Genomic DNA, 134,754 nt, shown 5'->3' with positions numbered 1-134,754 from the left:
GGGCCTTATTCCTTCCACATACGGACACCTGTCAAAATGGGGAACCCCACGGTGCAAGTGGCTCGGTTCGGGGCCCAGAGAGTGATGCTGCTGGCGGGCTGGACCTGTGGGGAGCCGCGTCCCTGAGGTACCTGGACGTGAGGGCCAAGGTCAGAGCTTGGGCAGGGGAGGGACGGTGGTGGGGGTAGGCTGACAGGGGCAGGGCGCTGGTACGGGCACAGGCGTCAAAGGTGCAGGTAAGAGGAGGGACAGAGCCTGAATCCTGGAGCGCCGGCGCCTGAGCGGTCCAGGACGGACCCGGGGGCAGGAGGATGGACACTAGAGGGAGGCCGAGCTGAGGGGTAGGGCTGGCTCGGGTGGGGGCTGGACTTGAGGGGGTGGAGCAGGGCTGTGAGAAGGTGGGCCGCGGGGCTGGGTGGGGTGGGGTGGGCGGCTTGCTTGTGGGTGCGGGCTTTGCGAGTGTCAGGAAGAACCTGGCAATGCCTGTGGCTTCCCCTAAGTATCCTTGGCCCCTAAGTGTCCCACAGAACAAAGGTGCGACTTGTGGCCCAGCAGCTGGAGGCTGATGCCCTGGGGGGAGGGGGGCACTGCCCAAACACGGCAGCCGGCCCCACCCCACGGGACCAGAAACTACTTCCAGCAGTTGGCTGCCGCTGACCTCTCTCCGGAGGAGGTCGCGCTGGGCCAGCTGTCCGGTGGGGGGGTGGCCCTCCAGAGATGTTCTTGCAGCAGAGCAGCGGGGGGTGTCCACAGGGGACCACCAGCTGGTGGGTGCACAGGTGGGTGGGGGCCGGAGCCCAGCTCGCTTCCACGGCCGGGAGAACCTGCTCTGCCCCCGCCTGACCGGGAAACAGGCGGGATCACCGCAGCAGCCCTCCGCCCTCTGCCCACGGCCAGCAGGGCCACCCGCCTCGTTCCCAGGGCTGGCTGTCAACTCCTGCCCGCTCCGGGGGATGCCGGCTCCCCTGCGGCACCCAGCCCTTCCCAGGCAGCCGGACGGACGGGTCTGGGGCTGCAGCGCCCCATCCCTGGGGAGCAGTGACTCAGAAGGGCAGGGAGGGTGGGCGGGGGCAGGTGGCCCCCGTGTCCCGTGAACAATGGCCCAATTCTTCCTCCATGAACCCCCAGCCAGGACGGGGGCACAATGTTCTGGAGACTGGCCCAGAAGGTCCGTGAGCTGCGGGGGCCGAGAGGATGGGCCCCTGCCACCCTGGTCAGTGCTGGAGGGACAGGGACGCGAACCCCCACCCTGCAGGGGACCCAGGGCTGGCCCACACACTTCCCACCATGGCTGCAGGGACACACGCGTTCCCACCCCGCACCCCCTCCGGCAAGAGCTCGGGCAGACCCTCGGCTTCGCTAAGCCTTGGCCTCCTATCTGGGAAATGGGACCGTGACGCAGACCGCCCCCAGCGCCAGGCGCGGCCCACCCCCGTGTCCGATCGAGGACGGGGTCCCCCCTTCCCGCCCCACTCTGTGCTTTCTAGCTAATGAAGCTCCTCGTTCCGGCTCCTCCCGGAACACGGGCAGAGACCCCCGGGGAAGCGTGCCCTGATGGGAACCGCAATGTGCCCTCCAGCCCAAGGACGGCCGAGTCAGCGGGATGCCCGTGCGACTGCCCCCGAGGCAGTGACCACCCTCGACTGGCCACCTGCACAGACCCCCAGCTTCACCATTATATATATATATAATTCACATTACATATATATATTACATATAATATATAATATTATAATAGGATAGAATATTAATATGTAATAGAATATAGTATAGAATATGATATAATCTATATAATCACCCCACGTTCTCCTCACGTAAAACTGCCGGTGTTTTCAGTGCTCCGGAGGGTCTGAGGGCCGGTCCGCGGTCCTCCCAGGAGGGGCCTCGCGGGAAAGGAGCCCTGTCCTGTGTCGCCGCCACTCGTCTGTTTGCCTCTGGGTTCCGTGAGGGGCGAGCCGCTGACCCACGCACTTCGGAGGGCCGGAGCCGGGGGCCTCTGCAGCCCGCATCCCGGCTTCTGGTCCGCGCTGGCCGCAGGCTGAAGGAAGGACCCAGAGCGGGAGAGAAGTGGGGGGACCGCACTCGGGGGCTCAGAGGCCCGGGAGGTTGGCATCCAGGGAAGGGCCGCGGGGGCGGAAGGGGCTTTGCTGGTGAGAGCAGGCCCCGGAGGGGGCACACCTGGTCGGGGGCGCCGCGAGGGCAGGCAGGTGAATTCTGTGCGGCTCCTGCTGGCTGGGCTGGGGGGGAGGGGGCACCGAGGGAAGGGGGCTGCCTACCTGGAGGCTGGGGGGGCGGGTCACGTGGCACTGCGAGCCGCCTGGAGGGCTGAAGTCAGGGGCTGAGTCCGTTTACAGGCGATGCGGGCAGGAAGCAGACCCCCTCTCCCCGCCCCTGCCCACCACTCACCGGTCTGCCCTGAGGTTCCCAGGACAGCGGCCCTCCCTGGGGTGCTCTCAGAGGAGACTCAGGCCCTGGACAGAGGCCTCCGGGGGTCCCCGGGGAGCACCTGCTCCTCCTCCCTCTGGCTGGGCTGTAGGGATCCGCCACAGTAGTGCCCTCGGGAAGACCTGGGTCCCGAGAATCTCCACAGGGGCGGCCACAAAGGGGAGAGGGCCTGCGGCGTCCACGCGGGGGCTGGGGACGCGCCCTCCCTGCACGGATGGCCTGGGCCGGGGCCGGGGCGAGAGGGATGAACGTCTGAGTCGGGAGGGGACTGCGACTTCAGGGACCACGGAGGGAGGGCACAGGGCTCCAGCCGGGGAGAAAGCAAGCCTCCTGACCGCTGGGGACAAGCGTCCTGGCCGAGGGACATGGCAGCAAGCGGGAAGGCCCACAGTGTTGGGCCTGGGGGCCTGGGGGCCGCCCTGAGGTGCTGGAGCTGCTCCTGGGGCGGCAGGGGTGGCGCCAACCCCAGGGAGGGTGGCGAGGAGGGGACAGAGGAGGGGCAGTGGCAAGGGCTCGCTTGTGGTCCCTGGAAGGACGCAGCCCACAGGGATGTGAGCACGAGGCCAGGGACATGGGAGAAGTGTCCCCAGTGAGAGCCCTACAGGGGAAGAGCGAGTCAGAGAGAAGGAGGCAGGTCACCGGGGTGATTGCGGGGTCCCTGGGTGCCTGGCACGGGGCCGCTGGAAAGGCCCTGGGCCCTGCTGACCCTGAGCTCGTGATGAGAGGCCTTCGTGCCGTCGGCTCAGCCGGCAACTTCCTTCCCTTTCCCAGGCGGCGTCTGCTCTCGGGGTGTGTGTTTGGGGGGTGGGGCTGTCCCGGGAGACCAGTCTGGGCCCCAGGGCCCCCTCTGCCCTGCCCGATCCATGGCCGTGTGGCACCGCCTGGGGGAGGCAGCCGGTGCCCTGACCCCAGGGGCCTGTGCCTTTCCGCCGGACAGAGGCTCCCGAGGGCCCTTCAAACAGGCCTTGGCCCATGAGCCCCGCGGCCCCCATCTGGGCCTGCAGTTCCCCCGACAGGCCACGGCCTCCTGGGTGGCCCCGCCTGTCCTCCCCCCTGCTGGGCCCTCGGACATCTGCCCACCTGGCCCCGACCACCGAAGGTCTCAGGACCTGCCCCACAGCACGCAGAGTCCAGCCCTGTACCCCTGGGGGGCAGAGCAAGAGCGCTGCCTCGCCCCGTCCCTGAGCCTCCGTCTGTGCAGCCTGCTCTGCCCCTTCCTGCTGCCTAGTCCCTGTGGCCTTGTGCTGGGCTGACGAGTTCTCCCGACCCCCACTGAGAGATGCTCAGGTCTGGAAGGGTCGGGTATGTGGGTCAGCGGCGCTGGGTGCCAGGGAGCCCAGCCATTGGGTCCAGCGTGATTCTGGGTGTGTCTGTGCAGGTGTTTCTGGATGAGAGTCACATGTGGTGGGTGGACTGAGGGAAGCAGATGTGCTGGCCAGAGGGTGGGTGGGCCTTGTCCAATCAGTCGAAGGGTGACTAGGTCAAAAGGCGACCACCCCTGAGTAAGAGGGAACTCCTGCCCGATGGCTTTTCCCAGCCTTCGGACCGGAACTGCAACGCTGGCTCTCCTGGGGCACCGGCTCGGTGACTTGGAGTTCTCGGGACTTGGCAGCCTCTGGAATCATGGGACCCAATTCCTTGTAAGATGGTGGATGGATAGATGGACAGATAGACGGGGAGACAGACATCCTGTTGGTGGTCTCCCTGGAGAACCCTGACTGGCACAGCGCACCAATCCCCAGAACGAGAGCACGTGGCCCCTGGGGCGGAGGAACTTGGCAGGGGAGCCCGAGTGAGGACCATCCCGGACGGCTTCAGAGGGTCCTCGCCGCAGTCCCTAAGGGTCCCGATGAGAGGGAGGCAGGAAGGCCAGAGACAGGGAGAGTTGGAGGACACTGGCCGCTGCCCTGTGTTTGGGGGACGGGGCCACGTGGCACCGAGTGCGGCGTCCCCAGAAGCTGGCCAAGGCTGGGAACGGGCTGTGGCCCGAGCCTGCAGGCGAGCCAGCCCTGGGGCCACCCATTTCAGTCCAGTGAGACCCACGTTGGATTCCCCACCCCCAGACTGTCCGGGGTGGCTGGAGTGGTGTTGAGCCTGGACGCCGGCCGAGGGAAGAGGACACAGTCCTGCTTGAGGTGACCCCCTCCCAGCCGGCCTGGGGTTCCCTGTTTCCACAGTGACCGTCCTCATCCGCGGGGCAGCCAGGGTGGCTGGTCGGGCTCCTCGTCCCTCTGGCGTGCTAACCCCTGACTCGCCACGGAGAGACGATGGTGCGCACATGCCCTTGCACAACAGCCAATCCCGTCGTCCCCAGAGAGCGGCCCACTGGACGGGGCGGACACCCAGGCACGGACGGGTCAGGCAGCCCCTCGGCAGCAGAGTCGGGGGTCTTGCCCGGGGAGCCTGCCGCCGAGCCTGAGCCCCACGACCCCGAGGGGGCCCACGGAGAGAAGCCTGCCCTCCAGTGTCCCCCCAGGCCTCCGACACTGCCAGGCCCCCGCCACACGTCCTGCTGACCTTGCTCGGTCACCAGGCGCAGCCCCGGGGGAGACACGGGGGGGCCTCTGGGGTCGGTGCAGGGAGCACCCAGTCCCCGCCAGTGGCAGGTGAACCCAGGCAGGGGGGTGTGACAGCAGCCCGCTCCGCCCTCCTCCTGCCCTCCCCTCCCCCGCAGGCCAGTAACGAAGGGTGAGGCACTGTGGCCTCCGCCTTGTGAAGCCCCCCAGCATCGACCTGCCCCCCCTCCGGAGCCCGCCTCTGCTGTACCCGTGAACCCTCTTCCTGCGGCGGGCGAACAGCTCTCGGGCCCTCGCGTAGAAGGTCTGTGCCCGCGTTAGCTCAGAGCCACGTCTGCAAACGCCACGCGTGGGGCTCACACGGCAGACGCTCAGTGTCCCTCCGCGCCCCTCACACTGTCCTGGAGGTGAACGCCCAGGATGCAGTTGTGGGCAGGGCAGGGTCCCCCCGAGGGCTCTCTCCTCATGTGCAGACGGGCCTGCTCCCCCTGTGTCCTCACGGGGTCGCCCCTCTCTTCCTGGGTCCTGATCCTCTCTTCCCGTAAGGACCCCGGTCACACGAGGTCACACGAACAGAGCCACCGCAGGGACCCCGCGTCCTCTTAAACACTATAAAGACACCATCTCCACATGTGGTCATGCTCTGAAGTACTGGGGACCAGGACTCCAACACACGAACCTGGGGGACACAATCCAGCCGCCCCGGCACCCCCTGCTCCCCACCTCCTCACGTACTTCCCGCGGCACCTGCCCCTCCGTACCCCCACTGCGCGGTGCAGAGCCACAGCTTTCTCCAGTCACACCCAGGGTCCCCAGCTTCCGAGCCCTCTGCGGCCCAGCCCAGGCTGCCAGTCCCCTATTCTCTGCACCCTGGAGCCCTCAGACTCCTGTGCTGCCTGTAGCAGAGGCACTGGGGGGCTTGTCAGAGGCCATTCCCCTCCCCTGAACACTTGCCCATTGTCCCCAGCGCTCCTGGACGCAGGACCGGGTCTGTGGGGTTCTCCCCCGGCCCCCACACTCCATACCCTTGCTGAGCTCACCTGCAGACCGTTCCCCGAGCGGCCCTGCAGGCACCGGCGCTGGCACTGGCTTGCCATCTGTGCCCTCTGTCTTTCTGTCCTGAGGTCCTGCCCCCCCGTGCAGAGAAGCCCCCCAGCCCCCGACACCGTCTTCAGGGCCCCTGCTGGGGAGCGGTCACGTGCTGCTGCCTCCGAGTTCCCATTGTCCGCGCCTTCATCAGCGGCGGCTTGCTGTGGCCACCGTGACCTGTGACCACGCACTCAGGGCCTCGGAACACAAACATGTCACTGCACAATCCCGGGGTCAGAAACCTGGATGGTTCTCACTGGGCCAAACTCCGGGGGGTCACCGGACCGGGCTCCCTTGGGAGGCTCCAGGCTCCAGGGACACCCCAGCTCCTTGACCCTTTTGGCTGCCCGAGGCCCCACATTCCGTGGCTCATGGCCCTCTCTGTCTTCAGGGCCAGCCACGGCAGCCAGTCCTGGTCCCGTGGCGTCCCTCCCGCCCTCTGCAAAGGCACAGGTCCCACTCCCCCCCACCCCCGAGCACCCGGTGATCACAGGGCTCGGCGGGGTAAGCCAGGGTCATCTCCGCACGGCAGGGCCGGCTGTCGAGCCACCATATTTCCACCCGCAGCCTCGTGTCCCCTCCTGGGGCAGCGGAACCTGGATGCGGTTCCAAGGGTGGGCGCGTGCCCGTCTTCAGGGACACTGTTCTGCCCACCACAATCGCTGTCACATAGCTTTCCCTGATGAAGAGTGTCCCAGCACACGCGTGCGCCACACCTGACCATCCATTTAGTCATGGACACGTGTGTGGGTGGCCAGGCTTTGTGTGCGCGTGCGCTTGTGACTGCCCTGCGTGGCCACCTGGGACCGCTGGGTCCTATGGGAGGCGGGGGGGGTTTGTGAAGACGCGTCCAGACCGTGTCTGCAGGACGCGTGGGCCCCGCGCTGCCCCGTGCCCTCCCCGAGGGCCTGGTTCCCATCTGAGCTGCTCCACAGGACTCGCGTGGCCTCTCACTACGGGTTTCTTCTGCGTTTCCCGAACGATTTATGAACGTGGGTGTCTTCTCCTGCGCTCCTCGGCCGCTGGAGAATCTCCGTGGAGTGGAGTGTGCCTTCAAGCCTTTCCCCCGGTTCTTTATCGGGGCGTGTTTGTTCTGTTACCGGGCGGGGAAAGCTCTTTCCGTATTCTAGCTACACATCCTTCATTTTTTTTGCAAAAACTCTGTGTTTTGCAAATATTTTCTCCCCGCTAGTGGTATGTGTCTGCGATCTTTTGACAGTGTCTTTCGAAGAGAAGTTCAAAAAAAAAAAAAAAAAACATTTTTGATGATGTCAAGTGTATGATTTTCTCTACCGTCTTTCCGAGTGCTGTTCGGTAAGTCTCTGCCAGACTTAAGGCCAGCGAGGTTTTCATCGGCGCTTCCTTCCGGAAGCTTCGCGGTGCGGCCCCTGCCCCGAGATCTCTCCTCCCTTTGAATGAAGCCTTGTTGGCTGCGGGAGGTAAGGGTTGCGTCCCGACACCTTCTGTTCACAAGGTAATGGTTGCCCCGTGGATTCGCTGTGGCAGTGTGGCCCAACACCGGCCGGCCAGCGTGGGCGGGTCCGGCTCCGGGCGCTGTTCTGACACCACGGTCTGGGCTTGGAGGGTGCTCGGACACGAGGCTCCGCGGCGTGTCTCTGAGGCCCCGGCGTTCCTCTTCTTCGTCCTTGTGTTTTTGTATGAAGTCTGGAGTCCGCTTGTTACCTGCTGCAGAAACCCCCCAGGTCTCCCGGTTCTGATGCAGATCGGGACTGACCGTGAGTCCCGCGGGGCCCTCCTGTCCCTGACCCTCGGGGAATCGGGAAGGCTTCACTCCCCTTGTCCAGCCTCACGGTTCTCAGAGAACACGTCTCAGACAGCGTCTCGCAAACGTGCCTGCCGGCGTGTTCTATTGTTTATTCTTCCGTCAAAGGCATTTTGAAACCTCGGTCTCCGAACGCGTGTGCGTAGGGTCAGAAATACAGGTGAAGTGTGCGGGCGACCTCCTGCGCTACCACCTGCGAGACTCATGGGCGGGCTCCTGCACCTCGGACATCTTGCAGGGTCTCAGCCAAGACGCGTGTGTCTTCCTCAGTAAGGGAGACAGCATCTACTTCCCTCCTGTTCGGATGCGTTGTTTTCCTTTCCCGGCTGGCGCTGGCGAAGCCTCAGGTGCCCTGTGGGAAAGCAGGGGTGGGGCCAGGCGTCCGCTGGCTCTCCACTCCCTCCCCCTGCGCTCAGGACAACATCAGTGGGCTTTTTCCTACACTCCTGTCATCAGGGTGTGGGACTTCCCTGTTATGCGCTGTCTTCTGGGAACGAGGAATTAGGGCAAGTCTTTCTAAAATGCTTTTTCTGGGGGTGCCTGGGTGGCTCAGTGGGCTAAAGCCTCTGCCTTCTGCTCAGGTCATGGTCTCAGGGTCCTGGGATCGAGCCCCGCATCAGGCTCTCTGCTCAGCGGGGAACCTGCTTCCTCCTCTCTCTCTGCCTGCCTCTCTGCCTACTTGTAATCTCTGTCTGTCAAATAAATAAATAAAATCTTTAAAACAAATAAATAAAATAAAATGCGCTTTTGGAGCTGATCACATGCTTTTTCTTCTTTTAGTCTGTTAATATGATGAGCTAAATTCACTAATTTTCAAACATTAAAATAACCTGCCATTCCCGGGAGAAGCCCCACTTGGCCACGTATTATCCGTTTTATGCATTTGGGGATTTGATTTGCTAAATGTTTGTTAAGAATTTTTGCATTTCTCTTTGTGGTGTTTCTTATCTGTGCCCGGTTATGGGATTGGAGCGTTGCTGGCCTCAGAGAATGAGCAGAAAACGCTTCGTCCTCTCCAAACCCCCGTACACGAGGACGTCGCTCCTGGACACCGTGAGGCTTTTCTCAGCAGCAATCTCCATCTCCGCCGCTGGCTGGAGGTTGGTGGGCCTCCTCGGGCGGGCTGCGGGGTCTGTCGTCCCGGCAGGAAGGCGGCCACCACCGTCCCTCCTCTGCACTGCTTTAGCCGCGTCTGCAGTGCAGGCCGCTGTCCTGCTCCCGACGCAGATGGCCGGGGTCCTGCCCCTGCTGTTTTTGGATCAGTCGGACGCTCTGGAATTGGATTAGTTTGTTTGATTTCTAAAAAGATGGCGTTGGCTTCACAGATATTCTGTTCCGTACACTTCTGCTCTTGTGATGCTTACTCCCTCCCTTTCTTCTGCCGACCAGACGTTTCTTTTTTCTTTTTTTCTGGTTTCTTCAAGTGGAGGCTGAGGTCATTGATTTGGGACCTCGCTTTTCACGTGACGTAGCCAAATCCGATGAATTTTTTAAAAAACAATTTATTTTTCGAAGTCCGGTGCAGTTAACTAACGGTGTTTATTAGCCTCGGGTGTGCAACCTGGTGATCTGCTCATCCCTGCGCAGCTTCTCCGCGCCGGTCACACCCTCATTTCCGCCCCCAGCCCCTCCTGTCTCTGGTTTCTTTGCTCGTTTTGTTTCTAGATTCTTAGATAAGGGTGAGATCACAGGGTAGTTCCTCTCTCTGACTTAGTTCCCCCGGTGCTACACCCTCTAGGTCCGGCCACAAGGTCATTTTCAGGCATTTCCCTGTTGTGTTCCCATTTTCACTCTTTTCGAAACACTCTCATTCTCCTTTTGAGTTCTCTGACGCACGTCGCTTAATTTCTATATTGTTTTCGTTTTCTGTTGCTGCATGAGCAAGTACACATGTGGCGGTTTCCAGCGACACCCCCTGCTCGTCACCGGTGCCAGGGGCCAGGACCCGGCCGGGCGGTGCTGAAACCAGGGGACTGGCGGCCGGCCCCCTGTCTGGAGCCCAGGGTCCTCTCGGCTCATGCCGGTGGCTGGCCGAACTCAGGCCCCTGCAGCTGGAGGACTGACGTCCGAGCGTCCCAGCCCACGGCCAGCGAGGCGTCACTCTCAGGTCCCCTCAGCCCCTCTCAGGCCTGCGGTCCTCCTCCCTGTGGTGACCGAGCTCCTCTCTCTCCTGCTTCAGATCTCTGACTGGGACACTCTGATGAGGTCGGGCCCCACCCCTGAAAAAATCTCCCTATCTTGAAGTCAGCGGAACAGTAACCTTCATGGCAGACGCTGAGCTCCCTTCGTCCGGTTCACGTGAAACAGGTGAGGCCAGGGGGAAAGGCCGGGCGTCTGTCTGGGAATTCGGCTCACAGCGCACGGATTTGGGGATTTTCCCCCTACTGTTCTCTTTGACGTTTGGAATTCAGTTCTGTGGTGGCCTTGCTCTGTACGATTTGAATCCTTTTAGAAGTACTAAGAACAGTTTCATGGCCCCAAATATGGTTTCCCTCGGTAAACGCTTCATGTGTAGTTGAAAAGAATGTGAATTCGGCTGTTTTCAGGGTCATTGATTGGATCGGCGGCGCCGTTGGACTCTCCGCGGCCTTCCTGCGTTTCTACTTCCTTCTCTCCTTGTCTGACAGAGACGTGCTGAAATCCTCCCAGAACTGTGGGTTTGGGGGCACCTGGGTGGCTCAGTAGGTCAAGTGATGGCCTTTGGCTCAGGTCATGATCCTGGGGTCCTGGGATTAAGCCTCGGGTCAGGCTCGTTGGGGAGTTTGCTTGTGCACAAGGGTGTGCTGGCTTTTGAATAAATAAATAAAATCTTTAGAAAAGTAGTTGTGGAGTTGTCTATTTCTCCTTCCAGTGACAACAATTTTTCTGTGTTGTAAAGCACTCTCATTAGGTGTGCTAACCCAATTGTTCCATTCTCTTGATGAACTGACCCACTCATCATTATGAAATGACCTTTTCATGCCTGGGAGTCTACTTTGCTCAAAATGTACTCTGTCTGAAGTTTTTTTTTTTAATTTTTTAAAAGATTTTATTTGAAAGAGAGAGAGCGAGAGAGAGCATGAGCAAGGGGGAAGGGTGGAGGGGAAAGAGAAGGAGGGAGAAGCTCAGGCTCCCCGTGCTGAGCAGGGAGCCCCACGAGGGGCCTGATCTTGTGGCCTTGAGATCGTGACCTGAGCTGAACCCAAGAGTTAGATGCTTAACCGACAAAGCCACCCAGATGCCCCTGCCTGAAGTTAATGTGAGCAGCTTTTTTCTTTTGATGAGTGTTACCATAGTATATCTATTCCTATCCATTTACTTTTAACCTATTCATGTCTTCAGGTTTAAGCAACTTTATTAAATGTCGCGAATATCTGAGACTTGCTTTCTTTAAAAAAAAAAAATCCAATCTGACAATTTCTGCCTTTTTAATTGGGATTTTAGATCATTTACATTTAATGTAATTATTGATAAGGTTGGATTTAAGTCCATCGTCTTGCTCTTGGTTTTCTCTTTGCCCCATAGGTTCTTGTTTCTTTTATTTTCTCTCCTTTTTCTTCTTCCAATTGAGTATTTTAATGATCCCACTCTTCCTTTGACGGCTTGTTAGCTGTAACTCTTTGTTTTGTTATTTTGCTCATCAGCTCAGGACTTACACTGTGGCTCTTTAACTTAGCACTCTACACCTCCAAGCAATAGTACGCTACTTCATGAATGGTGTGCAGAGCTCATAACAGCTCATTCTACTCACCTTGCCTTCCTGGCCTCAGTGCTAGGGTCGTCGTACTTCTTACTTAGATCACATTATAAACCTCACAACACACTATTGTAATTTTTACTTTTTTTAAAAAGATTTTATTTATTTATTTGACAGACAGAGATCACAAGTAGGCAGAGAGGCAGGTGGGTGGTGGGGAGAAGTGGGCTCCCTGCTCAGCAGAGAGCCCGATGCAGGGCTTGATCCCAGGACCCTGAGATCATGACCTGAGCTGAAGGCAGAAGCTTAACCCACTGAGCCATGCAGGTGCCCTCGTAATTTTTTACTTTGAATAGCAAATCATCTTTTAAAGACATTTTTCTTTTCTTTTTAATTTTTTTTTAATTTTACTTATTTGAGAGAGAAAGAGAGACCACAAGCACGGGGAGCCGCAGAGGGAGAGGGAGAAGCAGACCCTCCCCTGAGCAGGGAGCCCGATGTGGGGCTCAGTCCAGGAGCCCGAGATCGTGACCTGAGCTGAAGGCAGAGGCTCAACCCGCTGAGCCACCCAGGGGCCCCACCTACTCATTTTATATTTTAGTTTATTTTCTTTTTGGGTGTCACAGGGCTAGCTCACTAACCTGCCAGTATTCTCGTTTGCTGTTACTTTTGTCTCAGACTAAAATGTCCTTTCTTCCACCTCCAAAGAGAGGCCTTTGGGTCTTTTCATGTCTTTCCTGTCACTTCCACATGTTTATGTTTACACCTTTACACTCCTGAACCGATTGAGCACAAGCACGGTAAGTGTGGGAATAGCCCGGGTACAAATTCTTTCACTTTGCCATTGACGTCTGTTTCTAGAGATTGATTTTTTTCTCCTGATATCCTCCTGCCTGTTTGCATTCTGGTAGTTCTTGATTTGATGCCAGGTCTTGTGAGTTTTAGATGTTGGGTGCTGGGTCGTCCTGCGCTCTCACAAACAGTCATGAGCTTTCTTCTGGGATACCATTGTGTTCGGTCCTCTTGGATCCCAGTCAAAAGCCTTGTTAGACAGAACCAGAGTGGCCTTAGTTTAGAGCTAATTCTGCTCTGCCATTGAGGCGGGACCTTTCTGGATGCTCCACCCAGGTTCCTGCTGACCAGGGTGTTGACGTCGCTGCTCTGGCCGGGGAGGCACTAGCTGTTCCCCGCGCCGTGAGCGCCGAGGACGGTTCTTCCCTCGTTGCTGCATGGTTTCCCCAAGTACCGCAACAATCACCGCTGAGAACTTGGTCGCCCTCCTTCCGGGCTTTGCCATGTACGCTCCGGGGCTCGTGACCCCCCTCGACTCCGGTGGCCGGGCTCCACCGGGGCCCCCAGCACTCCCATGGCCTGAAAGCTCTTTCCAGGCAGGTGGGTGGTGCAACCCTCGCTCTCACCCGTCGGTTTCCTCTCTCAAGGACCCCTGCCCTGTAACTGTCACGCATCCAATGCCCAAGACACATTTTCCCCTTATTTTTAGAAATTTTTGTTTGTTTCAGGATAGAGGGTGAACCTGGTCCCTGCCACTTTGTCTCAGCAGGGACAGTCTCCCCGATGGGCAGTTGCTCTGTTTCTGTTCTCATTTTTATTTCCTTAGAAGGGTCCGACATGTAGGCCACAACTATTTCTAGAGCAGTGAAGCCAGTTTTTGCTGGGGTCTGGGTTGGGTTCTAATTGCGACTTGCAGCAAGAGAACACACAGAGATGAGATTTTGTAGATCAAACAGGACAATTGTTCCGGGAGATGATGGCGTGTTTCCGATAAGCAGGAAGGGGACACCCGGCGCTCCCTTTGTGCTCAGAGAGGGTTTAGCCTACTGGTGGCCAGCCCTTGAAGCATGTCCTGCCTTCCAGGCCCCAAGTTCACCTCCTGATATACAGCCCCCCAACATAAACCCAGGGCACTCTTGACCCACAGGAACACAAGCATGAGGGGGTCACATCTCTGCCTTTGGGCACTAGATCTGAATTAGTCTGAGAACCAGAGCAGGACTTCAAGGGCCCCTGCTCTCGGGGGGGGAGGGGGGCTGAGAGCTAGAAGCAGAACTGACCCGGTCACAGTGACCCTCCTGTCTCCGGAATGTCCCTCAATACGGACACTAGACTTACAGACAAAAGGAGCGGAGGCGCCAGCGAGGCCCAGCACGGGCGGTGAAGGGCTCCTAGCAGCCCCTGCTCAGACACCTGGAGGGGACTAAGGCACAGATCCCGATTCCTGCCCCGATAGAATCCGTGTGCTTCGAGTGCAAGCGGGTTTTGCTGATGGACGCAGAGTGGGGTAGGAAGCGGGGTGGGGGGCGGGGGCTAGGGTGCGTGGCCCGAGCCCTGAGGGAACAGCGCTTCCTTTTGCCCAGCCGGGCACAGGAGAGGAAGCGGGTTGGGAAGACAGCAGGCTTGCGGGCTGCACGCAGGCCGCGGAGCGGAGCGAGGGATTCAGGAGTTCAGGCCGGAGGTCCGCACTGAGGCTCTGTGGACACGCGGAGTTGAAGGCCACGGGGACCCGGTCGGCTCCCTGGCGACGCAGCACAGCCCAAGGAGAGACGGCGTGGACGCCGAGTCATGAGGCATTTCGAACTGGGGGAAGGTGGAGCGTCGCAGCCAGTGGCAGCGGCCCACGGCTTCCCCGCAGCAGAGGGGGAGCGCGTGTCCCCTGTGCAGAAACAAACCCCAGACGGACGGTTTCCCGGTGGAGAGGGGACCCCGGTGAGGGCCCTGCCCGCAGCGGGCGGCGGCGGCAGAGGCGAGCGGGAGCCAGTCGTCTGGAGGCCGAGGGGCGGGTCCCCATCCTGGCTGGGCCAGCTGTGACCTCTGGGACCCTGCGAAGGTCACGAGCCTCAGGGCCTCCCCTTCCTCAGCTGCGGGTCGGAACAAAGGCAGAGTCACCTCCCAGAAGGGACGGCCGGGCACAGACGCGGCTCTACGTGGGAGTCAGTCATTGTCCCCCTCATCGTGGCTCTGTGTTTGTGGCTTTAGCGTCTCGGGGTGGGGGGGGCAGCCTTTCCAAGTGCGATGCTAAAACCCAGAAACCAGAACCCGGGGAGACTCCTGAATGTGGTCACGTACATTTGTTCTTTCATGTTTCATTCGGTTAGAAATTGTGAAGTGTTTCATGAGGTAAAGCCCTGAAGAGGCGAGTCAGAAGGGCACTGGCAGACGCCGCGCGAGTCCCGCTCACGGAAGCTTTGTTTCCCTGACACATGAGGGTCTCCTATAAATCCTCTCTTTAACGAGAATCCGATGGAAACGTTGACAACCGAGATAAGCAAACATTCCGAGGAGAGGAAATACGGTTGGCCCAAGTATTTGCGCACTATAAAAGACAGGTGGACGAGCGCGAGATAGCCTCGCTTTCTCATCAGACGAGAACAAAGCGAAACAAAGCCGTTAACGTGCGCGCGGGTCTGGTAAACCGGCAGGAAGTCCCGGGGCTTTGCTGAAGGGTCTGCAAATCAAAACAACTTCTGCAAAGACAATTTGACAAAATGCACTGAGTTTCAGGCATACCTAACCTTTGACACAGTTTGCATTCCGCGATTTGTCACGCACACATCCTTGCACACGTGCAGGCAGAGTGTGGATGTCGGTGCAGGACCGTGCGTGTGAGCGGGACCCCCCAGACCAAGTGTGCAGGAACACCCGCGCCACCAACACCACGTGGCCACAGTAGAAGAATGAAGACGGTCCCTGTATATACTCTGGGGAATGATCTCTGGGACATTTGTTAAGCAAAATCCGAAACTATGGCACAGAAAGGTATCGTATGCATAAAGAAGAGGGATCCCATAATATTTTTAAATGTTCCTTTATTGTACGGGATATCTCAGGATGGACACTAATGCATCTGGGGACACGGGCATCTTCTACGGGGAAGGGGGTGTGGAGAGGGGGAGAGGGGGAATTGTCCACCGAGAGTTTGGGCCGTAAACCCCTCTGAGCTTAGAGCCATGTGAACATATTAGTTAGTCAAAAACAATAAATTGAATTCTAAATGTGTTCCCAACAAATCCATTAACAGGAAAAGAAGGAAAACCATACGATCATCTAACAGGCTGTGAAAATATTTCGTTATAAAATTCAACATCTGATCATTATTTTTTTCAAAAGATTTTATATATTTATTTGGCAGACAGAGATCCCAAGTAGGCAGAGAGGCAGGCAGAGAGAGAGGAGGCAGCAGGCTTCCTGCTGAGCAGAGAGCCCGATGCGGGGCTCGATCCCAGGACCCTGAGATCATGACCTGAGCCACCCAGGCGCTCTGATACTATTTTTTTTAATGAATGTCATAGCCAGTCAGAAACCAAAGGGAATTTCTTTGAGTTGATAACAATTAGCTACCAGGAACCTACGGCGAATACTATATGGTGAAATGTTAAGTGTCCCTTTCAAACCGAGAATATACCAAGAACACGTGCGGCCCCTGCGCTCGAGCGCGGCGGAGAGCCCGGCCAGCCTAGAGACTAAGCAAACCGACAAGGAAGAGAGGACGGGAGACGGATGTGGAAGGAGGAACGTTCTGGTCATTCTCAGAGGATGTCACTACTAAAACCTAGAGAATCTACAGGAAGTAAAAAGAAATTTAGCAAGGCTCCTGGGTAAAAAACCACAAAAACGACATGCCTTTGTACAACGTATCAGAACGTACACTTAAAAATGACACACGCCATTTACATTAGTAACAAGAACGTTCCTGACAAACACATTTATGACATTCGTGGGGATAATTATAAACAATGTGTCAAACGGCCGAAAGGAAACTGAGTCGTAGAGGGACAGAGCTCTGCGCTAGGACGGCTTGACCCTCTGGGCTTGACCCTCTGCAGACTCATCTGTAACCCGCCTAATGCTGTTCGGCTTCGGGACAGTTTCTCCTGAGGCTAGAGAAGCTGGTTCTAAAATTTATAAGAAAGAGCAGCGTTGTCCCAAGTACCTTGTACTTAGTAACAGGAGAGAGACAGAGGCGGAGAGAGTGTGGGATTGGGATTGGGACCTGCTCCCTGATTCTCTTTCCTCCTTACAGTGCGTCCTACGTCAGAATTCACGTCTTCCAAGCTACAGGTACGCTTGGGTTTTATTGCTCTTTAATTGGTTTAATGTTCTTTTTCTGGGAGCTCGTCCATTCAAACACAACTTCAAATTACTTTGTATGCAGTTTTGACAGCGTTCTGTCCTTCTGAAAAATTCCGGGTGCGCCCGTGTTTGTCTCCTCCTCACGGCGATGAGGCAGGACCCCAGCGCCCCCCACCCCCGGCTTCCCCCTTCCTCTCTCTCTCCCTCTGTCCATTTCTCTCTCCATCTCTCTCTCTCTCTGTCTCTCTCGGGCCTTGTGAGCACTTCTAATACGTCTTTGTTTTCAATGTCATCAACTCCTACAGCATTTTTGAAAATGCGTTTCCCTCGAATTCTGGGAGGGTGCTTATTCCTGTCTTCTCCTTCCCACGCACCACGACCACCCCTCTGATGACAGCCCGGTGTCCTCTCCAGGGGAGAGATCTTGGTTGTCAGAGCCCAGCGCCGGCCACAGGACCGAGGCTCTGCTCCCTAGTGTTTCCTGTTACCATAACTGCTTTGTGCCAAGCTCGAGCTAATTTCCATCATGAGTTTCTCTCTGCTCTCCGGCTATTTTAGAATGTCTATTTATTTCAGGCTCAAAAATGCATCTTAGATGCTCCGTTGTTTAATTTTCTAACTTCCTTGTCATATCATCAGAGGCTGGGGTCAAGGAGATGAAATTCACAGAGACAGCTGGGACGGACTCGGGGGGCTCACCTGTCCCCCGTTGTCACAAACACATGGCTGTGGGCCAGGGTGATTCTCTGTCGGATACAGGGAACTGCATCGGTCTGTTAGATGGGGCTTGTCAACTGTGTCGCTGAGTCCTTCGTGCAGCTGGGGCTCCGGGAACGGTGAGTAGCTTGAATCCGACCAGCTCTCCGCAGACGACACACGTTATCTTTCCAACTTCCTCAAGGAACCTGGCAGAACCACAAGCAGGCGGAAGCCTGATGGGATTCAAGGCAAGGACAAACCTGGGGGCTCTGATCCTGAAGGTCTCCAGGCCCTGCAGCCGGGCGGCCCCAGTGCCAACAGCAGGCTCCGTCCTGGTGGGCTCAAGGGTTAGAGGGCAGAGTTTGGGGAGAGGGAGGAAACCCCAGGTAGGAAAGAGCCACAGAGATGGGAACAATCTGCATTACCTCCCCTGGATCCAGGGTTCCTGACCCCCTAACCCAAGCGTGTGCAGGAGGAAATCCAGGAGCCCGGATGAGGCGACGGCAGGGGCCCTGAATGAGCGGGGAGCTTTCAGAAGAGGCTCACCAGAGCGTCACCAGAGCCTGGAGTCTGCGCCCCAGCAAAGCAGGGGTCTGGTACGCACCTCGGGCATTCATCACAACCCCAGAAGGGCCATGGCCTCAGAGCACAGACTGTGCCCCAAGACGAAGTCTCAGGGCAAAGCAAGGTGTGAGTCAAAGGCTTTGCCTGTTCCGGAAGCGTGGGCAGTGAGTAAAGGGTCTGCTCCAACGAAAGCCGTGCCAGAACACCGAGGGCTGCTTGGTCCCCGCAGACTTGACAGATGAGCAGAAGTGGACCCACTCCCCACAGCCCACAGACTACTTGTATTCAGCTGAGACAGAATAGATCATCTGAATGTCCCTAAAACTACTGGAATTGAAACTTATTTTACGAAGCCAATATTGTCTCGATATCAAAACCAAAGACAGTGCAAATCCGTTTCAAAACCTTCAGAAGGTGTAAGTCTTCTAGAATTTTTTTATTTGGACCTAAATGGAAATTAGAAAAAAAAATTAAAAATACGTAGAAAAGTCTCCAGATATTTGATATTTACCCCCAACCGCAAAATAGGACTTATAAGGGAAATCAGAAAACATGGGAGTTAAAGAAAAATGAAAATAAAAACACACCATCATGGGGTGCGGTTGCTGTTTATAAGGAAATGATTCGCTTAGAGGGACTATTTTAGCAAAGAACAGGATTTAAAATACATTCCCACCTAACCGACTTCAGTAAGAAAGTCAGAACGGAGAGCAGATGCCAGGGCAGTACAAGCCACAAAAGTAATAGAGGAGATTAGCAAGCGCGCGCAGAGTTCCGGCCAGCGTGACCGAGTGACCGAGGGGAAGGACGCACAGCTCGGGGCCGCCTGCTGCTGGCGGCCCACGGGGACGGCGCCGAGCTCATGGCCTGAGAAGGTCCTTAAGGCCCCCGAGGGGCAGAGGGCGGACTGTTGGCAGCAGCGGGGATCACATCTCCCTCCAGGTGGGTGGGCTTGCTGGAAGCCCCTTACCATGTACCAGGGTGTCCTAAGTTGGGGAGGTGGGGTGCTCTGCTGGGATGCAAAGCCTTGGCACCCAGGAGCCTGGGTCCGCGGGGGAGGAGGAGGGCGAAGTCTGAAGAAAATAAAGACCGAAGGACGTGGAGGGACCGATGCGCTTTGGGGGTTAGGGTGCGGTTGGTGAGAGGGGCCGCCTCACCGCAGGGGCGCCGGGCGGCAGAGGAGGCGGGGAGCACGGGGAACCCGGGTGAGGCCCGAAGCAGCCCTTGTCTTCATCAGCAAATGCTGTAGACGGTCCCAGGAACTTCGGCGTGGGAGTGGACAGCACCCCGAGGTTCGTCCGCGGGCACCCACGGGAGCCGGGCACCCACGGGAGCCGGCCGCCCACCCTGCGGCCCATGGGCGCGTCTCGACTCGGCGGCATCAGGCCCGCGGGGGAAGGCTGTTTCCCACCAAGGCGGCACCACATCGTGCCCGCAGCAGCCGGGCTCCAGGGCTCGCGCTGCCTCACCCCCTCCTCCTTCCCGACTGTAACCGCCCGGTCAGGTGCCGCGTGTTCCTCTCTGAGGCTCCGACCTGCTGAGGGCTTGAGCTTGCTGGCCATGCTTGCGTCCTCTGCGGAGAAACGTCCAGGACAAGTTCAAGTTTCATCTGCATTCCCTGATCGCACGTGGGGAGAAGAGCTTCTTCATGCCTTTCCCGCCGTCTGAGTTCCGCGCGGGCCCAGGGCTCGCCCTTTCTCCCGCGCCTCTGTTCTGTTTGCTTCCTGGCTTTCTCACCGACTCTGTGCACCGTGTCTTTGCTATTCAAGGGGTTCCAAACCCATTGTCCAGTGTGTGGCTTTTCCTTGAACCCGTTTTTATGACGCCTTTTGACGAAGGGACCCTGCAGAGGTCACTAGATTGAACCGCGGTAAAATACGTCAATTCTGCTTGCCTTTCAGGTTCGGTTTCAGAGATCTTTTCCTGCCTTAGGTCATGAAAACACTCTCCTATGGTCTCTTTTAAATGTCTGCGACACGGATGCACACGAGGGCCGCGCACATTTCCTTCCGGCCGTGCGGAGACCCTCTTGTCCCTGCACCACGGTCTCCAGTTCAAACAGTATGGCCTGGCCTCTGCAGTCCCCCCGACCTCATCAGTCACCCCGCATGCAACTCCTGTGCAGTCCTCGTTGCGACAGCTCCGTGTGATCTCACGGCCGCTTGGGGACGTCCTGGCGCCCTCCGCTCCCACAGCGCCTTGGCCCTCCGTCCCTTTCGGTTGCTGCCCAGATTGCAGAGTCGGCTTCTCAGTTCCCACCAAACACAGGTGCGAATTTTGATCCAACCTGCCTTTAGTCTTTTTGGGGAAGAGCGGGCATCTCTAGGGCATGGAGGACGCAAACAATAGAGGTGCCTCCATCCGGCTGCACGTCCCTCCGACCGTCGCGATGAACACGGCGCGGTGGAGGACGCGGACCACTGCCCGCGCTCAGGCCGAGTCACAGGCCGCGGCCTTGCGGGTCCCCGTCCCCGCACGCCGCAGCCTCTCTTTGCTTACCAGTAGCCGCTCACCACAGAGGGGGGTGATTCTGGTACTCTCCGCGCTGCGTTTGCCACGACCCTGGTGAGCACGTCACACCCACCGCACCGGAGCAGGTCATCACGTGCGGACGTTCCCGCGGTGAGGAGCGCACAGCGAGGAGCCCCGGGACCCACAGAGGCGCACGGCCGGAAGGTAGCGAGCAAGCACGCGGGGCCCAGGCGGGGGCGTGCGGCGAGCACGCGCGCGTGCAGTGACAGGGCTGCACACCCGCTGTCCCGCGTGCGCACAGCGCCCGCCTGCGAGTGTCTCCGACTATGTTACTTGCAATTTGCCTCTCCCCATCTGCCGATAGGCCCCTTTTTGTGTAACTATTGGAGACTTAGACATGCAGTTTTGTGCGGAGCGGGTTCCGGTCACTTGCTGACGTTGGGTCGAACCGCCCGCTCTCTCCTCGCGGAGCTCAAGGAGCCCCTTCGCTCGGGGCAGCAGGGGCTGTGCAGCGGCGCGTTCTCTCCTCACTGCGCGCCGGGCCGCTCCTCGCCAGCCGGATCGGGGTACGGTCAGCGCAGTCCCGCACACAGACCTGCGGTGTGCGGCGCCCAGCGGCCCACAGGCACCTCGCAGAAGCCCGACTGCCCTCGGGCAGGAAGCCTCCCCGCCCCTCCACGGCGCCCACTCGGGTCCCTCCGCGGTTGTCACGCCGGGCCGCCTGCCCCCACGCTCCCACGGGTCCGTCCCCAGCCGCCCGATTCGAGTTCCGTCAACAGGAAGTGTAAACGAGTTTCGTTTGCTCTGAATTTCGCGGATGCTCATTTTCACCTGGCTTCGTGCACCCAGAATAACGAGCCCTGGTGTCGGTGGGCACTGCGGCCGGTGATCGGTGGCCAGCACTGGAATTGGGGCGGCACAGTTTGTTCCATCAACAGCCCGGGAACATCTGCGTTGTTCCCCACGTCCGGCCGCTGGGACTCAGCTGCCCTGCCTGTCTGCGGAGGAGGTCAGGAGGACGCGTGTGCACGCATTTCTCCCGTAAGTTTCTAGGATATGCGGCCACGGCAGAGGCCAGCGTGTGACCTCACGGAGAAGGCAAGACCGCTTTCCCGTCTGGTTGCTCCGGTCGTGAGTTATTTACTCACTGATTTTCCCCAGCTGCGTCCCGTGTGACATTTTCAGAAGCAGAAAACACGGGTACAGAATGTCCTGGTTCAACTTCTGGAGCTTCCTAGGCAGAGCTTTCCTCCTCGCACCAAGCTGCAGACACTGAAAGCGTGTGGTTGGCTCACGGGCCACACACCCCGCGCGCGGTCCCCACATGGAGCCTGCCCACCGGCCCAGCGTGTCTCTACGCCCGCGCGCGGCGCCCATTCCTCCCTCCCAGCCCGTCCCAAAGCGACACCCGGTCTTCTCCGCGTGCGCCGCGGAGGTTCTCGCTGATGTTTTCTCGTGTCCTTGAGGACCATCTGGTGTCTCTCCTCGTGCAGCTCTGTGGCCGGTAAGTCCTCCCAACCTTCATCCGGAAGCTCTGAGTTCACTCCCGGTTTCGAAGGCTGCTTTCGCCGGGCGCAGCATTCTGGTTGGAGACGTCCTTCCGGTGTCTTCTGGCCTCCGTGGTTCAGGTGAGTAGTTGCACGTAGTCTGTACCGTTGGCCCCACGATGCCCTGTATCATTAGATATGATTTCCTTTGTATATATCCTGACTGACATTCACTGACCTTGAACTTCAAAGTCAATGTGTTTCTGTCCGATTGGTGACATTTTCACCCATTTTTCTTTGGCTTTCTCATCTCTTTTCTCTTGAGGACTCCAACGGCTCACACCGGACTGTGCGATGCGTCCTGATGCGTCTTTCTCTCTCCCGATCGTTGTTGCTGGTCTGTCTCTGGCCGCACGGACTCGTCTTCTGTCGTCGTGAAACTGCCAGTAAGGCCATTCGGGAACTGATTCCTTCCGGGTCATGGTTCTTTTGAGTTCTAGAATTTCCACGTGGTCCTTTCCAGTCTTGATCCCTCTTTGGTATTTTCCTTACGTCCTCGTATCAAGACCCCACTTCCTGTCGTGACCGTATTTGGGATCGTTGCTCCAAGTGTGTAAATCCGAAATCTGGCTCATTCTGGACTCTATTCCCATTAGCTGCTCTTTTTATGGACCCTGGGTCAAATTTAAAGTTAGAAAATTTTGAATTTGAGGTCTTGCCTGCCCGAACAATTTTACCGTATACGAGCCTGCGACAGTTGGCGCGAGACGGTTCAACTCCGTTTCTGTGGCGCTGGCTCCGTTGGATCCCCTTCTACGTGAGGTCCGACTGCTCGTTCAGGGTCTGGCTCATTTAACGGAGCGTAACGTCCTCCAGGCTCATCCGTCTCGCCACGAGCAGAAGGACTGCCTGCCTTTTCACAGCTAAACAGTATTCGACTGTGTCCCCGTGTCACGTGTTCTTTCTCCATTCATGCGCCAGTGGACGGTTGGGTTGTTTCCCTGTCTTGGCGGTCGCGGGTAACGCGGCCGTGAAGGCGGACGTGCAGATCTCTCCGACATCCTGTTTTTGTTTCCTTTGGGAAAGTACCCGGGAGTAGAACGGGGATCACGTGGTATTTCTGTCTTTAAATTCTTTGAGGACCCTGCGTGCTGGCTTCCGCCGTGGCACCCCCGAGGTGCGCGAGGCTCCGTCCGCACGCCCTGCCCACACGCTGCTCATCGTCTGGGCTCTAGCCGCTCTCCCAGGGGCCGTGAGTCTCAGCACGGCCACGCTGTGAACCTCCTGGGGGCGAATGACGTCCGGGAGACTTGCATCACCCGCCGGCCATCTTCATGCTCCCTTTGGAGGAACGTTCACTCAGGTCCTCGTCCGTTCTGAAATCACGTCCTGCGTTTTCTTGGCGTTGAGTTTTTGCTGTATTTGTAAAGGATACTTTCCGGGAGTATAGGATTCTGGGCCAGGAGATTTTGCTTCAGTCTTTGATGAGATCCCCGCATTTTTGTGGGGTTTGTTCGTGTTTCTGTTGCTCCCATGCTGGTGATCGGCCTTTTCCAGTCGGCCTCTCGAAGGTTTTCTCTGTCGTCGGTAATTGTAATATGTCTACCTGCCACGGTTTGCTCCTTTCTTTCTTTCCTTTTTTTTTTTTTTTTTGACTTTGTAGGGCTTCCTCAGTCTCTGGTCGGGTGCCGAGGTCCGTTTTGCAGAGTCTCGGCCGCCGCCCCTTCGACCGTTGCCTGGACTCTGTCCGCGCACTTGCACGTCCCATGTCCGTCCCGTCCAGCTCTTCTGTTCTTTTCTGTGCATCTTACAGCCATTTCGTCTTTCTTCGACTGTATGAATTCCCACTGAAGCTGCGTCTAACTGCTGTTGGGTTCGTCCAACCACCACTGAGCGGTCTGCGCTCTCTAATTCTAGAAATCCCATTAGAGCCTTTTTCACAACTTCTCCTTTTCTGCTGAATGTCTCCCCTGGTTCCTTAATGTTCTTGAATCTCACAACCTGAGAGTTATCAGTCTTATTAGAGACACCTCCAGCGTCTGCTCTCTCGCGGGTCCGTTCCGACGGTTCTTCCTCGGCAGGTGGACCCCACAACCGTCCACGAGCGCTCCCTTCCGACCGCGTTCCAGGCCCGCTGCCCGGAACATCCAGTGGGAGACGAGGAGCTCTGGGGACAGCCCCACCTCCGGAGGGGATTTTCTTCTGCAACTGCTGGCGACCGAACTAAAGACAATCACTTTCGTTCAAGCAAGAGCTGAACCGGCGCCCCGTGAGACCGACTCGGGGCGGTCTGTTCAGCGCATCTTCGTCCCTGTGGGTGACTCTCCAGGGTCCCAACCAAAACCTGCGCTTCTCACTGGGGTCTCTGAGATGCATCTGTCCCTCCCGCCGGGGGCGACAACTCACAGCCCTCCTCAACTTCTCAACGTTCCAGCTGCGGACACCGCCGTCGGAACGCGGAGTCTCCCGGAGCAAAAACGTGGTCCCAGAGTCGACTCACCTGCTTCATCTTTCCTCTTTGGCTCTAGCTTGGACAGATAATGAATGTGATGAGCCTCCGGTGTCTTGCAAAGGTCATTGAGGGCGTCCCCACCGCCCCCACCGCCAGTTTTTCTAGTCGTTCTCAGCAGCAGAGTTGGTCAGAACGATTTACGTGGCCATTTCCAGATGCCGAGTTCCTCCTTTATTATTATTATTATTTTTAAAATCCTCTGCAGACCGCTCTTGTTTCTGGAAAGCCCAGCTGTCACGTTCGAAAGGGTCATAGTTCCCACGTGTGGCCGTTTTGCGTGGGGAGTACTTACGCCGGCTGTTCTGCATTTTGTTAGGGTAAATGTTTCAGGCGCCGCAGGCTCTGGCGGACCAGCGAGTGAGCCTCAGCCCCATCCAGAAGGTTCCGCCAGGCTCGCTGGTTTAGGGCCTTGCGGGTGGGAAGCAGGGGGGGCCCCTCCCTGCAGGTTCAGGACAGAAACCCCCGCCCCCGAGCCCAGTGGGCCTGTCGGCAGCATTCGGCCCCTCGTAGGCACAGGGCCGAGGGCACTGTTTGCCGGCCGGCTGTGAGTGGGGGGGCCTCTCTCAGCCTTGGGGAGGGGCTCCCCCCACCCGCAGTCGTGTCCGGTCTCGCACCACGAACTACTCTGACGTCCTCTTCTGGCACCGGCTGACGAACAACTCTCTGCCGTTAGAGGTCTCGTGGGAGTAGCCTGAGTCCACCTGGGGAATCTCTATTTTTAAGTCGAACTGATTGGCAGCCTAACCATGTTTGCAAAATCCTTTTTGCCAAATAACAGAACACCAGCATAGTAATGATTTTGTGTGTGTGTGTGGGGGGGGGTATTCACAGTTCTGGGAATTAGGGCAGGAAATCTAGGCAGTGCGGCCGGGGGGGGCTGGATCTTAGGGCTCAGCCCACTGCTGCCACTGTACCGCGGAAGAAGCCACAGATGGCGTGTGAACAAATGTGCGGGGGCCCTATTCCAATAAAACTTTATTTACAAAACCAGCGGTGAGCAGGATCTGGCCAACGGCTGCTCTGCCTCGCTGACTCCTGGTCCCAAAAGTGTCACCAGCAGCTGCTAAAACCATGAGAACCCGTGATGGGGGACCTGAGGACAGGCGGCTCTACCTGGCCACACCGCGCCCACTGACAGTGGAGGGGACACACCAGCCCTCAAGTGCCTTCCACCTCTGAAGCAGTCTTGCCGAAAAACTTGACCTCAAACCCAACGGGTCTAATGAGAAACACAGAGCGTGGAAAGACATCCATGAAGTCTGGGATGCTAGAAACTCTGTAAGACCCGCGAGCTTGTTCCTTCAACAAATTAATGGCAAGAATGACGGGGGGGGGGGCTTATTGACCAAAAGGGGGGCCCAGAGACAGAGCAGCTGTGCCCACGCGAGTTCTGCGGGGGTCTAGATGTAAAGCCGCCCTAACCCAGCCGGTGGCCACGCGGGAAAGTGTGATGACGTGTCTGCGGGCAGGATGGTGTGATTCGGGGCTTGCCTGAAAGTCCCCTGGACAGTGAGTCGAGGGGTATAGCTGGGACCAGACTGGCCGCAAGAGGACAGTGGCTGAGTCGGGGTGAGGGTCCTCATGTCGGTGCTCTGGTCTGTGTGCGAGATTCTCTAGCTGCAGCAAGTGGTCTTAGCGGGCCGGCCGGGGGTGGGGTTGTGGCGGCGCTGGGAGTATTGGGGAAGCCAGGCCCACCCTGTTAGAGGAGCCCACGGGAACAAGGGTCAGTGTCGGGGCCGGGAGCTCCCCTGGACCGCCAAGTGTTTATGAGTCTCGGGGACCCCTTCCATCCGTATTGGCCCAAGCTGTTCCCACCCTAGGGATGTCCACGGGCTCCTGAAGCTAGTGACCATCACTGGGGCCTGTGCGGTGGGCCTCTCGGCCCCTCACTGGCTGCGGGCGCCATGGCAGTCCCTGCTCCGCCCGGTGCTGGGGTCCGGGGCAGGCTCACCGCCAGCGCTGTAGCCTCCCGCAGCCTCTGCTCTTCTGGGAATGGCCTGGATGCTTGTGGGACCTTGTCACATCGCACCTGAGTCACCCTGGGCACAAAGCCCCAGCCCAGCCTGGGTCAGAGCCCGGCCTGTGGGCAGAGCCCATGTGGCCCGTGGATGCTTCCGCGTCCCCCCGTCCCATGGTGTCCTCTGCAAGGGCAGGTGCTTCCTGCGTCCCCTGCGTCTCTCTTGCTGAGTGGGCCAGGGTCTCAGGCTGGTCAGGGGTATTCCCAAATCTCCTGCCTGGCCCTCAGGCCCACACCCCATTCTGCCAGGGTAGAGATATGTCCAGGGGCCTCAGAGCTCTCCTGGTTCTTGGTGAGTCGGGCAGCTGGGCTAGCCGGAACGTGCCCCTGGCAGATGAGGTCCTGCGTCTGCACCTGGTGGACTCACGGGGGACCGGCTTCGGGAGCCCCCATTCCACAGGGCAGAAGGCTTGGCAGGGGTCCCTTTTGTCGGGACCCGAGACCAGAGTCTGTGGGCACAGACTGCCACGCTCTGCTCCCGAGCGGGCCTCAGGCATGTCCACCCTCACCCCTCCTCTGGGCCTCGGGCCTCCAAAACCTCTGGCCTCAGGAGTCGGGCCCTCATGAGACTTGGTTAAGGCTGCAGGGACTCAGACACAGGGGGAGGGCTCGGGAAGCAGGGGGAGGCTGGCACAGGCGATGGGGTCTGAGGTCAGCCCCCCCAGGCCCGGCCCCGGTCCCTGTCCTGTGACCCATGGCCTCCCAAACCTGCAGCCTCAGCAGGAACCGGCCCTTGGCTCGTTTGGGTTGAGCTCATCCGAGGCCATCTCTGGGCAAAGCCAGCACAGGGACGAGCAGTGGGGTAGATGGGGAGGGGAGCCAGGCACCCGTCGGGGGCTCCCATGGCCAGACGCAGACCTGTGGGTCTGCACTGCTGCCTCTAGCTGGACACCTCCTGGCCCCCCAGCCTGCGGCCCCACCTTCTCCCCTTCACCTGCTCTCCCGTCCGTCCTCTGGGCCCCATCCAGGGCAGGCCAGGCCTCTCCGAGAGCAGGGTCCCCTGCCCATGGGCAGGCTGGGCCCCCGATCGGCTGCCATGTGGGCCTGGGCCCCAGGTTGATGGGCTATACTGTGGGGTGGGCCTGGTTGGACCCCGGGAGTTCCTTTCCCCAAGGTCAGGGTCAACATAGCAGTCTCTTGACCCTGGCCGGGGGCAAGAGGCCGAGGTGGGGCTGGGAGGCGGGCATCAGAGCGAGAAGCACAGCCCAGGGCCGGGGCGGCTCTTGGCCGGTAGACATGGGAGGAGCACGAGGGTCTGGGGGGGGGGTCAGACAGAGAAAGATGGGGTCGGAGGCTGGCTGGGGTGGCGGAGGGGCAGAGGGGCCTCTCCCCATCCCACAGGGCGAGGCTGGCTCTGGGCTGGGTGCTGGCCACGGGAGACCCATGTGCGCTGCCTGGGACCCACGGCTGAGGCCCAGTGGCTCGAAGCAGGGGTGGAAACAGCTGGAGAAAAGCAGGCAGCTGGGTTCCCATCGCGCCCGGCTGGAGGGCCGCCTGCTCACGGCCGGGGCAGCAGCCGGCGTCTGTGTGTGACCTGCAGCCGGGCAGCGTGCTGGGCCCGAGCCGGAGGCCTTTGTGGGGTCAGGACTCCTGCCGCCCAGAGCAGGGGCGTGTGTCCGAGGCGGTGAGAAGGCAGAAGGGCCCTGGGGGCCGGCACGGGCTTCCGAGCATCAGCTCCCTCGAGAGAGCATGTGCCTGTGAACAGCAGTTCCCCCGTGCCCAGGCTCTGCGGCCCCCGGCCGGCCGCAAGGGGACTCCTCATACCTGAGGGAAGGGGCCCGGAGTGTCTTCCCCTGGTCCTCACGGCTTCCCCAGCCCGGCTGCCCCAGTCGGCCCACCACCGTCCTCACGGCCTCTGCTCCAGGCCACTCTCCGCCTCGTGACCCCGCCTGCACCCCCAGAAGCTGTTCCTCCATCTGTGAGCTGATGGGATCCCATCCTGGCTGGTCCGCAGGTCTGGGCCCGGAGAGCATCCCCGCGCCTCCCTGGCTCCTTCCTCCTTCCCTCCCAGCCGCAGAGGGACTCCAGCCCTGGCCCGCGATGCCTCCGTGTCCAGGACATACGTGGCCCTCGGGCTGGGAGTCTGGAGGGAGGGCCTGAGATCAGGAAATCAAACCTCTTTCCACGGCGACCCAACTCTCCCGGGGTCCCAGCCGGCCGGGCCCTGAGCTCATCGGGGGGCAGGAGAGGTCTCAGGGTGAAGGCAGGCTCCGGTCAAAGCTTTCTGTTCAGACCAGGCCCCCAGGGGGTCTGTGATCCGGGAAGAGGGTCCCTGAATGGCACCTCTACGGGGACGGCCCCTAGGATGAAGAGTTTTGGAGGCTCAGGGTCCCAGGACGGGCCTCTGGGAAGAGGGTCAGGCGCGGCCTGTGCTGAAGGGGCCCAGCGAGAGTCGTGTGTACGGAAGGGGGCGCCCACACGCCTGCCAGGGCGGCCAGGCCAGGGCCGGGAGGCAGGCGGAGTCAGGCTGGGCGGGCGGGGAGGCAGCACAGGGTCGGGCGGGAGCGGGAGGTCAGGCCGCCTCCAGGAGCGGCCAGCGGACAGCAGGGGGAGCTTGGAACCTGACTGATCTGGCCCTGCCGGGCCACCGCGCCACCTAAGCCCCGGCCCGACCTCATGGACTAGGACGCACCGAGGAGGCCAGCATTCTGGGGACTCCGGCTACCCTGGGGGCGCAACTGACAGGCCCGGAGAGGCCCAGGAGGGGGGCCCCGTGGGGAGGGTCCCAGGCCAAGCAGCATTCCCCACGCTCACCTGCAGAACGCCAGCCGCGTGCTGGGAGGGAGACCAGGGAGCCCCCGACACGTCTCCCGGACAGCCCAAAGCTGGGTGAGGGCTGGGTGGAGAGAGCTGCTGGCGGGGAAGCAGACGCTCCAGGTCTGGAACGGGCTGTGCGGGGACTCGGACGGCCGTGGGGGGTTGGGGTCCCCGGCTCACGCCCTGCGTCTGTAACAAGGCGTCACAGTGCTTGCCACGGTCCACATGGCGGAGCTTCCACGAGTGCTAAGGTGTGCAAGCCACTGGAGGTCAGTGTCCCCACCACATGGCGGAGGTCAGTGTCACTATACCCAGCACACAGGGGTGTCCCAGCAGCCCACAACCCCGGGAGATGGTCCAGAAAGGGGTACACCTGCTGTCAACGTGTCCATAAGCCCTCCCAGGGCCCACGGCTGGCACTGCCCTAGGCTTGGGTCCCCGTGGCCCGGGGCCCCCCTGCCATCTCCCCGAACATTCTTGAGAGTGGGGTTCTGTGCTTCTAGCCAGAAACCCGGGTGGGCCTGCCACAGCCCTGGGGGCTGGGGGGTGTCAGTGGTGGTGGGAACAGGGCAGGTGGCCTGGCTTTAAGCTCCGAGGGAGTGGGAAGGGGCAGGCTGGGACCCACAGAGAGTGAGCGAGGCAGGTGAGGACGGCAGGTGAGAGCCAGCACGCTCCATCCTGGACCCGTGGGGTCCCAAGAGAAGGGTCCACCCAGAGATGCCCCAGAGACTACAAAGCATCCTCCTGCCCCTACTCCCCCAACCCTGGAAACCCGAACCAGAAAGCCAGGACAAAGCTGGCTCACACCCGGAGAACACAGGCCTGTGGGCTCCCCTGCTGACCCCAGGGAGCCTGCACGTCCCAGACCCGGTCTCTCCCACACAGGGCCCCAGGGGGTCTGTCTGGGTCCTGGCTCACATGGGGAGCCCAGAGAAGCGGGGAACCCTCTGGGCAAGAAGAGGTCACATGCACACTCCCTTCCTGCTCCTGACACGCACAGGGAGACAATGAAGGCAGAGCGAGCCACCCCCCCCCCCGAGACAGCCTGAGGACGGGGCTCTGCAGCAGGGGGCCCATCTTCCCGGGGACCCCACAGCCCCGAGGTGGGGAGGCGGCTGACCAGGCGGCCAGGGTTCTGCGGCCTCCAGAGATGATCCCCACCTCTGCCCGAGCAGCCTCGGCTCCCAGCCCTGGCCTGGGACCCCGGGCCCCTGCCCCGTGCAGAGGGGGACAAGCCTGGAAGCCAGATTGCCCCCACCCTTCCCGGCAGGAAACGGCGGGCTCGGTGGAGGGGTCTGGAACGTGCATGCCGCCCCTCCTGCTGGCAGCCTGTCCGGGACATGCCCCATGTACGGAAGGCTTTGATCGCGCGCTCCCAAACCGAGGGTCCCCACTCTCCCCTCCCCACGGCCACCCCCCGCCTCTGGCCCGCGGGCGGCCAGTGCCAGCAAGACCAGCGTTTGCGTTGGCCTTCGGCCAAACCCCGGAATGTGCCTGCCGGCTGCACGCGGCTGTTCTTGGAACAGGCACGACAAAGCACAGACTGTCTTTGAGACATGGGTGGGCGGGGGCCCAGAGCCACGCATGAATAGGGCACAGACGTGCCGGGACAAGATGAATGGGCTCACACAGGACGGACACCCATGAATGGGCCGCAGGCGTCCAAAGACGCGGTGGAACTTGGACCTGGCTGGTGGGGCCCGGGACCCGGGGACACGAGCCTACGTGAGGTGTGGGGTGTAGGCCGCTGAGGGTACATGCTGCCCAGATCCGCAGGGACAGGGGGCAGAGCACCCCGACACCCAGCGTCACGAGTGCACAGGATTCGGGCACTCAGCAGCGGGGTGTGACGGCCCGCAGCGCCGTGAGCATCTAGGTATCCACGGTCAAAGGGTCAGTCTCCCATTCCTGGATCCATGGGGTCCCGGCATCGGCCATGCATGGTCATGGGGGGCCAGGACCCAGACCCTTGCACGGTCGGGGTTGGGCCCCTCAGATACTCCAGGATGTGGGGGCTTCAGACCCCCAAGGAAGGGGCACAGAACCATCAGGGGTTCTGCGCGGAGCCACGCAGGAGCCCGGCACGGAGACCCGGCACGGGATGGGGCTGAACGGGATCCTGCACGCCAGACGCCCATGACGGGCCCCAGACGTCTGGAGATGGGGTCTGAGCCCCAGGATGTGGGCATACATTGAGAGGCAGATGGTGAGGGGCTAGGCTGCCCGAGACCCTGATAACTTTGGGGTTCAGGGAGCCGCAGGAGGGAGCATGTGGCCCAGCACCCCGCCAACCTCCAACTGGGGGTGACGGCCCCAAGGCCCTGGAAATGGCAGAGCTCTGTCAGGTGGACGGTCAAAGTCTCGTTGCTGAGAGGTTCAGAGGAGTGGGGTACAGGCTGCCCAGGACCTGGGCCTTCAGGGGACAGTGCAGCTGGATCGGGAGATTGGGGGACAGAGGTCCAGGCCCATGTTCAGAGTCGGGAGCTGGGGTCCAGAGATTCAGGGTGGCAGGCCCTCATCTGTGTGGACAAGCAGGCTGCAACACGGGCAGCTCCCCAGAGCCACACAGACTCAGGGGGCCGCCGGCTGCCACATGCCCGGATGACCCGCACTGGGGTTAACAGAGCCAGAGGCAGCCGCCTCCGTGAGCCCGCCATGGCGCGCCTGGAGCCCGAGGCGCCCGGATGCGGGACTCGTGGGATTCCAGGTCTGTCGTCCCCCAGCCTGACCCAGCTCAGAAAGGCTGGGGGGCTTGGACGGCAGAGAAGTCGCCCCGACTCTCCAGGGAACGGGAACAGACCCCCAAGCCACAAGAACAGAATCCACGAGGACGGGCAACAAGCGGCCAGCTGTAGAGGCTAAGGCACGTGGGGTGGGCCGTCCAGCTTTTGGGGGGCTGAGGGGACACAGGAACCCGGATGCTCCAGCGGAGGGCGCTCAGGACCCACATACTGGGTGTGGGACCCAGGTTCTCAGACTAAGGGGCTCCAGAGCCCAGGCACTCCATGTAATGGGGCCAGGACCCCCTGTTGAGGCTGAAGGGGTTCAGGACCCCAGGCTCGTCGGGTGGGGGCCCAGCTCCCAAACCCCTGGGCAGCAGGGCAGACAGACAGCCCAGCACACAAAGGAACAGCACAAGTACCCAGAAACAAGGGTGACATGCACAGGCTGGGGGCGGATGGAACCCAGGGCTCTGTCCAAGCCACAGGAATGAGGCCACCGGGCCTGGCCTGGCGCTCTGGCCTACGGGAGACGTGTCAGTGGGGAATCCAGGCACCCAAGGGGCCAACGAGGGGGTACAGGCTGTCCAGGCACCTGGCGACTGCAGGCCGGAGAGTCCTGAGCCGAAAGCAGTCGTCCAACCAAGTGAGCCACCCAGGTGTCCCAAGGAACCTCAGTTTTCTGACACGGGTCCACATGCAGCCACACAGTGAGAAAGACACGCGCTGACAGGACCTAACTGACCGAGTTCTGCCAGGGTGTGGGGTCCACGTCCCCCAGAAACCGGGCTTGCTGACAGCACGGGGACTCCCGGGAGAAGACATGGAGGTCTGGGACCAGCACCGGGGTGTCAGCGTTCAGACGCGTGAGGCAGAGCAGGCTGCAGGCTCCCGGAGGCTCGGGTGTGGGGTTCGGGCGCCCTCGATGAAGAAGGCATGGGCAGCCGGCCTCTCAGCTCTGGGACACACGCCCGCGGAGAGCCAGCAAATGGGCGCAGGGCACCCCACGTTGCCCAGGGCCACACTGAGGCGAGCACCCCGAGGCCCGGAGGAGTGGGGGGCGGCCGCGGGGTCAGCTTGGGCAGGGTGCGCACGTGCTGTCCTGGCACGTCCCGCGGTTCTGGGCCAGCGGCTCCTGGCTACCCCGAGCCAGCGTTTGCCGTGAGTTCCAACCTCAAACATTCCCCAGGCGACCTCAAAGGAAGCTCCCCCGGCCAGGAGCCCCGCCAGGGCCTCCATGTGGCCGCTGGCTGCCAAGCCGCCGTCTCGGGGGCCGCGGGGCTGGCCGGGGGCTGCCAGCTCTGTTTGGTTTTCCCCTTCCCGCCCTGGAGCCTCAGACGCCCGTCTCGCCAAGGAGGCGCCGTATCCTGAGAAAGGCACAAAGACCCTACAGTAGGGCTGGGGAGGGCCGCACGCAGGGGCCATGTGCTCGCTGCACGCCAGGACCCCACAGCATGTGCGGCCCCCGCGCTGCGTCCTCCCCCCAAAGTACGGGCCCCGGCCTGCCCCCCGAGCACCCTGAGCACAGCCGGGGCTGCTCCTGGTCCCCGAGGGCCTAGCTCCTTCTGGCAAACCCCCTCACTGGGGAGGACTTGGAGAAAGAGCCAAGCCCCGCACAGGGGGACGCATCCTCAGAGCCCTGCGATGCCTGACCCGCATGCTGTGTCCCCGCAGCAGCCTCCGGGAAGCCCTGCCCGACCAGCCCGGCCTGCCGCCCCGGTGCCACCGGCTGTCCTGTTAAGCATTAACCGACTCCGTGTCCCCCCCCCCCCCACTGCAGCAGGAACTGGTTCAGAGAGACACCCTGGCCTGGGAGGGCCACTCGGGGCTGGGCGCAGGCAGGGATTGGAGCCGGGGTGACCAGACCAGCTGAGCTGGCCTGAGCCGTGTGGGAGCTGAGCTCACGGCCCCGCTGGCTCTACCGGAGCAAGGGGCACAGGGCAAGGGGAGCCAGGACTTCTGGCCCGCTGGCCCGACAGGAGCCGAGACCTCTGGGGATGGGGCGGGCCCGATGTGGGGGTAAAGTGACCTCCGGAAGGTCTGGAAGCCCAGGCGCTGGTGGGACCAGGCAGGCTCAGACAGTCACTGATGATGGTGCCACCCGGCCGGGTCCCTGTCCCGCACGCGCTTTACTGTCCTGGCCACACCGTGCGCTCCCGGTGCCTGGTTTCAGCGGCTCCAGAAAGCTGCGCTCCTCCAGACCCAGAGTCCCCATGACTCGGGGCACCCTCGGGGTGCAGAACCTTCCCGGGCCACGTCCAGCAGAACCTTCCCGGGCCACGTCCAGCCTGACTTCCCTGCAGCCGCCTCTCCTCACGTTCAGCCCAGACAGGCCGTCACCCCCTCCCGCAGGGCCTCTGGGAGGGAGAGAGCCCAGCGTCCCCGGAGGGACCCCTGTGGGTAGCCTGGCACCCAGGTCTCGGGGAGGACCCTCCTCCCAAGGGAGTTCCCCAGTTCCTGAGGGCCAGCAGTTCCGGCTCTGAGGTGGGGCTCCCCGAAGCCCGGCCTCTCACCCCCTCCCCCACCAAGACGACGGTCTCTTTCCTGGAGGCCTGGCCACGGCACCCAGCACGGTCCCCACGTCCCCGGGGTAGAGAGAAAGGCCTGGAGGCCAGGCCAGCCACAGGAAGAGCGGGAAGCAGGTGAGAATGAGACACACCTGGGGGTCTGCCCCCCCATCCGGCACCTGGGGGGGCTTCCTTTTCCCCAGGAGGAGGGCCCACAGGACAGACAATTCCAGTCAGACTGAAGGTGGAGGGGGTGGCTGGCTTGGCTTTCAAGGGTGCCAGGCTCCAGGCCACCACGGAGCCCCCTCTGCTCCTGCGTCGATGAGGCAGGCTAGGTCCAGCACAACCCCCAGGCAGGTCAGGTCGGAGGGCGGGGAGTGACCAGGAGGGCTTCCTGGAGGAGGTGGGGCTCACGCAGGCCTTGAAGGGTGAGTGGGCGGGGGATGGGAGGGAAGGGCCGCGGGAGCAGAGCCGGGACCAGGCAGGGAGGCGGCCAGGAGGCCGTGCGGTCCCCAGGGAGCCACGGGGTTGTGTCTGCATGTGCAGGAGGGAGCGTCCCTGTCCCGCGTCCGGGGCCGGGATTCCATTCAGGAAGGACGCCCTGCGGCTCCCTTTCTGGGCGGGAGAGGGACCTCCCCGCGGGGCCACCGGCGCCTGAGCAGAGGGCGACCCGGGGAGCTGCGGCGGGAAGGCGGCCCCAGGCGCTGGTGCAGGAGAGCCCTCGCCAGGCAGGCCCCCGAGTCGCCGCGGCTTCCCCCCACCCCGCACCCCCGCCCAGGGCGCCCCGCTTCCCCGAGTCGCGGTCTGGGTCCCACGGAGCCCGCGGCGCCACCTGGTGGCTGCGCGGCTGCCCGAACCTTCACCTCCGTGAGGACCTGGAGGTCCTGAGGGACCCTGTGCCCTTCCCCCGGCCTGGGGGTCCCCAAGCGCCTGTGACCGGCACCCCCCCATGTCCCAGGACCCTCAGGGGCCAGCTCCAGACATGGCCCATGGCCCAGGGGTCCATCTTCCCTGGGGTGGCCGGGGAATTCTGCCAGGCCCCCGGAGTCCGTGCCCACGCTGCCCCGCCGCGGGCACAGGCAGAGGCACGCACGCGCGGGCACCCCACCGACCTGTCCACTCTCTCTCTCTCTCACACACACACACACACACACACACACACACACACACATTCCGTGCTGACGTGGCTCCTGGAATTCTCAGCCATGAACGTCTCCCATGAAGCGACTTTAATTCCAGAAGACACGTGGGCTCTGGCATTCCAGAAAGTCTCGCTGACTGTCGGTTCCATGGGGGAGCTGGGGGCTCTGGGTTGGGCCTCTGGCGTCCTGCTCCGAGGACCCCGCGGGACCCCGACAAGCCCACAGGCCGCCCGCCGCCCCCCGGGGCCCTCCGGCAGCCACCCTGGGAAGCGGAGCCCCCTGCGGCATCCTTCAGAGGACAGAGGCTGGGGGAGGCCTATGGGCCGCCCTGAGCACCCGCACCCCACAGCAGAGGCTCCCCCAAAGGAACCAGAATCAGCTCCGTCACTTGTGGGGCCCATAAAACACGCAGCCTTTGGTTCGAAATGGTTAGAATTTCAAGACAGCCACGGCGGGCATTAAACCAGGCCCGGGCCCCTCTGAGCCCGGTTCCCTGCCGCACGGGGCCCGCCTCTTCATCCCTTCTCGGGGCTGCGGCTCCCTGGCCGTCGGCTCCTCTTCTCAGCTGCCTCCTCCCTATCCGTACAAGACCCCATGGGAACAACACACACAGCCCTCCCGGTGACACGGCTAGGCCTGGGACAGGGGACACCTGGGGCCTGGGCACTCTCAGGGCCAAAACTCCCTCCACTGAACTCTGAAGGCTCAGGTTGGTGCTGGGAGTAGGGTGGCCCCTGCCCGACCTGCTGGGGAGGGGGCGTTGGTGCTGTGTGCATGGGTGTCATGGCCACGTCCGTTCCCTGGGTTGGGGGGTGGCAGGCTCCAACCTTGGCTGCTGGAGGAGGCCAGGAGGAGCTAAGCCAGTGGGGGGAAGGTGCCCGTGGGCCTGGGGTCTCAGTGGGCACCATCGTGGCCTCCAGCACCCCCAACTCTGCGTCCCCGGTCCCTGGTGTGGGTGGGAGCAGCCAGCCCCGGCTGGCCAGGTGTGCTCCCGCCCCGGGCCCCCGGCAGGTAGGCTGCGCCGCGCCCCCTCCCCCCCACCGGCAAGAAGGGTGGCAGGTCGGCAGGTGGGCAGGTCTGGGCAGTGGCTGCTGAGTCAGTCTGCAAGGAATGTTCTGGCCGCTCCCGGCTTCACCCTGTCCCTGCCTGCTCCCACCTCTCCCTGCTCCCCAGGCGCTGCTGGCACCCAGCCCATGCCGGGAATGCATCTCCAGCCCAGGCTTGCTTGGACAAGCTCTCCCCGGCAGCCGACCCCCACTCCTCCCCCATGTGCCCCCGTGACCCCAGCAGAGCCCTGGCCCCCCAGAGTCCCCATCTCCTTGCTCCCTGAGCACTCCAAGGCTGGGGCGGTCCACCTGTGTGACCGAAAAACCAGAGTGGGCCTGAGGTCAGGGCCAGGGATGAGTCAGGACCCCGACAACAGCCCCCAGGCAGGGACCAGGGCCCAAGGGAGGGAGCCCCGGAAAGAATGGGCTTTCCTGGAGGAGGGGGCTCTGTCAGGAGGACACCTGGCCTCCTCGGCTGGGGCTGGGGGCTGGGGGCTGGGGAGGTGGCCAGGAGGCTGGGCCTGTGGCAGCCAAGCTGGCACTTTGGCCAGAGCCCAATGCCTCCCTCCCCTTGGCTCTACTCAGAGTCCTTGCCCAGGCAGACCCCAGGCTCGCTGCTGCTGGGCAGTGCGGCAGTGGGCCGGGGGCTGAGGGGCCAGCCCCAGAGGTGAGCCAGCCACCCCTGCTGTCTGCTCCCAGCCAGCAGGGAGGGAAGATGGGGCACCCCCTGGGCCCCCACAGCACCCCAGCCCCGGCCAGCACCACGGCTATACCCGGGCTCATTCCGGACCTCATCGCCAGGCTCCCTTGTGAGTTGTGGGATTCCCCAGAGGTGCATGGGGACGGTGGGCCTGGCGGGGTCAGGTGCTGTCCGGGGGGGCATCTCCGCTCCATTCCCGCACCCCCCCCCCCGCCCAGGGCCCCGCTGGGCAATCATTGTCATTGCTGTGGCTGCCGGCGTCCTCATGGTCTCCTGCCTCCTCTGTGCTGTCTGCTGCTGCTGCCGCCGTGGCCACAGGAAGAAGCCCAGGGACAGGGAGGCTGTGGGCCTGGGCAGTCCTCAAGGGACCACCAGCTCCCACCTGGTGAGGACACCCGCGCTCCTGGAGCCCTCTGCTCTGGGCTGGGCCATCCCCGAGAGCAGCTCAAGGCCCAGCTTCAGGGCAGGCTCCGGCCCCAGCGATGGTCTGGTCTCCGTAGGAGCAGAGGCAGGGAGGGCCCCCCACCCCCGCCCCCGTAGTAGAAGCGGCGAGCCACGGTATTAGGGAGGCACGTGGGACTAAGGCCTGGAGGCCCCGAATGCCGGCCCCAGAGGTTGGTCCCGGGCCCCAGGGAGCCACGGGAAGGTCCGGGGAAAGGCAGTGGTGCTCGAGGTGGCTCTGGAGGAGACCAGTCCACTAAGCCCCATCTCACAGATGGGGTATGCGCTGAGGGTATGAGCCCTTGCGTGGCCTGGCCTGGGCGTCCCAGCAGCACCGGTCGCCTGTCCCTACTTTCTCCAGGTGCAACCGGATGTGGATACCTCAGAGACTGCCCCGGAGGACGCCCAGCACTGGGGGCGCCTGCAGCTCTCCCTGGAGTATGACTTCTCAAGGCAGGAGGTGTGCGGCCCCGGGCAGGCCCCGAGGGTCTGCGGGTTCAGGGAGGGCTTGGGTGTCAGGCTGGTGCTGGGTGCGGGGCTGACCAGGGAGGGGCCCAGGCTGAGTCCCCTCAACTCGCAGATCAAGGTGGGCCTCAAGCAGGCCGCGGACCTGAGGGCCTGTGGGCCGGGTGGCACGGCGGACCCCTACGCCCGCGTCAGCCTCCCCACCCAGGCAGGGCACAGCCATGAGACGAGGGTGCACCGCGGCACACTCTGCCCCGCGTTTCAGGAGACCTGCTGCTTCCACGTGCGTTGGGGCTGGGGGGGCGAGGGGGGGCGCAGGCTGGGGGAGGGGTGCCCGGCTCACACCCGTGTCCACAGATACCACAGGAAGAGCTGGCTGGGGCCACGCTGCGGGTGCAGGTGCTGGGCTCCAAGCGCTTCTCTGCCCCCGAGCCGCTGGGGGAGCTCAGCCTGCCGCTGGGCGCCGTCGACCTGCAGCACGTCCTGGAGCAGTGGTACCAGCTGGGCCCGCCGGGCGCCGCGGAGGTGAGGCCACGCGCTGCGGGACTCCAGCCTGTCCCTGCCCTGGCTGCCTCGGCGAGACTGAGGTCCCCTCTCACCGCCCGTAGCCCGAGCCGTCGGGAGAGCTGTGTCTCTCGCTCCGCTACGTCCCCAGCTCGGGGCGGATGACCGTAGTTGTGCTGGAGGCGCGAGGTCTGAGCCCGGGCCTGGCAGGTGAGAGCCGTGCGTGTCCTTCTGCGCGGAGAGGGGGCCCTGGGCTCGGCCCTCAGACCTGGGACACCTCGGATCCCTTTCCTGCCCAGACCCCTATGTGAAGGTCCAGCTCATGCTGAACCAGCGAAAGTGGCGGAAGAGAAAGACGTCGGCCCGCAAGGGCACCGCCTCCCCCTACTTCAACGAGGCCTTCACATTCCTTGTGCCCTTCAGCCAGATCCAGGTGGGCTGCCTGGAGGAAGGGTGGGGGGGGGCCCTTGGGGCCAAACCGACTGCTGACTTTCTCTTCCCCCATGCACCTCGGCGGGCCTCCGCCCAGAGCGTGGACCTGGTGCTGGCTGTCTGGGCCCGGGGCCCACAGTTTCGGGCTGAGCCGGTGGGCAAGGTGCTGCTTGGTGCCCGGGCCTCTGGTCAGCCCCTGCAGCACTGGGCAGACATGCTGGCCCACGCCCGGCGGCCCGTCGCCCAGTGGCACCCACTGCGTCCGGCCAGGGAGGTGGACCGTGCTCTGGGCCTGAAGCCCCGCCTGCATCTGACCTTGCCTGGCTCCCGGGACTGAGGTGGGGGTGCTGCCCTGGCTTCCCCGGGGGGCACCGTAATAAACCCCTGTTCTTGCCGTGGCCGAGTGTCCTTTCTGAGCCCACAGACACTGTGGGGCCAGGGGCTCCTCCGGCACTGCTGCGGACAGGACTCCTTCCAGGGTCCTGGGGCCCTGAGGCCTCTGACCCGTGCCTGACCCCTCGGTGGGGTGACGGGGTCCCCTCTGGGGCCGGGAGGGAAGGTGCAAAGAGGAAGGAGCCCTCGCTGGCAGTGGGGCCGCAGGGTCTGGGAGGGAGGCTGCAGCCGGCCCCATGGGGACACAAGGGGAAATCAGGAGGCAGTTGGGGGTGGTCACGGCCGAGGAAAAGGACCCCAACCCAAGGGGCTGCTTTAGCCGCCCGCAGGGCCCCCCCACTTTCCGACGGCGGCTGCCACGGGCCTCCCCATCCAGACGGCAGGGGGCGGTAGATGTCTTCAGAAGCCGCGGGCCTCGGGGGCTCAGCCCTGGCCAGGAATGCAGCTCTAATCCCCACACATCTGGACGGCTTTAGCTCCCCCTGACCCTCCCCACGGCCCGTGAGGCCGGCGGGGCTGGGGCCACGCGCCCCCAGCTCAGAGGATTCCAAGTCATGGTCCTCCGGATGTCTCTGCTGGGTGGGGGGCCTGGGTGGGGGGCGCAGGCCCGGCCCGGGGTGAGAAGGGCAGCAGTCCGGGCCTGCCCAGGCAGCCAGGCGGGCCCCAGGCCCCGCGGGTCAGGGAGAGGTTCCCAGGCGGGTGGTGCCGCCATCCCGGGGTTGAAGGACAGGTTCCGAGGGAGCCAGGAACCACCCCAGGGCCGGGCGTTCCGGCGGCTGCACGGCCAGCACCCGCCCTCCCTCCTGTTCCTGGCTGGGGGGACAGGCTCGCAGCCGGGGGAGGGCAGCCCCCACCCAGAAGGCCCTCGCCATGGCTGTGGGCCACATTTGGGGGTCCAGGCCTTGCCCCCAAGCTGGAGCCAGCTTGGAGGAAGGAAGGGACGTGGCCAGCTCATGCCGGGGACCCCTGGCCCAGCTCAAAGCCCCGTGGGAGCTGCAGGGGAGCTGCTCCGGGCCCAGGAAGCCTGCCCCCCAGGGGAAGCGGAGGGGAAACTGAGGCACGCGCCCTGGCTTAGGGCCTGAGTGATCCCTCAGCTGACCCTGAGCCTGTGACCTGTGGTGGCCCAGCCAGGCCGCAGACAGCTGACCAGCAGTTCCTTGTAGGAACAAGGGAGGCTTCTCAAACTTGTCACCGAGCTCTAAATAGAGCAACCCAACCTCGCCACCTCCCCCCCCCCACCAAGACTTCTTGGACTGGACGACAGCACGCGGCTGGGCCGGGCCAGGCGGCCTGGGCAGGTGGGGAGGCCCCTGTGCCCCCATTGGTCTGAGGAGGGCTCCATGCCCTTTCTGAGCAGGGGCCCAGCCTGGGGGAGGCCATTTATACCCCTCCCCCTGGGCCCACCAGCCCAGCTTGCCGCTGCTGGCCTGACCTCGCTCCCAGTGCTGCTGCCCAGACGCTAGGTGAGGCCAGCCCGGCCAGCTTAGGCCGAGGACACGCGCTTCTTGAGCTGGCTTGCAGGATAACTTCCCAGGGTGGGGGTCCTGGGGGTTGGGGTCTCCAGCAGCCTCTCTGGGGGAGCTCCATGGAGTTGGGAGCCAGGCAGAGATGCATCCGGAGGGGGCGGGGGGTGCAGGGGTCACAGACAGCCCCCGGATCACGGGGCCTCACTTCTGGGCGGGACATGAGGAGGGGATCTGACGGGCCGAGGGACCCCAGCCCCAGGCAGGAGCAGTTTCTTGCATGCACTTGGGCCCAGAGCCGAAGGAACAGAACTAAAAATAGCTGGGTGGCTCTGGTGGCCACCTGCGAGGGCCCCCCCCCCACGAGCCCAGGGACAGCTGCAGCAGTCCGGGCCCCGCCCAGGACATTTTGGGAACACTTTCTCCTCTTCTCACCCTGGGAATCCCAAGACAGCGCCTCCAAGGAGGCCAGAGCTGGGCAGGGCGACAGGGGGGCAGGGTTGGTGTGAGGCCTGGCCCCCCCAACGTGGGCAGCGGGTATCCACGGAGGGATGGGGACCGTGGCCCTCATGCCCAGACCTTTTCTCTCCCACAGGCTCTAAGCACAGGACATCAGGATGGGGGAGTAAGTCAGCCCCAAACCCAGGGCCCCTGCTGCCCTCCCCCACCTGGGGGGGTCTCTGAAGCTCCCCCAGCCCCCTCTGGCCACCTTCACTAGCAGCGACCCCATCCCACGGCCCCATCCATGTCCCTAACTTCTCTCTTCTCTTCCCCCCACTCTCGCCCCCTCCTTGGGACAGTGAGGAGGTGAGTACCTGCTTGGGGTGCCGGGGGAGGGCATGAAACACAGAGCAGATGGGACCCCCTACCTGAGGCAGGTCAGAGGTCGAAGCTTAAGGGAAGCTGACCAGCCCGCCCCCTGAACGCGCCCCACCCAGCCACCTAGCCACGCAGAGACAGAGGAAGTGGTCTCAGCGCCTCCCAGGGGAGGGGAAGTGAGGCCGTGGCTGGTTTCCAGAATCGCTTCTCCTTTTCCACTGCACCCCCCCCCCGGCCCTGCTGGGTTCCCTTGCCTCTCCCGCTGCTCCGGAGGCATCAACCTTCTCCACCCCGCACCCCGAGCCTTCGACCTCACCTGCCACGTGGGCACAGGTGTTCTGGGCCCGGGGCCCCCGAGCAGGCCTCAGGAGCCCCAGGTCCAGCTGCCTCCTAGACGGGTCCCACCGGCCCCCCCCGGGAGACAAGTGTGGAGGGATGTGGGGGTGCTGGGGACCCAGACGGGCCCTGACTCTGCTTCCTCCCTCCAACCCTTCAGAAACGCAACAGGGCCATCACGGCCCGGAGACAGCACCTGAAGGTAGGTGCTGTCCCCCGAGAGGGCCATCCTGGGTCCTGGGGTGTGTGCGGGGCTGGGCCCGCACCGTCCCTCACTGGTCTGCCCCCTGCGCCCCTGCCCCCTGCAGAGTGTCATGCTCCAGATTGCGGCCACGGAGCTGGAGAAGGAGGAGGGTCGCCGGGAGTCGGAGAAGCAGAACTACCTGTCCGAGCACTGCCCCCCCCTGCACCTCCCCAGCTCCATGTCCGAAGTGCAGGTACCCCACCCCAGCAGCACTCCGGCCTGCTGCCTCGGTTTCCCCGTCGGTGCAGAAGGTGGTTAGGGCAGGTGGAGGTGAACCACTGCCCCCCTCCCACCGGCCGCCCCCTCCCCCAGGAGCTCTGCAAACAGCTGCACGCCAAGATCGACGCTGCGGAGGAGGAGAAGTATGACATGGAAGTGAGGGTCCAGAAGAGCACCAAGGAGGTGAGCGGGCGAGGGGCGGGGCCGGGCCGGGCCGGGCCGGGGCGAGGGGCGCTCCAGCCCGCGGGGGTAGGGGGCCCTGGCGAGGGGCGCTCCAGCCCGCGGGGGTAGGGGGCCCTGGCGAGGGGCGCTCCAGCCCGCGGGGGTAGGGGGCCCTGGCGAGGGGCGCTCCAGCCCGCGGGGGTAGGGGCCCTGGCGAGGGGCGCTCCAGCCCGCGGGGGTAGGGGCCCTGGCCGCCGCTGGCTCCCACTCTGCCGTGCCCGCGCCTCGCAGCTGGAGGACATGAACCAGAAGCTGTTCGACCTGAGAGGCAAGTTCAAGAGGCCTCCGCTGAGGAGGGTGCGCATGTCGGCCGACGCCATGCTCAAGGCGCTGCTGGGCTCCAAGCACAAGGTGTGCATGGACCTGCGGGCCAACCTGAAGCAGGTCAAGAAGGAGGACACGGAGAAGGTACGCGCAGGCCCTGCGCCCCGCGGGGCTGCCCAGCGCCCGCCTCCCGGGGGAGATTACGGGGCCGCGGGCTCTGCCGCCGGCTCAGCTCCCACCGCCCCCTCCCCAGGAGCGGGACCTGCGCGACGTGGGCGACTGGCGGAAGAACATCGAGGAGAAGTCGGGCATGGAGGGCCGCAAGAAGATGTTCGAGACCGAGTCCTAGGCCGCCTGCCGGCCCCGCGCCCGGCCTGGCGCTGCCCGCGGAGGGGACGAGGAGGACACAGCCTGTCTCAGGGGTCAATAAAGGATTCCAATCCCCGTGACTGGTCTGGTCTGGTCCCGCCCGGCCTCGTGGCCCGCGGGGGCGGCAGGGGGCCCCCGAAGGGCTGCCGGGTCTTCGGGGTGGTGCTGGTGGCCAGGCGCTGGCAGCCACCCAGCCTGCACCCTAGAGCTGTGCGTTGTGGTCAGTGGTGACCCCTCAGCCCCTGGGGTACCCCGAGGCTTGCCCTGGACACGCCCCACCCTGTGGCCTGAGTCCTGTGTGAGCCAGGATTCTGGAGAGCAGAGCATCTGTCCCCTGCGTGGTCCTCTGGGGGAACCTGCCGGGCCCAGAGATCCTGTCCATTCAGCATGATTCCAGGCCGGGGGCCACACAGGCGGGCCCTCCCCGTGCAAGGTGGGCAGCTCCCGTTCTTCCCACGGGGGACACATGGCCGCAGCCCTGGGTCAGAAGCTCCCAGGGTGGCTTCTGCCCACGGAGTAGGGACACACCCAAGCTGCAGTCCACGCTCACGCCTGGGAACTGATGTCAGGCCAGCCCAGCCCCACAGCAGGCCCAGGGGGAGGGCTTGTCTTGCCTTCTGCCCCTCCCCAAGACCACGGGCCTCCTCACACATCCAGGAATGATGCCCCAGACAGGCCCCGAGGAGGACCATCCCAGCAAGGTCACACTGTCCCACGTCCTCTGCAGGGAATGACAGATGACCCCCCCAAGGTCCCTCCACTCAGGTCATAGGAGGGGTGCCCAGGAAGGACAGGCTGCCACCATGCCCTTGCCCTCTGCACGTGCCAGCAGCCAGACACGGGGGAAGGGTTATGCCCTTGACCTCGGGCTACCTCAAGGGACCACGTTGGCCTGCCCTGCGGCCTCGCCTGAGTTCAGCTCCGGGGCCCTGCTGCAGCCCCACGGTCTGGGTCCGTCCTGACAGCCCCTCCTCAGAGAGCCTGCAGCCTGGGGCCCTGCCTAATCAACCCTTGGGCCCCTGCGCCTGTCGGCAGGGTGGAGAGGACCCAGGGGTGTTCCGGCCTGGTTCACGGAGCAGGTTTTGGCTGGATAGGGCGAGAGAGGCAGTGCCCTACCACGGACCTAACAGAGTGACCTGGGCAGCTGTCCAGGGCCCGTGTCCACCAGGAGAGGGAGGCAGGAGCGCCGGGGACCTGGCTCCCACAAGACTCCGCTCACTGGGTTTGAGAAGACTCACTGTGTGGGGAAATGAGTTTTTGTTTTTTGTTTAAGTCAAGGAAATGTCAAACACAAAATTCTGGGTAGTGATTCCCCCCGGGGGACCTGAGCAGGAGCGCCCGGAGGGGAAGCATGTAGGTTTGGGGGATGTTGCAATTCTCAGACGGGGAAGCGGATTTGTGGGTGTTTATCACACTCTCTAATGACCCCATGAGTGAGTGGATGAGGGAACAGAGGATGCGGAAAACCAGACCAGACCCTGGAGCAAACACCGAGTCCAGCTCCGCACCAGGCCCCCGTGCCGGCGCCCCATGCCTCTCCCCCGCCTGCCCGGCCGTCCTGGTGCACCCCAGGCAGAAGGGCCTGCAGACCCATAGCCTTTTGGGATTTCTGCCAAGCCTGTGCCCCCCCCCCCAGCACGTGGGTGGGGAGGGCTCTGCATTCTGGAACCATCTTTGCGGGGCTGGAGTGGGAGAGGAAACATGGCCGCCCCCCGGGAGGGAGGGCCGTGGCAGAGGGGAGGTGTATGAGAGGACTTGGTGGACAGGGCAGACGGGATGCCCAGGCCATGCTGAGGAGGACCAGGCTGGGGGCCTCCAGAGAAGGGGGTCAGAGCAGGTGGGGGCTGGCTCTGGGCTGTGGGCTTGCTGGGTGCGGGGGCCCAGGCTGGAGATGGGGGTCTGGGCGTCCTCGGAAGTGAGTGATGCCCAGACAATGGGCAGGCGGGGGCGGAAGGAGGGCGCCACTCCCGGAGTCCCCAGCCACGCGCTGCCCAGGGAGGACCCCGAAGGGCGGAGGAGGGCAGCCTCGGTGCAGGGGATGGGCCTGCGCAGTGGGTGATGCTGGAGGTCAGGGTGGACACACAGCCCCGGGGGGACCTCAGCTGGGGTGTGGCGGGGGAGGGTGCAGTCTGGAATCCACGTGCTGGAGGTCAAGGACAGGAGGGCGCGGGTGGGTGAGCTGGGCGTGTGTGCAGGTGTCGGGGGAGGGGTGCCCCGGGGGGGGGCAGGTTCGTGCCCACAGCCATTTCCCTGTCTCCAGACCACAAGGCCGAGAGGCGCAGAGCACCCCAGCGCCCAGGCCTTGGTCCCCGACGACACCTGCATGGAGAGCCTCGTGGAGGAGGGGCTGAGCACTGGGCCAGCGGGCGCGGGGTGGGCAGTGACAGAAGAGAGGCAGCGGGTGACAAGGACGCTGTGTGGCAGGGGCAACAGAAGTGGGGTTTCGTGCAGAACGGACTGCGTCCAGGTCTGCGCCTTGGGCAGGCAGGACACCCACGCCCCGTCTCCACGAAGCAGGTCGCACGGCGCCCGGGGCCCCGAGGAGCCGGGGCGGACGGTCGGGGATGTGCGAGTCTCCTCTGTGTTCTCCTTCTTACAATATTTTATTTACCTGTTTGACGGCGAGAGAGGGAGCCGTGGGAGACGGCGAGGCAGGCTCCCCGCGGGGCAGGGAACCCGATGCGGGGCTCCACCCGGGGACCTGAGCCGCAGGCAGCTGCGCCGCCCGCAGAGCCCCCGGGGGCCCTCGTCGCCTTCTTCTTCCTGAAACTCCTCCGTAAGTTCGAAGTAGCTTCTCCGACGTGGGACTGCTCTTTGCCCAGCGAAACGATGAAGTTCTTGAGCAAACGTGAAAACAGGTCACGAGGGATGTGGCCATGTCGGGCAAGCCCTGGGGCCAGGACCACAGCGCCAGGCACCCCTCCCTGGACGAGGCGGAGGTGAGGGGGTGAGTGGGGGCGGGCCCAGGAGACAGGGCAGGGGGGCCGTGCCACCTGGGAGCCGGGGGCCTGGGATGGGCGTGGTGCAGGAGCTTTCCGGACACGACCGGACTTGGAGGGGTTTCCCGACCCTCTTCACCTCCACCCCTGCTGGCCCAGGGGAAGCCTGAGGGGGGCCCTGGAGCCAGAGTCCCTCTGTGAGTGAGCGTCCGCCCACCGCGGCCCAGCCTCACCCCGGCCTGCCTCACCCCTGCACACTGCCCTTTCCTTGGGCCCTGAGCACCAGCTCTGTCCGGGCCCTGACCTGCCTTTGCCCCTCATGGGGCCTCCCTGCCCCCCACTGTCCTGTTTCCGCGTCCCTGACTCCTCCAGACGGGCCGCTGGGCCTCAGTCTCCCCCACTGTAAAATCGGACACGGGAGCATCTCATTGGCTGGCCGGGTTGGGGGGGCTCCAGAGGCTCACCCCAGCCTCACCCACCTCAGCCCCCGGCCTAGAAACATCTCTGGGCTGTCCCGCGGCCGCCTCCACCCCACCCTCCAATTCACCTCCTCCAAGAAGGCTTCCATGAGCCCTCAGCCCCAAGGGCTGGACAACCATCACTGGAGGGGAGGCAGGCCCCTGTGGGGGACACAGGAGTTTCGGTGTCCACTGTCCAAACTGGCCTCCAGAGTGCACTGGCTTCCTCGCTTCCCTGGCTGCCTGAGGCCCTCTGACATCCGCTAGGGTCCCCCACGGCTCCCCATCTCCCAACCACCCAGATCACCAGCGCCCTTGCTGGACTCAAAGCCTTCATCCTCGGAGGAGGACCAGCCCATGGGAAGACCCTCCAGACAGCTTCTGCCACCCCCCGGGTCCACCCACGGTCACCTGAGACCCCAGCCTTGGGGAGGGGGCCCTCCTGCCCTGCACCCACCCCCTTGCTCCGGAGGGGATTTCTGGCAACTCCGGGGACAGACGGGCACCAGTCCACGCCCCTACCTCTGCCCCAGCAGGCCCCCCCAGGACCCTCTCACACATCAGTGACTTCAGCCCTCATCCTCCAAATCAGAGGCTGCAGAGCACAACCCAAGGCCTGCCACCCTTCCCACAAGTGACCGCACCCCTCCCCTCCGCTCGGCTGTCCCTTCCGTCCTCACGGGCCCCGGCTCCGGATCTAGTTTCTCCTTCCCCATCTGTAAAATGGGAGAAGAGAACACCTCCTCTGCTGGGCTTCCCCAACGTGTCTGCCCCGGCTCCCTTTCAGACATCCTGTCCCCACCCGTCCCCAGGCAGCCCAGGGGGCCTCCTCCTCACGCTCCTCACACCCAGACTCCGGGACCCAGCTCACCGTGATGGAGGAGGGGGACCCCACAGCAAACCCGCCCAGCGTCTGTGGTGCCCGTGGAGGGACCGGGCCCCAGGACCCTGCACCGTGTGAAAGACACCCCGTGCACCCCAGCCCGGGCGAGCTCAGCGCGCTCACACTGCCGCCCCGGACACATTCGCTTGGCCCTCCCTTGTGCCTCCAGCCCGGGGCATCCGCGTCCGGAGTTGTGTCCCACCCAGGCTCTCCCTGTCTCGTGCCTGGGCTTCCTGACCAGCCCACCCGGACCCCCGGAGCACCCTGGGCACCCTGACCCCTCACCGCCTCACCCCCGTATCTTGCCCAGGGGGCTGAGACAGGAGCCACCCTCCCCCTCCGAGGCACGTACCTCGCGGACAGGTGAGGCCCCAACCCTGAGCTCTCGCTGCTGTGTGTCCAGCCTGGCCCCTGGAACCCCCAGCCTTCCTCCCGGGCTTCTGGCCCCTCCCCTGCCTGCCGGGGACCTGAGGTCCTCAGGGAGCAGAAGCCTGGGGTCCTGGAACAGCTGCAGAGCCCCCTCTGATCCCACAGTGGCCCCAGGCCTGCACTGGAGAGAGGACGGAGCTCCTGAGCGCCGTCTTCCCTGAGTGACAGCTCCCCACGGCAGGGTCCCGGGGCAGCGTGAGGCAGGACCACGGACCGGGTGACTCAATTCAGGCGCTCTCTGTCCCGCGGTCCCGGAGGCCGATGTCCAGGATGCAGGTGCAGCAGGGCGGGGCCCCCGACCCCAGGCCTCTCTTCTCGTGTGTGGACGGCTGTGCTCTTCTCTTGTCCTCACCGGGCTGTCCCGCCGCGTGTCCCGATCCCCTCTTCCTGAAAGGATCCCCATCACACGGGGTCAGGGCCCAGGGGCCCCGTCTGCCCTCCAGCCCCCACAAAGCCCCCAGCTCCTGTATGGCCAGCCATGCCCCCAGGCCTGGACCCCTGAGGGCGCCGCTGGGCCCACAGCAGTCTGCGCACAGTCCCGGTCTCGGTCTTCACATGCTCAGTGCGCCTCCTGCGCCCTCAGAACCCCCTGCCCGTTGCCCCAGGCTCTCACCCGCGGTGCCAGCCGCCCCATCCGCCCCCAATCCCCAGCCTTTCCACATGGCCCGTGCTGGGACTGCTGCCACCCACCCCCCGACCCTGGACGCTGGCCCGTGGTGACACCCCCTCCACGAATGGTGGCTTGAGCTCAGGCCTCCGCAGGCCTCATCACACCCCGTGCTCTGCCAGGTCACCCATCCCGACCCGCCTCCGTCCTGCCTGCCTGCCCCGCCCCACGTGCTGACCACGCCCCGGTTCTTCATCTCTGCTCGCTCACTCTGCCCACCCTTCCAGCCCCTGTCTCCTGCCTTGTCACCTGATGTCACTGAGTGTGTGGTCCTGGTGCCTCCTTCCCTGGGAAACCCATCCCATCCAGGCCTTTGAGGCCACCTAGCCCACGGATCCCACTGCCCCACGACAGTGGCCTTGGTGTCCCGCCGACAGCTTGGAGTCTGTGTCCCCCGCGCCGGACTTCCGTGCTGCCCGCCCTGCACAGACCTCCTCCTGGCCTGGCCCTCGGGGCCCTGGGCTCCCCGGCTCAGCACGTCCGGTGTCGGAAGCCCGCCCAGCTTCCACCGGCTGCCGGCAGAGCTCGCTCCAGCGCGACCTGGGACCCACTTGTGGCTTCCCTCAGCCACTCCCTGTCACTGGACGTGGCCTGGGTGGAGGGTTTGGATGCACGAGGACAGATGAGACAACGCCTCTTCCCTCCCCCACGCCGTCCTCCTGCACTTTGAACAACGAACAACGAGGGACAGGGAGGCGCGGGGGGTCCAGCGGCCAGGGCTGGACAACTCGGGGGCCCCGGGGGGGGTGCTGCAGGGCAGGGAGCAAAGCAGATCTCCGGGCCGGAGCCGGAGCTCGGGACGCGGGGCCAGATGAGTCCCACCCGCGCTGACGTCCATGTCTCCCGCGCAACGTGGGGTGATGGGGGGCCTAGGTGACTCTGCGGGGGGAGGGGCGGCAGTGTCTGAGCCCCTCCCTTCCGGACACCTCACTGGGTGGCCAGGTGCACCCTGAGTATCCCCAGGCTCCACAGAGCATCCCTGGGCCTTGGGGCCCCACCTGACACCCCCAGAGAAGGGGACCGCCTCCTGCCCTTGCGCCCCAGCAGGTGCTGGGGAGGCGGGGGGCGGGGGCGGGGGCGGGGTGGGGAGGGCAGAATCCCACATCCAGTGCGGCTTAGATCGCGGAAATGTCTCGTCCCTCCCTGTCCCGGAGGCTGGAAGGCCCAGCTCTAGGTGTGGGCGGGTGGGTCCCTTCTGAGGCCAGGAGAGACCATTCTGGGTCCGTCCTGCGCTGCTGGTGGTTTCCTGGCTTCTTTGAAGTTCCCTGTCTTGTAGACAAACCCCCCCTCCACCACCCCACCGGCCTCCGCCTCCATCCTCACGTGGCCTCTCCCTTGAGCGAGTCCAACTCAAGTTTCTCTTTCCATAAGGACACAGTCGTATCAGATGAGGGGCGCACCCCAAGGACCCCACCTGCAAGAACCCTATTCCCAAATCAGGTCCTGTTCTGAGATCCTGGGGGTCAGGACTCCCCCGAGGAATTTGGAATTGGGCTGCCTTTGGGCCTTCGGGGCTGGGGATAGGCTGAGGGGGAGGGCAGCACAGTCTGGAAGGCCCTGGTCTCTGGGGAGCACACGTGCCAGGCTTGGAGAGGGGACTAAGCAGGTGGGCTCGGCACACGAGGCCAGGCCTTCAAGGCCGGTCGTGGCAGAACCAGCCTCGTGGGCCTGGGAGGAACCAGCACTTGGTTTCCAGCGCCGCTGTTTCCCTTTCCAAATTCTTAATAGTTTTTGTTCCGAGGCCCCGCGTTTGCACTTCGTACTGGGCCCCTCGCAGCAGGGCTCTGGCCTGGCCTTCAGGCAGCCAGGAGCAGGGTAGGGAAGCCATGTGTCAGGGGGCACCCGGCCTCCATCTGTCCCAGCTGTGAAGCTGGGACCAACCTCACGGCAGGCCAGAGGAAGGGACCCCAGGGCCGGGTTGACCCAGGGGTCGCAGCCACTGACAAGGTGCTGGAAGGGCCTGGGTCCCTGAGGGTACCGCGGGCCAGCCCCCATGCGGACGGACAGCCAGCCTCACATCCTTGTCCATGCTTGGACAGTGAGCGACCCTCAGAAACCACAGAGCGGCAGGAGAGGCCTGAGGCTGAGGGGTTCCTGGGGGCCCTGGGGGTTCCCCCATGCAGCCCCTGCGCCTAGTCCGAGTCAGGCCCTGTCCCACAACCCCTGGTGCAGGGCCCCGTCCTATGCCTCCCCTCACAGGGGGAGTGGAAGGCTACTTGGTGTGTGTGCGGGGGTGGGAATTGCGGCCTCCCCCCTGGCTTGTCCCTCAGGCGGGCCCATCCTGCCCACCAAACACGCTGGGGGCCCTATCACCCGCCCCGCCTCCCTCTGCCTTGGGAACCTCTGCAGGTCCCGTCCAGCTGGATGGCGAGGCCCATGGCAGAGCAGCGAGACGGCCCCGCACTCCCTGCTTTCCCTCTCAAGGCCCGGGAGCGTCAGCCCGGCTTGCCAGGGCATTCTCTGACGCCTCCATGGTCAATTCTGGGTCCTGGCCCTCAGTCACCCGCCACTCCTCCCTGGTTTCTGAGACCCTGGTCTGGTGACCCCCAGCAGCCGAGGACCGTGAAAGGTAGACGTGGCCTCAGTCCGTCCCCTTGTCCAGCCAGTGCCTCCCGGGGAATCCCCTGAGCCCCCTGCCTCCAGAGCTTGGTGACGCTGGCCGGGCGTGGTCAGCTCCAAGCTCGGAGTCTGGAGGTCAGGGGGCCGGGGGGAAGGGCAGCGTGGAAAGTGGAAAGAGCTGGCGGGGCTCTGCGCGGGCCCTTGAGGCTTGAGAACCTCAAGCCGGTGCATCTGTGCTCAGCTCAGCAAACACCCAGGAGAGCTGCGTTCAGAGGCCACGGGGTCTCCCTGGAGGCCCAGCACTAAGAGATTTTGAGGCCAGGCCTGCAGGGGATTCGTGAGGAGCGTGGGGGGCTCCCGGGCAGGCGTGCGGACCCTGCACCCACCTCTGCCTTCCCAGGCCCCCTCTCTCTCACCCCTGCCCTTGCAACTTGCCTAACACTTCCTGATGGCTCGCTTTTTTCCTCCTCTTGCATCAACCGATTAAAAAACAACACCCCAACGCCAGCCCCAGTGTGCTTCAAACCTCAACCTGCAGCCGGAAGGGGACGTGAAACCGGCTGGGGGAGGGGTTCTGGGGCCGCCAGAGGAAGCACCCAGAACCACAGCGCAGACACACGGCCCGGATCGGCCCGACGCCAGCCCGATGGCGGAGGCTCCCAGCCACCCCGGCTCTGAGGAGCAGGAAGAGCTCCTGGCCGAGAAAGACTCGGGGTAAGGGTCCGCTCCGAGACACAGAGGTCTCTGCGTTTACGTGGGGGGTGGGAGCGTTTGACCTGGTGCCGGACAGCGCTGTGGGGGTCTCAGGGCAGCAGAGGGGGGCGGCCCGGAACTTTCCTGGGACCCCCGTCTCACCGCATGGCGACTGGACGCCTCTGGGGCCGGCTGCAGGAAGAGAGGACACCTGATGCACGGGCTCAGACGCGGCCCGGGCAGCCTGGCAGTTGACGGGCCTCGGTCAGCGAGCCCGAGCTCCGAGGGCGGGAGGCGGGGGCGTGGGCGGTGGCAGGGACGGGCCTGGGCCAGAAGGACCCGCCGATGGGGGCAGCACGCGAGGCCGGGCCGGGCGCCCCTCCCGAGGCTGCGCCTCTGCCTCGAGGTGATGGAGGAGGCTGAGGGCGCCACTAGGGCCTGTTCTGAGGTGGAAGACCGGATGAGAGAGGGGCACGGCAGAGGCCGCGTGCTGGCCCAAAGACCCACTGCGCCGCGGCCGCCAGAACCGGGCAGCGAGCCCGCGGAGCCATCGGCGCCAGCCAGAGCAGGGACGGGGACAGGGGCTGCTGGAGGCCGGGCATCCGGGCCGAGCCAGGCCGCGGGGTCCGACGGCTCTAGACACAGCTGACCCGCGTTCTAGCAGGCCAGTGGGGATGGCTGCCAGTGGGGAGAGAGGCCCCCGCGCGCAGGAGGACCGTGGGTGGGGGCTGCTCACCGGGGCGAGCAGAAGGCAAGGAGCTGGCGTCCCAGGCCAGAGGGAGAGGTGGCGAGACACCCAGGAGCACAAGCCTGGAGACGGGAGCGCCGTCAGGGCCACGGTCACCTGCCCCAGGGCAGCTGCTGGGCGGGGCTGGGTGGGGTCCCCAGGCCTGGCCTCTGCAGCCCCAGGGCACGGGGTGCCCCACAGCCCCAGGACCCATTGCTGGCGGCTGGTGGCTGGAGGCTGATCCTGTGATCATAACGAGGGGCCGATCGAAACATGTGCTGTGAGTCTACGTGTGTGAGCGTGTGTGAGCGTGTGTGTGAGCGCATGTGAGTGCGTGTGAGCGCGTGTGAACCTGTGTGTGTGTGAGTGTGTGTGAGTGTGGGCACATGTGTGCACGTGGATGAGGGACAGTTGCCTGCTCCTTGCTCTGTCCCACAGGGCCCTGGTTTGGGGGCTTTGTGGGCCGGCGCCCCGGGACAAGGTACGAGGCTGAGTAGCGTCTGGAAAGAGTGGTCAGGGTCAGGGCGAGTGACCCCGTGAGGCCACATGGCCCCTTGAAGATCGCCAGGGGACCCGTCGCCAGGGCGGGGGCCGTGGGGCTCCTGGTGTTCTTCTACCCTGTGGCAACTGGCGGACAGCTGGGCCCCGCTCAGAAACAGCCCCTTGCGTCAGCACTGTCCTCGTGCTCCTGCGGCCACTGTGTGCCCATAGAAGGGCACGGCTTGAGTGTCCGGCCGCGTCCCCGGCCTCCCTCCTTGGCCCATCCTTGGCCCCCCCAGCTGTCCCGCAGACGGAGGAGAGGGAGGACAGTGTGGCCCCAGCCCAGGCCTGGGCAGGCAGGAGGCAGGGGGCGGGGCTGCACCTGTGCGGCCTCGGCCAGGCGCTCCGGCTGGCTGCCCCCCCCCCAGGGCCTGGGAACCCGCAAACGTCGACCCCCCCAATGTGGTGTCAGAATGAAACCGAGCCCCACGGTGAGGCAGGTTCCCATTTCACAAGGTGACTAAGAGAACTGGGGACTTTCCTGTCCAGGGTGATGAGAAGGCCTGGAACCCAGGGTGGGGATGGGCGGTCTGGGAAGCCCCCACCCGGGAGCCCCCAGGACAGCCAAGGCTGGGCCAGGTCTGCTGGGGCTGGGGCACTGCAGCCAAGACCTGCCACCAGGCCCCACACCCACTGCCTGCGCCAGGACATCACCCCTCCTGCCCAGCCAGGTCACGCTGCACCTCTCCAACTGGGCAATAGGGGGTCCACTCAGATGCCCCAGGATGGGGCCTCCCCCTTCAGACTGTCCCAGGACGGGGCACCCCCTTCAGACTTCCAGGATAGGCTGTCTCCCCTCAGATTGTCCCAGGATGGGGCCAGCCCCTCAGAACCTCACACTGGGGCCCAGGACTGGCGCGACCCCAGCAGCGAGCCCCAGGCAGGGCGTTGGTCCTTCCTCTGTGTCACCTGCAGGCCAGGACGAGATGCTCTCTCCTTGCCCCGGCTGCCCAGCTGTAGGGTTGGCCACGGGGCTGGCCAGGGCCACGGGGGGCTCACATGGCTCTGCAGGGCCTCCCTGGAGGAGCTGAGGTGTGGCCGAGCCCCGCACCCTGTGGGGAGGGATGGACCCAGGCCCCTGAAGAGTGCAGGGCAGATCCTCCATACCGGTGCCCGGAGAGAGGGCAGTCAGGACGTCCCAGGGATCCTGGATTTAACAGGTCCAAATCCTGGGACCTCAACCCCTGGGAGGTCCCGAGTGCACCCCAAACTTCACCAGGGCCAGACCATGCTGTGCTGGGTCCTCCCTGCGTCCACACGGCGGAAGAACTGCCCCTCACCAGCAGACAGGCCTCACCCCTGCCACAGCCCAGCCTGCTGCCTAACATGGCAAGATGCCCTCCCCTGGTGGTCTCCAGACCCTTGCCCACCATGCTCTTTCCCCACGAATCCACTAGACCCCACGTGTGGAGCCACTGACCACTGGCCAGCAAACCATCCTCCGGGCCGCCGCTGCGGGCCTGCCCTGGTCATGCCGACCTCACTTCCCCTCCGAGGTCTGACCCATCTGCCACCCCCAGTTCCCGCAGGGACCAGACCACTGCAGACTTTGGGTGCATCCTTCCTGGCTCCACCGGGCTGTCCTGGCCCCTCTCCAGCTTTCCAGAGGCTCACCTAATCTGTCTTGGGTGATGACGGCCCTAGGTTTCCTATGGTCGGCACTGCCCAAGGTCGGGGGCACACCAGGGAACCCTGGTTTGTCCTGGGAGCGCTGGTTCCATCGCAGGAAACCTGGTTTTATCCTAGGAATCCTGGTTCAGTCCTGAAACTCTGCTTCTGTCCTGGGAACCCTAGTTCTGTCCTGGGAACCCTAGTTCTGTCCTGGGAACCCTAGTTTAGTCCTGGGAATCCTGGTTCTGCCTGGGAATCCTGGTTTTCTCCCTGGGAAGCCTAGTTCTGTCCTGGAACCCTGGATCTATCCCAGGAAGGCTCGTCCTGCCTGGGAGTCCTGTTCTAAACTCCCCCACCCCGCCCTGCCCCAGGCTTATTGGGCTGCTCTGGCCCTGGATGACCCTGAATGACCCTGGTGGGGGCAGCAGTTGGGTGAGCAGTAGTCTCCTTACCCCGTTAGGCTTCTGACCCCCTCTACCCTTGGGCAAGGCATGGCTCCTGGTCCCCAGTGAGTCTGCCACGCTGCCTTCCTCACGTCTCCCTGTGCCGAGCTAAGAGGCAGGAGAGGGGAGGGTCGACCAGTGGAGCCGCCCTGTGCAGAGTCCCTTTCCGGGCTCTTTGTCCCTATAGACTCTTTTGGCCTTGCCCTCTGGCTTCAGGGTCTTTAAGAGAGAGGACACAGGTCCCCTCAGAGCTACAGGTGAGTGGCAGCCGAAGTGGGGCCTGAGCTAGCTTGAAGGCCATGAGCAACTTGGGCTCCCTCTTCCTGTCCAGCTAAGAGAGCCCGGGTGGGAGGGAGCCTAGACCACTGGAGGGCCGGGACCCCACAGGTCAGATCTCCCCACGCAGCCAGAATGCTGGCAGTCCTTGCACGCACTTGCCCTCCCAGGGAGGTTGGACACCACCTGGTAGAGCCAGGACGCACAGCACTGGGGCAGCAGGCCGTGTCAAAGGCCACTAAGGAGGGAGCCTGGGACCAGGACCCTGCCTTGGTGGCAGGCTGAAGGGCGATGCATTGAGGGTGGCCCTGCCCAGGGTCCACACCTGAAGAAGGCAGCCAGAGCTGGGCCAGGCCTAGGGATGCCCAGATGGGCCTCTCTCTTCCTCCCTCCAGGTCAGGGGTCTCTGGCGCCCGGTAGTTTCCCGGAGAGGGGGGAGGCTGAGCTCAGCCCGGATGATGGATGCCTCCTCCCGTGCTGGGGCTGGCGGGCGTCACTGGCTTCCTCCTGCTTTCCATCTGGGTCCTGTCACATTCCTTCCCTAGGTGGGGGACAGGGAGAAGACACCACCCCACACTTGGGGACAGGGCAGGCCCCCGGCCTGCTGATTCAGGAAACCGGAAATCCTGCCCTGCAGCCTGGCCCCTCCCAGGTCCCCCACCTGCCTTCTCCCGAAAACAATGCTGGAGCCACGTGGGGGCAGTGCCAGGAGGGTCCCAGGGAACAGAATGGGGCAGGCTGCAGACAGGGTGGTGCTGCAGACCCCACCAGCCTGCCTCTGCCTCAGTTTCTCTGGGAGGGTGTCGAGTGGCAGGTGAGCCCTCGGTCAGGAAGATGAGAGTTCCAGACGCTTGGCTGAGAGCTTGGGCTCTGCGCTCCTAGGGCCTGGGCCTGGGTGAGGAGCATGGGGACACAGGGTCCCGGAGACATATCCAGCACCTTTTTCTGGAACCAGGAAGCCCTGCCCCCCGAGGCCTCAGTTTCCCCATGTGCCAGCCCCATCAAGCTCTTCAGACAGAGGTTCTCACTTCCTGGCCAGTGAGGCCCTTCACAGGGAGAAACCAAAGCTTCAAAGGACTGAGTGTGCTGTTAAGAGACACTGGTCAGAGCCTGGAGGGATGCGGCTGGCCCTCCCTTGGAGACCTGTCTCCTAGGGTTACTCCCCTGCAGGGACCCTCTCTGGGGAGTCTGTTTACCCTGAGGGCACAAAGTTGGGGTGTTGGGGACCTGACAAGGCCTTGGGGACCCAGGGTGTCTGGGTTGCCCCTTGGAGGCACTTGCTAAAGCCATGCAGCTTGGCCGGATGGCTCTGAACCTGCGGGTTCCCATCAGGGCGAGGGTGGTGATTCCTGGGGCCCCCTCCAGAATAGGCTACGAAGACACCCCCAGAGACCTCCCCAAAGGCAGAAAAAGGATATGGTACTGTCAGAACAAGCTTTTTCCTTCTAGAGACATCTCTCCCAGGCCCCAGCCCGTTCCTACCAAGGAATCTTTCCAGGGGCTCTAACACCTTCTTGGAGACTGGGGATCTGGGACAACCAGCAAAGGGAGTTCTCACACCTCTCCTAGTGGGTGGTAGTGCACAGCCACAGGTCCCCACCCCCATGAGGCTGGAGAGACGACCCAGGGCCTATGTGGTGTATGGGGTGAGCAGGTGACCAGGGAATTTAAAAAAAATCAGGCCTCCTAATCCTGCTGGCCAACACAGCTCTGTGGTGCCAAACACAGGCGACGAGAGGTGATGGTGGGAGGTGAGGAAGAAAGCCCCTCATCCTTTCCTGGGGTCAGGCCAGTCCTGCCCAAACTCCATCTGCTAACCGCCTCCAAGCTGGGAAGTCCTAGTAGGTCCTAGTAGGACCACTATCTGGTCCCGCCGGCTGGCAGGGAGGGGCTCTCTGGGAACACGGAGTCTGCCTACGGCCCCCTCTGAGGCACCCATGTCCCCCAGCAGGTGTGGGAGAGACTTGGGTGTTGGAACCTGCAACAAGGCAGCTGTGTGGATGTGCAGAAGACAGCAGGGGCGTGTGGTGTGCCAGTAATGGAGGGGAGTGGCAGGTAGGGTCACTGCCCTGCTCTGTGCCTGCAGGCAGGATCTCACGTGCAGCTGCTTCCCTGCTTCCCACAGGTGTCTGTACCCCATTCCTGAATGTAACTGGATGTTCTGAGGGTTTTGCTTCTGAGGTTAACAGGCTGTCTTCTCCTCCCCCATCTTCTCCCCACTACCTTGCCTCAACAAAGAAATGGGACACAGGACAGATGGATCTATCCAGTGGATTCTGGAGGAACCTAGAAAGAAAGCGTCAATCCTTATCTTGGTCTCATTCCCAAAGCAATCCCAGCTTCCTCACAACCCCCGCCACCCCACCACCTTGGGTCCTCTGCCTTTGCTGGGCTGAGCCACACGAAGCAGATGGGGACTCAAGGCATTTGGAGGCTACCTTCTCTGTAAGTCAGAACAGTTCTCTAGGCGTGGTCACCAGGAGCCATGGAGGCCAGCTTCTCTGTAAGTCAGAACAGTTCTCTAGGCGTGGTCACCAGGAGCCATGGAGGCCACCTTCTCTGTAAGTCAGAACAGTTCTCTAGGCGTGGTCACCAGGAGCCATGGAGGCCACCTTCTCTGTAAGTCAGAACAGTTCTCTAGGCGTGGTCACCAGGAGCCATGGAGGCCACCTTCTCTGTAAGTCAGAACAGTTCTCTAGGCGTGGTCACCAGGAGCCATGGAGGCCACCTTCTCTGTAAGTCAGAACAGTTCTCTAGGCGTGGTCACCAGGAGCCATGGAGGCCACCTTCTCTGTAAGTCAGAACAGTTCTCTAGGCATGGTCACCAGGAGCCATGGAGGCCACCTTCTCTGTAAGTCAGAACAGTTCTCTAGGCGTGGTCACCAGGAGTCATGGAGGCTACCCCTTACCCTTTCTCCCCACCCCAACCTGGGCCCCACTGCCTATTGCACATTTCATCAAGATACCACTCTGTGAGTGTGTGCATGTATGTGTGCGTGTGTGTGTGTGTGTGTGTGTGTTGAGAATGTTTGAACAAGAGGACAGATTCCTACTTATTCAGCCTATTGGGCCATGAGAGTTTTCTCTTTCATGTTCTTGGACTACAAGCTTATGAACCATGAAGGGAGAAAAGACTGAAAGACTTAAAAGGAAATTAGGATACTTCATGATGAGAAACGTACTAATGAAAGAAAAGTAAATGAAGAAAAGTAGGAAGAAGGAACAGCTGGGTGGATGGATGATGGATGGATGGACGAGTGGGTGGATGGGTGGATAGATGGATGCTGACTAGATTGATGGGTACGTGGATGGAGGGATGGACGGGTGGGCACATGGATGGGTGGCTGGGTGATGGATGCATGGGTGGGTGGGCAGATGGGTAGATGAAGAGATGGACGGATGATGGATGGGTGGGTGTACTGCTGAATGAAGGATGGATGGTTGGGTGGGTGGATGGGTGGATGGATGGGTGGATGGACGGATGGATGGTTGGATGGGTGGAGGGATGGATGGATGCATGAATGGATGGACAGATGGATGGATGGACAGATGGATGGTTGGATGGATGGACGGATGGATGGTTGGATGGGTGGATGGATGGATGGATGCATGAATGGATGGACAGATGGATGGATGGACAGATGGATGGTTGGATGGATGGATGGATGGATGGACGGATGGATGGATGGACAGATGGATGGATGGACAGATGGATAGATGGACGGATGGATGGTTGGATGGATGGATGGATGGATGGGTGGATGGATGGATGGACTGGTCAATGGTCACATGGAATGGAAGTATAGGTAGGTTGATGGATAAATGGGTGGAATACTGACAGATAAATGATCGGATAGACTAATAGAATGTTATCAAGACATATGGGTGGAGACAGATAATGGATTGATTTTTAAATTGACAGATCAGGAAATATTGGAAGTGAGAGATGAAAGGAAAGATGGATAGTGTGTAAATAGACATATGATTGATGCTGGATGAATTACCAAACAGATAGATTGGTGAACAGAAGCACTTAAGTCAGGAATTTTTCACTCACTGTTCTCTCTTTTTACAGCACTTTCTCCCACAAATGTATATAGCCATCTCTAATCCTTCTCAACTCTTTTTTCAAATAAGGAAAAGATTATTCCTTTCTATGAGGTTTTCTTTGACTATCATATATAAAATATCAATCTCCTCCAAGACTCCATGTCCTCCCACCATGAATTATTTCCTACGGTATTTGCTGCCGTTGGATATATTACAGAATACACTTACTGTTTATTTTTGTTGTTGCTCCCTCTGAAATGTCAGTCTTGTGAGAGCATGCGCTTTGTTAATGCCAAATCCCAGCGCCTGAACAAATGGATACAGTAAGTCTGTTGAAAACCATATGGATAGATGAACAAACATGAAGATAAATGGAGTTATGGATAAATCAATGGTTGGTTGGATGAGGGAATGTATGGATAAAAATAGTATCCCCTATGGGAGGGTTACTAGGTTGCCGCACTCTTGTAAGTTTTAACTTATTTGGATGGCTTAATGGGCAATATGTATATGGAAGTATGAACATATATGCATTTATACACATATGTGTGACTTTCTAGATAAGAATATGGGTGGACATATTGGTCAGATAGATATGTGAGTGGGTGTATAAATGAGATTGATCAATAATAAAATATTTGGAGAACTGAATGGAAGTAAGGACAAAAATATCTGCAGAGATAAAAGGATATATGGAAGAACGAACAGATAGTTCACTTGTAGGGTAGCTGGTCAAAAAGATACACAAACGGGTGCTTGAATATGTACCTAATGGTAATTAACATATATTGAGGGGCTCTTGTGTTCCCAGTGGATGGATGACTACCTGAATAGTTCTTCTAAGTGTTTCATATGTATTATAACATTTCGATAAATGGTTGGGTGGGTGGGTGGGGGTGGATGGATGGATGACTGGAGGGATGCGTGAGTGTGTGGATGGAGAGATGGGTGGGTACTTGCTCAGTAAAGGGATGTAACGAGAGATGACTAGACATCGGTATATATGCATTGAAAAATACTTGAATGGATTGATGGAAGGATATACTGTGTTTATATGGATAATTGAATGGATCAAAATCCTGCAAACTTGATGGATTGATAATGATGTGTGGGGAGACAGATAACTATATAAAGAGGATAGATGGATGACTGGGTGGACGGATAGATGGATGATAGATGGATGATGGATGGATGGACGGACGGACAGATAGTGGGTGGATGGGTGGATAATGGATAGGGGACGGACGGACGGATGGGTGAGTGGACGGACGGATGATAGAGGTAGTTGGATACTGGATGGATAGGCATGTGGATGCATGACTGGGAGGATGGATGGATTGACTGGTGGTTGGATAGATGGGTGGGTAGGTGAATGGTGGTGGGTGGGTGATGAGTGATAGAATGAATGAATGACAGAGGAGGGAGACGGATTGATGCACATATGCATGGGTGAGTAACAGTAGAGTTGGGGACAAACACCCTGCCCTATTGCTCCTGGCAGGGCGTGCCCTAATCATGAAGCCGTGGATGCTGGCCTCTGCATTTAAAGGTCTGTCTTTGCCACCTCCTACGCATCAGCATTTCTGATAGATAATCAAGTAATTGTGTTTTAAGTTCTTAGTGACAGAGAACTCCTGCCATTCCAAGGCAGCCTTCTCCCCATGGGAATATTTTTCCTTCTTTTGAACCAAAATATGTCTTGGCACATTTCCTTCCTGGCTGTCTGTGACTGGGATTCCAGAACCAAGAGCAGGAGGCAAGGGGAGATGGGTGCATTGCAACGGGAATGAGGCACAGGCGCACTTCCCTTGGGTGATCTGGCCCCGCCTGAGGGCCGGCGCCACGGCCCGCACACCTTTCCCTTCTCCACGTGCCTCGAGAACCTTGACGCATCTGCAGCTCTGTCTGGATTCTGGGGACGGATGGTGGGCCCAGCTGCTTCCGGGGCACACCCCCACATTCTCTGGCTCCCCCGCGGCTGTGGGAGGAGAGAGCTGGGAACTCCTCTCCAGGGCTGGTCATAGGACACAGCCTGGTGTGTGTGGGTAGAGGCAGGGGGACAAACCAGAGCCAGACTTCATGACGCCCACAAAGTCTGCACCAGCCAGCCACCACCTGAGTCACCACAGACCAGAGCTCGGGCCACGTGGCTGCCGTGACAGGCTTGCAAGTGCACTGCTTGCCCGTCTGATCTTAGCCGCACCCCCATCCAGCCTCACGTCCCCCAGGTGCTCTCGGCACGGGCCCCCTGGCCCAGCCGAGGCCAGGCCAGCCAGGGAAGCGAGAGGGGCCGTTCCTCCGTGCTCCGGGGACGGAGGGCAGTGGGGGCGGGCGGTCAGCCCACCGCTCACGGTTCTGGCTCTGCCGGCCCCAGCTCTGCATACTTGGACACGCGTCTGAGCCTCGGTTTCCCCAGGCGGAGCCTGGGTGCAGCGGCTGTGAGGGTGGGTAGCTGGGCCACGCTGCTGGACGTGACTGCTGGGCACTGAGCTGGGCTCGGGGACGCCCCGCAGACACGAGTCCCGTACCCGCCTCGTCCAGTCACTCGCCCGCGAGCCTTCTCAAGTGAGTCACGGCGACTAAGCCCAACCAGAGGAACAGTGGGCTGGGCTGGGCCTCCCGGGCCTTGGCCGGAGCATGAGGGGCAGGGGGCCTGCAGGCCAGGGCACCGTGCTGACCTGGTGCCCACCGGTCCCCCTGGGAGCATGCTCTCCGCCACCAGCCGGGGCGGGCCGTGTTTGTCCCTGCCTCTGGGGTCTCCCTGCTCTGACCTCCCAGTGCAGTGTGGCGGGGGCGGGGGGGCGGCAACCTCCCCATTTGGGGAGCAGAGAGGATTCCCCCTCGAGGTGATGCGTGCAGCAGAGAGCTGGGCATAAACAAGGGGAAAACTGGAGAACCAAGAGGGAGGGAGGGAGGGAGGGGAGAGGAGGGGGAGGGGGAGGGAGGGGAAGGGAGGGGGGAGGGAGGGGAGCAGAGATAGGGGCAGAGACAGAGGGAGAGGAGAGGAGACGGGGTCCGAGTGCGGAAGCAGGGAGGCCGGGGCCGGCGGGGAAGGGGCAGCGGGCCCAGGCCGGAGCGCGCAGGGCAGCGGAGAGGGGCAGGGCAGGGGGGCCTGACCCCAAAGACCCATCAAGGCGAGGACAAGAGGAGGGCCAAGGGGTGGGCCAGGCCAGGCCCAGAGCGAGGGGAGAGGCACAGAGGGACGCCGAGGCCGAGGGGGGCGCCTCGACGCCCCGCCACTGGTGGGGATGAGCCGGCGGGCGGCAGACTGAGGCCGGAGCGGCCGCCAAGGTGGCCGAAGGGGGACCGTGCCCACCCCAGGCCGCTGAGGTCCTGCTGAGCCCCGGGGCTGCTGGGCTGGAGGGTTTTCCTCTGACATTTTTACTAGTCTCGGAAGGAGGGGGAGGGGGAGGAGGCCGAGGGGGGAGAGGGGGCTGGGGGGGAACAAAACGGAAGCAGCTGCTCAACGTCCTGCAGGAGAGACCCACAGAGTCCGTGAGGCCGCACAGACGGGGACAGACAGACGGGCACCCCGCGGCCCGGGGCGGCCAACGGGGAGTCAGCCCTGGGGACCCCCAGGACGAGAGGGCCCCGGGTGGACAGACGCAGGCCACAGACGGGGAGGGGTGCGGACGTCAGAGAGCCCAGACGGCCAGCCGGACGGAGACGGCTTGGACCGGGGACGGGGACAAGGGGACGAAGGAGGAGACAGGAGGAGGAAGGGGGGGCGGGAGGGGTCCAAGCGGCAGGGGGAGCGGCGGGGGGGTGGCAGGGGCGCGGCAGACAGAGGCTGGCGGCCTTTGAAGAAGGAGCTGCCGCGTCCCCAGGGCCGGGGTCAGGCCAGGTCGCCGGCCCGCGGGCGGCCGCCAGCAGCATGAGCGGCTCGGCCCTCCTGAGGAGTTCCAGCAAATGGGGCCTGGACAAGCTGGTGAGGTAGGTGCCCCCCGGCCCAGGCTGGGGCAGGGCGGGCAGGGCCGGGCCACAGGGCCAGGAGCCCGGGCACCCAGGCCAGGGTGAGGGGTGCACACGTGCGCCGGGTGTGTGCACTTGGCCCGCGATCTTCCCCACCTGCGGGCCTGCCTGGCCGGCGCAGGACCGCTGTCCTTCCGGATGCCTTCCCCTGACCCCGGGGCCTCTGGCCTGGTCTGCTGCTCCCAGGACGCGCAGGGTGTCCTCGGCACGCTTCCAAGGCCTCACCTGGGCTCCCCCGGCTCCTGGGGACTGTTCTGTCACCCTTCTTTTTCAGATGATGACGCCAGACCTTGTGGCCGCACTCACCACCCCCCTTAGCACACCAGCCCTGCGTGGGAAGCACCACAGGGCTGTGGTGAGTGCTTGGGTCTCGGAGTCTGATTTTCTCTGGGCTGGAGTCCTGGTTCCCACGTCTCAGGCTTCGGGCCAGGACCCTGTCCTCTCTGGGCCTCAGTGTCCTCCTTTATGAAATGGTGGCGTGGTGTCACCCACCTCAAAGGGGAGTAGAGAGAGCAGAAACAAGGGTCCAGAGGCGGGCCCGGAGCCACCGCTCCATACCACGGGCTGCTCGACACGTTACTCTGAGCCGCCCGCAGTGCCCTTCCTCCTCCTCTACCCTTCCAGGCACCTAAGGCCCAGCTGAAACGCTGCCTCCTCCATGCAGCCTGCTTTGCTTCTCCTCCAATGGCGAGGAGCGTGCTGGCAGACTGCAGGCTCCTGGACGGAGGGACACAGGCGTCTCAGCCTCCTCAGCTCCACCCACACCTCGACTCTGGGAGGGAGGAGAGTCAGGGCGTGCAGGTTGGCAGAGAGCCACCCCAGACCCCTCCAGCTCCCGCCAGTCGGGTCCTTCAGAGTGATGGCTCTCTCCCGGCCCCACCCAGGCATGGCCCAGGGGCCACCACTCAAGTCCGGAGCAGCTACAGGGTCTGGGGGAGATCCCTGCTGGCCATGGCCCCCGAACCCCTCCCTGACCACTCGTAAGGTGGACCCCGCTCCTGGGCTTCACCCCTGTTCTTTCCTGGCTCGGCCAGGCCCACCCTGGTGCTGCTGGCTAGGGGACCCCCAGCCGAGGCTCTTCCTCCCTGCCCAGCCGGGATGTGTCCTCCAGGGGGTACAGCTCCTGTCCCTCTGCAGAAAGCCCGAGGACTCACAGGTGCCTGGGGTCAATACCGGAGGCTCACGACTTAACAAATGGGGAAACTGAGGCCTAAGAGGGCAGTCATATGGTCTGCTGGGGATTGACAGGAAGAGTCCCCCGGTGGGCTGCACTCACACTCCTCGTCCCAGGAGAAGCTGGGTCACAAATGTCTGTCCAACAGCGGCTTTGGCTCTGTTCCCGAGCCCAGCGCCAGCTGCTGCCCTGGTGGGGGCCGTGGAGGCACCGACGGGGCATCGAACGTGCAGCCCCAGCTCTGCTGAGGGCGGGGACAGCCTGGGGAGAGAGCCCCGAGCCCCTGGGGGACCTGCAGAGGCAAAACAGAGACAGAAGGACGTGCCTCTCCGAGCTCTGTGCACCGTCTTGCTGCTGGGGACCGGGTGGGGAGCAGGGAGAGTCTCTCCCGAGGCAGCGGGGGGTCTGCGTCCAGCCCAGGTGGGCGGTCACTCAGCTCGCACGGAAACGCTCGCAGGCGCGGACCAGCCCTGGGCCTGCTGTTCTGCTCCTGCCTGTGGACTCCAGGCCCGGGCGGCTCGTGGCACTCCCGCCCCCTCACGGACGTCCCCACCTGTCTTGCCTCCCACGGGCAGGTGGCCCCGGTCCCTATTGGACAGGCAGAACACCAGGCTCACAGAGGCTAGCGACTTGCCCCGGGGTCACTCGGGGGCTGAGGGGGTCCTGTCAGCCATGCCCTGGGCATCACCTTACTCTTCACCAGGTCCCACCCAGGTGCAGGGTGAGGCCCCTCCCTGTGACGGGCTCAGGAAGTCAGCAGGGGTGGTGGGGGCGCAAACTGGGTCCAGTTTCAGTAGATTAAAAATGGGCCTGGGCGGGGGCACTTGTCCCCGTGCCCACCTGTGTCCCCATCTCAGCTCGGCACCATCCCTGGGGCTGCCACGCAGGTCCTTGCCGGCTGTCTCTGCCCAGGAGGAGGCTTCAGGTGGTCGGCCGGGCTGACTCTTCTCGCTGTATCCCCAGGCCTGGCTCCGTCCGTCTGTCTGCTCCTACGGCGCCTGGCCGTCTGAAGCTCAGCCTGGGCCAGGCCGGCGTTCAGGACGAGCAGGGGGCAGCTTGTGGTCCCCTGGGCTCCCTGGGCTCCGGCTGCCTGCCTGGTCCAAGGCTCTCTGGGGGCCCGGCTTTGGGAAGGGAGGCTTTGTCTGGCACAGACCAGAGGGGCTGGCCGGGTCCCCTGCTGGTGTCTCTCTTGGCATTTGGGCTCCTGGTCCCCCCCAGGGAGGCTTTGGGAGCTGGAGGAGCCCTGAGGCAAACCCCCTCTGCCCGCTGCTCCGGGCACACGTCCACCATAGGCACCCGGCAATCCCTGTGCCCGGCCTCCCACCCTGGGCAGCCAGGTCTGGGAGGCCTCCGGGGACCCCAGTGTGGCCAGCAGGGCCAGGGACGGGCCAGCCTGAGGAGGCGGTGGGGGGTGGGGCGGGGGAAGCCAGGCCTCCAAACCAGTGTCCAAAGGGGCGTGGCTGCCTCGGGCCCACCCAGGGCCCCAGAGGGGAGGGGGGCTGGCCCTGGCCCTGGCAGAGCCTGGGCGTCTGGTGGGTGGTGCTGCCCTGGGACCAGGCGGTCCGTCCGCCGGAGCTGCCCCAGGAGCCCGGGCGAGCTGGCATCGTGGGGGCGCGAGGACTGAGTGGCCCAACCCCCTGGGCAGGGCGTCAGGGCCGGAGCCCAGAGCCCTGAGGTTCAGGCTCCAGTCCTGTCCCGCCAACAGAGCAGGACAGGGCGGCGAGCAGGCGGCAGCCCGGGGGCACTGGGCACCTGAGGGCTGGCTCCCCTCCCCGTGCCCCTGCCAGAGCCTCGAGAAGGTGGCCCGTGGCCCCCCCGGGCCCCGAGGGGTGGCTGGAGCGGGCAGGGCTCCCCGGAACAGCTCGGGGAGCGCGGAGTGGCTCAGCACAGGTGGGTGGCCCCGGGCCAGCTCGCGCAGGTGTCGGGAGCACAGGTGGGAGCCGGGTGTGGGGGAGGCCTCGGCGGCCCCTCGGGGCAGGGGGCGTGCGGGATCAGACCGCGGGCCACCCCGGAAGGCGAGGGTGCGGCTGGGAGGGGTGCTGTCTACCTGGGAAGGGGGAGGTCCTGAGGTGGCCTTGCGGTGAGGTGGGGGCCAGGGGTTTGGTCCCCAGTGGGCTGCGAGGCTCTCCCAAAGTGTGTTCTGCAGGTAGAGGCGAAGCAAGAGGGAACGGAAGGGAGAGACGGAGGACAGAGAGGGGCGCGGCAGGGTCCCCGTGAAGGTCGAAGGAGGGTGCGCGGGGACGGGGAAGGTATGGGACAGGGTCAGGATGGGGACAGGGCAGGGACAGGGTGGGGGCGGGGCAGGATGGGGTCGGGTAGGACAGGGACAGTGATGGGGACAAAGTGGGGACAGGATGGATCGGACGGGACAGGACAGGACGGGGCGGGGGCGGGGCAGGGATAGGACCGGGACAGGACAGGATGGGGGTAAGGCGGGGGCAGGAGGGGACAGGATGGGGGTGAAACGCGATGAGACACAGACAGGACCGGGAGTGGGATGAGGGCAGGGGCAAGATGGGACAGGCAGGACAGGATGCGGACAGGACAGGACGGTGGCCACGAGGAGGGAGAGGCTGAGTGAAAACAACAAAGAGAAGGGACAGGGCAGGACATCGGGGTCGGCTGGGGGCGACGGGCACTGTGGACACTCAGCAGCCCCGCCCACAGGGTCCCCCCCACAGGGTCCCGCCCACCCTATGTCCCTCACGCCGTCTGCCCGACGCCGTCCCCAGCAGCGGAGGGACGGAGGCCCCAAGGGCAAGGTGCCGTGGGTGCTGAGTGTGGGCGGTGCGAGGGCCCCGTCCACGGCCTGCTCCGGCCCCCCAGGAAGACGGCAGGAGGCCGCGGGGACACGCAAGAAAGGAGGGAGGGACACCAGTGAGGCCAAGAGAGGGGCAGAGGAGAAAACCCAACCCCTGTGGGGACGGGGAAGGGAACCGGGGGGGGGGGGATGCCCGCGTCTGGACGGGGGGGAGGATGCCCGTGTCTGGACTGGGGGGGGGGATGCCCGCGTCTGGACGGGGGGGAGGATGCCCGTGTCTGGACCGGGGTGGGGGGATGCCCGCGTCTGGACGGGGGGGGGGAATGCCCGTGTCTGGACGGGGGGAGGATGCCCGTGTCTGGACTGGGGGGGGGGAATGCCCGCATCTGGACGGGGGGAGGATGCCCATGTCTGGACAGGGGGGGGATGCCCGCGTCTGGACTGGGGCCCATGCGTGGGGCCAGGCTCTCCCGCCCCGGGCCTCCTGCTGTCCAGCACCAGCCTGCGGGAGCTGTGGGGCCGGAACCCTGGCGTACCTTCCTTGTGGCTGGAGGGGGAGCCCCAGGTCGGGCCCCTTCCTGCTAGGCTCCGCTTCACCTCCTGTGACGGGGTGGCGCGCCGCATGCTGGCTGTAGAGGGACCAGGTAGCCCCCAGCTCCCGGCGGGGTCCTCAGGGACAGAGGCCCGAGCCAGCAGACCGTCCCGGGCTGGCCCCGCGTACCCATTTGTGTGCACAGGGAAGCTGAGGCTCAGGCAGTCTGTGGCGTGTCGGGCGCTCAGGGGGAGGCATCGCCCCGAGCCCCTGATGCTCCGTGCAGAGGGGAGGCGGGCAGGGGAGGGGGACAGGGCAGCAGAGGGCAGGGAGGGGCCAGGCTGGGCCCCAGGCTCCTGCGCAGAAACGGACAGCAGTGTCAGGCAGGGGGTGGAGTGGCTCCGCGCACTTGGGGGCCGGGTCTGGAGACCCCAGGATGGGCCGAGAAGGAGAGCCGTGCGAGGGACCCTGCCTGGGCTGTCGGGAAAACCCGGGTGCCCCCCCGCCCAGCCCTGGGCACGATGAAAGTGGGGAGGAATGGCCGAGGCGGCGGCCGGTGCCAGCCACCAGCCGCGTGTCGCGGAACGTGCCGGAGCCTGGCCTCGTGGGCGCAGCGGGGGCTGCCAGGCAGCCCCAGCCTGGCTCGGGAGGGACGGGCTCCCCTGGAGGGCCGGCCAGCGCCAAGAGAGCCTGGGCTGGGCCCGGAGGCGAGGCGGGGGCTGCTAGCATCCGGGGCGCCCTGTGGTCAGCCCCCCGCGCGGTCCCAGAGGGGGTCCTCGGTGCGGCACAGGCGTGGCGGTGGGTGGGGTGCCCGGCGGGCTCCTGGGCAGCCGCGACACTTGGCCCAGACCCCTGCGGCGCTGTGGTCAGGGACCCAGAGCAGGGACAGCGGCGATTGCCGTGCGCGGGGCGGAGACCGGAGCAGCCACGCCGGCGTCCAACGGGCAGGTCGGACCTGAAGAGGGAAGGGGCTCGACCTCTGACCCCAGGCCCAGAGGGGCAAGGAAAGGAGGCTGACCGGGGAGCACGTCCCAGGACGTAGGACCCCCAGCCACAGGGAGGCGATGGGCCAGCCGGCCGGACGTCAGGCTCGGTTCCGCGTCCCACTCTAGGGCAGAGGGGACGGCCCGGGAGCCGGCCTCCGGGGGGATCCTGGGAGAGAGGGCTTGGGGGCCCAAAGCTCTTTGTGGGACCACGGTGCGGGGCTCTGTGGAGCCAGACTGGAAAGGGGACCCCTGACCGGGCAAAGCCCCTCTAGGTAGGTTTTGGGGGCGCTGCCACCTTCTCCCTCGGGCTGCAGCTGTCCCCGGTGGGTGGGCACCAGGGGAGCAGGGACCCCACTCCCCCCGCCCCCCGCATGGCCCTCTCCCTGTCGGGCCATCAGAGGAGATGACCAGGGTCTGCCCGCCTGGCCTGGACAACTTCGGGGCCTGCGGTATGATGGGTCGGCCTGGCCTGGGGCTGCCCTGACCAGCATTTGGAGGCTGGTCCCCACAGGGCCTTCACGGGTCCAGGAAGCCAGGACACTGCAGGTCTGGGGATACAGTTGTGGCAGGAAACTGGGGGCCGGGCTGCACAGGGGCTATCAAGGGAGGGACCCGTCTGGCCCAGAGCCCTACGGCTGGCGCAGCTCCCACCTGCGTGGATGGCGGGCGGGCCGGCCACCTACGGAGCCGCTCAGCGTGGGGCAGGGAGCAGGCTGGGACTGGGTGCGTCTGGAATGGGATGTGGGGCGAAGGGGACATGTGCCCTCCGCGCGACTCTGTCCCTGAGGGGTGCCTGCGTGGGATGGGCCGGGACTGTGGGTCACCCGGGAGGAGCGTGGGGACAGAGAGGAGGGGCGACACGCTGGCTTGCTGCCCTGTCCTTTCTGACAGGTGTCACCGACCACATCCCCTATCCTTCCAGGCCGGGCACAGGCACAGGCACAGGCACAGGTGCCCTTCCTCTGAGGGGGCTTCCCCAGGCATTCCCCACCTCCTGGCTCCAAACAGGGGCTCTCCTGGGGTCCCTGAGCCTCGCCTAGTGGTCAGCACTGGCTTTCCTGGCAGCCCCGAAGGTCCCGGACCCCACTGTGGGCCCCGGCTCCCGGAGGGATGGAGAGCTGGCTCGGGGGAGGGGGCCGGAGCCCGGGGCGGAGGGGAGGGGCGAATCGGGGGACAGGCCTGCCCAGGCCTGCTAGCGAGGGGCTGGAACAGGAGGGACTTGGGCTGCCTGGGAGGTGATGGAGCAGGTGACACATACGGGACTGTCACTGAAGGGGCCCTGGCCCAGGAAGGGAGGCTGGGGACGGTGGCACCATGGCTGTGGTCTCCTGGTTCCCCTTCCCAAGGGAGACCTCCCGACCCCATTCTTTAGCTGTAAACTGGGGTGACAGTCCCCCCTGAATGGGGTGACAACCAGGTGGCATTTTGAGCCCGCGGTGGGGCCGTCTTGGGCTGAACAGGGCCTGCCCTCACTGCCCCTGGGGGGTCCCTGGTGACCTGAGGTCAGAGGCAGGGGCCACACTCCCCAGTCCGCTCCTGGGGCCGGCCAGGAAAGGGGGCTGAAGGGGGATTCCTTGGCTTTGGGGGCTGTGTGGGGCAGCTGGGGGCTCCCCCCACCAGGGCTGCCCCGCTGTGCACTGGATGAAGAGGCCAGGGGAGGGTCCCACAGAGATGACGCTGATTGAGGACGGGCCGGCCTCGGCTGCGAGAAGGGCCTGCCCGGGCGGAAGGTGCTCCTGGCTGGGGTCCCAGGGCTCCCGTGGAAGGAGAGATGCCAGCACGCCGGCTGCCTGGCCCTTCCCACCTGAGGGACAAGCCCAGAGCCCCTGCCCAGGCCACAGGGCTCTGTTCCCCTGTCCGGGGCCGGGAAGGAGCTAGAGTGTGGGTGGAGTTACCTTAGGATGGCCTGGCCTGGGGCTCACGGCTCCAGAGCACATTGTCCGGCCAGCTGTGGGCTCCCGGAGGCAGCAGCTGTGCCCCATGTCCCCCAGCACCAGCCCCTTGGGGCCTCACTCCCTCCCCACACCTGAGGGCCAGCCTGTGACTTTTGGGGAGCCAGCCCCTCTGTGGGAGGGGGAAGCCAGCTCTGCCGGCAGATGTCCCCTCCTCCGGGGAGGCTTCTCAGATGAGACCTGCCACCAGAACCAGGAGGGGGGCAGTGAGGGGTGCGGGCCAGGCCCTGCCCCGTGGCACCCCAGCTTCCTCTTGGGGGGCCAGGTCTGCCAATAGCACCAGTCAAGAGGCAGTTGGAGCTAGGGCAGCCCGGGGAGGCGTCTTGTTTGCACCTGGCTGAGTGAGGTCTGGGCCCCGGGGAGCTGGGGAGCCGAGGCTGGGCCCGGCGTCTCACCCTGAGGAAGGGGTCAGAGGGACTGAAGCCACAGCCCCACTCCGGGGCGACCTCCTATGTTTCCCTCCACTCAGCCCCATCCTCCTTGTCCTCAGGAGGGCAACGTGTCCCCCCACCTCGTGTCCCCTCCAACTGCCTTCCACCGAGCTCCTTCCTGCTTAGAACCTCCCAGAGTCCCCAGGGTCCCCAGCTGCCCTGCCCTGGGTCTCCCCGGGACCCAACATCACCCCCAGGCCGCTGGGGGCTGCCCCACCCGTGCTGCCATTCCTGGAGTGACTGCAGAGGGGAGGGTCGGGGGGGCTGCGCTCCCGCCCCGCAGGGGCAGAGCCGAGTGCTCTGCGGGGACACCAAGGCCCTGGGGTGGGGGTGCAGGCCCAGGCTGTCCCCACCCCTGCAGCGCTAACCCCTGTGAGGCGCCCAGCCTGGAGGAGGAGGGGCGGAGACCGGAAGGGGCCGAGGGGCTTGTACCCCAGGCCTTTCCCTGCAGCCGCGGCCGCTCTCCGCTCCCTGGTCCCCCCCGAACCCTGGTGCCCCACGGCTGCCCCTCAGCTCCCTGAGGGGTGACTCATCCCCTGGGCTCTTCCCTGCCTGGGTCCCTCCTCACCTGCAGTCCCTCCTGACCTTCTCCCCAGGAGCTCCCACGGCCCCCACACTCTGCTGGCCCAAGCGCAACTTGGGGCCTCCCCCAATCCACCCACCCCCGGAACCCCCCTTCCCTCCTGGGCGGCTGCTGCCCCTTTGCCTGCACCACCTTCCCGGCTGGTAGCTCCCCTCTAGCCCACTTGCGCCCACAGGGGCCTCAGAGACCCTCCTGTCCGTCTCCCCACAGCTGCCCCTCTCTGGCCATGACTGCACCAAGCACTCTGGCCACGGCCTTCATGGCTCTGCTCTCACTGTACCCCCTCCCTGGCCCACGAACCCCAGCTCATCTTTCAGAACCAAGTTCAAGGTCGCCTCCTGGGCTCTCCGGGCAGTGGGGTTGGGCTGCCCAGGGTGCTATCTCCCTGGCCTGCTGACGGCCTGTGCCGTCGAGGAAAGGGGTCATCTCTCCCCATGCGCAGCAGGACACAGGCGCACCCAGAAAGGTGCTGCTGGACGAGGGATGGCCAGGAGCGTGGGCTGGACCCGCGCCAGGGCAGGCGGGTGGGGCATGGGGGAGCGAGGTTCCCGGCAGCTCCCCTGTCCTCACCCCGGGCCTGGGGCGGCAGCGTGGGCCTCCTCCTCGCCCCTCCCGCCAGCTCATCTCCTCCGGCCCCTCCTGCCTCCCCCCTGCCCACCTGCCGCTTTGGCGCTGCCTTCGTACTCCGGACTCACCCCCACAGGGGCACCCTGTGCCTCTCTGCAAGGACACGTGACAGCCGGTCCCCAGGCCATGCCACACCCACAGAACCCTCCCACACAGCCTGGGGCAGGACCCTGCCTTGTATGAGCCGTTGGGGGCACCCTCGTGGTAGCCCAGCCACCACTGCCTTCCCCGGAACTCCCTGACGGGGCCACTGAGCTCTGCCCTTGGGGGACCGGCTCTCTGGTAGTTGGGGATCCCCGGAAGCCAACACTAAGAAGGCCTCTCCGTGGGCTCCTTCTTCCCCACACTGTGCCTTCCCTCATGGGCTCTGTGGTCACTTGGAGGACCAGTCGCTCTGCAAGTGTCCACCCTGGGAGACAGTAGGGAGGCAGGGCATGGGGGGACAGAGACCTTGGTGGTCTGCGGGGAGACCTGTGTTCCCTGCTCCTGGCGGGGTGTCTGGTCCCACTCCCCAGGCCTCTCGGGCAGCTCTCAACCACTGTGTCCAGGTCCCCTGTAGCCAAGAGGGTCCCCTGCAAGCCTAAAAGAAGAATTCTCCTAAGGCAGGTGCCCTGCCTGGCCCCCAAGCCCAGCCCCCAAGCTCTCCCCATGACTCTGAGCCCGGCTTTGGGCACCAGAGACAGGTGGGTGCCCCAAAGCCGCCTGCAGGGGGCAGAGTCAAGCAGGGACGGAGCCCACCAGGGCAGGGGGAGGACGGGGGCAGGACAGCTGGCCAGGCTGGCTCAGACCCTATCCCCCATCATCCGACCCGGCCGGGGCGGGGGGAACCACGAGGGGGTGCTGCAGAGGAGAGAGGGGGCTGGCACCTCGAGTCGGGGCTGGGAGACAGTGGACATGGCCAGCAGGGGCAGCCCCTGGGCTGGGGGTCCCTCCCCGACCGAGGATGGGGAGCTCTGAGCCTTCCCGGGGCCCGTTGGGGTCTGTCCACGCTGCTGCCCCGGGTGTGGCGAGGCCCCGTGGCGGACCCCGATGCAGGACCGCGCTCCACGGCCCCGGGGCTGAACCGATGGCCGCATGAGAGCCAGAACAGACACAGGAAACAGCCTAATTGCATTTGCTAAGGAACACCAAATCCCTTACAGCTGCGCTCAGGCCGAGCCAGGGGCCACGGGGCGGGGAGGGGGGCGGCCATGGCCGGCATCCTGACAGCTCCGCGGAGCCTGCCAAGGGGTCTGGGCTGCTGGCCGGGGAAGGGGGGCGCCTTTCCCAGGCCAGAGGCCCCCACCCCACCCCAGGAGAGCCGCCCCCTCTCAGTTCCCAGAACGGAGCCCAGCTGCGGAACAGTGAGGGGCTCACAGGAGGGGCTGCATGACTCACATCCTGGGGCTGGCGGGAGGGAGGAGGGGGAGGCCTCCCTGTCCTCAGGCCGCTGGGTCTCCCCGCGCGGGGCTTTGGGGAGACAGCAGAAGACCCCTGCCCCGCACCCCGTCTCTGCTCCCCCCACGCTCCTGCCTGTGGGCGCCTGGGGACCCCATGCCAGTGGCAGGCCATGAAGGGTGACCCTCGGGGGGGCTGCCTCCCCGGGATGCTGCTCTGGGTCTCCCTCCTGGGCCGCTGTCAAGGCGCTGGCAGGGGTGCTGGGCAGGGTGCTGGGCAGGGGTGCTGGGCAGGGGGGCTGGGCAGGGGGGCTGGGCAGGGGGCTGGGCCTGCGCATTTGCCCTCACCTCGTTCCCACTTCCGCGGCTGCGTGTGCAGAGGGACGCCCGCCTGTGTGCCGGGGGGTGTCCGGGGCCACGCACGGAGGGCGGGCGTGGGTGCCGACGGACGCCCGCCTGTGTGCCGGGGGGTGTCCGGGGCCACGCACGGAGGGCGGGCGTGGGTGCCGACGTTGGCCTGAGTGGCGCTAGAGCCCACAGAGGGACTCTGCGTGTGTGTGCACGCGTGTGTCTGTGTGTGCAAGGGAGGCCCAGCCAGGCACTGCGTGCCCGTGCATGGGGCTCTGCCGAGTGTGGGCCCGCACAGGGCTCTCGTGGCCGGGACCCATCACCGTAAGGGCAGACCCCGGGGGCTCAGCCCCTGCCTGGGTCGGGAGTGACGGGACACATTGGGTTTTGCACTCAGATCTCGTGGGAGGGTCTGGGGAGCAGGAGCTATGGCCATGTTGGGGAGAGGCCCCATGGGGGTTCCAGACAGCAGGCCTGAGGGGGACCTGAGGCTCCGGCTCCAGCCTCGGGCCACCCACGCCCCACCTGAGCCCACGCGTGCGCACCTGTGCACCGTCCATGGGCTGGGACGCGACAACGTCCCAACACAGATGCGGCCACGGGCGTGTGCAGCTGGGACACGGGATCGAGGGGAACAAGATGGCCAGTCCCGACAGGAATGGCCGGGAATTCCTCCTGGGTTGTCCCCAGGGGCCACCCCACAAGAAGGTTGGGGGGCCCATGCTCCGGCCCACGGCTGGGATCCAGCACCGACTCCCACGGCACACAGTCTCCCACCCTCCACGAGGAGGGCCCGTGGGTGTGAATGGCGGGGAAGGACCCCAGAGCCCAGGTCCCCAACAGCCCGAGCGCTCCATGGCCCTGGGGCTTCCGAGCAGGATGGGAGCCGGGTGCGGGCCAGGAAGGGCTCGCTGGGGCCCTGGGGCGGGGGGGTCGATGACACCGCGGAGGAGTGAGGGTAGGCGGACGCGGGTGCTGAGGTCTGAGCACGGCTGAGGTCCCTGGGGGCTGCCACGGTGGGGGGGGGGTGCAGAGCGGGGGCTGCATGGGGCCTGGCTTTCGTCTGGGAGGCTCTGGGAGGACAGAAGGGAGGTTCGATCACGGCCAGCAGGGCTGCCGAGACCATGGAGCCGGCCAGCCTGGCCAGGGGTGGAGGCTCCGAAGGAGAGGGCTGCGGGGTCAGGCAGCGGACACCAGCAGGAAAGACCGGAGACCCCGGCCTGGGGCAGTGGGACCCCTGCAGAAGCAAAGACCAGGACTCCCCTCCCGGGGTCCGGGGGAATTGGGGGAGGCAGGGCCATGTCAGTGGCCAAGGCCTGGGGTGTCTGCTCGCCCCCCCCACCCCGCCGGACACCAATAGTCTGAGACCTACCGGGCCTGGGTCAGGGGAAACGGGCCATGGGCCCCCGGTCCCAGGCCCACCTTGTGAGGCCCCAAGGGAGGGACCCCGAGAAGCTGTGGGGTCAATGTGCACTGAGCGAGGGGCTCTGCAGGGGGTCTCAGATCCTCGTCTGTGAAACAGCTCAGAGAGGGGTCAGGCTGGGGCTGGATGCAGCCTCTTCTGCAGGTCTTGGGCCCTCTTGGGGGGCTGCCTTCTTCCAACACACCGGGTCCCTGGGGAGCAGGAGGGAGCACCCCAGCTGGGGGGGAGGTGTTGGCTTGGGAGGCAGCTGCCTCACCAGGTCTACCCCGGACCTGACCCCAGCCCAGCCCGGCCGTACTTGATGGGCTGTGGCTGGACCCCCAGATCAGGTAGGCCCCTGACACCTCCCGCCGCCTCTCCCCATGCCCTCTGTGGCCTGGCTCTGGGTGGGCCAAGGAAGCCCAGCTGGTGGAGGGGACCCAGAGGTTGCTGCAGGCCTGGCTGGACCCTGGAGCCCCTCCATCCCCAGGCCTGGAGAGCCCTGGGAGCTCCCCCGGGGCCCCGAGGGCACCTCGGTGACCAGCTCCCATGACGCCCGCTCTATGCACAAGGAAACCGAGGCCCGGACACGAGGCCTGCTGGGACTGCAGCGGGAGGGCGCAGGCTGCGGTATGACCGTCTCTCGGTGTCCCCCAGGCTCACCACTCAGTGGAGCGTGGAAGATGAGGAAGAGGCTGCCCGGGAGCGGCGCCGTCGGGAGAGGGACAGCAAGCTGCGGGCCCAGGACGAGGACGGGGGCAGCCGGGCCCCCCAGCTGCCTGAGCAGGAGACCCTGTAAGCTGCTTGCCCAGCCCGGCCCCATAACCCGGGCAGAAGGGTGTGCTGGCAGTCAGGCCCTGGGCGAGGGGTCCCAGAGCAGGAGAGACCACGCAGGAGCTCAGCCCAGCAGCAGAGGCAGGAGTGGGTAGAGTTCTCAGGGTGGGGGTCCCCACAGCCCCCAGCGCCAGCAGAGCCTGCTGGCTGGCCGGCCGGACGGACTCACGTGCGGCCACCCCTCCCAGCCAGCCTCCCAGAGCGCTGACTCAGGCTCTGGCCGCCCCGCGCCGTCCTGGCCCCTGCTTGGACCGACACTGACCCCAGCTGCGCGGCCCTGGCCCCAGAGCCCCCCGCCCAAGCTCCCCGCTGCCGGTGACTCATGGAGGCCACGTCCAACTTGGCGGGCCGCAGGCCTGCTCGTTTCCTCCCTGGGCCCAGGAGGCCTCCGCGGCCGGGCTGGGCTGTTTTTACAATAATGCCCCCCTTCCTCCCGCCGCTGTTTTGTTCCATTTTCTCCGAGTCAGCAGCTCCAGGCAGGGTGGGGTGCCGCGGCGGTCATGGCCCCTCCAGCCGGGGCCTCGGTCTAGATGGCAGGGGCTGGGGGTGGAGGGGGAGCCCACTAGCACCCGATCCAAGGCCTGCCTGGGGGCACGGGGTGCATGGGCTTCCTGGAGAAGGAGCAAGTCACCAGAGCCCTGGGGGCACAGCTGAGGGGGCAGAGGGAGACAACCCCACACACGGGGACCCTAGGGTGACAGATGGGGCATGGCTCAGCAATTGGGGGTCCTAAACTGTTGGGGGAGCACAGCCCAGCTCTTGGGGGGCCTTAGACTGATGAGGGAGCCATAACTCATCTCTTGAGAGACCCTAGACTGAGGGGAGAAACATAGTCCAGCTCTCAGGGGACCCTAAACGGATGGGGGAGTCATAGCCCAGTTCTCAGAAGGCCCTAGATTTTGGGGGGAGCACAGGCCAGCTCTTGGGGAACCCTGGACTGGTGGAGGAAGCATAGCCCAGCTCTCAGGGGACCCTAGACTAATGGGGGAGGCATAGTCCATTCTCAGAAGACCCTAGGCTGATGGAGGAACACAGCCCAGCTCTCAAGAGACCCTAGACCAATGGGGGAGGCATAGCTCAGTTCTCAGAAGGCCCTAAACTAATGGTGGAGGCACACCCCAGCTCTCAGAGGACATTAGACCAATGGGGAAGGCACAGCCCAGCTCTCAGGGGACGCTTGACTGATGAAGGAGGCACAGCTCAGTCTTCAGAGGCCCTAGACGGATGGGGAGATATGCCCCAGCCCTGGGGGAACACTGAACTGACGGAGGAAGCATTGCCTAGCTCTCGGGGGACCCTAGACTAATGGGGGAGGCACAGCCCAGGTCTTAACAGGCCCTAGACTAAGGGGAGAAACATAGCTCACCTCTCAGGGGACCCCAGACTGATAGGAGAGGCACAGCCCAGGTCTCAGAAGGCCCCAGACTGATGGAGGAAGCACAGCCCAGCTCTCAGGGAACCCTGGACTGATGGGGAGGCCCAGCCCAGCTCTTGGGGAACCTTAGACTCATGAAAGAGACAGAGCCTGTTCTTGGGGGGCCCCGGTTTAATAGGGTGAGACACAACCTTGGCCCCAGGCAGCTCCAAACTCTGAGGGAGACACAGTCCTGCCCTCAGGGACTCTCTGACCATGAGGAGGCTCAGCCCAGCCGTGGGGTGCTGCCTCGGCAGACAGGGCCTCCCAGCCCTGGAGCCGGGGTCTGAGGAAGAGAGGAGGAATGTGGGTAGCATGTCTGTGGCCCTGGCGGCCCGGCTCTGAGCGGGGTGGGGGGTGCCCTGTGCTACTCTTTCAGCCTCAGCCTGAAGCCCGCAGAGGCTCCGGAACCGGATGAGGATGAGGGTTTCAGCGACTGGTCCCAGAAGCCTGAGCAGCAGCAGCAGCAGCAGCACCGGGGGGCTGGGGAGGCCCCTTGGGGCGAGAGTCCAGAGGGCCCGCAAGAGGAAGAGGACAGGCAAGTGCCGGCCGACGTCTGCAGGCGGGGCTGCCAGACAGGGGCTCTCTCCGAGCCCCCGACCCGCGCCTGAGAACCCGCCGCCGGCCCCGCAAAGCGGCCCGGAGCGGCGGCAGGAGGAAGAGAGCGAGACGGCGGGCGGCGGGCCGAGGGGCGGCGGGGAGGGCTGGGAGGGAATCTCATTCCTGGGCTCCCCAGGGCCCCTGGGCCCCGTCCAGACCAGCTGCAGCCCCGGCCGGGGTGTCGCCACATCAGCACACATGTGCGGCCGCTGACGTAATGGAGGCCCTGCACCCCTTCCTCCCTCGGGGCTGGCTGATCTCCATTCCCACGGAGGGGAGCAGGTATTTCCAGATGTGCGGGCCTGTGAGCCGGCCGGGAGGGACAAGCTTTCCAGATGTGCAGACGTGTTTGCTGGTCTGAACGGGGCCGGCGGGGCCGGGGGCCGAGGCGCCCCCGGGGGCCCAGGAATGGGATGGGGGGCTGCTCCCGGAGCCTCACCCCCGCCTCAGCTCAGGGGTCTGAGGGCGCCCCACACCGAGCCGTGGATAGGGTGCCAGCTCTGCTCAGGGACTTCAGGCTTGGGGGGCAGGCGCCCCGCACCTGGAGTGTCTCCAGACCCACGCCACTCCCCTCTCCGGGTCACCTCGCGGCCCTTCACGGCCCCTCGGGAGGCTCGAGCTCCAGCTAGCACCCCTCCGGTGGCCCCACCACCCCTTCTTCACCCTGTAAGCCAGCTCCCACACCCCAGGAGCCAGCGGCTTTGCTGGGGCCCTGGTCCTGGCCGGCCCCCTGCCTGCCAGCGCCCCCTCTGGGCCTCAGTTTCCCCCATCTGCCTTTGGGAGTCAGTGCCCACTCTGCATTTCTAGGATGGGTCTGGGGTCAGCAGGGCTGGCCTGTGCACGAGTCTGGGGGCTCAGCCCCGCGGGCTCCCTCCTCTCTCCCGGCAGCCACAGGCCGCGGCTGTTCCCAACAGCAGGGGGCACTTTGGCTCTTCGGTCGGACCCTCGTGCTCCCAAGCAGGCCTCCTCCCGCCCCACACCGGCCTCGTCCCGGACCCGCAGCCGCTGAATGGGCCCTCTGTGTGCTGGCCACTGGCTGGGACCCACCCACCTTGGGCGGTGGGTCTGGGCGGCCCCGGCACCAAGGGGCGTGAAATCATGGAAACTTCGAGAAATTCCCATCTTACCTAGGTTCGGTCCTGCTCAAATGCAGAGCCACGCTGGCTGCCAGCAGGCATGGCCAGTGCAGGCCGCCCCTCTCCTCGGGGCCACGAGCCTTGCTGTGGCCTCTACACGCGCCTTGTCCTCCAGCGGAGCAGCCCCCAAACCACCCACAGACCCTGCCCCCTCCTGGGCCTACTTGCCCTCCTCTCAGAGCAGGGCAGGAACAAGTGGGGGCCGAGGCCGGCCGGACGGACACAGACAAGCACGACCTGGACTGGGTCCTACCTGGAAAGCCTGGAGACTGGGTCTGGCCTCAGAGTGTGGGTGGTGGGCGGCCCCCGGTCAGAGCCAGCAGGGATGGGGGCTGGCTCGGAGGTCCTCGGACCCCTTTCCCCAGGGAGGCTGGGGTCAGGACGCCTTGGCCCTCAACCGGGCCGACTGCCCTCGTCTTTCAGATGAGAAACTGAGGTTTGGAAACAGGAAGGGCCTTGAGGCAAGCAACTGAATGACCTTCCGTGGGCCTTCCTCTACCTCCCCAGGCCCCACCAGCACACCTGCGGGAGCCAGGATGGAGACGAGCAGAGCCCGGCCAGCGTCTGCCTGGAGGAGCTGCGTCTGAGCCCCAGCTCCGAGCTCCAGGCAAGGCCGGGAGCAGAGGAGACCCAGTCCAGGAGCCCGGAGGGGACTGTCCAGGGCAGCCTGGGGCCAGGAGACGCTGGAGAGACAGAAGAGCAGGTGGTGGTTCCACCAGGGGTGGGCGCTGTCCGAGCCCCGGGCAGGGTCTCTGCTGACTGCGTGTTCTGCTAGCCTTGCTGGTCTGGCTTCGAGTGGGACCCGCCCCCACTCCCCAGACTCTAGCACCCACATTCTAGGAGGGTGGAGGGCCTCACTGACCCGGGGATCAAGTGAGAACTGCGGAGAGTTTGAGAACCAGAGCATGTCAGGGCTGGAACGGGCCTGGGGCCCAGGGAGGGGGAAGTGTTTGCTCCAACAAGTCCTGGATGGGGCAGGAGGGGTGCAAAGGGGGTGCACTCATCGTGTAACCTCAGATGCTCTCTTTCTAGCACCACAATAGCCAGCAGCCCAGGACACCCAGCCCCCTGGCCTTGGAGGACGCTACCGAACAGAGCTCACCTCCCCTGAGCCCCAGCACCAAAGTAGGTCAAGGCCCAGAGCCTGCTGCCTTCTCTTTCCCAGAATCACGACCGAATGGCAGCCCCAGAGAGGCAGCCACACGTCACCTCCAGGAATAGGGAGTACATCCTGCCCTTCCTGCGCTATTCCCCCAAGCCCAGCACTCAGCCCAACCCTGAGAAATGAATCCGTGGAAGGCTGGACTGGTGGACAGGAGCCACGGGGGCAGTGCGGGGGCGGGGGGGGGCTCTGGCTGAAGGCTCACGTCTCTGCTCGCTCTCTCCAGCTCATCGACAGAACCGAGTCCCTGAACCGCGCCATCAAGAAGAGGTGTGTCTGCTGTTTTCCAGACTAGGACTCGGGGCTCCCCAGGAGAGGGTTGAAGAGAGGGGTCTGGGGGCCAGAGATCCAGGGGCCTGAGGGGTGGGCTGCACCCGCCAAGGGAGCGAGCATGGGGCGTGACCCTCCTCCCGCCCTCCAGTAACAGCGTGAAGAAGTCCCAGGCAGCCCTGCCCATCTCCAAGATCGACGAGCGGCTGGAGCAGTACACTCAGGCCGTCGAGGTACGCTGAGGCCTCGCCTTTTCTGCTGGGTCCTTCTTCCGTCCACACACCGTGGTGCCATCCAACCGAGACCCTCTGTCCAGGACCTCTCCGTCCAGCCGGGACCCCTCCACCCAGTCACGACCCCTTCATCCAAACAATGCGCCTCCATTCAACCAGCACCCACCAGCCAGCGCCCGTGGGCCGGCCAGGGCTGCTCCGTCCAACCCGCGCCCTCCGACGCGAACGCCCCCCCCGCCCCCCCCCCCGTCCAGCCTGCAGCCCTCCAGCCAGCCAACGCCCACTCATCCAACCTATATTCTTTTTAAAAAAAAAGATTTTACTGATTTCCTTGGGGGAAAGAGAGTGAATGAGGGAGTGGATGAGTGGGGGCAGGGGCCGAGGGAGAGGCAGAGGCCGGCGCCCGCTGGGCAGGGAGCCCGACTCGGGGGCTCACCCAGGACTCGGACGCCCTGACCTGGGCTGCAGGCACACCTCACCGCCTGAGCCACCAGGCGCCCCAGCCTATACTCTCGTGTCCAGCCGTGCCCCTCCCGCAGCCGCCGTCCCTCTGGTCCCCGCGCCCCACCGCGCTGCGCTCTTCTCTCCCGCCCACACCCACACCCTCCACCCGACCTGGCTCCTCCAGCCCGGCGTGGCAGCTCCCTCTCTGTCCCGACTGCCCCGCGTCCCCTGGGCTCTTCGGGTTGAGAGGCTGTTTCCCAAGGACACCGAGCGGAGGACCGTGCCCGTTTCGTCCCAGCACTCTGCTCCAGCCCTTCGCGGGGAAGGCGCCCCGGGCAGAGACGCAAAGACGTGGAGGGAATCGTCTCTGTCTGCCGGACGGTCTCACGCGGGCCTCGCGGGCGCGGCTCCTGCGGCCGCTCACTCGCGCAGGCTCTCTCTGCTCCGCAGACCGCCGGCCGGGCCTCCAGGCTAGTGCGCCAGCCCTCCATCGAGCTGCCCAGCATGGCCGTGGCCAGCACCAAGAGCCGGTGGGAGACGGGAGAGGTGCAGGCCCAGTCCACGACCAAGGCCCCCTCCTGCAAGGTAGGGCTCATCCCGGGGCGAGGCTTACCCCTCGGCAAGGCGAGTGTGAGACCATCCAGGCTGACGTGTGGGGAGCACTGGGACGTTTGTGGGGTGGCCGCCACCGGGCTGGCCCCAGAGTGGAAGGTCATGCGGGACAATGGGTTGGCCCAGGGCAGGTGGACGGGGCCGTCTTCGCCCAGGCCCCAGTCTGGTAAGGAGCGAGAGTTCTCTGTGGTGTAGGGTCTGCACCTGTGACATGTCCTTCCCGTGCCCCCAGGATATTGTAGCTGGAGACATGAGCAAGAAAAGCCTCTGGGAGCAGAAAGGGGGCTCCAAGGCACCACCGACAATGAAGGTAGTGTGCGGACGTGCCTGACAGCGGGGCCGCAGGCCCGGCAGTCGAGAGCAAAGAGGAGCCGGCCTCGGTGCACCCGGAGGGCTCCCCAGAGGCAACATCGTGGCCCTTCTGCGGCTCTCACCTTTGCTCCTCCTTCCCCGGCAGAGCACCCCATCTGGAAAGAGGTACAAGTTCGTGGCCACTGGACACGGGAAGTATGAGAAGGTGCTCGTGGACGAGGGCTCGGGGCCCTAGGCGGCCCTTCCTGGTAAGTCCCGGGCAGTGGCCCTAGCACAAAGCGTCATGTGTGGGAACGTGGTGGCGTGGACAGGGCCCGCGTGTTACAAGCTGCCAGGGCAGCCTCAGAGCTCCCCGGAACCCGGGCGTGGCTCCGTCTCTCCACCGTGCAGACTCCCCGAACCAAGCCGCATCTTACGCAGATGCTGCTCTCCCGCGGCCGGCTTCAGCTTTTTCCAGCTCCGCGCTGCAGGGGAGCTCGGACCTCCTTCCGGAAGGCCGGTGAGCTCATCCTGGCCACTCACGGGAATGTCCTGGGAGTTGGGTCTGGGTCTTCAAGGAGCAAGAACCTTGGTCTCACTCCCCTGATGGGGCTCCACTCGAGTCTCCACCCCCCGCCCACCCCCTGGTGAAGCAACTCGGCCCAGTGCCACAGTGAGACACACTTTATTAGTGGCCCGAGTCTCGGGGTCCACGGACAGTTCCCATCACACCTCGGGTGACACAGCGGGCCGCCTACTGGCCGCGGGTTCCCTTTCTGTGTCCTGCTCCCAGTCACCTCCAGGGCCCTCTCCCGTCACTGCTGGCCCCATCGGGGCCCTGACCCTCGCCCTGGCTGCACAGCGGGGCCTGATAGCTGCCGGAGGCCTGGGCTCTCCTTCACGGCGCCGCCCACCCCGCTGGGGTGTTCTCCTGCCCCAGCCCCGAGGGCACCCTCCTCCCCTGGCCGGCGAGGCTGGCTCCTGACTGACGGTGAGACCGTCCCCCACCTCCCAGCAGCGAGCCCGCTCATGCGTTGGCCCCTCGGTGAGAGAATCCGAGGGGGCACCAGAAGGCCTGGGGTCCGGCTCCCTGAAATGCGGAGCCTCTGCCTCAGCTCCTGGTGCCCACCGACGGCTGACTGCCCCGACCGGTCCCACTCTGCACAGCAAATGTCAATCTGTCCCCAGACTTCGGCGGCGGGTGGGGGGCGGGGGGCGCCGCGGAGCTCGCCCCAGAATCCTCCCCGCCCTGACGAGCCTCAGAGATCATGTCAGGCTCAGAGACCCTCCCCGCCTGCCTGCAGCCCCTCGGGAGCCCCTGTTTGCCCCAGGCCCAAGCCTAGGGCCGGCCACGCGGTTCGACCCCACCCCCGCACGGCATGGTACGCTTTCCTTCTCACAGGAGCCTTTCCCCCGCCAGCCCCCACACTCTGCCCCACACGGACCCCTCCCCCTCCCCCCCCCGCCCCCAACCTCATCGCCCTTCCGCTGCTCTCCTTCAGGCCACCTACCCGCCCTGCCCCCTCCTGGCTACCAGCGTCCGTCCGGCCCCAGTGTCCTCTTCAGGGGCCGTGGCCTCCCCCTGGACCCCCTGTCCCTCTTCAGTCCGCACCATGGTCCTGGACCCTGGGGCCCCCCGGGCCAATCACTGGAGCCTCCAGCCGGCCGCCGTCCGGTTGAAGTTCTTGGGCTTGGGGCTCAGGTCCAGGACGGGGCGGACGGTGGGAGGGGGCCGGGTGGCCGCCTCCTGCAGCTTCCGGGCGTTGAACCGCGGCCTGCACAGGAAAGGAAGGCGGCCCAGGCCAGCCAGAGCACCAGCCCTGTCCTCGGGCCCGGCCGGGCCGCTTTGGGTCTTGGCCACCGACATACGATACAGCACCGCGTCCCACATCCTGGAGGCCCGGGAGGCCGGGGGCCGGGACGCTGGGCCCACGGGGGCTGTCACCGCCTGCTCCCTGCACTCCGGGCTCTGCTCCGGCCCCAGCAATAGGGGTGCCTCCGCCTCCTCCACCAGCTGCTTCTTGAGGCGCATCCAGCCGCTGAGCTGGAGCTTGGGAGCCACCCTGGGGACAGGGCACGGGTGCGGGCCTGACAGTGGGACGGGGGGTGAGGCCCCACGGGGTCCGGAGCCCAGCTCGGCCTCAGCAGCAGGCCCCGATGCAGGGAGACCCTCCAAGGGTTCCACAGCAGGGCCCTCGGGGGCAGGATCATGGGGCGAGGGTCCCCAGGAGCAGGAGGTAGGGGCAACAGGCAGCACAACCTGAGTGCTGGCCTCTCTGGGCCCCGAGACCTCAGAGCCCGGGGGCGGCCTGGATGCGGGGGGCTCCTCAGGCCAGGGACTGGCTGCCTCAGTGGGCAGCGGGCGGATGTGGGCCACAGGAACCAGGGGTTGGGCCCCAGGAGGGCACGGGACTGTGTCTCGGTCCTGCCCCCCATGCCCCCCATCGGGGGCCGTCTGCTGGGGCTCAGGGGTCCTGGCCTGTGGGGATGGCACTAGCCGGATGTGCAAGTGGCTGACGTGGGTGACCCCTGCCGTGGGGGCCGAGACCTGTGTGAGGCCGCTGGGGGGCCGGGAGGGGGCTGGAGCCGGGGCCGCAAGCTGGGGCCCTGTGGCCTTGAAGTGAGCGGCCAGGCTCCTGCGCTGCGCCAAGCTGAAGGGGAGCGGGGATTTCTGCAGAGGTGATGCCACGTGGTGGATGACGGAGCTGCGGGCAGAGCATGGCCGGGCAGCCACGGGGCGCGAGGCCTCTGTGGGAGGTGGGGCCTCCGTGGGGCACGGGGCCGTGGGCTCCTGGTCGTGGCTGGCCTCGCTCACGGGGGACAGGGAGGTGCGGAAAGCGCCCAGTGGCACGGGAGGCCCGGCCCCCGTCATCTTCTTCCGGGCAGCTTTCCTCAGAAGCTTCTGCAGACGCACATTGTCCTTCCCCGGCTTGGGCAGCAGGGGCGGTGGGGGTCCAGAGGGCCCCTGGGGGCACAGGCCAGCCACGATGAGCATCGGCACACCCTGGGGAGGAGAGAGGCAGCCGTCAGGCTCGCCCTCCTCACGGCCAGCACCCCTCCCGCAAGGGGCACGTGGCTCCCCCATTATGTGGGAGGCCCGGAGGCTCAGGGGTTCCCCGCCTGACCGTCGGGGGCTCTGCTTTCCCACCACTTGGCACCCGCTGGGGGTGTCCCTAGCAAATCCGTCGGCATCAGTGACTCTGTGGGGCGGCTGCCCCTCACGCTGACTTAGAAGGCCGTCCACAGAGGCCTGGGGCCCTCAGCGGGTGACGGGCGAGGATGCCCCCCGGTGCACAGGCTGGGCCGTGGGGCCTGCAGGCGCGCTCCAAGGGGAGGCACGTGCTGGGCCGGCAGCCGGCCAGGGCAGGAAGAGCGCCTGCCCGCAGACGCGTGAGGGGCGCCGCGCCGTCGCCGGTCAGACCACAGGCTCGTCCACTGCGAGCCAGCGGCGAGGGCGGCGGCCAGAGGCTGCATCATCAGAGGTAGATTGGCCGGGAGGTGGGAGCAATTTTCGCTGAGCTACGCTAAATGGGATATTCCCGCAGACATCCTGGCTGGGGTGGTCCTGGCCAAGCCGCCCGCCCTGGTTTCTGGGCACCACGTGCTTGCGAGGACGTTGACAGATGGCGTCTGGGCCAAGCCGGAGGCCGCCGGTTTGTGGGGGGAAGGAGCCTGGAGCGGCCGCCCTGTGGGGCTCTGTCAGGCGAGCGCAGATCTGCCTGGGGCTTACTCTTTGCTGTGCCTGCTTCTGGGGGCCCAGGACCCCAGGAACCGCGGGAGCGCCAGGGTCCACTCTGGGGCTGTGTGGCCGGCGGGCGGGCAGGCGATGGGCAGAACCCCCGCCACCCTGAGTCCCACAGAGGCTCGGGGTCCCGGGGCCCAGCGTCGGGGAGGCAAGCTTCCCAGGTGGGAGCAGACACAGCGTTTTGGCAGCCGGAAGAGGGAGGCTGCTGCCAGGCGGAGGGGGGAGCGTAGGCGGGCCCAGGTGGCCGGCGGGGCCAGGCTGGTGGCACGGAGGGCTGGGCAGGTCGCCCCTCCCTAGACCGCAGCCTCGTGCGCCCGCACGCCCCTGTGCTGCAGCTCTCCTGAGACCACTGGTACCTCTTGGCAGCAACCTCCATGCTCGGTGGGGGGAGTCCAGCCCAAAGCCCACCCCGGCCCTGCCGCGGGAGCTGCTGCCATGGCCCGCTTGGCCTGCCCGCCCCCTCCATCACCCACTCCAATCGCCACCTCTCCGCTCCTCGACCCCCTGACCTCTCCCCCCTCCCGCTGTCTGACGCCCACTGTGCCTCTCGTGGCAGGGGCAGGAAAGGGACTGTCACTGGTGATTGACCCAAGGAGCCACCCGTCACAGAGGCCAAGGGTTCCCAAGGAAGGCCCAGGATGGGCCGAGAGAGAGCACCTGCCGGGGGATCTCCAGGTCAAGAGACAGCACCTCCTGCACCACACGCTCGGGCCCAGCCAGCCCCCAGCCCCTGCTTGCAGCCTCCTCCTCCCAGTGCAATAAAGCCCTCGTGTGTGCCAGACGCTCATTCTGTGTTCACTAACTGGGGGAGGGACAGTGTCAGCCCAGTCGCGGAGCCCTCCCCACCCACCCTGGACAGTGGTAGCACCCAGGCCTCCGGCCTCCAGGTTCCGACACCCTGTCCTGTCCCTGCCTTCTGCAGTGTTTGACTCTGGGATCCGAGGTGTATGGTGGCTTAAGGGCGGGGCTCATGACGGTTGAGATCCGGTCCTCCTCTCCCAGAGCACCTGTGATGCTTCCCGCCTTGACTGGCCTGATTAAAGTTTACTGTGCTTGAAACAGTGTGCGTTTCTGGTCTTTGTCCCTAGACCGTGCCCCCCTCCCAAAAGAACACCCCCCCCCTTGGGGTTATTCCCTATCCTGGCCCCGGGGTGCTGCTCAGTGAAGATTTCGTGGATGGACAGACGTAGGTGGTGGACAATGGGAGAGTGGAGATGGGTGGGTGGATGGATAGATGGATGGATGGACAGATGTATGATGGGTGAAGCAGTGGAGAATGGATGAGAGTTGGAAGAGTGGGTAGATGGACCAGTGGAAAGATGGCTGGATGGAAGGATGATGGGTAGTTGGTTGGATGGTGGTTGGATGGTGGTTGGATGGTGGTTGGATGGTGGTTGGATGGTGGTTGGATGGTGGTTGGAGGATGGTTGGATGATGGTTGGATGGTGGTTGGATGGTGGTTGGATGGTGGTTGGAGGATGGTTGGATGGTGGTTGGATGGTGGTTGGATGGTGGTTGGAGGATGGTTGGATGGTGGTTGGATGGTGGTTGGATGGTGGTTGGATGGTGGTTGGATGATGGTTGGATGGTGGTTGGATGGTGGTTGGATGGTGGTTGGATGGTGGATGATGGACGACGGAGGATGGGCGGCTGGGTGGGTAAGTGAGTGGGTGGGTAGGCGGGTGAAGGGCTGAGGGGAGGAGGGTAGATGGGCTGATGTGTAAATAGAAAGACAAAATGAATAAATAGCGGGTGGACAGCAGCTGGGGGGTGGGGTGAGCGTGCTGGTCGTGAGTGTGCCGGACGCTGCCTGGACGGACAGCGGAAGGGAGGGAGGCAGCCAGTGAAGGTGAGAACGGGTGCGTGGGAACAAATGGTCGGGTGGTCGCGAGTGGACCAGAGTGTGAAGGGGGAGACAGGCTGGAGGCCGCGCCCCCATTCCTGAGCCCTGACGCCCTCACCATCTGGGGAACCCATTCGAAGGGCAGGATGGCTACACCTCTGGCATTCTAGGCCTGGCTCTGCTCGAATGTCCATTTGTTGAGGTCTTCGGGTCGCAATCTGCCGGCCTCCCCGAGGACGGGGTAAATAGGTCCAAGTCCGGACGGTTCGGACTCCGCGGTCCACGGCCGTCGCGTCCCACCACAGCACACCTCAGAGACTACTCTGGTGGGGGGTCTTCCCCCAGGGGACACACCACTCTCCCTTCTCACCCAGCTGGATGGGACAAGGGCAGCAGCAGAGTTGACCATGAAAGGTCCAGGGATGGACACAGAGCAGGGACCGGAGTGGATGACACCACGGGACGGGAGGCAGGTGGCAGATGGTGCCAGCCACGCAGCCCTGACCCATGCGGGCCCCGCTCAACCTGCCCACCGCCCTGGGGATGAGGACCCAGGGCTTGATGCCTCTGAGCACCGCTGACCCCGCCGCATCCGCGATGGAGCCGCCACCTCCCAGAGACTTTGGGACAGGGCCGACCCACTAAAGGGTCCCCAGGATTGGAATGGTCTCTGCCCAAGGGGTCCCTGGCCTGGGGTGTCCTGCCTGCCTGAGAGCCCCGTCCGCCCCACCACTCCTCTGCCCCTGACATAGGAGACAACCTGTCCTCTACAGGTCTTGAAGGAGCACCAGGGTGTGTGGGGTGGCAAGTGCCCAGGGCTGGGGAAGTGTCCCCGAAGTGCTGTGTCAGCAGCTTCTATCTGGGGCCTGGCAGAGCCCAAGCTGGTGGTGCTGGCACCAGCGAGGGCGCCCAGAACCCATTCAATTTCCCTTGGCCCCCGCCACCCCCATCCATGCAAACTGGGGCCAGGACCCAGACTGTGGGGGGCCCTGATCTCTCCCACTCCCGCCGGGGTCACCTCTGAAGACAGCCGGAGCCAAGATATTTGGGGCACCACCTCTCGCCACAGCCTCCTCCCTGCTCTGCGGCCTCAACAGCTTTGCTGGCTTCAGAAGCCCGCACCCCACCATCCCTGGGCCAAGCTTTCCCCGAGGTCCCCCTAGCCAACACCTTTCTGGGGTGGAGATCAGTCCTCCGCTCCAACCAGGGCTGGGCCACCCCTACCCCTTGCTTCCACCCCCGGCCTCCAGACCCCCTCCGGCCCCAGAGCAGGGCCCGGCCCTCTCCGCCCACCCAGACTGGGCCGGGCCCGGGGGACCGGGGTGTGGATTACCTGTCGAAGGCTCTCAGAGGCCTGCGGCCTGTCCAGCAGTGCCGGCTCAATACTGTCCCGCTGCACCACGGGCCTGGTGCCCCGAGGAGGAGGTCACGGATGCCCAAAATAAAACCTGTGCGATTCCTCTGACCTCAGCGCCCGCTCCCTGGCTCGCCCATTCACGGGAGAGCACCTGCCAGGGGCCAAGGCCACTAAGCGGGCAGCCACCCTCCTCTGCTGGCCGAGCAGGGCCACTGCAGGGTTCGGGCAGGGCCACCGCAGGTGCAGCTGCTAAGAACCACGGGCCCCAGCAACAGGGCAGCCAGCAGCTCCCAGGAGTCGGGCATCCGTGGGCTGAGCGGCGCTGGGTGCACGCAGGGCCCCCCGGGCCAGACTCCAGCAGGGCCTACAGACAGGGCCAAATGCTCCAGGATGTGCTGTCCTCACATGTGTGCCCACATCTGTCTGTGTGTATAGGTTCGGGGGCTGTGCTCAGGTCTCCGAGCAGAGCAACAAGAGCCAGTGAAAGCCCCAGCATGGGGAGGAGGCTGTCACGGCGAGCCCGCAGGAGCTACCGCGGGGGCTTCCCTGGAAGGGACTCTGCGGGTGGTCCCACTGGGCAGAGTTGGCCAAGGGTCAAGGGTGTGTGACCCTCCAAGATCTTGCTGGTCCAAGGACCAGGACAGGTGGAGGGAACAGCACTCAGAGAAGGAGGGTAGGGCCGTCCCCAGCAGCTCGGGCCTCGAGGGCAGGCGGGAGAGGGTCTCTGTGTCCCCTCGCTGTATGGCTGTAGGTATGCCTGTCCTGTCTTGGGTCCCTGTGGCCTTATCCCCAGTTTGGGGGGACTGTATGGGGTGCTAATGGGACCCTTCCAGAAGGCTCCAAGGACCACGGGCCGTGCCGAGCTGGGGCTGGGGCATGAGTCTCCTGCCCACCAGGCTGTCGTCCCTGACTCGAAGCCTCCAGAGGGCAGGGGCCTCGGTTGTGTCTCCCCAGGGTTCACCCTGTCCCACGTGCTGGGTCACCAGCTGTTGCCCTGGACCAAGCTGTGCCGTGGACCCCACTGTCCGTGCTCGGCAGCCCCTTGCCCGGAGCCCTCAGGTCTAGAAGGAGGTACCCGACGGCTGTGGCCCTTCTCTCGGTTTCCCTCGCTGAGGGGCAAGCAAGGGGCCATCCGAGGCCCGGGCAAGATGTCTGCCAGCCGGACGGTGCCACCTAGAGTCCCGAGGACGGAAGGTGCCACGTGGAGTCCCACGGACAGAAAAGCCAGCCCCGGGGCGCCTGGGTGGCTCAGTTGGTTAAGCCACTGCCTTCAGCTCAGGTCATGATCCTGGAGTCCCGGGATCAAGTCCTGCATCGGGCTCCCAGCTCCACGGGGAGTCTGCGTCTCCCTCTGACCTTCTCCTCGCTCATGTTGTCTCTCACTGTCTCCCTCTCAAATAAATAAAATCTTTAAAAAAGAAAAGAAAAGAAAAGAAAAGCCAGCCCCCCTACCCAGCACAGAGCCGACCGTGCGGTGAGCAGCTCGTGGAGCTTGGCTGTGGGGCCAGAGGCCCTCACGGTCTGGACCCCCAGACGGGGAGCTCCCAGGCTGAGGGCAGACGTATGGCCCTGGCCTTGGGGAGGACCAGCCCCTGGGGCGATGAGGACCCTCAGTGCTCGAGCTCCTGCCTGGACCGTAACTTCTCGAGCCCGTCTGTGCCGCACGCCCCAGGTCTGGGCACTAAGCAGGGCTCGGACCTGACAGACGCCTGGCCTAGGACGTGCAGAGCCCTCCACCCCACGGGAGACCTGGGCCCTCGGGCCACGCGCTCTGACGGAGGAGCAGGTGGGCTGCGGCGAGAGACACATGCCCCCGACGCCGCAGAGGGCGGGCGGCTGGGCTGGGGGCGTCAGAGCCCCAGGCTAGGGCTGGTTGAGAGCCCTGGGCCACCCAGTCCGTCCTGTCAGCCCTCCTCAGCCCGTCAGGAATGTGCCCGCTGTGGGGGGGGGGGGTAAAAATAGAAGCTGACACTTCCTTCTCCTTCTCCACATGCGTCTGCCCATCCGTGCCTCCTTGGGCCCCCTCCTCTGCTGTTCCTATACTTGGTAAGGGGCCTGCATGGGCACAGCCCCTTCCCGCCTGCCCCACGCGCCCGGCCACCCAGTCCCCGGCCAATGGGCTTCTGGGCAAGATCAAATGTCACTATAACATGAGGTGGTGAGCCGGGCGGGCAGTGTCTGAGCCGTCCTGTCCACAGGGAGCCCCAGCCCTTCTCTCCAGACTCAGCCACAGGTTGGTATGGCGCAGGGCTGGGCAGGACTGGCCAGCCACTCGAGGCGCGTCCGGGGTTCTGGGGTGCGGAGGGGCCAGGACGCCGTGATGCCACGTCTCCGCTCTGAGCACGGCAGCTCGGGGAACCCGCAAAGCCGCCCAGGGTCCCGAGGGTACTGGCGCGGAGGGTGTTGCTCTGGGATGTGAACACGGACAAGCTGTCCCAAACCGCAGCCGGGCAGCCGGGGGAGGGGGGGACCCGGGGAGGCGGAGGGGGCCTCCCTGGAGGGAAGGGGACGGAGAAGTGGGGGTCGAGGCCAAGAGCCCCAGAAGGCCACTGCCCACAGCTCCGAGGGCCGCCCAGTGCCGGGTCCTGGCTCACCCCCGGGGCCATCTGGGCCTCTCCACGGGGCTCTAGTAAGCGCAGGGGCCCAGGCCACCTTCTCTCAGTCGCCGGGGGCTCTTGGCCTCAAGCGGTCATCGCCTCCAATGCCGCCACGTGTAGAGACCAACGCGAGGGGTCTGGTGGAATTCACCCCAGGAGCGGTTGCATGGAGAGAGCTGGCTGGTGGGGGCCTCAGGGACAGCTCCTAGAGGCCAAGGACAGGAGCAAACAGGGCCAGGCCAGGGTGGACTGGGGACCTGGGATCTATCCCACTGCCCTGGACGCGTCCCACCGCTGCCCATGGGGGAGCAGCACGTGCGCCCAGAGGCCCCGCCCAGGCTTCTCGCCCTCCGCACGGCCTCGCCGGTGCTGCCCCCCCAGCACCCTCACTGGCCAGCTCCTTCTGCACACCCTCTGCCCTCGTTGCGGGGGAAACCCGGGAGAGGTTCCCTGCAGGATAGGATGGGGGACCGAGGCTGTGCGGGGTGACGCAGCCGGGCGGGGACTCCCTCCTCCCCACCCCATCTGGTCACCTGGGAAGGAGGTGTGTGTCTCCAAGGAGGTCTGACCTCAGCGGCTATATTCCCTCTACCCCACCCCCCAACGCCAAGGGCAGAGCATGAAACGGACATCTGACTTCCTGCCCAACTGTCGAAACGCTGTCCCCTGCCCCCCAGCACGCCCCACCCCAGCCCCTCCCAACAGATGGCGAGCTTGGGGGACAGAGCCACTCTGCAGTACTGGCCTCCAGGGCTCCCCTGGACGGAGCGGCAGGATCCCAGAGAAGCCGCAGCCTCTGTGGGGTCAGTGGGGCTTTGCCGCCCTGACTCACAAGGGGCTTCCAGGCACCCCACCCGGGGATACGGGGGTCTTCCTGCGGCCCCCCCGGGCTCCAGTCCAGAAAGCAGGAGAGCAAGGTGCCGGAGCTCAGGCCGGCCTGGGACACCGGCGGGGGCCAGTGGGAGCGGGCCAGGTGGAGACCCGAGCCAGTGGCCGCCCTCAGCCCCCCTCCCTGCATCTTGGGTTTCTGGTCAGAGGCGTCTTGGCTAATTCGGGTGCCTATTTCTGGACACCTCAGCTGCCACAGGCTTCTTAAAAATAACCCACCCCAGGGTCGGGCCACCCCGCCCCCTCCTGAGGCTGCTGACAGGTGTAGGGCCCGGCCAGGGTCAGGGAGGCCAGCAGGACGAGGCCCTGGGCTGTCACGGACCCTCCCACCCCGGAGAGTGGCCCCAGGGGAGTGGGGGGGGGGTGAGGGCGGGGCCCACCAGGAGGCTGAGACCCCCAGCTGTACGCAGGGGGGAGGCTGTAACTTGAGGGGGCAGCAGAGTCCTGTTTCGGGAAAGAGCCGTGTCTCAGGCTGGGGTGTGGGGAGCAGAGATCTGGGGGTTGACGCCGCATGGAGCTTCAACGGCTCTGGAAAAATTAACATTGTGGACGGAGGCTTCAGACAGCCGTTCCCACCTTAGCGGTGTGACGGACACGCATGTTTAAATGATGAGCTTGTGGTTTCCTTGTCCGGAGCTCCTGGGGGGCTGGGGGCCCAACGGTCGCGTTCCACTGGAGCTGCGCTAGGCCGGCGTGAACTCTGTGTTTTGAGCCCTGGGCCAGCTGCTCTGAGCGCTCCCAGGCCCCGGGCCGCCCAGCCGGGTGCGCAGGCCAGCTCACGGAACCGGGGTCCCTGAGCGCCCAGACGCACCTGCGCACGTGCGGCCTGGCCCAGGCACGGAGCTTCCCTGCAGACGTGGACAGATTCAAGAGCATCCACGGGGCCTGGGAAAGCAGGCGGGGGGAGGGGGCGGCCAGACGGGGCTGTCCATGCTGTCCTTTTGCTCAGGACCCTGGGCTAGGGAATGCACAGAGAAACAGCCCAGACCCAGGCCCCGTGAGCTTGGGGCCCCGTCTGCTCCGGGGCAGGGCTGGGCGGGCGGGGGGTGGGGACAAGGAGAACGGATTGTGCACCTTGTGATTTGGGGAGGGAGGGCAGCACAGGGGCCGTGGGGGACTCCCAGGGCATCCATGTAGGAGAACATGGGGTCCCTGCAAGAAACCGTCAGTTGGGGAAGGGAGCTCTGGGTTCACACCAGGAGGGCTGCCAGGGCGCCGGTGAGGCCCAAAGACCCAGGAAGGTCCAGCAGGTCTACAGGGACGGGGGGTCCCAGTAAACCCCTCAACCACCTCGGCGAAAGGCAGAGGCTGTCAAGAAATGGGCTCCAAGCCCCACCAGCACAATTTCCCGATTGTCCAAAGCAGTCTGGACCAGCACCGGGCATCCTGGATGACCCCCTCGGGGAACGCTGTAGAGAGGATGTCTGCCCTGGGTGGGGGTGGACGCCACGACCTCCCAACATCCCGTCCAGCCCCGGGATTCCCAGCTCCAGGCTGGAGCCAGGGCCGGAAGGGCGTGGGGGGGGGGGGATCCGAGTTTGCCGAGGAGGACGGGGGGGGGTGCGTTCTGCAGAGGAGGCCCGCCAAGGCCAGAGTGCTGGCCTCCACCCTGTCCCTGGATGTCCCTCACACCCCCAGCCCTAGGAGCTACCCTTTCCAGCACTCCCAGACCGAGGTCATTCTGATTCTGGTCCCGTTCCTTCCCCTGCAGAAACCACCCGCCACCATGTCTGACGAGGAAGTGTGAGTACCAGCCCAGTCACCACCCGCCTCGCGTGGGGCCCCTGGACCTGGGCTGCGTGCAGAGGCCAGAGGACCCAGGGCTCTTGGGGGACACTGAGTGAAAGCCCAGTTCACCCATTTTCTCTCTCTCTCTCTCCTCTCCCCAACCCTCGGCCCCCGACAGTGAACAGGTCGAGGGTAAGTGTCCATTGATTTTCCCCTACATCCACACCCAGTGGACAAGTCACACATGAGACAGGCCCATCTGACCGTCGACAGCAGGGCTCTCCTCCGGAACGCCTGGCGGGAAGCCCTGGTGGGAAGCCCGAGCTTTGCTGTGTTCTGCAGTGGGCACCACTGCACACGGGCTCCGCACTCCTACTCCCGCACCCGGGGCCCTCTTCCTCCCAGGACACATCCCAAGATGTGGTTCTCTCCCAGCCTGCCCTACAGACCCGTCCGGAGCAGCCTTTGGCCTGGGGCCCCACCACCCTCTCCCAGGGGAATCTGGCCCCCCAGCCCCCGCCCCGGCAGAAATCCCAGGGTGTCCAGGGCCCAAGGCCCCCTATACCCCATCCTCGGTGGTTTGGGAGTGGGGCGGCTGGTTCCCAGGGCGGCCCGCTAACACGGCTCCTGTGTCCTATCATTGCAGAGCAGTGCGAGGAGGAAGGTAAAGCCCCTGCCCCACGACCCTGCCCCACGACCCTGCCCCACGCCCCACCCCAGGCCACCCCCTCGACCTGGCTCCCAGCCTCAGCCCCACTGCGCTCTCCACTCCCGCGGCCCATCCCCCTCGTCACGCAGGGCCGCTTGCTACCGCACTCGTCTCCCATGTCCGCATCCGCTAACAGACACACTCGTCACTAATCCCCATCCCGGCAGCACCATGTGGACAGAGCTGACGTGTGCGTCACGACTCTCCCTCGTTAACCCCGAGGGCCGGGCTGTGTGGACCCCGCTTGGGTCTCTCTCTGCCTCTGTCCCTGTCTCTCTCCATCTCTATGTCCCCGTGTCTCCCAGCATCCCCGCCTTGGGGCCCCAACCTCCAGGCTCACCGGGAGACCCCTCCCTCGCACAGCCTGTCTTCAGGGGAGGGGGGGGGGAGTTCCTAGTCGTGCCTGGGCAGGTGTGGGGCGCAGGGGAGCCGCCGCACCTGGGAACCGCGCAGAAAGGCGGTTCTCAAGCCCGGTGGGAGGCCCTGGAAAGCCCTGGCATGCGCTCAGACCGGGGGAAGCGTCCGCGCAGCTCCGCCGGGCGCAGCTCCGCCGGGCAGGCTCAGCTGTAAGTCGGGCTGGGTGCTATGTTTTGAAAATATTTTGAAAACACTTGGCTACCCTAACAACGTGAGCAAAGCATTTCTTTTTCTGTGCTGAAAAGGTAGAAAGACTCATTTCTGAGCAGGCCACGTGGTCCTGGGGAGCCGCCCCTTCCCCGAGGGAAGGCCACGTGGTGGGCAGGAAGGGTCCCCTGCCCCCCCGCTTTCCTCAAAGACCCTCAGTGTCCACGTCAGCTCGGGTACGCACAGAGACCACGTCGCCCGCCCAGGCCTTCCCTGGGCGCTTCTTACCACAGTGGGTCTCGTGCCCTGTCCTCACCCCCATCCCCCGCAGAGCAGGACTTGGGCTACACCGAAGACACACCACGCTGGGACGGGCAGGCAGGCGGCGGGGTCCCAAGGCCCATCTGGGGGGGCCCAGTCCCCAAGGAGGGAGAAAGGAGCCAGAGCCCTGGGGTCCCAGAGGGAGTCACAGGACAGAGGTGGGGTCTCGGGCCAGGTCTTCGCAGCTCACCATCTCCGGCCCGGGCGCCAGCTGCCCCTCCTCCCAGGGCGGAGACCTCCTTCCCCGCCACCCCGCGTGAACCCCTAAATGACTGTCTTGTTTCCTCTCTCCCTCCCGCGCCCGCGGCTCCCACGTCAGAGGAGGCCCAGGAGGAAGGTAAGCGGGTCCGGCCCCCGGCCCCCACAAGTACTCTCAGCGCTCTGCCTCCCCCCAGTGTGTCCCCACCCCCTAAGGACATGCTGTGTGCTCTTGGCCTAACCTCTCCTCTCTCCCCCCGCCGCCTGTGCACCCGGCCTCCTCCACCGCAGAAGTCCATGAGGAAGGTACGGGCACCTAGGACTTCTGGTCCCCATGTGGGGCCCAGGGCCTGGCTGGAGCCCACGCGGGGTGGGGGAGAGGGCAGGGAGGCAGCGAGGTGCCAGCCAGCAAAGGACTCCCACATGTGGCCCTAACATCACCCACTAACCACAGCCAACGCTTGACCAAGGTGGGGGGGTCCCCCAGGGCCAGGCACCCCCTGACTCAGACTGGGCTGCAGACGGGGCTCATGCCCCCAGCACAGGGACACTGGATCGGTGGCGGGACTGCTGGACCCAAGCTCAGGGTGGGGAACTGAGAGGCCATGGCCGAGTCTGACCCCTGGACCAGGCCAGGGCCCCGGCCAGAGGGCGGGTAAGCACAGGGTGACAGAGGTCCAGCCCATCAGCCCCCAGCAGGGACACTCTGCGACCATCCCCTCCTATCCAGCCCCGTGGGCCCCTCCTCGGGCCCTGGGGTGATGGTGGGTGGGTCGGGGCACCTGTGCTCGGATCAGTGGGCAGGGCAGCCGAGCCCGGCGCCCATGTCTGTGTGCCCCCTGAGGCTAGGACCAGAAGGACAGTGGAGGCAGGAAGTGCAGCGCCCTCTGGGGCTGCTTCCCTGGGCTGTGGGCCCTGCCCGGCCAGCTCCCGTGTCCCCTCATCAGGCTGTGGCCAGAGCCCATGAGCCCCTGCCGATACCTTCTGGGGGTGAAGGACAGGCGAGACCCCAGTGTCCCCCACAGAGCCACCCTTGAGCCCTGGTTCCCCGTCAGGTCAGCGAGGCGGGGACAGGATCTGAGGATGGCCGTGCCCGCCAACACTGACCATGTCTCACCGGCTTCCCGCATGCCCCCTATCCCTTGTCCTCTGTCACTGACCCTCCCGAATGGCGACCGGTGCTCCCCTAACCTCGGATCCTCCGTCCTTTGACCTCTCGCTCTGCCGCCCTCCCTCCCCCGTGAAGTCCACGAACCAGGTACGTGCCGTGACTTCAGTCCCGTGTGGGCGCCCGTGCACACGAGTGACACGTGTGGGGGTGAGCAGGGGTCTGGGCCACGCAGGGACAAGAGGGGCCGTGGGACTGACGTCCAGCGTGGTTCCGCTCGGGCTCCGCGCCTCCGCCTCCCACGGCCCCTGCCCTCAGCCTCCGCTCGGGCTCACCGCTGATTCTCTCTCTCCCCCGCCCCACGGTGCCGTCCCCGTCCCGCAGAGGAGGTCCAAGAAGGTACGTCCCGCCCCTGCGGACATCCCCGCACGTCTGCCCCTGCCTCGCTCCCTGGCTGACTCCTGCCACCTTCCCATGGGCTGGGGACGCCGTGGGAAAGGTTGGGTCTGGGCACCCTCGGGGGTGCGGGGGGAGGCCCTTCCGGGGCCGCCAGCAGGAAGGTGGGGGCGGCCGGCCCTGAGCAGGAGCGCGGAGCCCTGGGAGGTGCCGGCCTGGGGAGGAGAGTGCTGAGGTCCAGCAGGGGCTTCCGGACCACACAGGGTCGGGTGGAGAGCAACGGCCGAGACACAGGGAGGGCGCCTCCACCCTGCCCCGATGGCATGTCAGAGAGGGCGTCAGGAGGGGGCAGGGGGGAGGGAGGGGGAGGCCAAGCGGGGTGAAGGGGAAGGTCAGGCTGGGCCGAGGCAGGACTGGAGCAGCCAGGGGCCTCGCGTGCAAAGGAGCCATCGCTCAGGCCCCGCATCCCACCCACCGTCTGGGCCACAGCCGGTCTCATCCGGCGTGAGGAGGCCCCTGGGTGGGCCGTGCCAGGGCGGAGGCAGGGGATACACGGGTTCGAGTCAGGGGCCTTCCGCTCGGCGGGGCTGCGGGGCCTCCGGGCTGGGCCTGAACCGCAAGCGCAGCCCTGCGAGCGTCTAACCTTCCCGGGGCCCAGAGAGGCCGCCCGCAGGAAGGGATGCGCCGGCCCTGGCGTGGGGTGCTGCGCGCTCGCCGTGCAGGGAGAGGCGTCTAGGACGCTGCGGGCCTGTAGGGGCACACGGTCAGCGGGGTCCCCAGAGCCCACCCTGACGCTGAGAGTCAGACAGGCAGATGGGGCGCGGGGGGGACGCCAGGCCGCCCCCGACTAGACACCGCTGCAGGGGCAATGGCGCGGGGCCCCTCCCCCAGCAGCTCTCGGCCTCCCCTCACGCACCCCTGCACACGGGGCGGCTCCAGCCGGGCCCCCGGGGAAGGCAAGCACACCTCAGTGGCACCCCTCTTCCCCACCAAGCCCTTCCTTCTGCCCCTCTGTGAGGTTTCTGCCCCCAAAGCACCCCTTTTCTTGCTCGGTTCCCTCACGCCCACAGCCCCCCCAGGTGTGGGGGAAGGGTGCCATGAAGCCCACTTGTAAGAAGCCAAGGTGCTGTCTATGGGCATGTGGCAGGCTCCCGAGCACCCAGGGGGACCCGAGCCCAGCGGGAGACGAGGGGACGCACCCCGTGCACTCGCAGCCAGCCCCCCATCCCCTGCCTGGACGGCTGCGGGCAGAGGAGAAAGGGCAGGAGACCCACCCCGTGTTCCCGGCTGGGCTTCCTTGGGCTTGGAGAGCCGGAGGGCCCAGAGCAGAGACCAAGGGGCAAGGGCAAGACCCTGCCGGGCTGTGCCAACCCCAGGCTGTGACCCGGCCAGCCAGACACGCCCCGAGAGAAAGCATCCCCACGTGAGGGCAGCCAGGTGGGGGCAGAGGCTCATGTCAGGCCTGGAGGCCTGGGTGCACAGACACACGGCAGGCCCCAGGAGGTGGCCACGGGCAAGCTGGGAGGGCACATCCTAGGTCAGGAAGAGAAGGCTCTTCGTCTCCGGGGAGGTCCAGAGCCCCTTTACCTTCGAGCCGATCTAGCCTGGGCCGCAGGGACCACTCCCCCAGCTCCACAGCTCCCGTGTTAGGGAGGGTCTCAGCTTTCCCGGGGGGGCTCCGCCAGGCCCCCGTGGAAACCCTCGAAGCAGCCAGCTCCGCTGCCCACTCCCCACACAGCAGACCACTGATGGGGTCCGGGCCACTCCCCACACAGCAGACCACTGATGGGGTCCAGGCCAGTGCACACCAAGGGACGAGGGGCCCGGGGCCTGTCCCCACAGCCCCCCCAAACCCCCTCCAGTGCCCCGAGCCTGCTGGCTTCTCTCCTGTGTATGCCCTTGTGCCCACCGCCACTGTGGAGGAGCAGACGGAGGATTGGGAAGGTCCGGGCCACGGGTCCACTGGCCACAGCCCTTCCGGACTGTGTCTGGATGGCCACGGGCTCTCGGTCCCGCCACCGCCCGCCTGTCTGTGTTACTCTTCTGCGCTTCTCCCGGGGTCAGGCCTGCCCGTCCCGCCATGGAGCTCCATGGGCCAGGCCTTGCTCACACCCACTCAGAAGCAGGGTGCTCAGTGGGGATCGGCCCACAGGCTTGGACAGGCCAGGGGCCTGGAAGGGGCTGCATCCTGCCCTTGCACTGGGTCCCCGTGTCTGCCACCTCCCATCAGACCACCTCCTTCCCTCCTGCCCTGCTGGTCCCTGAGGGCCCTGGCCTCTGGCTGACGGTCCCTCCTTCCTCTGCATTCCCCTCCTGGACCACATTCTGGGCCACGCACCCGGAGCTCTCCGCCTGGGACCCCACAGGCACCTTCTCTTGTCACTGGCAGGACAGGAGCTTGGGCAGTAGGTTCCGCTGGAGAGGGAGAAGCGGGCGGGCGCGAGGCAGGAAGCCCAGCCCCCAGGCGAGGGTGCCCCCAGGGGTCTCTGGGTGGGAGTGGGCCACCCCACTTACACGCTTCTCTTCCCTTTCCCCATGCCCGCTGTGGTGGCCAGAAGAGAAGCCGAGACCCAGGTGAGTGAGGGCCCAAGCAGGGCCGGATGCCAGGTGTGGGAGGCCTGGAGGTCAGGACCAAAGTCACCTGGGACCCTGGGGTCCCACGGAAGACAGCGCATTTGGGTACCATGGAGAATGCACCCCGAACCCCTGAGGGAAGGTGGCCGTGCCTGTGCTCCTTGATTTGGTGTTTGAAGCTCTAGGCATCTGACGAAGGGCCCTGATGAAAGTGGGATTATTTGGGGCGGCTAGTGCCTTCCCCCACAGGTGAGGAGCAGAGTTCACGGGGGCAGTTCTTCCCCAGCAAGGAGCAAAGAGGAACTCTGGGGGCCCGGCGGGCAAGGAAGGCTCCCTGCGGGAGGAGGCGGGGGCCCAGGGAGGACGGGGAGGGCAGGGAGCTGGCGGAGACGGGGTAGAGAGAACGGGCTTCCCTTGCCCCCTGCGGCTGCCGGCCTGCCACAGGGTGCCCCCAAGTCCTAGCTGAGAGGCAGCCACGAGAGGCAGCCGGAGGGAGGGTCTCGCTCCCGTGGCCCCTTCAGAGCAGAACCACGGCGGACCTGCCATCTTCCACGGCCCCGGGCGCCTCCTCATCTGGGGGGGCGCCTTTCCCTCATTTTACCCACTTGAGAAGATTTCAGGGATTTTGTTTTTTAACCCGTCAACTCTGACGTCTCGTGCTGGGCGAGCAGTTGGGGGAAACACGGTGTGTGATCCACGCCCTCACCCCGCAGAGTGTCCTGCCTGCGCTCTGCACGGCCCGGCCAGACCTGGGGTGCCCTCGGGGGTCCGTGGGCCCCGCGGCAAGCCCAGGGTTCGGCCAGCACACTCCCGTCCCCTGCACTTTATTTTTCAGCAATGTTGAATAACGCTGCTGAATCCCAGATATTTTTTAGTTTTAAAAAAATGTTTGTGTTTTCATTATGAAAATAAAACACCTCATTAAAGAAAATTTGGAAAATACGTAAAAGTCCAATGAAGAAAAAAAAAATCGTCTATAACTCTCCCAGCCCGCCAGCCAGACTGCGGGAAGGCCCGGGGAGGAATTTTACGCGCTCTTTCCGTGCGTTGGGCTCGGAAAAAAAGATTTAAACTCTGAGCTGTTTTTCAAACATCGCACTGTCTATACAACCTTCCATTCTGCTTTTTTAAAATTTAGCACTATTCATAAGTATTTTTCCGTGTTTTTACATAGTCTTCTTAAATATTTTGAATGGCCACATAATATTCCATGAATTGGACAAACCATAATTTTTCTAACCGTCCGTCTTCTGCAGGACATTAAAGCTTCCCCCAATATTTTACTATCATAAATAACGCCGGGTGGAAAGCATTTTCCGTCTTTCGGGTTATTTCCCTAGGCCGCGTTCCCAGAACTGGAATTACTGGGTCAAAGAGTGTGAGCGTTCTTCAGGCTCCTGGCCCTCGCTGCCAAATTGCTCTCCAGGGGCCGTGCCAGGGCGGGCTCCGCCACGGACGTGAGCGGGTCTGCGCCCCGCGCCGCCGCCACCCGGCCGGGGACACTGATGGATGAGGGGGGCCTCTCAGGGCCGCTCTGTTCGCGCGCCTCCAAGGGCTGCGGGAGCGCCTCACACCCGCTCACTGGCCGCCTTTCTTCCCGAGACTTGGCGGCGCACGCCTCCTGCCCATTTATCTCGCGGCACAGACGTCTCCACGTGTTTTCAGCCATCGGCCTGCACAAGGATATAAGTCTTCTCTGTGCTTGCTGAAAATATTTTTCTAGTCTGGGTTGGGGTTTTTTTTTCCTCTCCCAATTTTTGCTTTTTTTTTTTTTTTCACATACATAAGTTTTTCATTTGCGTGGAGTCGTCTGGCTATCTTTCCCCTAGCGGGACCTTCTGGGGCTTCTGAGCTTAGGAAAGCCTCTCCTGTTCCAGCATTTGGGTCCATATTCAGTTCCACGTCCTTCTGTGGCTTGTTTTGAAAAAACCGTGTTGTTGTTTTAACTCTTTGCTCCATCTGGAATGTACGGGGGCCGAGCCCGGGGCTGATAGCCGGTTACAGCCGGCCGGGTCCCAGGGTCTCATTTCTTCCCTAAACTGCCTTCTGCCCAGCCCCACTCCTTCAGGTCCCCAGAAGGAAAGATTCAAGAGGGGTCAGAGACCCGGGAAGGGTCAAGACAGCCGTTCCCGACCACAGAGTCCAACACCCCTCGGGAGCCTGCAGTGACCAGGCTGCCTCTGGCCTGACCTGGCTGTGCTTCTTTGTTTGAGAAAGAAAGCGAGACTGCCCTTCCTGCACAGGCCGGGGGTGAAACGGCCCTCTCGATGTCCAGATGCTGGCTAAACAGAGGGACATGAAGAGACTGAAACGTCCTCAGAGGGGTCGGGCCACTCTGGGGACCGTGGGTTATGCATCCGACCAGAATAAAGGTCAGGCAGTGGGTCCTCAACTGGGGGCCCCAGGAGAAGGGCAGGACGACCAGCATCATGGTAGCGTCTCCACCTGCCCCCCCCACAATGAGTCTCTCTCTTCTTCCAGACTCACTGCTCCTAAGATCCCGGAAGGGGAGAAAGTAGACTTTGATGTAAGTTTATGGGACCTGGATCCACACAGCCTCCACCCTTCGAGCCCTGGCCTTCAGCCTCCAGACCCATGAAGGTCGTTTGCTCCCAAGCAGCCAGAGCTAGCCCTTCCTGGTTGCAGGCCAGTCTGCCTTAATTTATTTCTGGACCAGAGGAAACACCCACCGTGTCAGACACATGTCTTCCCTCCTCTCCCACCCCTACCCACCCATCATCCACTCATCCGTCCGTCCGTCGGTCCATCTGTCCGTCCATCCACCCACCCATCACCCAACAAACTACCTCATCCACCAGTTTCCTTCTGTCTGGCCCATGCAGAGCATCTCAGGATGACAACAGAGCCAAGTCAGAGCCCGTCTTTCCAGGGGTGCTGATGACCTCAGAGCTCGGCAGGGCCTGGGCTCAGCCGCGGGGAGGGTACCATCCCTACCCTGGAGCTAAGGGATCTGGCAGCCTCTGGCCCCCCAGAGCGCAGTGGCCATGGGGATGTGGCAAGGGCCATAGGTCCCTTGTCACCCTCGGCTTTCATGGTGGCCAGAGGAGGGAGGGCGTCCCCGCAGGGCCCAGGAAGGGACCGCCTGCCGCACGGTGGCCCAGGCAGGGTGAGGTGTGAGAGAAGGGGCCCCGTGCACCCACAGGACATCCAGAAGAAGCGTCAGAACAAGGACCTCATGGAGCTGCAGGCTCTCATCGACAGCCACTTCGAGGCGCGGAAGAAGGAGGAGGAAGAGCTGATCGCCCTCAAGGAGAGAATTGTGAGTCCTGGGGAGGGGGACGGCGGGCGGGGGGGCCGCAGGTGGAGGCGGGGCCGCCCGGACTCCAGGGCCGGCAGGGCTGGGCCCACCTGCTCCTCTGGCCGTAGGAGAAGCGCCGCGCGGAGCGAGCGGAGCAGCAGAGGATCCGAGCCGAGAAGGAGCGGGAGCGCCAGAACCGGCTGGCGGTGAGGCCCGGCCCGCGCCCCTGACCCGACAGGTTCCCTGTCCTCCTGAGCGTCCCCCTGGCACCGGCCGGGGACCAGGGGGGGCCCAGCTAAGTCCCCCACGTCCTGCAGAACCTGCGGACAGTGCCGGTCCCAGGGTGGGTCCTCGACGCCGGCCCCGCGGCGGGGGGGGGGGGCACCCGAGCGGCCCCGCCCGGCTCTGAGGCCCGCGGGCCGGGGTCCCCACAGGAGGAGAAAGCGCGCAGGGAGGAGGAGGACGCCAAGCGGAGGGCGGAGGACGACCTGAAGAAGAAGAAGGCCCTGTCCTCCATGGGCGCCAACTACAGCAGCTATCTGGCCAAGGTGAGCCCCGGCCCCGCCGCCCGCCAGCCCTGTGCGGGCCCCCCCCCCTGAGGCCGGCCCCTCTGCCGTGCCCCGCAGGCCGACCAGAAGCGAGGCAAGAAGCAGACGGCGCGGGAGATGAAGAAGAAGGTGCTGGCTGAGAGGCGCAAGCCGCTCAACATCGACCACCTCAGCGAGGACAAGCTGAGGTAGACCCGGCCCTGGGGTGGGCTGGGGCGGGGGCGGGGGGGTCCCGGAGGCCGCCCTGGTTCTCCACGGCAGCTGGCGGGGCGGGGGGGGCTGGGCCCTGCTTCCCCGCCTGCCCGGCCCAGATGCACCTTCGCCCCCTCCCAGGGACAAGGCCAAGGAGCTGTGGGACACCCTCTACCAACTGGAGACCGAAAAGTTTGAGTTTGGGGAGAAGCTGAAGCGCCAGAAGTATGACGTGAGTGCGGACACCTCGCAGCTCGGCCCCCCGCCAGGGCCGCCCCGCGACAAGTCCCCACCGCCTCGACCCTGAGAAGCCAGGGACCGTGGCGGGGGCGCCCTCTGAGCCCGCCGCCGTGCCCCCGAGCAGCTGGCCCTGCTCTGAGGGCCGCAGGAGAGAGCAGAGGCCTCGTGGCCTCGCGGTCCAGTTTCTGAATGGCCGGGGGCTTGCAGAAAGCACCCCCGGCTGTGCCAATAGGTTTCTTGGATGCAGCTTCTCTGTAAAGTAAGGTCCCAGCCGTGCCCGCGAAGACATCGGCTTCCTCAGAGTCCCTGGGGGACCCAGCCTCGGTCCCTGAGCGGTCACCGCCTCGGGCCCCCGTCCAGCAGTTTGGAAAAGGGTCTGGGGCTGGATCATCTCAGGGGTGGCTGCCTAGAGTTTCCTGGGAGGGGCACACAGCTCAGAACGGCAGTCCTGTTCTGATAGCGTCCCCTCGGAGGCCCTGCGGGGCCTGGGGAGCAGGAGAGGTCCTGGGAGCCAACCTGCTCCGTGTGAACACAGACACCTCCAGCTTCCCCAACACAGGCACAGCCCCTGCCCCTGCCCCTCAGTGCCCTCCCAGGTCCCCAGGGGAAGACTGTTCACACCCGAGGGGCGTCTCCTGTGGCCACCCCTACAGGCCACCAAGATAGAGGGTGCGCAGTGACTGGTGACTCCTGGCCCCTTCTCAGGAGCCATGCCCGAGGGCAGAGGGTCTTCTCCTGTGGTTTGCTCACCTCTACCAGGGGGAGGACGGTCGTGCCAGCCCCGGCACTGCCCTCTCCCCGTGGTCCTCTGGGAGGGCTGGCTGGCAGATGAGGGTCCACAGGGTGGAGTCAGGGACACGCTGCCTCCTGACACACGTGTACGCGACACATGGGGGGGTCCCGGGGGGGCCGGAAGGGCCATGAGGACCCAGGCCTAGGTCAGCCCAGCACACAGCAAGGCCCCGGAGCCTCAGCCCGCCGCCCAGCCCGTTAACAATCTCGGTCTTTCTAGATCATGAACATGCGGGCCAGAGTGGAGATGCTGGCCAAGTTGTAAGTAGCCAGAGCCCACCCTGGACCGGGCTCGTGGTGTGCACTGCGCAGTGAGCCTCCCGCATGGCAAAGCCGGTTCGTTGCGGATGGTGGCGGCGGGCACGGAGACTACGGGGGCCGGCCTCCTGCCCCCACCTCCTCCCCTGCACCTGCGGCCCTCGCTGGCAGGTAGAGAAGGGCCTGCCCTTCCCTGAGCCTCTCCGCAAGGCTGTGGGGAGGAGGGAGTTGTTGGGCCAGGGAGCCTGGGGGCCACGGGGCTGGTCGCTCACAGCCACCAGCCCCAGGGCCCTGCCAGCCCCGCCCGCACCCCGCCTGCCGCAGGTAAGTGGCCGGCTCCAGGGCTGCTGTGTGTCTTGGCCCAGGGCTCCAGCGCGGGCCACCCAAAGTAAGTCAGAGGCAAGCGTCCCCAGGGCCGAGGGCGGGCGTCTCCTGCCCGGAGGAGCCAGGACACAGTAAAGGAGCGAGCGGCCCTGGCGAGGCGGCCGGGCTCCGCTGAAGGAGGGCACGCAGGCCACAGCTGGCCTGGCCCTGCCCCGACCCGCCAGGTAAGTCGCCGTGTTGTCCGCAGATCATCAACCTCAGGAGCCGCATCGATCAGGCCCAGAAGCAGTGAGTAGCCCTCAGGGGTTCTGCGCCGGGCACGTGGCCCCGTGGGGCTGGCCGCCGTTGCCTGCCCCTGGGCCCCGCGATCTCGGCCAGTCCCGGGGGCAGCCGGCCCTCCGCAGAGCAGTAACAAGACTAACCAGCGGCTGAGGGAGGCGATGGGTCCGGGCCCCACGCCCTGCACCGGCAGCCTCCATCTGCCCCTCCTCACCCCCAGAGCCCAGGAGGAGGCCAGCCGTGGGGACGTGGGCAACCCCGGGCCAGCTCCCCCGTGGCTGGCAAAGCCAGATGGGGTGCCCAGATGTCCCCTCATGGTGCCGCCTCAGCGGTGAGCTGGTCTGGACCGTCAGAAGGCTAGGCTCTGTCACGGGTCTCTCTGCAGCCCTGGGGGAGCCTCTGGCTCCTCGGGACGTGAACCCTCTGTCCGTAAGGTCACCCCGGGGTCTGCGGGCTCCGTGACAGCACAGCAGCTGGGAGGGGCCTAGAAAGGCCCGCACCTTGCTTGTCCCCAAGGGCCTGTGCTCCCCGCCTCACCCACTCAGGGATGCTGCCTCCCAGCCTGGTCGCAGGGCCGGTTCCAACCCACACAGGGCAGTGTCCCCAGGACTGCTTGGACTGGGGTTTCCCCTCCGTCCTCCCCGGCCCCTGCCCACTTCCTGCTCCCGGAGCTGGACTTCTCCAGCCCAGGGAACGGGTGAAGGTGACCCCCTCCTCCCTGGGCTCTGTTGTGTGGAGTGGACATGGGCCCTGTGAGAGCCCTTCCGGAGTTTGCACATGTGCGCCAGCATGTGTGCGTGCGTGTGCATGTGTGTGTGCATGCGTGGAAGTGTTCTCGGGCTGACCCCTGCAGGACTCGGGCCACGGGCACGGCCACGGGCACGGCCACGGGTGCCAGGGCTTCTCCCAAAGCCAGCCTTGGGAACTGCATGGCCTCCACCAGCCAGAAGTCGTTCCATAGGTCGGTTCTGGAGCCCACACACCCTAATCCCCACCCGAGGGTCCCTGACCAGGCACCCAGGTGCCTCCTGGCTCCCTGGTGTGCAGAGAGCCCCAGACAGACAGGGCCAGGCTCCTAAGGACGGCCACTTGGCAGGGTGCTGACCTTCTCCCTGCTCCATGGTCCAGCTCTAACAGGGGACTGAAGGGCTGGGGCAGAGGCCTCCAGGCCCCGAGTCTGCCAGGCCCTGCCTGGTGGCCAGGAGTCAGGGCCCTGGGCCGCTGACTGTCCAGAGCCTCTCCTGCCCCAGGAGGCTGTAACCTGGGTTGCTTTCTCCAGGCCACAGTCACTGGGGCGATGAGAGCCATTGTAGAGTCAGCTTCCCTGGCAGGCCTGGGGTCCACCTGAGGTGGGGCCCCGGGAGCCCAAGCTCCTGGCAGGGGTTGGAGGGTGTCCTCTGCTGTCTGGTCCCTCCCCTAACCACACTAACTGTCCCAGCACAAGGCACCCCGGCCCAGCCGGGCCAGGTACAGGTGAGTGACTGGAGCTTGGAGTGTGTGCCTGTGACTTCGAAGCCAGACTGGACGCTTTGCCCCGGTAGTGGCCTGAGTGGGCTGAGCTGTCAGGACTGGGGGTGTGGGGGGGGCCAAGGTGGGGCTGGGCTGGGTGCCCAGACACGCAGCCGCTGACGATCCACTTGCTTCCATTTGCAGTAGCAAGAAGGCCGGGGCCCCGGCCAAGGGCAAAGTCGGCGGGCGCTGGAAGTGAAACCGCCAGAGAAGGTCCCAGAGGCAGCGACCCTTGGCCCACGCAGCCCGTGGGGCAGTGTCCGGCCCCCACGCCTGGGGGCAGAGGCCCCCCCGCCAAACGTCTCTGTCCTGGCTTCCCCCATGTCCTGGGGTCTGTGAATAAAGCTGACGGACTCCCTTCCCAAGTGTGTGCTGGCTCTCAGACACGGGGCTCTGGGGGGCACGGACTGGAGGAAAGGCTGAGCGGGTGGGCTACGGTAGACAGAAGTGCAGGTCGGGGGCCCAAGGGACACTGGGGGCTCCCTTTAGGGGTCAGGGCACATGGCTTCAGGGGACTGGGACGCCCTGCCCGGCTCTGCCAGCGGCTTCCACATCTGCCCGCCCCCCAACCCACAAGGCCCTCTGACCCTCAGATCTGCACCTCAGCCAAGGTCTTTGCCCCCCCCCCCCACTGCCCGAGAGTGGTCCCTCAGTGCCTGAGTGCAGTCTGCAGCCAGTTTGGGGCAGAAGAGCTTTGCCTTTGGAGCGGTCTGGGGGGAGGGGAGTGGGAACACACTAGGAGCGCTTACAGGCGTGCCCTGGAAATGTGGGGGCAGAAGCAGGGTCCAGAACAAGGGGGCGCACACAGCCTGAGGGGCCTCTCGCCTCCAGAGGAAAGGAGCAGGAAAGCACGTGTCCAGAGGCAGACTCGGCAGACACAGACCGCTCTGTCTGTATTGTAAGAGAGCACAGTGCACAGCTGTGTAATAAATGTGAAAATCCTGACCAAACAGAATTATGGAAAATATAAATCACAAAACTTGGATGGAGACGGAGAGCCTCGCACAGCGGACTATTCACGGACGAGGCTTCCAGAGTCGGAGCCGCCCCTCCGGGAAGGCTCTGCGGACTTCAGGGAAGGAGGGAGCGTGCCCTCGGTCCGCCGTGGGGTGGGGGGGACCCCAGCAACAAGCGCGAGCCCCCAGACAGCACATGCACACGCGCGAGCCCACCCCAGCACACGTATCTGCACCCCACACGAACGCACATCCCGCGTGGGGCTCACCAGTTTGCCAGCACACACGTGTCCCCCAGTACGTGCACCCCAGCTCCACACACCGCCCTGCACACAGACACGCTCCCAGCCGACCGGCTCAACGGAGGGCATGCAAGGGAGCATCGGCGGGACCCACGGAGCCTAGCTCTCCATCTCTCTTGTTCTGAGAGGCTGCCCTGGGGTGCCTGGGGTCAGGAGGGCCAGCGTCCCCCACCACTGCAGGGGTGAGCTCCCGAGGTATCCGCCAGCCGCAGGGAGCATGAACAAGCCTGGGGTCTCGGAGGGAGCTTGGAGAGCACATCTGCGTAGCTGACAAGCCGGGAGGGCCGGAGGGATGGGGGCCGATTTGAACCGGACAGTCCGGTGGGGGAGACGGGCCTTGGTGGAAGGCCATTCTTGCAAACGGGAGCACACGTGAAGCTTTCCAGGAGCGGCTCAGCCTCAGCCTGCGACCAGCACGTGGAGCCCCAGGCCAGCCCTCTGCGGCCCGTCCCGGCCTGTGGCAGGGGACTTATCATCATCTGTTTAGAAACGGGAACACACCTGGGGCCCCGCCTGGCACCTTGCGGCGGACATCAGGAGGCTGGGCAAGAGCCCCGGGGTTTGGGGTGGGGGGAGAGGTCAGAAACCGCTTCGTGATCGTGTTCTTGAAAACTGCGTCCGATGGCCAGTGTCCGGGGGAGTAGAATGCCACCGCCTTGACTCGGGGGGAAGAGGCAGACGTGAGCAGACGGGTCTTGGTCCCGAGAGGCTGAGCCGCTGGAAGTGCAAGGAATTGTTTTGGATGATGTCATCCCCTCTCCCCGGGTTCTGAAGTCGTAGGTACTTCTAGACGGTTCTAGAGCAAGTGACTGATGCGTCTGACTCTTGGTCTCAGGTCACGATCTCAGGGTCATGGGATCGAACCCTGTGTCGAGCAGGGTCATGGGATGGAACCCTGTGTCGGGCAGGGTCATGGGATGGAACCCCGTGTCAGGCAGGGTCATGGGATCGAACCCCGTGTCGGGCTCCAGGCTCAGCGCTGGGTCTGTTTGAGATTCTCTCTCCCTCTCTTTCCTCTCCTGCCCTCTCTCTACAGCAAATAAACGAGTAAAATCTTTAAAAAAAAAAAAAAAGAAAAGAAAAGGACAGAAGGGCAAAAAAGTATTTTGTCTTACCTACTTGTGCCTTAAAAAATTGGCACTATTCCCAACCAAATGATTATCTACAAAAAAAAAAAAAAGAAAGAAAGAAAGAAAACGAGCCAGAAAGTCTGCAACATTCTGAATTATCAAAATCAAGAGTTCATGCAGGTACGTGAGAGCATAAGATAGAAGGGCTGAGAGTTAGAGGACAATATTTAAAACTACCGTTTACAACAGAAATGTAAAAACGTACGATAGTAAGGATAAATCCAGCCCAACATGTGCAGGACGGCCAGGCATAAGAAAATCGCTTTATTGAGAACATCTAAAAAGCACCAATACTTGGAGACAGTTTTATGTTCCCTAAGAGAAAGCGGTCCTGTCTTAAAACTGTTCATTTTCCCTAAATTAACCTATGCATTCAGGGCAACTCAACCACGTTCCCACAGGGGCGCGTGTAAATCCACGCGGATCCTAACATGCGTGGGGAAGGAGAGCACAACACAGACCGTGTGAGGGAGACGCCGGCTCCCGGGTGACACGGGCGTGGACACGGAGCCTGAGGACAGCCCCGCACACAGGGCCACGGGCACGCCGGCTGTGCTGGGGCAGGCGGGCGCCGGGGGCCGAGGGACGGACGGACCAACTCTGAGAATGAATAAGGGGACGCCGTGCACCAGCTGCGCACGACGGTCCCGAGGTCGGTCCCTGTTTGAAGAACTGAGCCTGAGAAGGGAAACATCCCGACTTCAGGAAGTGGCCGTGGAGAGCGTCGGAAATCTGTCGGAACAGGGCGGTTTCTTCAACCAGGTGTGAAAGCTCCAAAGCATAGGACAAGACTTTGACAAATGCCACGGGCGTAAAGTATGTTTTAAGAACATGAATCTCTCCGGGTTAGAAAACAAGGTCCGGGCGAGCGAGCCCTGACGTCCTCGTCGGCTTCGTGTGGGGGCTCTGGACTCAGGCAGCGCCAAGGCGCCGGCAGGAAGGGGCCCCAGGGAACAAAGGGTGAGGCCGCACAGGGAGAGGGGCAGGCGGGGGGCTCAGCTGCCTGGCGTGGGCTCCAGACAAGGAACTCTGTCTGTCTCTTCCTGCTGTCTCTTCCCACATCTGCGCCAAAAGATGCCGTGAGCCCAGTGGACCGCAAGCCAGGTGTTGGGAGTGGGTATCTGTAGCACATCCCCGATGCAGGCCAGGGTTGGCCGGGTCGGATGTATAGAAGGAACTTCGGGGCACCCTTAGGTGAAAGGCAAGCCGTTGAGAAAAATGGGCAAAGGGGGTACGGAGTTCACAGAGAAGAGCCCGGACGGTCAGGGAATGTATGGGAAGTGGGAGACCACGTTTACATGGCCACGAAGCACCAGTCCACACCACGAGGGGGGCAAAGGACAGAGGTGGGTTAGGGGAAGGAGGGGCTCATGCTTCTGGGAGCACGCCGGCTGTGCGTGCAGATGAGAGAGGCTGGGGCTGGAAAGGCTCCCCTTCGCGGCCCCAGGTGCCCAGTCGAGGGAGGCGGGAGGCGAGGGTCAGGACGGGCAGGGAAATGCCGGCGCGGCCCTGAAGGGCGCCCCCAGTCCCCTCTCCAGGCAGTGAACGGAGCACCCCTGCCGACGACTTGTAAAGCTCAAAGCACCTTGAAAACGGAGAAGCAGCTGACAGCACGCTAGCCAGGCAGGAGCCCCCGGCAAGGGGTCACGCTGCAGACCCCCGACCTCGGAGACAGCCTGAAGTTCAACCCGATTTGATTCATGAAGAAACCGCCCAACAAACCTGGCTGTGGGACCCCCCTTCAAGACATCTGGCTCAGACTCTTCGAAACCATGCCTGACCTGAAAGCCCCCCACCCCCAAAAAAGAAAATTAAAAAAGAAGGAAAGGGCACGAAAATTAAAGACAATGCGTCAACCTTGATCACACGCCACTTCCAAAGCCCCGAGCGACAGAGGACACTTTGCCACCCATGTGTCGGTGGCATGACGGTGGACACACGGTCATGGAGGCAGAGGTCGATGCTCTGAGACTTGTCGCAGGCCTCCCGCGGGGCTCGGGGGCTGGGGGGTGGGAGCAGGTGCACCGGAACCGGGTCTGAACGCAGCCAGCACTGGCCCCGCGGTGGGCTCCGGCGCTCAGCAGAAGGCGCGGGGGGCAGCTTGCCCCACCTGCTCCGCTCCTCGAGGCGTGCCAGTCCCTCTCCTGGCGCAGGTCGCTGGGGGCAATCCCAGAGAGTTCAAGCCTTCCCCCGGGGTGCAACAGCCTGGTAAATCCTGGCAGAGGCGCAGATGGACAGGACCAACTGCTCCACGCAAGCCCTGGCCAAGCTTTGAAAGCACGGCACAAGTAAGCTGCAGAAGGAAAAACTTGCTTACACAGCATATTTAAAACTATGAAGAGAAATTATCCGTGCCTCGCTGTGGGGAGCACACGTGGCAGATGCAGAGTCCCCTCCAGCAGGGGAAGGGGATCTTATTGTGAAGGGGTGACCCAGAGCCCTGAGACAGGGCACATCATGCTTACTTCTCAGCCAAGCGGTGGGCAGGGAAACGCAGGTTCTTCCTATGTTTACTTATACCTTCTGGTGCATCTGAAATAGTTCATAATTGTTAAACATCGGGGGCAGGGCACTTGCCAAAACTCAATCTTTATTTCTGAGAACAAAACAAAGGCTCGAGAAACTATAGAAATTATAAATAAGCACTTCCTTTATCTACGTTTGGTGGTGGAACACGAAGGCATTTCAGTCCAAGACAGGACCCAAACGAGGATGCCTGCTTTTACCATTAGTCTTCAACCCTGGGCTGGAAACTGAAGACAATGAGAGAGATGTTAAACGGAGATAAGATGTATAACTTCTGGAAAGGAGGAAACCGAACTACCACATTCCTCGGAGCCCCGAGAGAGTCAACGGAAGAGCTTTCAGAATAAATGAGAGAACTCAGGAAAGTAGCCAGATGCAAAATACATATTTTAAATAGACATTTTTTATTATTTTGTAGCAACGACCAGCAAGAAGATAGACTAGAACAAAAACACAGTTCTCAAACGCAACCAAACCAAACAAAGAGCATAAAATACTCAGCAATAACCCTCTTAGGAATGTCCAGGGTCTGTAGGACGAGAAGGACAAAGTTTAATGAGAAACATAAAAATGAACTTAGAAAAAAACACGAGAGACAGAGAGAGAAAAACACAACTTGTTCTTGAGGAAGTTTATAAAAAATCAGTTCTTTCCCAAATCGATGTATAGGTTTGCCAGGTTTTTCAACCAAAATTCGAACAGGATTTACTTGGGAGAGAAGGGTGAGCCAGGAAGTGGGGAGGTCATTGGCAGGATGAATCTCAAATTCATAGAGGAGGAAAAATAGCCAGGGATAGCTAAGAAAAATTTCTGAAAATTAAGAGCAGATTTCTCAAGTGAAGGTATTACGGTTGATATGCGCCGAGAGCTCTTTGCAGACCCAGGGTCCGACAAAACTGCTCTTGCTTTGCCTCATGCAATGTTCGTAGTGGACCAAAGAGGCAAATATTCTTGTCACTTGCCCTCTCCAGAGGAGCCAACCGAAGCTCTGATGGGTTACACCAAGTCCCAAGGTCACGCAGCCATGAAGCGTCTACTCAACCGTAGATGGTGAATGACAACTCCACATGCTCTGCTCTGGATGGCTGTAAAATTTCTTCCAATCCTACAGTATGTATCAGCACAATAGCACGTACGCGGAAGCTTCGGAAAGCACCTCATCGGTGCAAGTGGGCTGGTAGGATACTGAGTGCAGGAGGTTGAGAGAATCAGACGTGCGTGTGAAGAAGACAAGGCAATGAGACTTTCACTCCATGCCAAATACCAAAATACATGTCAGGAGAATGAGAGAGTTCGGTATGAAAAAAATTATTAAAACTAGAACTAGTGAGAAATGTTAGGTGCATGTCGATCTGGGGACATTTTTCTAAGCTCACAAGCAATGGAAGCATCAGAGAAGTCAAGGAAAAGCTCGGTAAGTTTCATTACTTGGAAATGTTGAGTTTCTATATATCAAGAAGTGTTTATCAAAAGGCAGACACCCAGTTCTAGCCAGGATGGAGTAACAGGAGCCAAATCTTTCCTCCTGTCTGAAACAACCCAAAAAGGAAAACAAAAAAATGTTTTTCAAGAGTGTGGACATTAGGCAGTGAATACCAGTGTTCCCAGGGAGATGGGAAGCAGTCAGGTTGGGTCCTACGATTGCCCAGCTTGCTTTCTTGAGAGAGTTTCCAGCCCTCGGTGCAGGACTAGGAGGACCTAGGGAGTGCCCAAGGAGAGAGCGCTGGAGACATGCAGAGGCGTCCTCCAGCATTCAGCAAGGTGCAGGCACAGGTCTGCACAGAAACTGTCCGAGGCTAAGAAGAGAGCCACTGGAAAGGATTGGAGAGACCTATGCCTCCTGCTCACACAGGGGTGGGAAAAGGGTCCGTGCCCAGCAAACGGACTGGAAAAGTGAATAATTCATGAGGCATTGGGAACTCAGAAATGTCTTGTCTCAGTAAAAGGAATAATTAACCCTAGATAAATAGTGGAGCCCTTGCTCCAGACCTACCTTACAAATCAGAAAGAGAAGACCGGAAAGGACCAAACTGTGCCTGGGTGATTTAACTGCCCCTTGGAACAAAGCTCTAGAAGACTGGTAGAAGTATAAAAATACCCCACTCCCACCAAGGAAAAATTCATCATGTCTGGCATCGGATCAAAAATGATCAAACAGGCAAAGAAACAGGAGAACGTGACCCACGGGGAGGAGAAAATCCATCAAAACCAACTGTGATAAGTTAACACTGTAAACTTAAACCCCTAAAGCAACCACTAACATAAAATGAGTAGTCCCAGCTCACAAGCCAACGGAAGAGATGAAAGGGAAGAAATCAGACTTGATGAACCCAGAAGAAGGCAGAAGAGGAGGAAAGGAGGAGAAAGAATGGGCGAGGCAGATGGAAAGGGAATGACAAGATGATCCACTCACGGCGACCACACCAGGGTGCCGAGGGTACGTTAGGCATAAGCCCAACTAGGAGGCAGAGATGGTCAGAATGGATTTAAAAAGCAAGACCTCACTCTGTGCTACCTACAAGAAATGCATTTTATTTTATTTCGGTTTTATTTTAATTTAATCAATTAGCATCTAGTGTGTTGTTCGTTTCAAAGATGGAGGTCAGTGATGCATCAGTTGCATATCCTACCCGGTGCTCATTCCATCACGTGCCCTCCTTAATGCCCACCCCCAGTTACCCCAGCCCCCCTCCACAACCCCCTCCAGCAGCCCTCAGTTGGAAGAAACTCGTTTTAACAAACAAACACACCAACTGGTTATAAGGAATGACAGAGTTACATGAAGCCACAACCAAGAGAACCGAAAGGAGGTGGACAAATCCTTGATCTTGGTCAAAGATTTCAACACCCTCTCTAGATAATTAATCAGACAAGCAAGCACAAAATCAGCAAGGACATAGAAGACTTGAACAATACTACCAACCAACTTGACTTGCTTGACATTTATAGAACGCTCCTCTCAAATACACATCATTGACCAGTGCAGACTACGTTCTGGGCCATAAAACAGAACTTAATTAGTTGAGAAGGATTCAAGTCACATAAATTATATTCTTTGGACATAGTGGCATTAAGCTAGAAATTAATAACAGAAAGATCCTTGGAAAATTCTCAAATGTTTGGAATCTAAATAACACACTACTACATAATTCATGAGTCAAAGGAAAATAAAAAAGGCAATTAGGAAGTGTTGTCAACTGAATGAAAATGAAAATGCAGCTTAAGGGAACTCATGGAATGCCATTAAAGCAGTCCTGAGGGCCATATTTATACCACCACATGACTGTCATAGAAAGTAAGAAAGGTCTCGAGTCAATGACCTCAGCCCCCACCTCCAGGAAAGTTGAAAAATAAATGCAAATGAAACCCAAAGTAAGCATCAGAAAGGAAATAACAGAGATCAAATGAAAGTCAATGAAATAGAAAACAGAAAAAAATAGAAAGAACTCTTCAAAGATCAAATCAAAACTTGGTTTTTTGAGAACATCTATAAAAATTGACAAAACCAATCAATTTAATTAGGAACGAGAGAGAGAGAACGGGAAGTATCAAAATCAGGAGTGGGGAAGGTGACATCACTACAGTTTGAACAGATGTTAAAAGATAAAAGAATAACAAGGAAATATTATGAGCAACTTCACGTCTATCAATCTGATAGGTTAGAGGATGTGGACACGTTTCTTGAGATCAAATCTGACTCAAGAAGAAGCAGACGACCCAAGGAGCCTGGCAGCTAAAGCCTTTCCCACAAGGAAAGTTGGCTTTGCTCTTGGATTCTACCAAACATTTAAGGAAGGAACAATAGCAGTTACGTACAAGTTCTTTAAAAAAAAAATTGAGGAGGAAGGAAGATTTTCCAACTCATTCTATGATGCCGGCATTCTCCTGATACTAAAACCAAAGACAATACAAGAAAACTACAGACAGCTACCCCCCACCAACACCAACGCAAAAACAAAATTTCAGCAGGTGGAAATCAGCAATGTATGAAATGGATTATATACCAAGTGTGGTTTATCCTAGGAGGGTCGGGTTTGTATAACGTTCGAAGATCAATCAGAGTAATTCACCATTATTTTAACAAACTAAAAAAGAAAAGGTGTAAGGCCATCCCAATAGGTGCAGAGGAAACATTGGACAAAATTCCACATCCATTCCTGATTTTAAAGAGAGCGAGAGAGAGAATTTCTTAGCGAACCAGGAATAGAGGGCACTCCCTCAACCTAACGCCCGCCGTCAAATGGTGAAAGACAAAGTTTTCTTGCTAAAGGCCAGACAAGGATGTCTACTCACCCCTTCCTTTTCCCATTGTATCGGAGGTTCTTGCCGGTGCAATTTGGCAAGAAAAAGTCACACAAGCTGTAGAGGAGAAAGGAAAACTGCTTTCTGCACAGACAACTGGATCATCTAGTCCAGTGGAATCTACAGGAAAAGCTACAAGAACTAACAAGGGAGTTTATCAAGGTTTCGGGGCACAAGGTCACCCTACAAAGTCAGTTATACTTCTGCCAAATAGCAATGAGTGATCAGACACTGACATTTAAAAAAACACCGCTACCTAGTAGTATCAAGAAATAGGGGGAAATGAGACATAGGGTATGGAAGAGCTACATCTTGAAACTACGAAACGGTGCTGAGAAGTTAAAGACCTGGATGAAGACAGGGATGAGTGGTCTCCACAGACCGGAGGCGGGTTCAACACTGTTAAGACGCCAGGTCTCCTTAAGTCTCCCCGTGGATCTAATGCAGTCCCAGCCAAAGCCCAGCAGGTTTTTTATGCAGAAATTTATAAGGCTTTTCTACAATTCATATGGAAATGCAAAGGACCCACACTAACCAAAACAACCCTGAAAAAGCATGAAATCGGGCTAACATTCTGAGAATTAGGATCAGTCTAGAGTAACCAAAACGGTACTATTGGTGTAAAGATCTTCAAATAGATTGGGAAAATAAAATAGACCCATACATATGCAGAAATAATAGCTCTCCCAATAAATCATGCTAAAATAGGTGGATATCCACCTACAAGAAGGAAGAAAGAGGAGGAACAGGAGGGTTATTTGAATACAAAATTAACTCAAAATGGAGTGTAGACCTAAATAACTATAAAAACATAGGGAAAATCTTAATGAATGTGGATCGGCAAAGATTTCCCAGATATAATACCAAACCCAATCCCCCGCCACACCAAGAAAGACTGGCTGAAGTTCATCAAAAATGTTTAAAATTTGCTCTTCAAATTTTATTGTATTTCACTGTGAAGAGAAGGAAAACCTAGGACACCAGCTGGGAGAAAACCTTAGCGAAACACGTTTCATAAAGGGCTGATCCAGAAAACAGAAAGAACCCTCACAACTCAATAATAAGAAAGCAGATAACCCAGCTTTTAAAAATGGGCCAAAGATCAGAACGGGCAGCTCACGAAACAAGACAGATGAATGGCAAGGAGGCCGTGACTAGAGGCACAGCTCTGTCACTGTGGGAATGCAAGATAACATCACAGGATACCACTCCATAAGAATGGCTGAAATTGTAAAACCCTTTAAACATAACAAACGCTGGGCAGAATGGGGAAGGGCCTCACATCACTGGTGGAAACGTTGAACCATACACTCGGCAGTATCTGTTTTCTCAGAAAGTTACACATACACCTGCCATGTGATGTGGTCATTACATCCAGGCATTTCCCCACGAGAAAAGGAAATGTTTGTCCTCACAAAGACTTTCACATGAATGTGAATGGCAGCTTTATTTTTAATCGTCAAAAACTGGAAACAGCCCAGATGCCCATCAGCAGATGAATGCGTAAATGAATTGGGGCCCATCCATACCATGGAGGTCAGAAGGAATGCAGGGCTGAGGCATGCAAAGGCATGGATGAGTCCCAAAATAGTTATGCTGGGAGAAAGAAACCAGACAGGGAAGAGGACAAGCTACATGCTTCCATTTATAGAAAACTCCAGAAAATGCAAGCTAACCAGGTCATTGGTTGCTTGATGGGGCATGGGGAGAGGCGGAGGGAGAGATGAGAGAAGGGGTTACAGGGATCCAACGATGCTTTTGGGGGTGATGGTCTCCCTGACACAGGCACGGAGCAGGTGTGGGGACTCCTGGGGAGGGAACCGCACCCTCCCTCCAGAAACCTTCTCAAGCCCATTCCCACCCACAGTTCCTATCCTCAGGGGAGTCCTTCCATGAAAATGGGGTGGCAAGGAATGAGGTGGCCTTCACTCAGGTGATGAGGGGGCTCTGAGGGCCAAGGGCTTCCATGTGCCACCACCGGGCCTTTGCACATGCTGCCCCCTCCCACCTCCTGCTACTCTTCCCCGCACACATCTCCCAAGAGCATCTGATGTATCTCGCTGGTTTACTTGGGTGCCCTTTGTCTCACTTGGGGGACATGACCACAAAGGCAACGACTTTATTGCTTTAGTGCAGTGCTGTGTCACCAACTCCTGGTAGGTTCCCGGACAATATGGGTACAATAAATAAATGAGTGTGTGAATGAGTGAGTGCACACGCAGAGGCCTCTCTGCGACCTCCTCCCCTCTTGGTCTGTAGCCTGAGGTCACCTCCAAGCTCACCTTTCCCTCCTGCCCAGGGTCTCCCACTGCTGTCTGAAAGGACCCCCAGCTCCCCAGCCTGGCCTGGGAGGCTCAGCATATAAGCCGGCCTCACAGGGTGGCTCCTGCCTGGCCCCACTCCTTATCTGCCCACGGGGGGGCTCCGCCTCCCCTGGGCCAGCTCCCATCACTCCTGAGGCTTCCCTGGCACCAGCACATGGCAGGGGGGCAGGTGGGGGTGTCAGATGTTGGCCAATGAACACGCATGTGAAGATCAAAGAAGTACATTCCTGCACGCCTGTCACTACAGCCAACATCCAAAACGCTGACACCACGAAATGCTGGTAGGAATAAGGAGCAGCGGGAATGCGCTCTCAGCACCGGTGGGAATGCGGGACAGGGCAGCACCTCTGGAAGCCAGCTGGGCATTTCCTTGCAAAACTAAACGCACTCTTCCATACGATCTAGCAGGGGTGCTCCTTAGTGTGTCTCCAAAGGAGTCGAAAATTCCTGTCCTCCCAAATGGCTGCACACAGCTGTCTGGAGCAGCTTTACTCGGAATTGGCAGAACCTGGAAGGAGCAAAGCGGGCCTTCGGCAGGTGGACGGACGAATGGTGACCCACCCACACAAGGATGTATTATCAGTACTAAAAAGAAATGTGCTGTCAAGCCATGAAAAGACATGGAGGAGCCTCAATCGGATCTTATGGAGTGAAAGAAACCCAAGAGAAAAGGCAAGGCCCTGGGAGATTCCAGGGAAAGGACAGGCGATGGCGATGGCGGAAGCAGAGGGATCAGTGGTTGCTGGGGGCTGAGGGCGGTGAGCAGGAGGAGCACAGGGGATTAGGGCCGTGAAACTGCTCCGCATGAGCCCATGATAGTGGATTCATGTCCTTATACTTTCCTCTAAACTCACAGACCATCCAACGTAAGAGTGAATCCCAAGGTCAATGGTAGACCTCAGTCAGTAACAATGTCTCAGTTTCGGCCCATCGATTGTAACAAAGAGACCAGCCAGCGCAGGCTGTTAACAGTAGGGAAGCGGGTGGGGAGACACTAGAATTTCCTGGTACTTTGTGTGCAATTTTTCTGTAAACCTGAAAATGCTCTAAAAACAATGTCTACTAAAAACAAGTGAAAACAAACCAATAAAAAGTTATCAGAGCATGGATCTGATGAGACCGGGGAGGGAGGAAGACAGAAGGGCTCTCCGGTGCCCCCGGCGCGGGCAGCAGCCTCCGCTTAGAAACCCCAGGCCTGCTGGGGAGGAGCCCCGTGCGCAGAGAATCAGAGGGGTGGGGGCCGAGGGTCAAGGGCACGGTGGAGACCCCATCCCTGCCCGCACCCTCCGTGAGGACCTCAGCTCCCTATTCAGACGTGACCCCTCTCCCTGGGGCAGCAGCCCTCCTCAACCCACGCCGAGTCCACTGACCGCTGTCCGCCGCTGAGCCTCACCCAACTCGGAGTCCAGCAGCCAGCCACACCTCCAAAGGCCCTTCCCAAACAATGACACGCCTGGGAGGTCAAACAGCGCTTCCTAAAAAGAAGCCTCCTGGCCCCGGGGACCCCCATAATCCAGCTCCCTCACTCTCCCTGCCGCTCAGTGCTTCCTCTCCACTGACTTCTTCCCACACAGGGCCTGGGGGCCTGCCCTTCTGCCTGCTCCGGGCCTCCCCAGCAGGCAGGCCGCCCCCGCTGTGGCAGCAAACCCGTCCCCAGTGCCTGCCCCTCATCTTCAGTATCTGCATTCCAGGGGAACCCACTTGTGCCAAACGCAGGGAGAAGGAGGGCGCTCCGGCCCCTCTCCACGACCCAGGCTGTCCATTTCTCAGCCTGGGGCAGCCATCAGCTTCAGCCTCCCTGACCTTCCGCACCATCCACCCCGACCCTAGAGGTGAGACCCTTTCCCTAATTCCTAGGGGTCCATTCTCTCCCTGAAGATTGCCTGACACCCCCCTCATGTCCTCCTGGCTCTGAAGAGCATTGAAGTTGCTGTTGGTGCCGAGTCAACAGGCCACTGTGGTGGGGGAGAGGCAGCTAAGGGGATGGAGGAACGGCCAGAAGCCATGATGCACAGGAGACAGGTCAAGCGTGGGGCCTCGGGCTGGAGGAGGAGGCTGCAACCTGGCCCTCCCCAAAGGTCTTCATGCAGGTTGGGAGGAGGGGGCATGAGGTCCCAGATGTGCCCTACAGAGCGGGCGTCCCCTGAGTAACGGCTGTACGGGAAGCTGTACGGCAAAGGGGACCCAGGGGTGGGAAGAGGGGCCCAGGGCTGCCTGGAAGCGCTGTGACGGGCCTTGGAGCCCCAGATCAGGGAAGGGATAAAGCCACCCTGGCCAGGTGGAGAGACGGACCTCACATGAGGGCCACGCACCCACCCCTTTCCCACTTTCCCTCCCCCCACCTCTGCCAGCAGCTGGAAGACTGGCTGCCCACGGTCTACAGTTCCTGCGGGCGCCAGGGCATGGCCTATGGGGTAGTGTGGGGTGCAGAAGGGTGTGGCGGGGGACATGCGGGACTAAGAGGATGCTGCGGGGCGTGGGCGGGGTGTGAGGGGCAGAGAGCGGGAAGGCGAGGTACCGGGGCGAAATGGGTTCTAGACGCTCAAGGGTGTGCGGGACTTGGGAGAGACGCCGGGGGCCTCTGGGCTCTTACAGGGATGCAGGTCAGCGGTGCTGCTCACATGGGCAGGCCAGGTAGAGGCCAGGTGCGTGGGGCAGGGACAGTGGGTGGGGCAAGAGCAGGGGGGTAGGGACGTGGGTCGGGGGCGATGAGACAGGAAGATGGGGCAGAATGAGACAGGTGCAGTGAGTGCGGCAGGTGCGATGGGCGGGGCGGTGAGGTAGGGGTGCAGTGAGGGGCGGTGGGCGAGGCAGTGGGCGGGGCGGTGGGGCAGGTGCGCGGGGCGGGGCCGAGGCAATAGGCGGGGAGCGGTGGGAGGATCGTGGGCGGAGCGATGCAGTGGGCGTGGCCCGTTAACGGGGCGGGGCGGAGGGGCAGGTGCGCGGGGCGGGGCCGGGGCGGGGCCGTGGGCGGGGCGCCGCGGCCCCTCCCGGAAGCCAGGGGGCGCTGTGATGGGTCCACGCAGGCCATGCGCGCCCCTCCTTCCGTCCGCGGCCCGGAAACCGGCGATGGCGCGGAACGTGCTGTGAGTGGCGGGGGGCGCGGGCCCGGGGGGCGGGGAGGGGGCGGTGCCGGTCGGGGGTCTGCGGACGCGGCGCCCACGTGGGGCGCACGCGAGGGAGGGTCGCCCCGCCCGCGTCGCCGGGACCCCCGCAGCCCCCGCAGCCCCCGCAGCCCCCGCAGCCCCCGCAGGCCCCGCAGCGCAGGCGACGCCCCGGCTCCCGGCGAGCGGACCGGCCCAGAGCGGACGAGCGCCGCCTGCACGCATGCGCGTTGGCCTGGCGGGGTGGGGGGTGCGCCGGCAGGTGCCGAGGGCGGGCGCGGGCCGGGGAGCAGGCGGGGCGGCGGGCTTGGCCGCGGGGCGGCGTGTCCACGCGGCGGCCGGGGCGGCTCGGGAGGGGCGCGGGGGTGGGCGGGGGCGCGGGGGAGTCACCCTCGGGGCCCCGGGGAGGTAGGGCCGGCGGCAGCCCGCCAGGGCGCGGTGCTTGGAGCAGGCCGGGGCAGTCGGGAGCTGCCCTTGAGCGGGGTCGGGCTTGGGGAATCGGCGGGAGGGTCCGGCGGGCCGAGGGGCAGGGGGTCCCCGGCGGTGCGGGCCGGGCGTGGAGGGCCCGGAGGAGGAGGCCTTGGACGCCAGGGGAGAGTCCTGACCTGCCCGCCCTAGGCCCCTGACCTCTGACCCTCACCTGGGCGTCCCTCCAGCCCCAGGCGGGGGTCTGAGCCCCCGCGTCCTGACCCGCACAGCTGCCCCAGGGCTGCCCTTGTCCCCCTGCAGTGCTACAGCTGGTCAGCAGGGGGAATAAGTGAGCCCTTGGGTGGCCGGCCTTGGCCCTAACTCCAGTGGAGGGTACAACGAAGCGGGCCTCTTGTTCCGCGGGCGGGAGTGGACAGGCCCGCGGCCTTCCTCAGCGGTCCTTCCAGCCTCCCCCAGTGCCCACCCTGCTGGGCAGCTGCCACTGTGGCGACACGGTCACGGGCAGATGGCATGTGACCAGTCCGTCCTACAGGTGCCCTGGCCTCCCAGAGCCCCCGCACTGCCCACAGGCCCCAGGTGCCTGCTGGGCCCTGAGGCTCACTGCTCCTCTCGCCCCCCGGCCCTCCTCATCCTCACCCGCTCAGAATTTGGTCTCCCTGAGCCTCCCTTTCAGGGTGCCACAGGCAGGGCTGCAGAGTGGCCCCAGGCTTACCCGTGAGACCCGCAATGGCGCCGGGTCCCGGCATGCCCCACCCCCCAGGCCAGGCCCCTGCACACCGAAGGCGTCCTCCTCCCCTGGCTGTGGTCGTGGGCGGTGACCTTTCACTGCTCTCCAGCGGCCTCTGCTCGTTCTGGGTGGGGGAGTGGGTTAGCAGGGCCTGGTGATGGGTGCTTCTCCCCACCACGCAGAGTCTGTGCAAGTGACGCCCGCCCCTGCTGCGGGGTGAACCGGGGCTGTGGCCCCACGGCAGGCCAATTGCTTGAGGCACTAGACAAGTCCTTTCCTAAGGGCCGCAGCCCACACACGGTGGTGGGTACACGAGTCTTGGGGCCCACGCTGGGCCAAACCGTGCAGTGAACCAAGGGGACCCTGGGGCGCTGGCCTGGGGAGAACTGCTCCCTTGGCTTCCTGCTGCTGCTGCTGCGGTGGGTAATCGAGCCGTGGTCCGCCAGGGGCGCCCCGGGGTCCTGTGTTCTGTGTCTGACATGAACGCATCCCCCCCCCCCCAGGTACCCTCTATACCAGCTGGGTAACCCCCAGCTCCGCGTCTTCCGAACAAACTTCTTCATTCGGCTGGTGCGGCCCGGCACGGCCCAGCCCGAGGACACCGTGCAGTTCCGGATCCCCATGGAGTAAGCCCCTGAGGAATGCAGGCCGGGGAGTGTCCCCTCCTTCTGCAGGGGTCACAGAACCTGGCTCTTTTGTGGGGCTTCTCCCCGCTGTGGAAACACCACAGGCAGCCCTCTGAGCTGCTCTGCAAATATTGACCGAGGGCTTGCTGTTTGCAGAGCCTCGGGTGAGGCCAGGCTGCCCCCCATGCCCTCCCATCCCCCAACGACTGCCCCTCCCCCCGCGAGGCGAAGCCCCATGGAGGCCCCACACTTCTTTGCCTCCGCACTTGAACTGCATGGAGCTCCGCGCTGTTCCCAGGCGCCTGGCCCCAGGCTCTCCGAGCTGTTTACTGCAGCTTCCAAAAACCTAGTTTTCCTGGTGGTTCCCTTACCGAGGCCCCCAGCGCCAGAGGGACACACAACCCTGTCCCCAGACTGCAGGGCCCTGCTGCAGAGCCTCAGGGTGTGACTGTCCCAGGGCGAGGGGCTGGGGGTGGCTGGGCAGGGCCATTTTCGGTGGAAGGAGGAGGGGGCCTCGCCCACCAACTTTTAGGGAAGGCCCGGTGGGATAGCAGCTGTGCATGAGACTGGCCCTGGAGGGCTGGGCTCCTGGCAGCGGGGGGCACTCCCACACTGACCCTTCCCTGGGGAGAGCTCTGCCCGGGAGCCTGGCCCCCAGTGAGCATGAGCTCCCTGCGGCCTCCCCCTACTTGTGTGCGGGGGAAGGGAGAGACCGCGGGTGGGTCACGTGGCTGCTGTTCATCTCAGCCTGGCTGGGACTTGCTTTTCTTCCATCTCTACCCCAGGATGACCAGGGTGGACCTCCGAAATTACCTCGAGCGTATCTACAACGTGCCTGTGGCCGCCGTGCGGACAAGGGTGCAGCATGGTGCGTGCCAGGCCCCTGCTGCCCTTGGTGGGGGTGGGCGAGCCCAGGAAGCCTCATCCCAGCCTCTGCGGGGTGCTGGTTCTTGCCCCGGAACCGAGGTGCTCGGGGTTGCGGTGGCTTCCCGGGCCCACACTGCCGATGGAGCAGAGCCGGGGCTGGAGCTCGGGTGGGCAGCCCCGCTCTTGCTCTGGGCTCTGCCCTCGGCTGCCTCGGAAGCAGGGTCAGCAGAGCGCTTTCTTCTTGGTTCCCTGACCCCCTTGTTCTTCTATCCTGGGCCCCGACCCCCCACTGCACCCTGAGTTGTAGGGTCACTGTGCTGACAAATGGGAGAAGGGGTCTCCTGATTTCTTCTAGACCCATTCGGGAGCGGAGACGCACAGTGGCGACGCCGTCTCCTCACGCCCACTCTAGACCCACAAACCGGTCACGTTCGGGTGCGACCCATTGCCCTCTGTGGGAGACCAAGTCTGACGTGTTTGCCTCTTTCTAGAAAGTGGGTTTCTGGATGAGTTGGACTGAAGGTCTCGTGCTCGTAGTACAGTGTGTTGTGCCCCCCCCCACACAGGTTCTAACAGGAAGAGGGACCACAGGAACGTCAGGGTGAAGAGACCAGACTACAAGGTGGCCTATGTGCAGCTGGTGAGTGGGCTTCGGGCAGAGGCCCAAGTGCTGGGCGTGACTTACCACCACCGTGACCTTGGTGCGGGGGGCGGGGTGGGGGATGTGTTTGTGCAGCGGCCCCCGCCTGGGGCCCAGGGAAGCCCTGAGAGGCAGGAGCTCAAGGCCTGTGGCGGGCGCGGGGCAGAGCCTGCACTTAGTCCTAATCCCAGCGAAGCCCCAGGCGGAGCTGGGGCTCAGAGCACAGTCCGTCCCTGTGGGGAGAGGGTGCAGGCCCGCTCTGTCGTGCCTTTGGACTTTGAATGTGCTTTGGGCTTGGGCAGGCCCACTCATGCCCAGGGGTCTGGGCTTAGATGGAAACCAAAGCTCCTGGCTCTGGAGAGCGTGTCCTCAGAGGGACAGGGCCCTGGAGGACGGGCGGGGGAGGCAGTTGATGGCTTGGATCTTAGAGCTGGACCCGTTGCAGGTGCCCCGGGGTCCTGGCTGAACCCCCTTCCCTTTGGGCTGAGCTGTATGACTCCAGCACAATCTGCCAGGTTCTCTTGACCGTGTCTCCTGCCTGTCCTGGGGCATGGGGAGAGGGTCCACTGCCCATCTCCGTCTAGGGGAGAGGCAGACCCACAGCCCCAGAGCCCCCTGCTTAGACTCCACCCTTCCCACGGGGATCCCAGACGAGCTTGGGCAGATGAGCCCTCCCGGAGATGGCCTGTCCCCCACCACCTGTGTGCAAACCTGCCAGGGTCGGCCCTGCAACCAGGGTGCATTCGCTGCCCCCACTGCTTGAAACCCCCCAGTGAGGGGGTGGCTTCTAGATTCTTCCATACCGGTGTTGACTGCCCCCGCTGAGCCTGCGGCAGGAGGCGGCCGCCCGTGGCCGCTAGATGGCAGTAGCGCTATTGTGCAAACCTCGCCGGGGCGGCCGCTAGTCAGGAGGGTCAGCGTGGCAGCTTCTCTGAGAAACAGTCACAGTTGTTGTTCTAAACAGGGGCCCGTGTAATTATTTGGCCTGATATTTGCCGTGCTTAAAAGCAGCCAACCCAGGTGGAGAGAGCGCCCGTTGGCCATATAAAGGCGCCTGTGTCCTGAGTGTGAAATCAGGCCATCTGTCTCTGTCACGCGTGCGGGCAGACACCCCCCTCGCGGGCACTCGCCACCCAGCCTTCTGCGGGCCAGCGACGGTTACAAGTGGCTTCTGAGTCCGCCGAGCCCTCGCATTCTTCCCCGGGCCCCACCGCAGCCCGCTCCGACCCCGACCCCGCGGCCCAGCTGCCACGGGGCGCGCCTCTTTTCCCACATGAAGCCGGGCAGCGTGGCCTGGGGCAGGGACCCCACTGGGCAGGAGTCTCACAGTTCGTCGTGGGCCCCCTGCCCCCAAGTCCTGCATGCCCCGGCCCGGCCTGCAGACCAGCAGGAAGCTCAGGGCCTTGCCCCCCGAAGGGGTCCCTTCTCTGCCCCCTGCTGCCGGGGCCGACCTCTCCCAGCGTGTCCCCGTGGGCCCCGCTCTGGGGCTTCTAAAAACAGAGCTAATTGTAAAGCACACAGAGGGTCAATCGCGAACACAAATTAAGTTTCCGAATCTATTTTGAGTTGACTGCTGCGGAAGAGCCCGTCCGGCGGGGCGGGGGCCCCATGTTTCCCCCCGACAACCTGATACACATCTCTGCGGGCCTGCGTCCCCCCTCCACAGCCCTCCGCACGTCAGCGGCCAGCCAAAGCCCTCTGGGGCCCAGGCGGTGGCCCGGGGGGCGCTTGGGAGCGCCGGCCCAGGGCCGGTTCCCACACTGCTCCTTCCCCGGCCTGTTCTGCTGACCCACTCTGCGCCGTGAAGGGGGGTTGAGGGTTCTCGTTAGAAAAGCACAAGGTGATGGTCCCCAGAGAGGGACGCGCGCAAGTGGCCCTGGTCTCTGGTGAGAAAGGAAGAACCCCCGCCGGCTCCGTGTTCCCGGAGCTCTTGCAAACCGGCATCTCGGTGCTTATATTTTAAAATGTCGTTTTGGGTCCTCCCCTCAGAAAACCAGCAAAATCACCTCGATGTGTTAAACATAAATCCCTGTTCTGGGCAGTCAGCCTGCGTGGAAACTGCCGCCCTTCGGTGTTTTACAAAGAAAGAAAGTGCCCTGTTGAGCGGGTGAGCTCGTCCTGCCCCCGGCCGGCTACCAGGGCCCGCGGCCCCGCTGTCTACACTCGGGCCCGCACGCCGCGCCATGCGACCAGAATTTATAAACCTTCCCTTCTCGGGTGGGGCGTGGGGGCTATTTCAGATCATACTTGGCCGCCTGCCCAAAGCCAAATTTCTTTACAAAACAAGGGTCTCCAAGAACCAGTGCACTTTACTGATTTTACGTATTAAAATTTTCCAGATGCGGATGCTGTCCTCCATGCTTTTTTGCCCGTCTGGAAACACAGCGCTGCCCTGGTGTGCGCCCCCTCACTCCCCCACCCCCATGCCCTGATCTTGGGGGGCCGCTCGTGAGCCGAGGCGAGCTGAAAGGCACCTCACTGTGGCTGGGGTCCCCCCTCCGCGCCCGCAAGGGCCGGTGCCCTGCACACGTGCTGGGGGTCTGGGCTGGGGCTTGGCCGACGCTGGCACATTCTGAACTTTTAGTGAAAGACGTCAAACCAGTTAATTTGCAAAGCCGGTCTTGATTTATAGACTGCTGCATATGTACATTTCTTTGTACGTTATATGCGTTTTATTTGCCGAGCTCCGAGCCAGGAGGAGGGGTAGGCTTTAATGTGGGTAAAGGCCTGTAGGTATTTTGGATGGAAAAAGTCTCAGCGCGGCACCAGACGTGACTCGTGCCGTGTTTTCCTGTGCCTCACTCCTGCCCCCCGGTCCGACCGGGCTGCCCCCACGCCCGTGAATGGGCGCTTTGCTGGGCTGCTTTTAACGAGGCCTCCGCCTCCGCAGAAACCCCTCCATAAAGAGATAATGCCGATGAAAAGGGGGCAGTGTCCAGTGGCCGGCCGACATGTTCGCGCTCCACACGGGGACAGTGCCCCGGACTTGCGGCCGCGTGGCCATCTCCGGGGGCTTGGGGCAGGAGGGTCCCAGGGCCAGTGTGGTGTCCAAGCCCAAGTACTTGTCTCCCCGGCAGGCCCACGGACAGACCTTCACGTTCCCCGACCTGTTTCCCGAGAAAAAGCAGAGCCCCGACGGCAGCCCCAGCGGTGGCGACATCCAGGACAAGCTCCTAGAGGAGCAGCGGCAGCGGCAGCAGCAGAGCCAGGATCCCCGGCGCGGCGGCGTGCCCGGCTGGTTCGGCCTGTGACGGCCGCAGTAAAATCCCACGTGTGGAGCAAAGCCCCAGGCTCTGTGTCCTCTGTCCAGCGCCCCCCGCACACAGGGCACCGGCCTGCAGGGACACGGTCCGGCCCTGGGAGCCTCAGGCTGGGGAGGGGCGGGGCTGGGGCCCAAGCGGGGTCTTCGTGAGGCAGGTCGTGCGGGCAGCTTGTCAGGAGGGGCAGGGCGAGCGCCACGGGCCGGGAGCCGGTCCCGTTGAGGGACGGGGGGGCACCGCCAGTGGCTCTTGAGCACCGAGGGGTCTAAGGCAGGACCCAGAGGAAGCCGTGTTCAGCAGACCAACCTAACAGGAGGCGGGAAACGGGGGGAGAGGTGGAAAGGCCCACCGGCTGGAAGGCCCCGGGGCCAGGACAGCCCGGGCAGTGCCGTCGGCACCCTGGGTGGACAGTCTAGAAGGACCCGCAGGCATGCGTTGAGGGGCTGCGGCTGGGAGATGTGCCAGCGGCCAAGCTGGCCAGTGGCTCTGTGCGCCACAGGCCCCTGTGGTTGTGCTCCGTGAGTCCTGGGTGCTGTGCGCTGAGCACGGTGGTGGGAACAGGCCGCCCGAACTGGGACTGCCGGCGTGAGTGTGCCTGTGGGCAGGCTTCATGCAGCCCGGCTGGGCCTAGGGACTTGGGAGCAAACCAGAAAGCACCGGTGTACTGAGCCTGGTGGGCCACACGGCCCCTGAGCTAGGACGCGGTTGCCCCCAGCCCCCGGGAGCCACATCCTCTGGTGCCGCTATGACCCGAGGAGAGCCCTGCTGCTTCCCTCCTCGGGGGGCCTTGCAGGGGCAGCAGGAAGTGGGGGCTGGCTCCGCAACCCCCCTCTGCCCTGAGGGACACCCAGACCGGGGACGGCCGCGTCACGTGGGCCTCACGGCTCCCTCCACTTGGAGGGTGAAGGTCCGGGCCAACGCCGCCTTTCAGCGTTGATTTAAAGTGATGGGGAAGGTCCGGAAGGCGCCCGGAGAGCAGAGTCAACGGTATTCTCCTTAGAGAAATAATTCATGGGGCCCCACAGCCCCGCGGACCCCAACTCAAGGCTCGGGGAGGAATCCCATCGCTCATCTGAGCACGTCCGGCGCAGGCCGCCGCACACACCCGCACACGGCCCAGCGCCTCCGCCAGCTGTTCTCCCCATGGGCGCCCCGCTCTGCAGCCTCCCAGAGACCCCCGTGTCCCCCCACCCGCTCCAGCCCCAGAGGCACGGTCATCTTTCTGCGGGGGGACGAGGAAGGGGCGGGAGAGCAGCTGTGTCCTCGGTCTCCCCGCACGCTCCCCGCCTTGCCCCCGGCCGGCAGAGCCCCCGCCCTGCCTGGGGCCCCAGCACAGGCCCGCGGGAATGAGGGTGGAGGGGAGGGCAGCGGGGGGGGGGGGGGGGGGGCCTTGCCCGTCCTCAGGAATCCAGGAAGTGGGCCTGCAGCTGGGGGGCTGCTCCACCCCACCCCCAGGCTCAGAGCCTCGGGCAGGAGCTGGCTGGACGCCCCTCCCCCTCCGGGCTGCTCCCTGGCTGGAGGCTGAGGAGGGAGAGGGCCTGTGACAATAGCCCCGGGGTGTCCTAGCCCTGACTCAGTGTCCCTTCTGCACAGCGGAAGACGAGCTCCAGGTCTCTGCTTGGGGACCAGAGTGGGGTGTCTCCCACACTGCAAACAAGCAGCCGGCAGGCCCTCCTTGGCTGGACACCTCGCCTGGGCCTGGGTGCCCCTTCCTGTGGGGACCGTCCCGTGGGGAGCAGGCAGGGCCCAGGTTGTGGGGGAGTTCCTGGGCCGAGGAAGAGAGTGAAGGCCCCCAGTGCTTCCCCCACCCCCCGCGAGCCCCCCATCTTCTGGGATGTTCGTGTGTCGCCATGTGGGAGGTCTGTTTACTTTGCAAGAGGGAGTGAGAGACCGGGGGACGCCAGGTTATAGCGGGCAGAGGCCGGCAGGGCAGGCTGAGGGGGGCTGGGGCCGGGAAGGGCCCTGGGGCCTGGCGCGCTTGCTCTGCCCATTTCCCGGTGTGTGCGGATGAGGTATGGCTGCAGCGGGGTGGGTGCCCAGGCCCCCGGGGACGCACACCAGACCCCCCTCCGCGTCCCCCCCCCCCCAGCAGCTGCAGGTGAGGCCCAGCCGCCCAGGGCCATCAGGACGGAGGGGACACCCATCTGGCCGCAGTCTTTCCGTCAGCGGCTGGTTTTCCTCTTCTAGGGCGGAGGAATCCTCCCCCAGGGCTGCGCCACGCTGTCTCCCCAGCTCCTAACACAGGGCTTAAGTCTCTGACTCCAGATAACAGCGGGGAGCTGGGGCAGGGTCCCCACGCCACCCACACACCAGGCCACGGGGCCCTCTGCCGGGAAAGTGCCCACAGAGCTTTCCACAGCCCAGACCCCCCTGTCGGGTGGGCTCCCCGCCTTCTGGCCCCAGTGTGCACCCCCTCCCCATGGGCCCCCACCCCAAGCGGAGGATCCAGGCCCAGGGACGCCACACTTCCTCTTGCCCCACCCCCACCCTGCCCCAGGGCCTCCTGGAAGGCACGTCTGGAGTGACCACGCTCCCCCCACTTCCTGGCTTTCATGTGACCCTAAATTCTGCTAGTCTGTGCAGGAGCATAACCGGGGAACGGCCAGCCCCGTGAGCCCGCCGAGGCAGACGTGACGGCCCCGTGTCCCGGCCCGGGGGCTGGGGGCTGGGTGAGGCGTGGGTGGGTGCTGGGTGGGGAGCGCCGGCCCAGGGGCCCCGCTCTCCCGCCTGACCCAGGGCCTCCCTCCCGGCGTGCAGGGCAAGGCTCGCACGTCCTCTCCTATCTTCACACGGCTTTCTGGAGACATAGCTCGCATACCCCACCACCCGCCCCCTGCAAGTATGTCGTGAGGTGTCTGAGCACATTCACAGAGCTGCGTCTCTAGCCCTGTGATCCGTTTTAGAAAACATGTTTGTGTCGTCCAGAAAGCAGCCCGTGGCCACCCCCACCCCGCCCCACCCCTGTCAGCCTCAGCTCTGCTCTCCATCTCTGCGGGGCCCGGCCTGTGCCCGGCACGTCGCACACATAGGCCCCCGCCCCGTGCGGGCTCGGTGGTCGGGCCGGTGTCCCCGGGGTCCGTCGTGCTGTGGCACGTCTCCGGATGTGCTGTGGACGGCCGCCTCGTGCTCCGTGGTGTGTGTGGGCGGGTCCACTCTGTGGCAGACCCTGCGGTTGCTTCCCGCTCTGGGTCCGCGATTTGGGGGGCTTGCGTGTCTGTGTACCCCGGGGGAGGACTCTTCCCAGAGTGTCCCAGGCGAGCCGGACGCTTCTCTGTCCCTACATGTCCGTGGACGCTGTGCAGAGCTGTGCGGCTGTCCCTGCCACCAAGGCCTGGGCTCTGCCAGCGGGGCAGGAGCGGGGGGGGGGGGGGGGCGGGGAGCCTCCCCTCCAGCACAGGGAGGGGTTTTGGCCCCGGGGACCCCAGGCCCCATGTTGCTTCTTCCCTGAAGGCTGCAGCTGGGGCAGCCTCCCCTCGCACACCGCCCCGCCCTCACGCTCCACAATCCTGGTTTGCCCAGGTGTGGGGCGGCTGGTGGCGTGTGGGCTGCTCCCCACACGTCGGGGGCCCCGGGCCAAGCCCCGGTCCCCTGTGTGCGGGTGACTCTGAGTCCCTTCGGGGCAAAGAAGGAGCCCTCTCGCACTGCCCCACCAGGCCAGGACACTCTCCCTCTGGGGGCGACCCCAAGCCACACTGCAGGGAGCGCTCTCTTCCGGCCATTGCCAGCCCCGGGGGCTGCAGGGCTTGGCGGGCTAAGGGGCGAGGCCTCCTTCCACCGGCTCAGTCCAGAGGGATCAGCAGCCGCTGCCCACCCGCCGGCGGGAACCCCAGCACCGGGAGACCAGTTCAGCGCCTGCGTTTGCTCCCGACTGAGGTCGTCCCAGCACAATCCCCCAAATCACTTCATTATTTCTCCGTAAATAGGGCTTTTCCTAGTCAAAGTCATCAGCATTTTTGTGTTGCCCCACATCTGGCTTTGATTGGCCCCGCCTCCTCGGATGGATGCTGGAGCCCTGACGTTATGAGGAGAGGCCGGCCGCTTCCCTTGCTTCCCGCTCAAGGCCAGGCCGGGGGAGGGGTGGGTGGGGGAGGGAGAACCCAGGCCTCCGCCCGCAGGTCTGTGTGCTCCCTGCCTGGGCCGGGCTCTGCAGGGGGAGTCCCAGGCTCTGCCCCCCATACCCCATAGCTACGTTCAAGGCCTTCCCTGGGCAGAGTCCCGGCCCCGGCCTTCATCTCCGTGGTGTCCCCCGCCCCCCGGGCACTGCGCGGGCATTTCATCCCAACCACCCCCCACACACACATACACCAGGACCTCTGCCACCCCCTGTCCCTGAGGGATGAGTGACAGCAAGCTCTCCCACCCAGCCCCCGCCCCGCAACTCCCCATCACGGAGTTCAGCGGAGCTCGGCAAGGAGGGTTCCCGACTCGGAGGAGTCTGGGGGCTGGAGGCCGGGCTCCGTGGCGCTGTCTCCTCCGGCAGCAGGATGCTGGGAGACGGCTGCTAGCGGGCTCCACTGGATGCCGTGGGCACCTTGACCCCGCACAGCTATCTGGGTCCTGTGACATTACCTATGGTGCTGGGGGCGGCCCAAAGACCACCCGCCCCCGAGCTGGCTGGTGGCCGGGTGGCTGAGCGGCAGACACCGGGGACAGGCCTGTGGTGACTGGTGCAGAGCAAGCCGGACGGCGTCTGCCGGCGGGCCTGTGCCCACTGCCCGCCAGGGAGGGGAAGCTCGAAAATCCTCCACAGGAGCTGGGGAGAACACCGAGGGGGCTCAGTGCCCCCCGGTGGGTATTCGCGGGGCCCCCGGCCCCTTCCGCTGGCCGCTGCAGGCCTTCACTCTCTGCCGCGGGGGAGGTGCCTCCCAGAAGCCTTTGCAGTGGGCCCAGGGCAGGGGGGACGCGCTCCCTTAAACAGAACAAGGTGCTGGCCTTTCATACCTTGGCTTTACGAAGTGTTGGGAATTCTGACGACCAAACAGCTGGATGTTCCCCAGCAGGTTCTCCCTGGGACTTCACCGGCGGCCAGGGCCCTAAATAATTCTTATAAAAACCATGTCAGCCCCCAACTGTGTGATATCTGATTTGTAGCACTAATAAAACCCCACGTCCGCTGCCAGAGGGGGGGCTGCGCGAGCCCGGCGCTGAAGACGCCGGTGTTTCCCGCCGGTGCACATGTGCACACGTGTGCACACACACGGCTGCGTGAGCAAGTTAGTGCGGGGAGCCCTGAGGGAGGGGCGGCTCTGGGGCTCCTGCCTCACTCCTGGCCCCCCTGAACCCCACACGCCCGCCGCGGCCTTGTGGCTGGTTGGCCGGGCAGCCT

The 134,754-nt window shown here is 63.4% G+C and overlaps 6 protein-coding genes and 1 long non-coding RNA gene across 23 annotated transcripts; 6 read left to right on the top strand and 1 right to left on the bottom strand.

Moving 5' to 3' along the window:
• Positions 1–9,650: 9,650 nt before the first annotated feature.
• Positions 9,651–10,652, top strand: LOC101690575. The gene is made up of 2 exons (XR_199981.3): positions 9,651–10,140; positions 10,380–10,652. It is a non-coding gene; the product is annotated as an uncharacterized LOC101690575 (long non-coding RNA).
• Positions 10,653–34,321: 23,669 nt separating this feature from the next.
• Positions 34,322–39,399, top strand: SYT8 (synaptotagmin 8). Of its 3 annotated transcripts, none has more exons than XM_045066658.1 (9): positions 34,322–34,467; positions 37,106–37,329; positions 37,439–37,605; positions 38,023–38,121; positions 38,242–38,409; positions 38,484–38,651; positions 38,735–38,840; positions 38,930–39,063; positions 39,160–39,399. In XM_045066658.1, exons 2-9 carry the CDS (start codon positions 37,236–37,238, stop codon positions 39,397–39,399), a joined length of 1,176 nt encoding a protein of 391 aa, XP_044922593.1. In that variant the 5' UTR covers positions 34,322–34,467; positions 37,106–37,235. The 3 variants fall into 3 exon arrangements, with proteins under 3 accessions (XP_044922593.1, XP_044922590.1, XP_044922588.1); XM_045066655.1 differs by having other exon boundaries at positions 34,356–34,467; positions 37,220–37,329; XM_045066653.1 differs by lacking the exon at positions 34,322–34,467 and adding an exon at positions 36,049–36,183 and having other exon boundaries at positions 37,220–37,329.
• A 1,452-nt stretch (positions 39,400–40,851) lies between these two features.
• Positions 40,852–43,471, top strand: TNNI2 (troponin I2, fast skeletal type). The gene is made up of 8 exons (XM_004759693.3): positions 40,852–40,918; positions 41,514–41,543; positions 41,719–41,725; positions 42,234–42,275; positions 42,382–42,510; positions 42,630–42,719; positions 42,990–43,166; positions 43,276–43,471. Exons 2-8 carry the CDS (start codon positions 41,536–41,538, stop codon positions 43,369–43,371), a joined length of 549 nt encoding a protein of 182 aa, XP_004759750.1. The 5' UTR covers positions 40,852–40,918; positions 41,514–41,535; the 3' UTR covers positions 43,372–43,471.
• Positions 43,472–51,878: 8,407 nt separating this feature from the next.
• LSP1 (lymphocyte specific protein 1) lies at positions 51,879–87,610 on the top strand. 7 transcript variants are annotated; one of them, XR_001180673.2, is made up of 12 exons: positions 51,885–52,040; positions 76,468–76,605; positions 78,438–78,596; positions 80,302–80,497; positions 80,827–80,919; positions 81,183–81,226; positions 81,378–81,459; positions 82,336–82,488; positions 82,748–82,825; positions 82,973–83,075; positions 83,248–83,326; positions 87,108–87,610. XR_001180673.2 is itself a non-coding variant. In XM_013059996.2 (11 exons), exons 1-10 carry the CDS (start codon positions 51,973–51,975, stop codon positions 83,060–83,062), a joined length of 1,005 nt encoding a protein of 334 aa, XP_012915450.1. In that variant the 5' UTR covers positions 51,884–51,972; the 3' UTR covers positions 83,063–83,075; positions 87,108–87,610. The 7 variants fall into 7 exon arrangements, 5 of the variants coding, with proteins under 5 accessions (XP_004759747.1, XP_012915450.1, XP_004759743.1 ...); XR_006602477.1 differs by lacking the exon at positions 82,748–82,825 and having other exon boundaries at positions 51,879–52,040; XM_013059996.2 differs by lacking the exon at positions 83,248–83,326 and having other exon boundaries at positions 51,884–52,040; positions 80,302–80,401.
• On the bottom strand, positions 83,464–89,804 carry LOC101689822 (proline-rich protein 33-like). Its single transcript, XM_004759691.3, has 2 exons — positions 89,728–89,804; positions 83,464–85,810 (listed from the first exon to the last, which is right to left on the bottom strand). Exon 2 carries the CDS (start codon positions 85,799–85,801, stop codon positions 84,452–84,454), a length of 1,350 nt encoding a protein of 449 aa, XP_004759748.1. The 5' UTR covers positions 85,802–85,810; positions 89,728–89,804; the 3' UTR covers positions 83,464–84,451.
• Positions 89,805–91,857: 2,053 nt separating this feature from the next.
• On the top strand, positions 91,858–108,595 carry TNNT3 (troponin T3, fast skeletal type). Of its 9 annotated transcripts, none has more exons than XM_013060057.2 (17): positions 91,862–91,984; positions 94,948–94,979; positions 95,143–95,156; positions 95,611–95,628; positions 96,878–96,895; positions 97,048–97,062; positions 98,003–98,014; positions 98,249–98,263; positions 100,816–100,834; positions 103,316–103,361; positions 103,998–104,114; positions 104,222–104,299; positions 104,528–104,641; positions 104,720–104,829; positions 104,975–105,065; positions 106,086–106,126; positions 108,380–108,595. In XM_013060057.2, exons 2-17 carry the CDS (start codon positions 94,963–94,965, stop codon positions 108,432–108,434), a joined length of 780 nt encoding a protein of 259 aa, XP_012915511.1. In that variant the 5' UTR covers positions 91,862–91,984; positions 94,948–94,962; the 3' UTR covers positions 108,435–108,595. The 9 variants fall into 9 exon arrangements, with proteins under 9 accessions (XP_044922559.1, XP_012915514.1, XP_012915515.1 ...); XM_013060056.2 differs by lacking the exon at positions 106,086–106,126 and adding an exon at positions 106,695–106,735 and having other exon boundaries at positions 91,868–91,984; XM_045066624.1 differs by lacking the exon at positions 95,611–95,628 and having other exon boundaries at positions 91,858–91,984.
• Positions 108,596–122,755: 14,160 nt separating this feature from the next.
• On the top strand, positions 122,756–129,451 carry MRPL23 (mitochondrial ribosomal protein L23). Its single transcript, XM_045066590.1, has 5 exons — positions 122,756–122,861; positions 124,539–124,661; positions 125,447–125,529; positions 126,095–126,168; positions 129,246–129,451. Exons 1-5 carry the CDS (start codon positions 122,788–122,790, stop codon positions 129,417–129,419), a joined length of 528 nt encoding a protein of 175 aa, XP_044922525.1. The 5' UTR covers positions 122,756–122,787; the 3' UTR covers positions 129,420–129,451.
• Positions 129,452–134,754: the final 5,303 nt, after the last annotated feature.

The sequence above is a fragment of the Mustela putorius genome, unplaced genomic scaffold, assembly GCF_011764305.1.
Source record: "Mustela putorius furo isolate JIRA1106 unplaced genomic scaffold, ASM1176430v1.1 tig00000127_pilon_pilon_pilon, whole genome shotgun sequence".
Taxonomy (NCBI): domain Eukaryota; kingdom Metazoa; phylum Chordata; class Mammalia; order Carnivora; family Mustelidae; genus Mustela; species Mustela putorius.
This window is presented reverse-complemented; position numbering and strand designations above follow the sequence as displayed.

Excerpts from the sequence above, each read along its gene's own strand:
- LOC101689822 (XM_004759691.3), bottom strand. The coding sequence starts at position 85,801 with ATGCTCATCGTGGCTGGCCTGTGCCCCCAGGGGCCCTCTGGACCCCCA.
- LSP1 (XM_004759686.3), top strand. The coding sequence starts at position 51,973 with ATGGCGGAGGCTCCCAGCCACCCCGGCTCTGAGGAGCAGGAAGAGCTC. Across the intron at positions 52,041-76,467 it reads CTGGCCGAGAAAGACTCGGG|GCTCACCACTCAGTGGAGCG; the intron begins GTAAGGGTCCGC and ends GGTGTCCCCCAG. Across the intron at positions 81,460-82,335 it reads AGTACACTCAGGCCGTCGAG|GCTCTCTCTGCTCCGCAGAC; the intron begins GTACGCTGAGGC and ends TCACTCGCGCAG.
- SYT8 (XM_045066658.1), top strand. The coding sequence starts at position 37,236 with ATGGGGCACCCCCTGGGCCCCCACAGCACCCCAGCCCCGGCCAGCACC. Across the intron at positions 38,410-38,483 it reads AGGAGACCTGCTGCTTCCAC|ATACCACAGGAAGAGCTGGC; the intron begins GTGCGTTGGGGC and ends CCGTGTCCACAG. Across the intron at positions 38,652-38,734 it reads GCCCGCCGGGCGCCGCGGAG|CCCGAGCCGTCGGGAGAGCT; the intron begins GTGAGGCCACGC and ends CACCGCCCGTAG.
- MRPL23 (XM_045066590.1), top strand. The coding sequence starts at position 122,788 with ATGGGTCCACGCAGGCCATGCGCGCCCCTCCTTCCGTCCGCGGCCCGG. Across the intron at positions 124,662-125,446 it reads CAGTTCCGGATCCCCATGGA|GATGACCAGGGTGGACCTCC; the intron begins GTAAGCCCCTGA and ends TCTCTACCCCAG. Across the intron at positions 125,530-126,094 it reads GCGGACAAGGGTGCAGCATG|GTTCTAACAGGAAGAGGGAC; the intron begins GTGCGTGCCAGG and ends CCCCCCACACAG.
- TNNI2 (XM_004759693.3), top strand. Across the intron at positions 42,720-42,989 it reads TCCAGAAGAGCACCAAGGAG|CTGGAGGACATGAACCAGAA; the intron begins GTGAGCGGGCGA and ends CGCGCCTCGCAG. Across the intron at positions 43,167-43,275 it reads AGAAGGAGGACACGGAGAAG|GAGCGGGACCTGCGCGACGT; the intron begins GTACGCGCAGGC and ends CCCCCTCCCCAG.
- TNNT3 (XM_013060057.2), top strand. Across the intron at positions 103,362-103,997 it reads GGGAGAAAGTAGACTTTGAT|GACATCCAGAAGAAGCGTCA; the intron begins GTAAGTTTATGG and ends GTGCACCCACAG. Across the intron at positions 105,066-106,085 it reads TGAAGCGCCAGAAGTATGAC|ATCATGAACATGCGGGCCAG; the intron begins GTGAGTGCGGAC and ends CGGTCTTTCTAG.